This window comes from Zootermopsis nevadensis, unplaced genomic scaffold (genome assembly GCF_977971745.1).
Source record: "Zootermopsis nevadensis isolate Lab colony 2312 unplaced genomic scaffold, Znev_1.0 Znev_ptg000007l, whole genome shotgun sequence".
Taxonomy (NCBI): Eukaryota; Metazoa; Arthropoda; class Insecta; order Blattodea; family Termopsidae; genus Zootermopsis; species Zootermopsis nevadensis.
The window spans coordinates 18,270,656-18,413,278 of record NW_028259139.1 but is presented as its reverse complement, the minus strand read 5'-3'; the positions used below and the strand labels follow the sequence as shown (position 1 = coordinate 18,413,278).

The window sequence follows — 142,623 nt, the reverse complement described above, 5'->3', positions numbered from 1 at the left end:
TGGAGATCCCGATCACGTTTCACTGAACAGTAGCTGAGGTCGGCAGCTGAATTACCAGTAACCAGTTTGCTGCAGGTATTTAAATAACAGGAACTGGTAACTGACATTAACAGTTATATCAGTAGCCATTTACATTTCACTGGATAAACAAAATTGAAACAGCAAAACCTTTTAACCTTCTTTAGTAGAGGCAAGGACAATATTCGGAAGAAAATTACTGATGATGCCGAAAGTATGCCAAGTGCTGAAAGTTTAGAAGAAACAAAGAAAAAGAAATATCCTGATACTTCGGAATGTGCAATACAAACCAAAAAGAGAAAAGGAAACTTTGTTAGGCATTACGATAAGGAATATTTAAAGCTTGGTTTTATTATAGCTTCTGGCAGTGAACTATCGCCACGGCCTTTGCGTGTAATATGTTCCGAAGTTCTTTCAAATGACGCTATGAAACTGGCTCGTCATTTGCATCCGAAGCATAGAGATTTCACTGATAAGCCACTGGTCTTTCTTAAAAGATTACGTGACCAGATGAAACTTCAGAAAAATCAAATGAAAACGATGACGACTAGTGACAAGTCGCTGCTTAAAGCGTCTGGTTTAGTTGTTAAAACGAAAAAGCCGTTTACTATTGGTGAGGAATTAGTACAGCCTTGCATCTTAGATGTCGTACAAGAAATGTTGGGCCCTCAAGAGGCTATACCGCTTTCGGACACCAGAGATATTTAATACTCTTGATGGTATAGACTGGAGCAAATGCGTTGGTGTGTGTACGGACGGTGCTGAGAGCATGACTGGTCGTCGCTAAGCTGATGGCTAAGCTTGCGTATATGCCGGACATATTTAACCTTCTGAACGAACTTAATATTTCCGTTCAGGGGTCTTGTACGAATATTTTTACACTAAGAAATAAAATGGATGCGTTCAAAAAGAAGCTGGCTCTTTGGGACAGTCGCGTACAAGAGGAAGATATAGAAATGTTTCCACTTTTGGGAGAATTTTTGAATGCTGCTGATATCAACCAGAAAGTCATATTCAACATAATAAGCCAACATTTAAAAGGGCTGGCTGAAAACTTTAGTAGAGTCATTAAACTCTGTTTTCAGATGTGTTTTTTTAGTGGAGTATTTCAGTCATGGCCACACGTGCTGGGCGGTGAGCACATTTCTATTGGTTGGTGGTCGCTGCCACTGGCTGTCTCACTTATTCTCTCTGGGCATTATACATAGGTAAATATCATATTTAGTGTGCCATGGAATATATTTAGAATGGTTTCATTGTAAGAGTAGGATAGCTTCGAATATTTTGAAGGTACTGCAGACATCTGGCAACAGATTTTAACCCAACTGTGTGCGTTGGAGAATGACGTAACTGAGGGACCTATTACCATTTATACTCTGAAAATGGAGGTAATACATTCCTCTGAAACATTGGTGCCAACTACAAGACTACATTTGGCATCAGAATCAAGATCACAGTCTAAATTATCAGATAATATTTAAATGCATGGAGAGCACAGAACTTAGCCTGTGGGTCTGTATACAGGTAGCCCTCGATTTACGCCGGGGATGCGTTCCTGGACGAACCGGCGTAAATGGAATCGGCGTAAATTGAAACTCTTTTATAATGTAAATCAATGTGAAGTCAATGACATGAGTTCCCAGCAACCAAATATTAACGAGTAATATAATGACATTATATTTAAAGCTCTGAAATAATGTAAATAAAATAAAGGGAATTTTAAAAATATATTTTATACGATTATAGGATTCTTTCATGTGATTGATGTGTACAGTCATCTCTGCTGTTATGCAAAAATCGTGTGTTAAAAATAACCCCGGTACCTCCGCAGAGATTAAATTAGTTTTTTGAAAGTTTAAATTGCACAAGAGCAAACTTGCATATGCAAAAGTTTGCATTTCACAAACAGATTTTACAGATTTATCGATCTCATTGGAGCAAATTCGCGTTAACGAAACTTACGTAATTGCAGGGATGACTGTATTTATAATTTTTATTCAAAATCAGCTACGTAAGAATTACGATTTAGTATAAGAATCAGTACGAGAAACATTGTAAAACGTTATAAATAATATTTTTTCCATTTTTTGACTTGCTGGTTTCAAAATCGGCGCAAATCGGGGGCTACCTGTACGTGGGTACAATCTGATATCCTTAGAAAATGACATGGTAGTTGTGTGTGAGCTGAACTTTCATCTTTGCTACTCATTAGCCAGAACATGCATCAGTTGCTCCATCTGCCTCAGACTTGGGCCCTGCACCCCAGCGAACTCGGCCCACTCTTCTGATCCACAGGACTACAATTGACTTGGGAACAGACGCTCGAAGTCATTTAAATGTTGCTAGCCGTATATGTCAGTACAGAATACGCCCGGCTGTAAGCCTTAATGATCTAGGTACAGATACAGTTCTTATTGGCACCACCATAGTCAGAGTTGTGGAAAAGCTGATATTTCTCCTGGAAGAGGTAAGTGGATTGACATTTTAAATAAAAACCTTTGATTCCCTGAAGAATAGCTTTTCTTATATAACATTTTTTGTATCTTTACTAAGAACTGTAATGAGATGCTGGTTTCTTGCCCTTCGTTAGAATAAAAAATATTGTTGTCATTCTAGATGTGGGTTTTCGATATTTTCAACAGTGTCGACAAGCAAGCGCATATTCAGCAGTGATAAGTGTAGATTCATATGAGAAGCAGGCTGATGGTGCTGCCACCTCTGGACTTCAGCAAAAACATACAGAGAAAACTCGACACAGATCAAGCCAGATGTCTGTTGGGTATGTTGACCACTACGTTATGTGAGTCTTCTTTGTGCAAATTAAGTTAATGAATGTTACAGCAGTAGAGTAATTCACATATTTCAGAGTTCATACATGCATTCTTTACCCTAACTAAGAGTTAAAAGTTGCACTTAAAACCAAGGTCAGCAGAGAGTCCTTTGTTTCTTTTCATGCGCTACATACATGAAATGAACACAGAATGGGGTTCTATGACTGTGTCATCTCCAGAACTGACATTTCTGTGAAATTTAGTGTTGGAAGTGATAAGACTAATTACTGTCTGCAGCTTAGTAGGACAATATACGTAACTCTTTCTTCACTTGAAGCTTAGATCAGTTTTTATAATTTTTCTCAAAAATGGCTCATTGAACAAATATCTTGTACACAAAATAGGTCTCATTAATGTCTATGAATTCTATGTACTGTATGTATAAGTATGATATTTATTTTGTTAAATATATCTGTGCAGTGTAAATTCTATAGCATTCATTAGTTTTTTCAGCATCAGAATTTATGAACGTTCAGTGTGGTATCTGTACTTTTGATTTACTCTGCAAACATTACGTCTGTATCTTCTATAAATGAACGTCAAGACCCCAAGAGATATGCAAAATCGTAAAGAATAATTTTGGAATATATTACACGAAACTGAAGTACTCATTCCTGCTCTTGTTAATCTTTTCTTCAGTGTAGAATCTGTTGCTGGGATTTGTTTTTACAGAGGTTACAGTGTAAATAAATAGTACATTCATGGTAGCTGCCCAGTTTGGGATATCTGACATGAACTAGTCTACCATGCAAATGCAACTCACGTTAGGAATTGAATGAATAAAAACACTGAGAAAGAATCTTGTATTGTTGTATTGAGGTATTTTTAAAGAATTTATTTATATAACAACTGATGTGCTATATTTCTTAACTGCCTCCGTGAGCGTAACACCCCAGTTAGGAAACCCTCTAAAATACCTTTAAGGATTTTACCACCACGTAGCACAAAGAAGACATCAAAGTAACACCAATGAAGCTCAGGGCCTTCATTAGAACTCCCCCAAAAGACTGTGCAAACTTCCCGGGAAATACCCAGAAGCCGGAACTAGGATCCAAGATGGCTTCCTGCAGAGTGGCCAACTTCGCAAAATCAAATCACCGATAAACGGTGAAGGCTGTAAAATTGTTCAACAGATGGCGTATCTATTTAGCTTTCAGGTAGCTGTGGTGGACGTATTTGTACGGAGTTTTGATAGGTGTGTCAGTGTGTTTCCATACCACAAATAGTTGAGTCTAGAATTAATTTTATGGAACTCCCAATTACCAGTGTAGTACACTGCACACTGCTGTGCTGAGCTGACTGGTTAAGATTACTAAATGCCATTACAAGCCTTGCCTTTAACCTCGTCTCTGCCCACACACGTTACGACTTTACTAAATATCAGAAAGGAGTGTACTATACAGGTGTCAACTTATTTAATAATCTTCCACCAACAATTAAAAGTCTAAATTATGATATAAAGATATTGAAGCCTGCATTGAAAGATTACCTCTTTACTCAATCCTTCTATTCTGTAGATGATTTCATCTCTACTGAAAATGTTTAAGCTTTTTATCCATAATCTACGTACATGTAAAGCAAGTTTTGTATTTATATTTAAAATTCTGAGGTTTGTGGATGTCTGTTGTGCTTGGAACTGTGATTCCAGGAAATTTATGATATAATTTTCTCTGGCACTTATTAGTTGAACCAAGTTCATACTGAAGAATATGTTCAAAAGAAAATTGAATCATATAAGCACATAACATTTTATGTTAGATACAGTTGCACGGCTGTGTGAATAATTTTAGTGGTAGTTCCTGTTAGTCCCTGGCAATGACTTGCAGTTACTGCAAGGAGCATTTGAAACAGTACATATTCATAAATTGATATGTTTATTGATCAGCCCTGTGTTTTTAATCCTCATCTTCTCTCACCAATTTATATTTGAAATGCTAGTCTACTATATTTGCTGTCGTGTTTCCGTATTGGTCTGAAGTGTAAGAACATTTTGTCCAGTTTTGCATCTTAAGGTCATCTTAACAAATGTTTAGGTCAGTTTCTTTATAATCAGAATGAATTTGTTGACATTTCTCTCCAGGCTCATAAATTTTATTTGTTATGTATAATAGATTACAGTTTTACGTGAAAGTCTGCAGTTTTAATTGGGATTTGTATTTCAGCAATACTTTTTTACGTGAAATTGCTACCCATATTTCTAAGAAGAAAGGTTTTATGTACCCATGCTTACTGGTTGTCCCATAAGTTCAGTACCACAGGAGAGCTATGTTATTTGGCTGAATATGGAAAATGTAAAGACGAAGAATTGTTGTAAATCTTGTGTTTCCAATCTGAAATGCTGCAATTTTTTACCTAGGGCGAGCCGTTACTGTGCTACATTCTGCATTATCGATAGTAGAAAGTTATGACAGTGTTGCCACATTGACATGACAGCGAAAGGGGAATGTCTTCCCAGAGTAGGGAAATGCTGTAGTGAAGGAGACATGGATACTACAGGAAATACAAATGAATGAACTCAGTGGTGAAGTGTCATGTCAATGTAGCAACATTTCCGTAACATTATTATTGATGATATAAAGAATGTTGCACCATAATGGCTTGTCATAGGTAAAAGATGCCAACACTTAAAATTGAAAACACATTATTTGCAACAACATTGCCATTATTTTTATTATTATTATTTATAGTTCTCCTATGGCCAAAGACTTATGGACACACTGTATTGAATCACAGTTCTTACAGACTGTTCTAGAGAAGTGTTGAGTGACAAGAGTGGGCGTTAGTAAGAGTGTAATAGTGTGGAATGTTTAAGGTTTACATGCGTCATGTTTGTGTTTTTGATTAAAATATATAATAAAATTCAGGTCAATACACAAAACTTTATTTGGATGTTAAAATTTAAAATTTAAATGTTAAAATTTAAAATTTAAAATTTGCGCCATTCATCACTATAAGGATATTATATTAGAGCGCTTTCATTCATTTCACAACATGTTTCGATGTAATACATCATCTTCAGGTGTTTTTTAAAACTATTTTATATTATAATGCATGCCTTTCAATATATTCATTATTGTAACATGTGTTCCGCTGATCCTCCCGTTTTACGCATCTTATGTTTGTTTTGATTATTCAATTTGATAATCAAATCAAAACAATGGAGTGAACTGGATGCAACTGGCTCAGGATAGACCCCGGTGGCGGGCTTTTGTGCACACGATGATGAGCCTTCTGGTTCAGCAAAGGAAGTGGGCTGTTCTTCGACGAGCCGAGTACCAATCGACATTTCACAGAATATCTTGCTCATTGTAGTGTGTGAGTGGCGTGATCTAGGCCTGATCTACGCATGCGTTGGAACAACGTAGAGCTGTAGTGACTGTTCCCAACTGGAATTACCGCGTTCATTTCATAAATTTAAATGACATATTGCGCTCGTGGTTTATATAAATTTGTAACTTAGGCAGGAAAGTCCTTAATCATGTAAGCTCTTACGCACTTTTAGTTCTACAGAGAGAAGAACTCGAAAATTTTATGCTTATGAAAAGGCGTAACTTTATTTTTGCAAAGTTTATTTGTTAACTGTCTCGTTCTGCTTCGAAGGTCATGCAATTTTATGACATATTTTAGTCGTAATTTTTTTTAAAATCGGTTCACCAGAGTAGAAGCATCTAAGACTTTATAAATTACACTGATATTTTATAAGCAATGTCTACGTAGTTTACATATAAAAGATTTAAAAAATGCGAGTAATGACAAACACTTGGCATGCCTTATTGAATGAATCAGTCACATCTTCGGGGTGATTAAGTCAAGAAGAGTGAGATGGGCGGGGCATGTGGAGTGCATGGATGGGGTGAGAGGTGTGCACCGGGAATTTTTGGAAAGCCTGGGTAGAAGAGGCCGCTGAGGAGACCTAGACGTAGATGGGAGGATAATCTCAGGCCGGATCTATGGGAGATAGCAGTTGAAGGAAACTGGATTTTGTTGGTCCAGTGGAGGGCTTTGGTTGGTTCGGTGTTGAAACTTCGTGATCCGTAAGCCGTCTAGGTAGGTAGTTAAATTAGTCACATTTACAGCTTTGTCATTTTGTATTGAATCTCAACAGGCATTCTACAACAAAGATAAAAAAATGAGTCTATGGACCAGAATTTAAGAGTAGCCCAGGTAATAAAATGTCTCGCCTTTTATGAAACTTTAAGTTTCATGTCCGTGCCTCTAAGTCACATTCACAAACAGATAAAGACAATCCACGCCTTCAATCTCCACCCTCTAAGATCCATTTTAATATTATCCCAGGAACGCATGCGACTCTCAACTGATCTTTATTTTTTCAGGTCTTCCGATTAAAAAATTGCACTTCTTGTCTCTGCCATGTGTTCTACATGCCCCGCCCATCTCATCACCCTCGATCTGACAGCCTACAATTTATTAATTAGTGAAGAGATCTATAAATCTCCGTATTATGCAATTTTCACCATTCCCTTGTCAGTAACTCTCTCGCAGGACCAGATATTCTTCTCAGTACCGTGTTCCCTCTCAGTCACTTCCAGTTGATGTGCACACGAGTCGGTATGAAGAAAAACCTGTAACAGCGATCGACTGATTTTCAGGAGATGGAGTCAAACCAACATCGCAGCTGTTTCCAAGTCGGCGTCAGGTGCACGTGCACCAAAGCTTTGATCCGTCTGAATAAACTAAGAGAGAGGAACTTCTTGTGTGACGCGGTGTTTAGGTCGGAGGACGGCGGAGTCTTTCGAGTCCACAGAGTGATTCTGTCGATGCGTAGCGAATATTTCAGGTTTGTTTATTCACTGACGTGGTTTATTAACACGTGAAATGAGGACACAAGAGACGTCAATTCGTATGTGAAATGTTTTATCCCCTCTGATGCAGAAACCTGTATTTTTATACGGCATGGATGGGGCGAGAGGTGTGCACCGGGAATTTTTGGAAAGCCTGGGTAGAAGAGGTCACTGGGGAGACCTAGACGTAGATGGGAGGATAATCTCAGGCGGGATCTGTGGGAGACAGGAGTTGAAGGAGATTGGATTTTGTTAGGCCAGGACAGGGATCGGTGGAGGGCTTTTGTTAGTTCGGTGATGAAACTTCGAGTTCCGTAAGCAGTCTAGGTAGTTAGTTAGATTAGTCACATTTACAGCTTTGTCATTTCGTATTGAATCTCAACAGGCATTTGTGTAAAAAAAGAAACAAACTCAGCTTGAGAATCTAACAGAAGCCTAGGTAATCAAATGCCTCGCCTTTTATGAAACATGAAGTTTCATGTCCGTGTTTACAAGACCCCGCCTCTAAGCCACATACTCAAGCAGATGAAGACAATCCACACCTTCATTCTCTACCCTCTAAGATCCATTTTAATATTATCCCAGCAACTCATAGGACTCTCAAGTGACCTTTTCCTTTCAGGTCTACCGATTAAACAGTTGCACTTCTTGTCTCCGTCATGTGTTCTACAAGCCCAGCCCATCTAATCACCCCTGATCTGACAGCCTACAATTTATTAATTAGTGAAGACATCTATAAAGCTCCACATTACGCAATTTTCACCATTCCGTTGTCAGCAACTCTCTCGCAGGACCGCATATCCTTCTCAGTACCGTGTTCCCTCTCAGTCACTCCCAGTTGATGTGCACACGCGTCAGTGTGAAGAAAAACCTGTAACAGCGATCGACTGTCTTTTCAGGAGATGGAGGTTAAGCGAGAAAGCGGCTGTCCTGAGCAAGATGGCGGCAGGTGCACGTGCACCAAAGCATTGGTCCGTCTGAACGAGCTGAGAGAGAGGAACTTCTTGTGTGACGCGGTGTTGAGGTCGGAGGATGGCGGCGTCTTTCCAGTCCACAGAGTGATTCTGTCGATGCGTAGCGAATATTTCAGGTTAGTTTATTTACTGACGTGGTTTATTAACACGTGAATTAAGGACATAATAGACGTCAATTCGTATGTGAAATGTTTTATCCCCTTTGATGCAGAAACCTGTATTTTTATACGGCTGAATGTCTTTTGTTATTCGTTTATTGTCATGAAATCTCACGGCATTTCAGACGTACCTACTGCCTTCTTTCCTTCAAGATGGAGGCAGTAAGCACCCCTGAAACGTCCGATAATTTCTATGAGACAACATCCCGGAAGATGTAGGTGTTTTTTTGTACTAATTTTTAAGTGCGGTTGTACCAAGGTGACAGTGAATCGATCTGGAGGGAGAAATAAAATCCCTTTCAAAAACGTGTTCTTTTTAATACATAAAGACGACCGACAAAGTCCAGAAGAAAGTTGGTAATGCCCGGAACATTGACAGCTGCTGTGTGTTGCTCTGTCTGAAATAAACTGTAACAAAGATCTTCGCGAGATGTGTTTCATTGGTAGGAGAAACTCGATCGATAATTTATGCATACGTTAATTTGCTTGTTTTAAATAAAATCGTGGTGCGTTCTTGAAATGAGAAATGAATTTTAAGCACGAGCCATTGATTCTGTCTTCCAAGAGACGTATCTCACGTCTTGGTACAAGCTGTGCCATCTTTCAGTTTTTAGACCATCAAATCTTTCCGTTTGTCTTGCACTGCAAAACCCTTAATTTGTAATAAGAAATTCTTTGCTGGTTGGTGATCACTTTTAAAGGCCTCGTAGAAACATCGGCTTTTCTTTTAAGTTGTTTATTGTCGGGAAAATCTTTTGACAGAACAAATAGATTTCATATTACGAACTGATCAATCAGTGGAATGTACAGCCTGCGATGTGTGTTGAAATATTTGCGTTGGCTTTAAAATTTTTGTATTAGTTGTTATAACCTCAGATATCTCTTGAAGGCGTCAAGGTAATGTAAGAAACGAGGTGACCTTTCTATAGTTCAAATGTTCGCTGCTTGCTTTCCGATTTTTAGGTTAAATTCTTTTAAGCTTTCGCCCGCTTTTGAACCTCTCGCATTTAATCCGGTCCCATTAGTACACATTCTAGAATTTTTTTAATTATTCAGGTAACAAAAATTCATCCACCACATTGACGTAAGGATACTTTTATTTGGCTACGTGAGTCATAAAAACTTAAACTTTATGAGCATGACTTGTAATTTTATGCTCGCCGTTTCTCCAAATCGACGTTTCAGGACCCTCTTCACAACATCACTGCACACCAGTGAGGAGACTGACATTCTCCTCCACGGGGTCAGATCAGACATGATGACCCAGATACTGGATTATGTTTATTTTCGCGAGGTGGACATTTGCTCCGACAACGCGTGTCGGCTGCTCGAGACGGCTGACTACTTGTGTATACCGGACGTACCTAAACTCTGCTGCGACTTCCTCAAGGACGCAATGGACGCCGGCAACTCTATCGGCATCATGCAGTTCGCAAGGTAATTGATGTTCATTTGTCATTTGCTGTGACGCCTGACTTTGTCGCTGGAGCGAATCAGCTTTACTCAAGCTGAGTGCCGGGTCGGAGATTAAAGCCTCTGACTGAGGACTGGGCAAATTATAAAGCGTTGGCATTTTGTTATTAATGTGCGTGTCTTCTTATCTTTTACTATAAAAAATTGTGATTAGTCGTTGTCTTCAAAAAATGACGTCATCAACAATGCCAACAGATATTTGTTTACTCGGCATTGTTGTGGAACACAACAATGCCGAGTAAACAAATATAACGTTTCACAACAAAGAAATCAAAAAATATCAAGTCAGTCGCATTATCACTGCTCCAGAAGAAGCACTTAGCATTCTTGAATATTGACTGACAGTTGGCCTAAAACATCAGAAAAGTGAAAGAAGACGTTATCAAGTATATGAAGTACCAACTCCAACAACTTCAACAAGGTAAACTGATACTCATTCGATATATTACGATTACGAAAACTGTTATGAAAACTGGCCTTATGATCGATTTTAAGACGAAGATTTGCAGGGGTGGGGCTGGACGTAAAAAGTTGACTGAACAAGAACCTTTGACCTCTGAACAGCGACGTAAAGAACTACAACATCAGACATTTAAGAAATAAAGAGAAGCGAAAGAAGACTTACATTATAAACGAGACCATTTTAACGACACACGTAGAAACACAGACGAAGATTTGCAAGGGTGGGATTGGACGTAGAAAGTTGACTGACCAAGAACAGTTGGCCTCTGAACAGCGACGTAAAAACTTAAACAACAGAACTATTTAACAAATAAAGAAAAGCGAAAGGAGTTACATTGATAAAAGAAGAAAAACTTATTCAACAAAAACAGAAGAACAGAAGAAAACAAACGAAGACTTGCAAGGGTGGGTTTGGAAGTAGTTAGTTGACTGATCAAGAACTGTTGACCTCTGAACAGCGACGAAAAAAACTAAAACATCGGAACTATTTAACAAATAAAGAAAATCTAAGGAAGACATACATTGATAAACGTAGAAAAACTTATTCACCAAGAATAGAAGAGAAAAAACGAAGATATGTATGCATTGGGTTAGACGTAAAAAGTTGGCTGACCAAGATCAGTTGGCCTGTGAACAGCGAGGTAAAGAACTAAAACATCAGAACTATTTGACAAATGAAGGAAAGCGAAGTAAGACTTACATTGATAAAAGTAGAAAAACGTATTCAACAAAAACAGAAGAGGAAAAAAATCAGACGAAAATTTGCAGGGGTGGGGCTGGACGTAGAAAGCTGACTGACCAAGAACAGTTGGCCTCTGAACAGCGACATAAAGAAGTGAAAAATCAGATTAGAGAAAGTGCTCCGAATAAGACACTAAATTAACACCCCGAAGGGGGATAGTTTAGTGTCTTACTCAAGAATTTAAAAAGCAACCAACCCCCCAGAGGGGTGGTTCGCCAAGTGTTTAAACCCCCATTCAGGGGGTTAGTTTAGTTTCTTACTCAGGGGTTAAAACACTTGAATGAGATACTAAACTAACCCCCCCGAAAGGGAATTAGTTTTGCGTGTTACTTAAGATTTCAAAAATCAATGGTCAATTGTTTTAACCATCAATTCGTGGCGGTTAGATTAGTTTCTTACACAAGGTTGGTGGCGTTTTACAAACTTGACCAACCCTCCCTAGGAGCTCCGAAAGGAGCGCCCTGCTCTAATACTATAAAAATTTGTGATTAGTCGTTGTCTTCAATAAATTACGTCATCAACAATGTCAACTTATGTTTTTTTATACTCGGCATTGTTATGGAACACAACAATGCCGAGTACAACATAACAATGCCTAGAAAACAAATAATGATTAACAACAAAATCTATCAATCCAGTCTCATTATCTCTGCTTCAGAAGCAGCACGTCGCATTCTTGAATATTGACTGACAGTTGGCCTAAAACATCAGAAAAGTGAAAGAAGACGTTATCAACTATTTCAATTATCAACTCTAACAACTTCAACAAGGTAAACTGATACTCATTCGATATATTACGATTAAGAAAGTATTATGAAAACTGACATTTGATCGATATTAAGACGAAGATTTGCTAGGGTGAGGCTGGACGTAAAAAGTTGACTGAACAAAAACTGTTGGCCACTAAACAGCGACGTAAAGAACTACAACATCAGACCTATTTAAGAAATAAAGAAAAGCGAAAGAAGACTTACATTTATAAACGAAACCATATTAAGAACACATGTAGAAAAACTTATTCAAAAAATAAACAGAAGAGCAAAAAACAAACAAACGAAGATTTGCAATGTAGGGTTGGACGAAGAAAGTTAACTGTTCAAGAACAGTTAGCCTCTGATCAGCGACGTAAAGAACTAAAACATCAGATCAATTTAACAAATAAAGAAAAGCGAAGGGAGATTTATATTAATAAACGCAGTAAAATATATTCAACAAGAACAGAAGAGCAGAAGAAAACAAACGATGTCTTGCAAGGGTGGAGTTGGAAGCAGAAAGTTGACTGATCAAGAACAATTGGCCTCTGATCAGCGAGGTAAAGAACTAAAACATCAGACATACTTAACAAGTAAAGAAAAGCGAAGGGATATTTACATTGATTAACGAATAAAACTTATTCAACAGGAACAGAAGAGCAGATGAAAACAAACGAAGACTTGCAAGGGTGAGGTTGGAATTAGATAGTTGACTAACCGAGAACAGTTGGCCTCTGAACAGCGACGTAAAGAACTAAAACATAAGACCTACTTATGAAATAAGGAAAAGCGAAGGGGGAATTACTTGCAAGGTTAAGGTTGGGGTTGGACGTAGATAGTTGACTAACCAAGAATAGTTGGCCTCTGAACAGCTACGTAAAGAACTAAAACGTCAGACCTACTTAACAAGTAAAGAAAAACGAAGGAGGATTTACATTGATATACTTAGAAAAACTTATTTAACAAGAACATAAGAGCAGAATAAATTAAATGAAGACTTGCAAGGATGGGTTTGGATGTAGATAGTTTATTAACCAAGAACAGTTGGCCTCTGAACAGCGACGTAAAGAACTAAAACATAAGACCTACTTAACAAACAAAGAAAAGCGAAGGGGAAATTACTTGCAAGGTTGGTGTTGGACGTAGATAGTTGATTAACAAAGAACTGTTGGCCTCTGTTCAGCGAAGTAAAGAAGTAAAATATCAGATTACAGGAAGCGCTCCGAAAGGATTAGTCGTCGTTGTAGTAAAAAGATAATGTCATCAACAATATCATCTTATATTTGTTTATACACGGAATTGTTGTGGAAAAACAATGCCGTGTACACAAAAATGCAGAGTAAAAAATAACGCTTAGTACCAAGCCAGTCGCATTATCACTGCTCTATATCGTTTCCGAACAGCGATATTAGACTATTTAAGAAATGAAGAAAAGTGAAAGAAGACGTTACCAACACCAAAAAGGTAATCTGATAATAATAATAATATTCATCCAAGTCATACAATTCTTCAAGGGTTAAAACACTTGAATAAGACACTAAATTAACACCCCGAATGGGGTTAGTTTAGTGTCTTACTCAAGATTTTAAAACGCAACCAATGGGGAGTTAGACAAGTGTTAAAACCCCCCATTCGTGGGTGAGGGTTAGTTTAGTTTCTTACTCAAGGGTTAAACACTTGAATGAGACATAAACTAACCCTTCCAATGGGGGTTAATTTAGTGTCTTATTCAAGAATTTAAAACGCAACCAACCCCCCCGGATGGAGGTTCGTCAAGTATTTTAACCACCATTCGGGGGTGGTTAGTTTAATTTCTTACTCAAGGGTTAAAACACTTGAATGAGACACATAACTAACCCTCCGAAGGGCAGTAAGTTTAGCATGTTACTTAAGATTTCAAAACGCAACCAAACCCCTATTGTTTAACCCTCAATTCGGGGCGGTTACGTAAAGAACGACGTAAAGAACTACAACATCAGACATTTAAGAAATAAAGAAAAGCGAAAGAAGACTTACATTGATAAACGAGACCATATTAACGACACACGTAGAAAAACAGACGAAGATTTGCAAGTGTGGGATTGGACGTAGAAAGTTGTCTGACCAAAAACAGTTGGCCTCTGAACATCGATGTAAAGAAATATTACATCAAATCTATTTAACAAATAAGGATAAGCGAAAGAAGACTTACATTTTTAAACGAGACCATATTAACAACACACGTAGAAAACCAGACGAAGATTTGCAAGGGTGGAGTTGCAAGTAGATTATTGACTAACCAAGAACAGTTGGCCTCTGAAAAGCGACGTAAAGAACTAATCCGCAGACCTATTTAACAAATAAAGTGAAACGAAGGGAGAGTTACATTGATAAACATAGAAAAACGTATACAACAAGTACAGAAGAAAAAAAAGGAAAAAGATAAAACAGACGAAGATTAGCAATGGTGTTGCTGGACATAGAAACTTGACTGATCAAGAACAGATGGCCTCTGAACAGCCACGTAAAGAACTGAAACATCAGAACAATTCAACAAAAACAGAAGAGAAAAAAAGATTTGCAAGGGTGGGGTTGGAAGTAGATAATTGACTAATAAAGAACAGTTGGCCTCTGAAAAGCAACGTAAAGAACTAAAACATCAGATTACAGAAAGCTCTCCGAAAGGATTAGCCATCGTTGTCGACAAAAAATGACGTCATCAACAATATCACCTTATATTTGTTTATACACGGGTGATAGTTTAGTGTCTTACTCAAGATTTTAAAACGCAACCAACCCTCTTCCTTGGGTTGGTCAAGTGTTTAAATCCCCCATTAGGGTGGGTAATTTCAGTTCCTTACTCAGGGGTTAAAACACTTGAATAAGACACTAAACTAACTAAACTTTGGGACTAACCAAGTTTGGTTGCGTTTTACAAACTTGACCAGGAGCTCCGAAAGGAGCGCTCTGCTCTAGTCATTTAAATTGTCTGATTACCTGCATATGTTTTGATCGTCATTATGACCACAAGATGACTAATTTCACCATATGGAACGTTAATCGCGATCTATTGCAGCGTCATAATTAAATCTGTCTTCCTCTCGAAATCCTTATCTTAGTTCTTTCTCTCTATGCAGCATTCCTTGCTTCTTACATAATCCTCCCAACACCAAAATCAAGATTCAGCCCCACATATTTCTGCATACAGCAAAACCTCTGTCAACCGAGCCTCGATTATCCGATTCCCGCATTAAGAGACCGAATTTCAACCAGATCGGTTGCGATCGATTTCCACCGGCCAGAGTGGTTAAAGCGATGTCCACGCGGTACAGTTCATTGATCTAACCTCACCCCAGATTTTGCTGATTATTATGAACACTTCAAGACATTTAGAGAATTGGTTATCATCGGGAAAATAGAAAGACCAACCCGCTGGGTCCCGTAGAAGCTGAACCCTTACTCCTTCTTGTTCAGGACAACATAGCAAGAAAATCAACTGACAACGGCAGAATCACACCAGAAACTTCAGTTTATGCGATGGACAGAATGATTGATAAATTCACTACTTTAGTACAGGGACTACCTCGAACAGCGCTCACGAGTGACTTTTGCCGTCGGCTTGTGCGTGCGACACGCCCGCATCATTCGCTGGCGACTAAAATCTGTATCGAGTCTCTACTTATTCATTCAGTTCCATGTCCACGTTCCCCTTTGCCCCGCTCATTCGAGTTATCGGATTATCCGACCCGTGGTTCCCCCATTTAGTCCGGTTACACGTGGTTTCATTGGATTAACACACACCAAAACGTCGTTTCGCCAAGGTTTGAGCCATGTCTCATGGCTCGAAGTGGCCTTTTCCCCTCTCGACGTTCTTTGGAGTCGCTGGCTTCGAGGCCCTGATGAGACAGCAGGGCAGACAGTTTGTGTGTATCCGTCTTGAGTGAAAGACTAAAGCAGGAAGGTTGAAGAAAGGTCCGTTTTGGGGGTCTGGTTTGACGTGTCGAGTCGTATACCCAACCGCAGACTGAGCCCTGGGAGGCTTGACCGAATTGTGTCTCTTTGTTCTCTTTATTTCAGTGTTTATATAATTTTTATTAAATATATTTTTGGTTAATCGGGGGTTCTTTCATTTGCTTTTTTGTCTTAACCGCTATTCTTATCCTACATCCGTACCACCTCCCGGCTTCTGGGATTCTTTTAATCTTCTCGGCCGCCAGTAGAGCGCAGGTTAATGCCAGAATTCAAAATTCTAAACTTCTCATCTCACTGCCTTCTTCGCTTGCGTACGCCATGCCCTTGTTTCAACCTATAATCTTATCACGAGGACGAGCGGGCATTGCCTGGGAACCTTCAGAGCCGAAAACATTCCTTTTTCCCACGCTTAAACGGAGCATCCATCATCGATGCTTCTCCACGTGTCTGCTCTCAGAATTGCTCATTTGGGCTTCAAACGGCTAAGGTAAAAACTGGAAGCGAAATACTGTGGTGTGCAAATGCTTGAGAATCCAGTTCTTGCTGCAGTGTTTCAATGTGTGAGAGTCCGAAAGAGATCGATTCTGAGTCGGCTCTTACCCTCGCTGTCCCAGGTCTCACTTCATCGCCGACCTCGAGACTCACGCTCGTCGCTTCATTCTGCGCCAATTCGTGGAAATGTCTCAGCAGAGCGAAGAACTGCTGGAACTGCCTGTAGAGGAGCTGCAAGCGGTAATCGAGGCCGAGGAACTGAACGTGAAGGACGAGAAAGTTGTGTGGGAGTGCATTCCCCGGTGGGTCAACCGCGACCCGGACAACAGGAATGGTCACATCGCGGACCTTTTGAAGGGTGTCAGACTGGGATTACTTGACAAAACATTTTTCAAAGAGAAGGTCAGTATGCCCCTGAAATCGTGGATGTTTATCGGAAGTGAAACTCACATTTCCAATTCCATATTCACACGTGTTCGTAACAAATTAATGCAAATCGGGAGCCTTTTTCTTCGTTACGTGTAAGCCCGTCTGCCCATTGGTATTTCCAGCTCGAGAACGTCTAAACGGATGTTCATTAGATTTAATACTGATGAGCTTTAACGGAATCTGTTAACACATTCCGATTCTATTTAAAATCTTACAATGACAACGTGAAAATTATACAATGATTTTAATGCCTTATTCCGCGCAAAATTTCCTGAGTAAGAAATCCCCAGATTAACTTAGTTATTACAGTCTCAGCGTTTATTATCAACCATTACGTGTTTTAGTTCAACTACAGCATTCCACCGTCAACTACATTCAAACGTCCACTCAGCTCGAACAGGAAAATCCTCCAACTGATAAATCACGTCTTATGGCGCAGCGTTCTACTTAACCAAAGATCCTACTGCCATAAGAAGCGGGTCTTAGCTGCTATAAAAATTTCACGCATCTCAGATGATAAAAACTTAGCATGATAATCTGTAGCTGATTGACCACATAGGGACAACATATATCCGAAACGTTCAGCAAGAAGGCTTCGTTCTACATCCAAGAGTAAATAACCGGAGGGGCTTCAAACTCATAGCTTGAACATTCTAATATTTTAAACGTAATCTCACGAAGCAGCCATACAACTTATGATATTCCTTCTCCCATTCCAGCACGTGCTTTTACCCTTGAGAGAAAAAAAATAACAGACAGTGTCGGACACTGCCGCAGTTATTTTCGTGAAAACGTCAATCGTGTAAACAAAATTTTTGTTTTGAATCGTTTAATTCATTTGCAACTTACATTTATTGAGTACAGGGTAGTGGTATGAGAAGTAGGATATTGTAAATATAATCATTTTTATAAATGATTATTTCTTAATTGGTACACATCCATAATTGACCCAGGCTCGTCAGATGCCGCCTGAGTTGTTCGAGCGCGCTTACGTTGCCTATATTCGCGGCAGTACTGCGCGTTGGTTTTGAATCATTCTCTTTGGAATTTTGTGCTCTACGCATTCTTGCCCGAGTTTTGTAATTCTGGTTTTACTTTGCCCTCATATATCGCGACATTTTAAGAAAATCGGGAAATTTTCAAACTTTTTCAAATTCACAGCCTCGTATCTTTTTGAGTTTTTGAGATACACATTTGGAGGCCAGGATGAGTTGTAAAATATATATCCCTCTTCAAAACTACTCTTGTTTCACTCGGATCGGATAATTAGTCTCTGAGATATGTTCCCGTTTACGGATACGTGTCGAATCCGGAAAGTCGAAAATCGTGGGTTCAATTTGCGCGTGCGCAGTTCGCGACGTCCGGCCGCCACGAATGTCGGAGGGATACTGGCACAAACGCGCATCCTTCCTCTTTAAAGCAAAGACTAAGATGGCGGCGCTATGTCTATTTTTAGCCGAGTTATTTAAGTTTGAAATTACTTCGACAGAAACTGTCGCTCATTTGGGCGCGATTGCCTCCCCACACCCGGCATCGATTTTAAAGACGTTTTCACGTCAAAAATGTTTCTACCCTAAGTCAAATGCCCTGTGATTTCAGCCACTCACCTCTTACGAATACGTGTGAAACAATCGCACAGATTCATGAAAATGTTATCTGCTTCAAATGTTTTTACAATTTAGCATTCCTATCTACTAGTTTCGAACACTTAAAGAGAACCACCTGATGATGACCAAATAATGTCGAAACATGCAATGCCTCATAATAGACATCGAGCCCATAATCACACGCTGTTGTGTTGACGGGCCTTCAACCCAACCATCAACATGTAGCAGGTTGCCTCAATGACACTCGAAGCAACTAATTGTCATAATTTTCTTTCGATGCTACGTAATTTTGACGATTGATTAAACTTATCGAATCAAAAAGAATGTGCATCTCGCACGGGAGAGACAAGAAATAAATTACAATTTTTGAATGTAACTCAAAATGCAACACTTACTGAAGTATTTGAATTTCGGTTGAAACACATTTCAATATTTTCCTCTAAGATCGATTTAACCTTGATTTCGCTTCTCTCCACAATCTGTGCATTTGTTAAGAGCGTCGTTAAATAAACGGAAAAAAACATTTTCCTTTATATACCATAATCTATTTCGGCGAGTTCCCAACCAAATTATGTGTGAATTTCTTGTCTCCTCTGCAATGGAACATTCCATTTCTTCCAAAAAAGCTCTTAAGGTCCACATTGAACTGTTCAACAGGTGTCAAAGCACCCTTACGTGACGGAAAATGAGGAGTGCAAACCCGTGATCTCGGAGACGCTCACATTCCTGGACGACGTGAAAAGTTTGACGAAGAAGGACAAGGAATTCGTGACACCAAGGATTGCCCGCCCGCGAATCCCACAGGACATTCTGTTTGCTATTGGTGGGTATCGCAACGGAAGGGTGACAGATCTGTCAGATGTGATCGAAGCGTACGACGCACGAGCTGACCGGTGGACTGTGGTGAGTTGCGTAAAATTTCTACTATTACCGTGGGTTGTTAAATGACGCCTCTAAGACAAACTACTTTTCCTTATTTTTACTAAGTAATTGTTTATTTAATCTTAATCACGAGGACCTCATTGCCTCTTTATTTCGTGTTCGTTAATTTCCATTGCAGTGAAAACTTTTTTAAGAGAACCTCCAAAGACATGAATTAAAAAGAATAAATAAATTACTCAAATGCTGAGTCTCATGAACAATGTAAGTTCTAATAGGATTCAACGAAGAATCTGAAGTTTTCCTTAAATACTGTTTACAATAAGCGTCCTACTTCACCTGTCATGGCAACCTGTCTGCTGATTTAAACATCGTTGATCGTCAGTGAATTTCAACGTAACAAATGACGCACTGATCAGCGTCGATGTCGGCCATCTGCGTGGTCACGCCTCGTGAATTAGAAGGCTTTGGGGTGGGGTGGGGGACGTACTGCCTCCATCTTTGCGTCGATAAAACCCAAAACACCAACATCTGTCCTTGCCATCGCACGAACCTGAAATGTCAGCTGTTGATCAGAAATTAATTCTACGTTTGTCTGTCGAACTTGACGAGAGCTTCTCCTCGGGTCTCCCTGTTTCCACCTTCGCTCCAAGTTAATTTCTCACGGTCTTTGTCGAGTGCCTCCCACCACGGTGTAGCAATTTCGGTCCACTGTTTGGGGTTGCATCCCTGTTCCGGTGGTTGGTCGCTTGGACTCTAATGTAAGGGCATCACATCAGTAGACCGAATGACCCAAAGAAACGTAAAGCCATGACCTGTCCTTCCTGCAGGTGGAGGGGGTCGACTCGATCGGTCGTCGAATGGACCATGGCACGGCAGTGGTCGGTTTCGACATTTACGTCATCGGTGGTTGGGGCGACCTGGGAATGTTAAGCTCATGCTGCTGCTTCAACGCTGTTACGAAGACATGCCGCGAGTTGGCGCCTATGAATGCCCGAAGGTAAGATGCAGCTTGGTAACTAAGGAACTCCTTGGAACAGAGTTCTTCTTAAAAAGCTGATAGTCAATATATAAAGAAGGGCAGGGGCTGTAAAATTGAACCACAAACACACAGACTGTCTGCCTTGCTGTCCCATCAGGGCCTCGAAAGCCGGCGATTCCAAAGAACGTCGAGAGGGGAGATAGGTCAGTTCGAGCCATGAGGCATGGCTCATCGTGCAGAGTGCGAATAGGTCGGAGGACGTTTGCGACAATTTTGGTTTCAAGAATACGATTTGCTTGTTAATTCAATTGAATTATGATTTAACAATGACGAGCGCGCAATTGCGTTCTGCGAGAGGAAATGCATCTTAATCAGCAATAAATGAGCAGAACTGAGCGTGAACTTTTATCGTTTCAGATGCTATTAAAGTGTGGCAGTTCTGCGAGTTTCAGTGTACGCCATGGGCGCTTACGAGAATTGTAAAGATCACAGAACGGCCGAAAGATACGACTGCGAGACGGATCAGTGGTCAGTGATCGCTCCCATGAACACAGAGCGATACAGTGCAAGTGCGGCTGCACTGAATGGTACGTAAATCCTGTGAAACAGAAATTTGTGAATCAGTGCAGAAGGTTGAAGGAATCGCGGGATTTGAGGTTTTCACGGCGGGGAGTAAGAAGATGGCTGTCGTTTGGCTTCCGCCACCGTTTCAGAAGAACCTTATGCCTTCATCATCAAGGCATTCCTCTTCGCTCTTGAACTTAGTCTCCCTCATTCCACTGTTCCGTATTCTTTCATTATCTCTTTCTTTTATCCGTGTTACGGACTACGTTATTTCACAGACTGCAACGGCTTGAAGTTCTGAGTGCGTGATGGATTCTTCTGCTCTCGTAAGCTGTCCCTGTACATCGTCTTCTGCCTTTTTAGTGTGCACTAGGAGTGAATGCAATCAACCCTCAAACTATGAAACTGGCTCTCATAAAATACAGATGTAATATGTTTTTGAAACAGTTAATAATCTCATGTAAACAGCACATTATATTATAAACGTAGAGCACCTTTTAGTAGCTCGTTCCGTACATCTCTGGTATCAAATTTAATAAAAGTCGTTTCACAGAAGATGTAACTTACCATCATTTCCATTATGCATTAATTTAAGCACTTTATGCTGTTTATGTTAACTTTTATCAGTTAAACTAATTTCCTTTGACACGCTGATTGTCTGCATTCGAAAGAAAGAAACAGATGAACTGAGACGGCCGTGTCTGTGCAGTTTCTCTGACTCGAAGGGGGACTTAATAGAGTTTCAAATTTAATTAGGGATTGTCCCATGTCTGTGCCCTGCATGGACCAGTTTAATTCCTCTCCCTACAACAAATATGTGTACAGTTCGTGTCATAATTTGTTTTTACAGACAAAATATACGTCGCTGGTGGATTTGATAGTATATTTTCGAGTATAAACTCGGTGGAAGTTTATGACCCGGACACCAACCGATGGACGTTCGTTGCACCAATGCTTTCTGAACGTATGGATTTTTCTTGCATCGCGTTCAACGGCTGTCTGTACGCCCTAGGTGAGAACTCTGGACATTCTGAGTGATGTTCCTCTATCATTTTTACAGAACTTGCTATTGTGAAATGTTTTCCTGTTATTTTTGAGTTCTTGAAATTTAATGAACAGAATTTTTCTACTGTCATCACAGAGTTAGTTTGTCAGTAATTTTAACCCCGATTCGTGGTATCGATTACATTTTCCAAAAAAGAACACGTAAATAACTAACTAACTAACTAACATCGCACAATCTCTTGTGGTATCTCAAGTTACGTATGCTCCATTTTTCACACAGTCGCAGTTTTACAGGTAAATATTTTGTTCTTGTAGCAAGGATATTTCAGTTTACCGTGCTGTTATCCACAAAAAGCTGATGGTTTAAAGCAGTCCCTTCGCAGTCTTGTGTTTCGTCACTTGTTTTCTAACGCCATTTTGAACAGTGCATCTTGTGTTGTTGTTGAACTCTATTTTCGTAATCAGTTTCATGAAGCAGACAACAGATGTCAGGCGCAATTTCCTGATGCTACAAGTACGAAAATAATATTTTAGCTATTTCATCCTTTAATTCGTTCCTGCTATTAATATTAACAATGCAAGAGGGAATCAATTTCATTCGTTCCGTTTACGGAATTACAAATTTTAAGAGCGTAAATTCCGTTGGTTAAGAGGGACGGAGTGTGAAGCATCGAAATTACGAGAAATACAAACATCTAGAAAGTTATAATTGGTAATGTTGAAGGTAAGATACCACTTGTGATACATAGGCGTAAAAGGAAGGATAATATTAAAATATTTTATGGAAGTAGAGTATGTGGGAAGGATTCAACTACAGGCTTTTGTGAATAAAGTAATGGCTCCATAAAGGGCAGACATTTCGAGGTCAGGTGACAGAGTAATGAATATCAAGAAGGGCCCCGCTGAATGGGTTTAGAATAATTTATCATTTGGTAGTTTTTTTATATCCTGTGACCTGTTACTGAATGTGTGTGTGTGCAGGAGGACTCAGCGAAAATTATGACCCTGCAGAAGACACGTGGTCCGTGATCCCTGTCATGGACTTCTATTCATATTACTTACACGCAGAAGTGATGGACGATATGATCTTCGTCATCAAGTATTATGATAACCAGGACGTCGCATGTTTCAATGACAAGGAAAATCGATGGTTTGTTTATTTGTTTCTGTTACTTTCGGAAAGCACTAGGAAGTGAATCATTTCCGGTCAAAATAACCGCGATCTTGCGGATACTGTCGAAGAAAGTGACCGACGTTTCAGAGGTTCTTCCTGCTTACTAAGGTTCTTGAATAAACGCGCGAAAAATGGGATTGAGGAGGGGGGCAGAATGAAAGGAGGCAGGGCGATGTTGCGGTCAAGCTGAATCCATAAAGCCGAGGGCGAATGACTAGAAAATGCTAATCAGACGTAAGCCGTGACTGCATTAATAAGAAGCTCTTTGACTAAGTTTCCTTGATCAGTGGCTCTCTCTCGAGCAGGAAGTGTCTGGCGTTCAGCACATCAGTGTCGCCACAATCTTCCGCTTTCGTCAAAGTGTTAGGCCAGTTTCAGGTTTAACGACGCCTACCGCCTCATGTTCCCATTTCTGATGGATGTTTATTTCAAAATGGCTGTCTCTTGGCGTGTTTGACCACGCAGTCTCCTGAAATCTGTTGACGGAGTTAAATAAGTAGCTCCAAAAACATCCCAGAAGACAAATTTCTTCATACTTGTTTGTGCAAGAGCCAGAAATCCCACGGAAATTAATTTAATTTTGATTTTTGTCTGTCTTAAGTCCAGCAGAACCTCTCCGGAACTATTTTTGTTGGGACAAAATATTTTTTGAAAATATATTGCTAAAAGACGGAAATATTGTCATGGGCGCGTGTCTCAAACAAGAAACGCTTATCTCTCCAAATAAAATTTATGATTAAATTTATTTTTATGACCTAAGCTAATGGCTTAATGAAATGTACCAAACGTCGCTAGCCAGAACACAAGTTATTTGACATCGTTTTAAAATAGTCATAACCTCTCCCTCCATTTTGATGTAATAAAATGTTTTACGTTATAATAGCGCGTTGGACGGGAAAGATCACGTGGGAACTGTTCTGAAATATGGTGAGGCAATCGTGAGTCGTCAGACAGAACACTAAATAATAATATTAATAATAATCATGCATTCAATTCCGATTGGGGGAATTTTTGTTAAGTTTGTCTGGAAACAAAATACGAGCAACGACATTTCGGTGGAAGCTGTGCCCTCAGCTTCAAACAGTTTTCCATTCTACACAAAGACATGGACATTTTTAGGGCAAAACATTTTACGACTCACATAGATATTTTTAAGAAAATTGTTAAATTTTACATAAATGCACTGACATTCAAATTACATTTCTATTAAATTTGTATTAAATAAATTATTTATGGTAGAAGAGGCGTTCCTTCGTGAGTTACATCATCGCAAGTTTTCTGTACCTGTCAGTGAAATGTGATAAAATTGTCTTGTATGTAGTAAATACTGATGGACGATGAAAGATTGTTTTCACTTTTAATGTTTCAAATTGCAGGCACCAGGTGGCAGACTTGAATGTTCGTAGATCCGGGATGTCGACTTGTGTCATCGAGAACATACCGAATGCAAGCGATTACGCCTACAAGCACAGAGACAAATTGATAGTGGAGAAACGCAAAAGAATCTTAGATTGAGAAAATCAATAGTTTTTGCGGTTGATTACAACCACAGCGAACACTTTAAGTTAACTTAAAATTTATCCTTCATCAATTTGTCTCTGTGCTTCACACTCCGTCCATTTTAACCAACGGACTTTACGCTCTTAAAATTTGTAATTCCGTAAACGGAACGAATGAAATTAATTCTCTTTTGCATTGTTAATATAATAACAGGAACGAATAAAAGGATGAAATATCTAAAATATTATTTTCGTACTTGTAGCATAAGGAAATTGAGCCTGACATCTGTCGTCTGCTTCATGAAACTGATTACGAAAATAGAGTTCAACAACAACAACACAAGATGCACTGTTGAAAATGGCGTTAGAAAACAAGTGACGAAACACAAGACTGCGAAGGGACTGCTTTAAACCATCGGCTTTTTGGGGATAACAGCGCGGCAAACTGAAATTTCCTTGCTAAAAGAACAAAACATTTACCTGTAAAACTGCGACTGTGTGAAAAATGGAGCATACGTAACTTGAGATACCACAAGAGATTGTTAGTTAATTAGTTAGTTAGTTAGTTAAGTGTTCTTTGTCGAGAATGTAATCGAAACCACGAATCGGGGTTAAAATTACTGACAAACTAACTCTGTGAAGTCAGGAGAAAAATTCTGTTGATAAAATCTCAGTCACTCAAAAATACCAGGAAAACATTTCACAACAGCAAATTCTGTAAAAAGGACAGAGGAGCATCACTCAGAATGTCCAGAGTTCTCACCTATGGCGTACAGACAGCCGTGGAACTCGACGCAAGAGAAAAACCAACGTTCAGAATGCATTGGTACAACGAACGTCCATCGGTCGGTGTCCGGGTCATAAACTTCCACCGAGTTTAGATAATTGAAAAGATAAACACGTCCACCAGCGACGTACATTTTGTCTGTAAAAACAAATTATGACACGAACTGTACACATATTTGTTTTAGGGAGTGCCGTTAAACTGCTCCGTGCAGAGCACAGACATGGGACAATTGGTACTTAAATTTCTAAATCTATTAAGTCCCCCTTCGAGTCACAGAAACTGCACAGACACGGCCGTCTCTGTTCATCTGTTTCTTTGTTTCGAAAGCAGACAATCAGCGTTGCAAAGGAAATTAGTTCAACTGATAAAATTTAACATAAACAGCATAAAGTGCTTAAATTAATGCATAACGGAAATGATGGTAAGTTACGTCTTCCGTGAAATGAATTTTATTAAATTTGCTATCAGAGATGTACGGAACGAGCTGCTAAAAGGTGCTCTACGTTTATAATACAATGCGCTATTTAAGTGAGATTATTAACTGTCTCAAAAACATATTACATCTGTATTTTATGATAGCCAGTTTGATAGTTTGATGGTTATTTGAATTCACTCCTAGTACACACTAAAAGGCAGAATACGACGCACAGGGACAGCTTACGAGAGCAGAAGAAACCATCACGCACTCAGAACTTCAAGCCGTTGCAATCTGTGAAATAACGTAGTTCGTAGCACGGATAAAAGAAAGAGATAATGAAAGAATATGGGACGATGGAGTGAGGGAAACTAACTTCAAGAGCGAAGAGAAATTCCCTGATGATGAAGGCATGAAGTTCGTCTGAAACGTCGGCGGAAGCAAAACGACAGCCATCTTCTTACTCGCCGCCGTGAGAACCTCAAATTCTGCGATTCCTTCAACCGTTCTTGCGTTCTCACACGCGGACAGACAGACAGACGCCTCGCCTTCTGCACTAACTCACAAATTTCTGTTTAACAGGATATACGTACCATTCAGTGCAGTCGCACTTCCATCGTATCTTTTCCTGTTCATGTGAGCGATCCATGACCACATGTTCGTCTTGGGGTCGTATCTTTCCGCCGTTCTGTTATAACCACAACCGCCCATGGCGTACACTGAACCTCGCAGAACTGCCACACTTAAAGAGCATCTGAAACGAAAAAAATTACAATCTCTGCTATGCTCATTTATTGCTGATTCAGATGAATTTCCTCTCGCAGAACGCAATTGCTCGCTCGTCATTGTTAAATAATGCGATAACGAAACACCAAGATCAAGTCTGTCTTACCAGAAATTGTGTTCATTCTTTTAAAAGTCTTCCGGGGAAGTTTTTCGGTCGTGTGTCTAGTCCGGACTAATGCACGAAATAGCATTAAAATATATTTAATATTATTTGTGGTTTATTGAACAACTGAGGAAGACCTGAAATCAAGAAGACCTAGTGTCAAAAGATTTCGTATTTGTAGGTTTTAAATTATTTTCAGACATAACAGTGAATAGTAGTTTCTGAATCGTTGGCTGATGAACATTACTTATGCTAAAATAAAATTCCATCTAATACGAACGACGCGAATATAAAATATTATTTCAAAGTAAATTTTAAAACCAAGAACTATTGATTACAACTGATTTATTATAGATATTTTAACAATCCATCATCGTAGTGAACATAAACATTTCAGACTAAAAGTTGAGGAATATAATTATATAAATCTCACCAATTTAGCGAGCGATGTGGTTAGCATTCAAGCAGCCATTTCCGTGAGATTTAATTTTTAATTTAATAAAGTCTATTAGAGCGATGAAAAACATCCGAGTCTCCGCCCTCACTGCTTCTTTCTTGTTCCCTCAGGGGAAAATCGTGTATGTGGAAAGAGTTGAAGCTTGAAACCGGTAGAACAATTTGTATTGTACTAATAACAGCGAAAATGTCATTTTCGACTCACACAAAATAGGAACCGTTTAGTCCTCTGAAATATTATTTGATGCGTGGAAGATGACGTTTATTAATCTCATGTCTACGCGCGTTCAAATAAAGTTTTATTTACTTCATAGTCGATGAATGAGGTTGAAACCTAATGTAGAAAACTGTTCTTGTTGGTCTTGGACGTATAGGTAGATACCACCGTTTCGGAGAAACATACAGTCTCCTTCTTCAGGCTCTGAAGGGTATAATCTCCTGTGCACATTCTCGTGCCATATAATAATTTACAAATATTGACCTATTTATAATGGTCAACGGTTGGACACACACCTCGTATTTTAATCGTCTAGACTGGATGATAATTAGTTTGCTGACTGTCGCTTAACACGGCTTAACTTTATCTGCGGGAGACGTAGGTAAGAAACCCTCGTGTACTGTTGTTTAGGGTATCCATGACATTAAATATAACGTGTCTGCCATCTTTGTTCTGCCTTTCTTCCTTGAACTTGTTTCTACAAGTAGATCGGCGACTTAGCTCTTGAGAAGACGCACTCGTAGCGAAATGGAATCTGCAGCTTTAAGTACGTAAGTGGAGTTGAATTTGCCACTAACCTACACTTTTCAGCGTGCGAAAAGGCCGTGTAACTGACACATTTTTAACTTTTATACCTGACGTACAGGAAAAGTTAATAGGTTTTGCTTAACCTCATAAAATATTATTTTTATATTAACAAGTCAATCTTCGTGGAGCAGAGTTCTTTTTAACAACCTAATAGTCACTCAGCTAGTCAGGAAATTCTCCGGCGTTTATTGAAACTGAAGACCACCGTTTTTACAAGACCTCGCCACCGGTCCCTATCTTGTGCCACATGGAACCAGTCCACACCTTTACAACCAATTTTTCTAAGAATTAATTTTAATATTATCCTCCAACGACTCAAAGGTTTTGATATTATCGACATTTGACCGTAATAAACCTTGAATTTATATTTTTAGGTAAGATATTATGTTGATACCAATTTTCTTAAAATCCCGTGGTTTAGTTCAGAAGTTTCTGGGAGACTGAGGAACAGAAGTACGGTCTTTGTGATGCCTCGAGCCTTTTTCCTCTTTAAAACAGGAGTGTAGTCTCAAAGAAATGTTCAATGATAGTTATTACGTAGGCTTCTATACGACCGCAACTTGCATGACTCTCAATCTCCATGAGGTGTCCTTCTGTGTGACAGTACACTTTGTCACACAGAAGATAACTTCGCGTTGAATACCACATATCATCGTGCGTTTTCTATAAGATTATAGAAATAAGCTTCATCGTAAGAGCTTATCTACTGCAAGAAAATTGTTTGTTTCCCAGAAATCGATTTCGTGCTTAGCTTTCAGTAACAACTGTATATTCGACAAGTTATGCCTATAAGGAAGATGCTTTTGAAGCTCATAATAGAAGAAGAGAATAATATTGGAATTTGGAAGCTTTTTTGCGTTGTATTTTGAGCTGTATCGAGTCTCTTAGAGCGGAATCTGTTCCCATAGCTCGGCACTCTTGTGAATTCAACATTCCGTTTCCATCGGAAAAAAATTACACAAGTTCGAATGAAAGAAACAGAACACAGGAGATATAAAAATAGTAAAGCCAAAGAGACTTGTCGCCACTGCCTTGCATGCTCTACGTTACTCGACGCTCTTCTTATGGAGAAAGAAGATTAAATTCAAGATCTAGGAGACGACGTTGTTTGAAGTAGTAGCTACTTCTTGCTTACTATGTTTGTCACAGGGTCCTGCATTGCGTCAGTAAAATCAGAGAGAGTTCAAAAGTGTTGTTCTCTCAGAGCATACTCCCGACTGGACTGCCTGTGTATAGCTGGTAACATAACTGCTAAACTGAATAGAGAACATGGAGCTAGTGATTTCCGGAAGAGAAAACACGTCTTTTTGACGTAAATACGTCTATAAGGAAGGGTCATTCGGCAAGAAAGAGAAAGGAAAATATGTAAGATGGTTACCTAGGAAACATCATCTGTTTATAGAATGTCCCCAAAAAACTTTATACACAATGCTCATGTATGTGACGGTTGTTGCGTATAAATTGTTTTATTACGCACTGCACGCACTTAGTCGCAGATTTTGTTTCCTACCGATAATAATAAAACATTACGCTGTACAGAGGCGCATGTGATAGTTTAATTGTACACTTGACTTAATATAAGCGATTTTCCTTCCGCGTTTTCACATGTCCGCGGATTCATTTCAGTATTATCATGTCGACCAACAATGTCCTACATAACAGCCACATCTTAAAGCCTGTAACCCGCATGAAAACGTCTCCAGGCTCAACAGGGAATGTGATTCAGGTGACAAGCTTAGCTTCGAAGAATTCTTTCGTAAATTTTAACATCGAAATGACGATTGTTATACTTTTCCCATTTTAGCCGTTTTCAGTATACAGAACGATTTGCAGGAACGCAAATCTACTCTCACTTGTTTGTCGTTAAATGTATTATAGCTAAAGCGTTTTAAAAACTTTTGAAATAAAGTTGAACATCTTAACTACTTACATCATATTTAACAGGCATTATAGGTGTCACAAAAAGATATATACTTAGGCCTAATATCTCGTATAATAATAATTATATAAATAAATAAACCCTTCTGGGTCCTTTGTATATACAACATACGTTCTGATAACACACGCAAAATCAGTTGATGAGGAATGTGATAAATAAAGATTCGGACTTTTTTGTGTTTATTCGCGATGGATGGAATCTAAATTCGCCACGAGTTATTCTGTTAAAGACGCAACACAGTTACACATTTTCAGCTAGTTTTTGCAGACACAGGAAAGGTGTATGAGGTTATGTTTTGAGGAAAGGTAAGAAATGTTTAAAATAATTTTTTTTGTGTGGTAGCATCTGAATATTTCATATTCCGAATTGCCTGTAACAACTGCTTTATCGCTACTGATTTTCAACTTTGCTGCACACAAATAGGAATAGTAAAAACAGGGTTTGAAATTGGATACATCTCATCTTTTCTGGTATATAATTTATTGGTTGAACAAAAAGACGAAATTATATCGAAAACCATTAAGTAATTTTGTAAATGAAGTATACGTTCAGACAGACAGAAAAAAGGTATATGGCCCCTGATTTTGCGTTCATAAAGGAAATATAACGGATATTTCTGAGTAAAATAAATTGTTCTGTGTGCTTAATTAAGCACTTTGCCACAAAGAAGTTTCACTGAAATTTATAATGTTTTGAGAAAAAATAAGAATTGGTTGAAAAGGCACTTTTAAATGTGATGGAGTCTAATTGATTTTCTGTTCAGAACAGTTTGAACAAGAAACTACTCTGTCGACTTTGATTTTCAGTTTGCCTTAGAATACGCCATTAGAAATTCAGAAGCTCTTCGAGTGCTCGAATCAAACATTCCATGCAATTTCATTGTCTCTACCGAAACTCCTTTTTTAAAACGTTTGTCAGTAGCTCAGATTATAGAACTTAATGATTACGCAACTTCAAACGACGTGGAAGGAAGCGGCCGTGGGCCAATTTAAGGCCTCTGACTAGCTTTGGACTGAGGTGACTGAGAAAAATTCCGATAACTCGAGGTTAGTATAGTCTGGGCCGGGATTTGCACAAGAAATTTTTCGAATAAGAAGCAGGAGTGCCAATACAACTCATTGTTCCATCGACCTGTTTTTTTATAACAGCTGATGTGGCGCTGTATCGAACATGATTATATTGCTTAACGGTACATCTGTGTGTTAACGTATGTTAGCGGATGGCGGCAGATGATGATTTTACTAATCCTTGTTTCATTCGTCATTATTAAACATTCTTTCAATAGGCAAACGCCTGTTTGAGGTTATAACGTTTACAAACCGATACTCGTCTGAATAACGTTTGATATAGTTCAACCCGCACCCGAAATAAAAAAGACAGCAGTATTTCACGTTGAGTGATTTAATGCCGCGTATAAAAGGAATCACATTTATTTTGAGAATCTTAGGAAATTTTTAATTGTAGTGGTTATTTTATCCCCTGATGGTGAAGGCAGCAAGGTTTTCTGAAACGTCGGTAAACGTATACCAGACTACACGGCGCAACAACCCAGAAGACAGAAATCCTCATACTCGCTGTCGTTAGAACATCAAATTCTAATTTGTTAGACGTTTGTGGTGTCGGAAATTCTGTGTTTTCGTTGCATCTAGAAAGATTACCTTCCGTAATCCTGAAGGCCTGTTTCCGTAGACTAATTTGTTCGTAAGCTTCACTGAATTAAAATAGTGACGTATTTTCAGCCTTTCACATTGAGAGTCTGACTGCGTTTCACATTTTCGTTGAATGTGAAAAGGGGATAAGAGAAAACGTCTAAATACATTTTGTAGCCTCTGAAGCCATTACATTCATGCAGATAAAAATATTAATTGATTCAAACACCGAGCAGCCAACTTCGGAAGTACTCCGCAGACTTCGCCAAAGTGGTGAACGAATTGATGTCTCCTATTACGAGACTTAGGAATTAAAAGTAAAATTTTGTCCAGGAAGTCGCAGGACGTTTCGCTGCCACGCCGCAGAACCAGAAGTGAATCGGAATGTTTCAATCGACCGGGTTCCCTTGGTACAGAAAGAATCAAGAAGACTTTCTGTGTAACGACAACTACGTAGGGATGTCATCGCGTTCCTCCCCTGCTGCTCCTGTCTTCGGGACGAGTTTGCAAAGTATTTTGTTCCCGAGGTTCTGTTCGTCGTAGTTAGTAAAATGTCAACACCGTCTGCGTCCTAGTGTCTTCTTACTTTGCTGAACCAACAAATCTGCATATCCTTACACAACAGCTGTCCACACCAGATCGTCTCACACTATGGACAGAACTTGAGAAGAGCATTATTTCCCTCCTCTTCAACATCATCTCAAGCTCGACGTTACAGAAGTATGGAGTTAAGTAAACGTCGTTAAATGAGGATATCATGGAAGTAAATTACACTTTCAGGCCTAAGAGTGGGAAAGGGAGAGATATAGATAGGATAATAAGAGAGTAGAAGCAGAGAGAAAATTGATGGGGGAGAATGAGCATCTTATAGTTAGAAGGTTCCCAGGCAATGCCCGCTCGTCTTTCTGGTCAGGATAGTATCTTCATGAAGACGTTAGTGTGATAAGTAGTGACAGCTTCCTGACAGGGACGGTGGAATTTTGATTTGTTTCTTAATGAATTTTTAAGCCATAATTTAGGAAGTTAAATAAGTAATTTAGCGGCCTCCACTGAAATGGCTTAAATTTTGATGAATTTAAATCTTTAGCGCTGCATGAGAAGCATGAAGTGGCAACTTGGAACTTGGGGAACCATTTCAGAATTTGCTTAAAGACAGAGGAAATCCGAGAAAACCTGTGTCGACGTGTAGTTTAAATAACATTTAACAATTCAGTCCGTACCGCGAAGAAAACACCACGCTTCACCATTACAAAGATCAACTGGTTGACGCTGTTTAAGGAAATAATCGATGCTTACACTCAGAATCGTGAGAAACCTAAAACAAATAGGTTCAAAGGGTTAATAAGATGAAGTGTGTTACAGAATATAAACATGAAAGCCGATGAAATGGATCATGCCCAAAGGACTGTCTTTGTTAAAGTTTCCCTGCTTTTGGAATGTCATTCCTGGCATTGCATCGACCTATCGATATCGGATGGAGGCGGCAGTCGATACAACTGCTTACTGCAAACAAACGCGCTCTTCGGAAATAGAAATGGCGTGGCTGTTATGAACGACGTCAGATTCCTCCTGATGGCTCGTCGGACGGCGTCTCGATGCGTCACGAAAAATCAGCTGTTTTTACAGGGCGCACAGAATATCTTTAAATGTATGTCAGCAATTTTCTGTGTTTTTCTCAAGACACTGGCAGGAATCGTGAAAGGCTGTTACTAAATTTGCCGAACTATGCACTGTCCAGTACAGGCAGACACAAAACTCACCTCGTTCCATTCTTATTTAATATATAATTTTGAAATGAATAAAGAAATCACGTACTATTAAAACCAACTCCTCATGTGTTAATTTTCGTGTAAGAGCGCCGAAAATACATGACAGATTTTGAAGAGATTCCGTATTACAATCCTACATTACATTCTGCTTTAAGTACACGTTACTTGGATGCGTGATCATTTTGATTAAACTGTGTGTGTGTGGCGCGTTTATTGGTCACGAAATTTATTAGTGCTAAAGTCTAATCAACTTTTAATTATATTTCGATAGACTTTTGGTGTAATGTATTTGTTATTCGTATTATTAACCGTTCTTGTTAATATATTTTATTGTTTTGATACAGCCTATAAGTAAAGTCGCCGAACATCGTCCGTTCTCCTAGTTCCATGCGCTGTCGTTTTCATGTTGTATGGTTGTGCACTCTGTTGATTTTAAGTGGTATCTGGTCACGTTGCAAAACAGTGTGGCTGTCTGCTGTTGCAATAGAACGTGTAGTGAATGCTATTAATTTCTCAAGGCAGAGCTTTTGGAAGTTTATGTCAACTAGATTGTATCACTACACAGCGTCTGTATTACTATTGTTAAAACCATAAATTCTGTGAAAGAGATGCTATGAGATAGAAGGGTCAGTAGCAAAAGAAATTTGTATGGTCAAAGAATACGAACCAGCGCAAATAACAGAAGGAATGTCTAAGAACAAATAATTTTTGAACTTAGAAGTTGTGTAGAATAACATATTTCAGTTAATGAAGACTTTATAAAATCAAGAGGTTAGGAGACATTTTACATTGTAAATTATATACAGCGCACATTGAACAGTCTGTGATGTATAAAAAAAGTCAACACCGTCCATTTGAAACGTACTGTTCGCTAAAGAGATGCCTCTTGTCCAATGTATTTCATTAATTAAGGTGATGTGTGCGTGTTCTAACCTTATTTTGTCAGACCTTCTTTTTCAGTGTGCAAACATTTTTTGTTTATCGTAGCCATTGTGTTTCTGCCGTGGGCCGAGAGGTGGCAGTCAGAACGTCGATACACACATCTTTGAGACATGTTGGCTGTACCTTGTTCTTTGCCGACGCACTACGAATCAGTATCTTATATACAGAGTGTTACAAAATTACGCAATGGTAGAAAAACTCAAAACGAAAATGTGAAAGGATGAATTGTGTACAGGGGACCGTCAGATGGGACAAGTGTATGAATCACTGTGGGAGGACCAAAAGTCATAGGACGTGATGTACAGCTCTGGAACTACGCAATACAACGGTGGACAGTGGTCGGCGGTCAGCTGCTTCTTTGCACCGTCGTCCCATGCAAGGAAGACATCAGCAAGGAGAGGTAAGTAAAATTAACCTCATGTTTCACTAATACTGTGTTATGTTCGCATTTGATCTTTTGTGTTTGAACATGAACGTAATCCGGAAGCATATTTTATGGTCAGATGAAGGAGCATTGTTTTGGCGTAGGTATTACGTGGCGTAAGATGTCAAAGCCGGAAACTCCTGGGTTCGTGTCTTGGTGAATATGTTTGGTTTACTGATAATAATATATTTCAAATATAAAGGATTGTGACGATGGTGGATTACACTTACAATTATTCACTATCTGGACTTTTTCCCATCGTTCTGCTATCAGGAAGTTAGTTTTAGTTAATTGCAAGTGACTTAATAAAGAAATAATGTTAATCGGCGATCGAAATTTTCTACAAACCTATCAAGTCGGGTTGCGTGAACAGAATGTCTCTCTTCGTTCTATCGGTAGGGTAGTTCACTACGCCCCAAGAAAACGATGTCCCACCGGTATCAGCTTCCCTACAACACAGAATTATGTAATCGGCCAAGGCTCCATTCAGTTAGTCACATTACTTTGGTGGCGTCGAGTTCTTTGAAACAAAAGACGAATTATTTTTGTCTTACTAGTCACAGAATGTTAAAATGTATGTATTTTGACTTCCCTACAATAGCAAAACGTCTTTACCAAATATCACGAAAATTCATTCTGCCGTTCATTAACTTTTATACGCGTACAAACGGACAAAGCGAACTTATAAGGCCCTCTACAGAGATTCTGCTAAAATTAAAATGCGCTGTAAACGTATTGAGTCTTTTATTCTACAACGCTGTGTGAACTTGTAGGTAAGAGGAACACACTGTCTTCATCCTCAGTTGTATTCTGATGCTCTATCATTAATATTTAAGTGGTGCCTACAGATGTCTGTATAGTCTAAACGTCGTTATGTTGATATAGTATAAAGTGCAGTTATGTTGACAGACGTGTAAGTGTTATCAAGTTGAATATCTAAATTATAAATTTCCTATTAGGAACGGAATATTTGATTTTATTCTTAAATATGGGCGTGTCTCACGAGCCAAACTGTATATTTGTCAGCAAGGCGCACTTTTGAGACTGAATCTTATTAAATAATAATTCTGCCTTCCAAGGAAAAATAACTAGCGACCATGTGAAGAAACATATATCTCAAACACCGTTACTCTTAGGTAAATATTAAGCGTCCGCCCCAATTACGCGAAGCTCCACGTAAAGAGTAAAAAAAGCATGTTCTTTAAGATTTGTCCCAAAAAAACAGCCGCCCCGTTTAATCGACGGCCCAATTAACCGGAATCTGCTGTATTAACGTTAAGACTCTTGAAAGACCACGATAGTCGGGGCGTATCTGTGCGTTCCACGTCCGTCAGAAGTTAATGTTATGGAAGGGGGTCAGAGGGGGAGGGGGAGGGTAGCAAATGAGGAAGTATTTACTGTCAGTACTGAAAACATTAACCCCAGGTCACTGTTCTGCTTCGTACGTCGGTAATATCTTTGGTTTGCGTAGTACGTGCGTGGTTTTCCTTCTATCCCCCAAGGTATGACGTAGGCGAAACGCACGGTTGAGTACCGACTACTGTACAATTGTTTTTAACTGTATACTTGTGTCGATGGTAAAACTTGGTGTCCTGAAATGTGACTGGAAAAGTATTTAAAATTATAATAGACAATCTTGATTGTCGGCAACGATTAAACCGGCTTGCGGGCAATTCTCTCTGGCTTCTTACTTACTTAGTTGTCAGAAATGTAGTTCATTCTGTAACATATCTTGTGCTTAATATCTGTTGCACGTTCATTTGAAGTTATCAGCCTTTAAATACGAACCCAGAAAACGTTTTACAAAAACATTAAATACATGTGGCAAGGCATTACTCAGCGCTCCACTCTAGTCGCGCACATGCGATATCACGGGCAACAATGATCAGACTTACATTGTTGACAAAACAGGACAGCAGTTATTTATTTCTTGCAACAAATAGATGCCACTTCATTTTAAATTAAAGATAAGAATATATTCTGTTGCTTTCACGTTAGAAACGTAAAATAGATCCATCTTATTATTTTACGTAAATACGTCTATAGGGAAAGGTCATTCGGCAAAACAGCGTTAGGGAAATTTGAAGATCCATACCAACAATGTGTAAATATGGACCGACAACGGTCAGTTCTTATATGAACTCCTGCGTGCGTAACAATTCTTTACACCTTTACCTAAGAAACTAATTGTTACGTCACCTGTTTACACTGATTTGTTGTGTATCATTATTGTCGTCAACAATTTGCTTTCGTTATTGCGGAAAGAGCTGAGCTGCCAATCGCTTATAGAAGAAGTGCGTCGTAGAGAAGATAATTTTGTGCTGGTAAAAACGTTTCAGAATATCACAGGTTCTTATTTTATATAAAAATTATTAAGAAACCTGCGATACTGCCCTCCAATCTCTCCGTTATATTTTAGATCAGATCGATCATTGACGGTGGACATCGAGGTCTCTTACAATTCAACAAAATTTGAGGTAAGGGATTCCTATTTATTATTATTGTTATTATTTGCAATTGTATTTGTAATTATCTGTGATATCGTGAGGTTTGGTGTGTAATCGTTAAACATTCACATGCCAGCAACTCCATATCTCGTTGAATCTAGATGACTCTACTCCTGTAACGTTGGCTACCTGAGGAATTGTGTAGCCACCTTCGTCCTTAATTGAGGATAGCAGCTGGTTCTTTTTATGTCGTGATATTGGCAACGCCCGATTGTCTGATTTTATTTGTGGTGTCACGAATACTAAACAATTTGAGGTAGAATTGACATTGAACTGTATTCTACATTACGACGTTGTTATATTCCAAATACCTTCTGCATTTAAGGTAAATATTTCAATTTTGCAGCAATATGAAAAAATCTCTTGAATTAATTTCGTAACTCTTTAAATCGGAAGACGGTCTAAAAATATTTAAGAACTGCAAATAATCACTGCTTGCAGTGCAGCCCATAAATACAGAATGCAGCGTTAAGACTTGCTAAAGCTTGCACGGACTACCACTCTGTTTCAAGTGTCGTGAACACTAAGAAGTTTTCCGTGCGTAACAGGAGCCATAGTCGCTTGTTGCTTTTCAGATTTAAACGATGAAGAAACAACTGACAAGTGTGAAATCTTCATATTAACTTCCGGCGTCATATTGAGGGAACGTAAATTTAGTTTCCCGGAATTAAAATCGTAGGTCAGTGTACGTGATCCTGCTTTGATCAAAAGCGACGGAAAGACTTTTTGATAGATCCGAGACATGATTTATTTAGACTAGACACATTTGAAATTTAATTTGGTAACGACTATTTCGATAAAGAAGAACACAGAAATCTTACTTGGCGCTAGTAGAAATTTGGGGATGAGTGAGGTTTTCCGAGCTTTTCCTCAGTTGTAAGGTAAGTACAAGAGTATAGTTCAAAAGGAGGACGGCCCGCCAAACCCAAATCATTGAGTCCTTCAGCTGACGTGAACCTCCCCCCCCACGCCCAATTCGCAGACCGTCAAGGCTTCCGACGCGACAAAACCCTCCTTCCAGTTATGAGGCTCAGTTTACCTTTTCTAGCAAAGCGTTTCTTACGCAGGAATGGTGTTTTCTTAAGAGAGACTCGGGTCTGTGACCTTAGATCCTGTAACTTCCTCTCAGAAACGAAAGAATTTTGTCTTGGCGTCGTTCTCTTAACGCAGTTGCGTTCCTGTCAACAGAAACCAATCTTCTTGTCAGTGTCGAGGCCTCCGTTTCCGTAATCTACTCTTCGTAGCAGAGAAACTCTGATCCTAGCGCCATTGTTCTGTCTCTCTTAGTTTCGGAGTTAAAGGAAATGCCCTTGAAGGAAATCGAACTCAGGATATTTTTCCCAGAGTTCTGACCTTCCTGTGTTCTCTCATTTGGCCTAAGGGGTAATCGCGCCATTTTTCTTGTTCACGAGCCACAAGCGAACGAGTAAAGAAATGTCAACCCTCAATTTTGAGTTTACATATGGCCAGTAGACTCTGCGGTATTTACTAAGGGGAAATACGACAGTTTCTTACAAATTCATCTTCTGGGTCTCAGACAGTTTTCGGGCTTGTGACCTTAGTCAATCGAATCATTTCCCAGGATCAAGAACAGAATTTGCCTTAGCGCCATTCGTCCCTAGTGGTCGCTATCCGAACAACAGAAAACATCTTTGCCGGGGTTCGAAGGAAGGAAATATTTTATTTGGCTCAGCGCCCGCGCCCCTCAAAAATAATCTTTAAAATTAATCAACTACACTGAAACCGGGCGTTATTTTTAAATAAGGGCAATGAAATTGCAATTCTTTCTTATGCTTCTTCTCATTATTGTTATGTGTTCTCTTCTTATAGGGAAATTACTTAGTATTATGACAGAATGTAACCAAATTATAAGTTAGAGTAATTCACTTTTGACGTAAATACGTCTATATTTTAGGGTCAGTGTCATTCGGCAAAAATGTAACGAAAAAGTTTAACTTCATTGTTATGTTACCTAGGAAACGTCATTGTTATGTTACCTGGGAAACGTCATTGTTATGTTACCTAGGAAACGTTACGTTACCTGGTAAACGTCATTGTTATGTTACCTAGGAAACGTCAAACCTCATTTTTATGTTACCTGGGAAACGAAAAAGTGTAACTTCATTATTTTGTTACCTAGGAAACGTCATCTGTTTATCAACAAATAAACAACAATGGTTACCTAGGAAACATCTGTATATCAACAAATCAACATTAATGATTACCTAAGGAACATCTATTTACTCGGAATTTTTGTTACCAAGGAAACGTCATCTGTTTACTCGGCATTGTTGTGTTTCATTATCGCCGTCAACAATCCACTTTCGTTATTGCGGCAAGAGCTGAGTTGTGAATCGCTTGTAGAAGAAGTGCGACGTGGAGTAGATAATTTTGTGCTGTTGAAATCCTCTTAGAATATCACAATTACTTTTCTTATATAAGAATTATTAAGAAATCTGTGATACTCTCCATTATATTTTAGATTAGATCGATCATTGACGGTGGACGTCGTGGTCTCTTACAATTGAACAAAGTTTTAGGTAAGGGATTTCTATTTATTATTAATGTTCATCACATTTCATATTATCATCTGCATTTGTGAACTCGTGTAAAAGAATTAGGCTTGTCTTCTTTCTAACACAATTTCAAGTAATATTAGATTGACTTCTGTTTGTTCACGGCATCACTGATAGTGAAAGGATATTCCAGAAGGACATTATCATCTCAAAGGAATAAAACGTGATTCGTAGCCCAGAATCTTAATAAAAGTATGTGGATGTTAAGAAGTGGGGTTTATATTCTGAACAATAATTCTAACACTTCACACCTCTTGATATATCGACATTATTAAAGTGTTTTAGGGAACTGAAGAAATTTTATTTCGGTTTTAAAAGCATAATTATCGATGAATCTCCCTCTCATTATCAGCAGATTAAATCCGGAGAATGTTTGCTGTTATTGAGTAAAAGTATTTATGGGTGCAAAACGTGGTCTTTCTCTTTGAGGGAGGAACATAGACTGAGGGCCTCTCAGAACAGAGTGTTGGGGAAGATGTCTGGACCCAAAACGGTAGTGGGACAGATATTGAGAAAAGTGCTTGATGAGCTCCTCACCCGATGTTGTTGGGGTGAGTTGAGTATTTACAAGGCCTGAAGGGAGGAGACCCCTGGGAAGCCCTCGGCGTCAGTTGGAGGATAACATTAAGATGGATCTTAGGGAGATGGGACTTGATGGAGCGAACTGGCTCAGGATAGAACCCGGTGGCGGGATTTTGTAAACACGATGATGAAACTTCTGGTTCAGAAAAGGAAGTGGACTATTCTTCGACGAGCCGAGTACCAATCAACTTTCCATAAAATATCTTGCACATTGCAGTGTGTGAGTGGCGTGATCTAGGCCCGATCTACGCATGCGTTAGAACAACTTAGAGCCTTTGTGACTGTTCCCAACTGTAATTCTCGCGTTCGTTTGATAAATTTAAATTACATTTTGTGTTTGTAGTGTATCGGAATTTGTAATTTAGGCAGGAAAGTCCTTAATCACGTAAGCTCTTATGCACTTTTAGTTCTACAGAGAAAAGAACTCGAAAATTTTATGCTTATGAAAAGGTGTAACCTTATTTTCCAAAATGTATTTGTTAACTGTCTCGTTCTACATCAAAGATCACGGAATTACTATGCCATATTTTTTCCTAAATTTTTAAAATCGGTTCACTAGAGTAGAAGCATCTAAGACTTTATAGATTACACTGATATTTTATAAGTAATGTCTACGTAGTTTACATATAAGGAGATATAAATTTATGCGAGTAATGACAAACACACGGCATGACTTAATATTGCCTAAATCAGTCACATCTACAGGGTGATTAAGCCAAGAAGAGTGAGGTGGGTGGGGCATGTAACACGCATGGATAGGACAAGAGGTGTTCACCGGGATTTGGTCGGAAAGTCTGAGGGGAAGAGACAGCTGGGCAGACCTAGACGTAGATGGGAGAATAATGTCAGGCGGGATCTATGGGAGACAGGAGTTGAAGGAGCTTGGATTTTATTGGTCCAGGACAGGGTCCGGTAGAGGGTTTTGGTTAATTCGGTGACGAAACTTCGGGTTCCGTAAGCCGTCTATGTAGTTAGTTAGTTATATGTCACATTTAGATCTTTGTCATTTTGTATTGAATCTCAACAGGCGTTCCTGTAACAAAGAAAAAAACTGAGTCCATCGAACCGAAGCCCTGCTTGAGAATCTAACAGTAGCCCAGGTAATCAAATGTCTCGCATTTTATGAAACATGAAGTTCCGTGCCCGTGTTTACAAGACTCCGCCTCTAAGCCACGTCCACAAACAGATTAAGACAATCCACACCTTCATTCTCAACCTCTAAGATCGATTTTAATATTATCCCAGCAACGTACAGGACTTTAAAGTGACCTTTTATTTTTAGATCTTCAGATTAAAAAGTTTAATTTTTTCTCCCTGCCATGTGTACTACATGCCCAGCCCATCTAATCACCCTTGTTCAGACAGCCTACAATTTATTAATTAGTGAAGAGATCTATAAAGCTCCATATTATGCAATTTTCACCATTCCCTTGTCAGTAACTCTCTCGCAGGACCAGATATTCTTCTCAGTATCGTGTTCCCTCTCAGTCACTCTCAGTTGATGTGCACACGCGTCAGTATGAAGAAAAACCTGTAACAGCGATCGACTGTTTTTCAGGAGATGGAGTCAAACCAACATCGCAGCTGTTTCCAAGTCGGCGTCAGGTGCACGTGCACCAAAGCTTTGGTCCGTCTGAATAAACTAAGAGAGAGGAACTTCTTGTGTGACGCGGTGTTGAGGTCGGAGGACGGCGGCGTCTTTCGAGTCCACAGAGTGATTCTGTCGATGCGTAGCGAATATTTCAGGTTTGTTTTTTTGGCTGACGTGGTTAATTAACACGTGAATTAAGGACACAAGAGACGTCAATTCGTATGTGAAATGTTTTATCCCCTCTGATGCAGAAACCTGTATTTTAATACGGCTGAATGTCTTTTGTTATTTGTTCGTTGTCATGAAATCTCACGGCGCCGTAGAAACTGAGTGGCATTTCAGACGTACTTACTGCCGTCCTTCCTCGATCATGGAGGCAGTAAGCACCTCTGAAACGTCCGATAATTTCTATGAGACAACATCCCGGAAGACGTAGGTGTTTTTTTGTACTAATTTTTAAGTGCGGTTGTAAAAGGTGACAGTGACTCGATGTGGAGGGAGAATTAACATCTTGGTTTTAATACATAAAGACGACCGACAAAGTCCAGAAGAAATTTGGTAATGCCCGGAATATTGAAAGCTGCTGTGTGTTGCTTTGTCTGAAATGTAATAAACTGTAAGAAGGAACTTCGCGAGTAATGTTTCATTGTTAGGAGAGAATCTTTCGAGAATTTGTGCATACCTGAATCTGCTTGTGTTTTAAATAACGTTGAAATGAGAAATGAATTTTAACCGTGAACAATTGTTTGTGTTTTCCAAAAGACGTATCTCACGTCTTGTTGCTAGCTGTGCCCCTTTTATCAGTTTTCCGACAATCAAATCTTTCCGTTTGTCTTGATCTGCAAATCCCTTAATTAGTAATAGGAAAATGTTTGCTGGTTGGTGATCACTTCTTAAAGGCCGCGAAGAAACATTGGCTAAGTGAGTCATAAAAACTTAGAGTTTGTGCGCATGACTTGTAATTATCTGCCCGCCGTTTTTCCATATCGACGTTTCAGGACCCTCTTCACGACAAAACTGCACACCAATGAGGAGACTGATGTTCTCCTCCACGGAGTCAGCTCAGACATGATGACCCACATACTGGATTATGTTTATTTTCGCGAGGTTTACATTCGCTCCGACAACGCGCGTCAACTGCTCGTGACGGCTGACTACTTGTGTATTCCGAACCTTCCTAAAATCTGCTGCGACTTCCTCAAGGACAAGATGGCCATCGACAACTCTATCGGCATCATGCAGTTCACAAGGTAATTGATGTTTATTTGTCATTTGCTGAAGCGCCAGCCTTCGTCGCTGGAGCGAATCAGCTTTACTCAAGACAGCAGCCGAGTGCCGTGTCGGAGATTAAAGACTCTGACTGAGGACTGGACAAATTATAAAGCGTTGTACGTCAGGGCAGTTAGAGTGCCTGTAATTTAAATATTCTGATTTAATTGCATATGTTTTCAGCGTCATTATGACAAGGAGATGACTAATTTCACAATGTAGAATGTTAATCACAACCTATTGCAGAGTCATAATCAAATCTGTTTCCACTCGAATTCCTATCCTTCGTTCTTTATTTTTTCTTTCTATCTCCTCGGTATTCCTTGCTGCTGACATAATCCTCCCGACACCAAAATCAACATTCAACCCCACATCTTTCCGCATACAGCAAAACCTCTGTTAACCCAGCCTCGATTATCCGATTCCCGCATTTCAACCAGAAAGGTTGCGATTGGATTCCACAGGCGAAAGTGTTTAATGCGATGTCCACGCGGTACAGTTCACTTCCAGATTTTGCTGATTATTATGAACACTTATGAACATTTAGATAATTGGTTATTATCGGGCAAAGACAAGATACAACCCGCTGTTTCCCGTAGAAGCTGAACCCCTACTCCTTCTTGTTCATGACAACATAGCAAGCAAATCAATTGATATCAGCAGAATCACAACAGAACCTCCACTTCGTGCGATAGACGGAATGACTGATAAATTCATTATTTTAATAGAGGGACTCCCTCGAAGAACGCTCACGAGTTACTTTTGCCGTCGGATTGTGCGTGCGACTCGCCCACATCATCAGCCGACGAGGAAAATCTGTATTGATTCTCTACTTATTCGTTCAATTCCATGACCACGTTCCCCTTTTTCCCGCTCATTCGACTTATCGGATTATCCGACCCGTTTCCCCCCCCCCCACATAGTCAATTTAAACGAGGTTTCACCGGATTAACAAACACAGTTAACACAACGTCATTTCGCGAAGGTTAATTCCAGAATTAAAAATTCTACACTCCTCATCTCATTGTCTTCTTCACTTGCTTACGCCATGCCCTTATTTTAACCTATAACCTTATCGCGAGGACGAGCGGGCATTTCCTGGGTACCTTCAGAGCCTAAAACTGTCAATTTCCTCACGGTTAAACGGAGCGTCTCTCAGCGCTGCCTCTCCACGTGTCTGCTCTCAGTCTCGCTCATTCTCGCTTAAAACGGCTAAGGTAAAAACTTCAGGCGAAATACTGTGGTGTGCAAATGCTTGATAATCCAGTTCTTGCTGTAGTGTTTAATTGTGTCAGCGTTACCCTCGCTGTCGCAGGTCTCACTCCTGCGCCGACCTTGAGACTCACTCTCGTCGCTTCGTTGTGCGCCAATTTGTGGAAGTGTCTCGGCAGAGCGAAGAACTGCTGGAACTGCCTGTAGAGGAGCTGCAGGCGATAATCGAGGCCGAGGAACTGAACGTGAAGGACGAGAGAGTTGTGTGGGAGTGCATTCTCCGGTGGATCAACCACGACCCGGAAAACAGGAAAGTTCACATCACGGACCTTTTGAAGGGCGTCAGACTGGGACTCCTTGACGAAAAGTTTTTCAAGGAAGAGGTCAGTACGCCCCTGAAATCGTGGATGTTTATGGGAAGTGAAGCCCGGATTTTCAATTCCATATTCACACGTGTTCGTAACCAATTAATGCAAATCGTGAGCCTTTCGCTTAGTCAGGTGTAAGCCCGTCTGTCTGTCTGTCTGTCTGTCTGTCCATTGGCATTTCCAGCTCGAGAACGTCTAAACGGATGTTCATCAGACTTAATACTGATGAGCTTTAACAGAATCTGTTGACACATTCAGATTCTGGTTAAAATCTTTCAATAACAACGTGAAAACTACTGTCCACAGACCAGGAGAAAATCCCTGCTTTGGGAAGTCGTTCTGGTCGGTTTCGGGGGGAATGTTTACTGCCTGGTGGACTAGAGGGCTGCTATTGGTGGGAAGTGCGATACGTCAGAGTTTAACACTACTACACACAGACTGAAAACATCAAGCAATTAAGAGTAGCGAGTAGTGTGTGCACCTCTAATGTGTTCTGATAATATTCTAGATTAAATCGCTGTGCCGCTGTGAGGTAATTTTAAAGCTGTACTCATCAGAACACATGAAAGCCTGTCGTCTGTTGTACGTTCAGTACTTGTGGAGCGAATGCTTTTAGGATGGGTCGTCACTCACCGCGAAATCTTGCGCATGCGCGTATATCGCATTCCTTGCAGGGCTTTTCTCCTGGTCTGCGGACTGTACAAAATGATTTGAATGCCTTATTCCGCGCAAAATTTCCTACGTAAGAAATTCTCAGATTGCCTGGGTTACCATGGTTACAATAACAACCTGTTTAATGACGCTGGTAACACGCTTGCATACGCGTGTGTATGTGCAGAAATGTTGTTCGAGTTAATAATCGTCTTTTATTCATCGTCTGTGCTACAATCTTTGATTGTAGTCTCAGCTTATATTAAGATCCATTACGTGTCTCAGTTCAACTACGGCATTCCACCGTTAACTGCCTTCAGACGTCCACTCAGCTTGAATAGGAAAATCCTCCAACTGATAAATCACGTCTTCTTGGGCAGCGTTCAATTTAACCAAAGTTCCCACGGCCATAAGAAGGGTATCTTAGCTGCTATAACAATTTCACGCATCTCAGACGATGAACACTAAGCATTATAATCTGTAGCTGATTGACCACATAGGGACAACAGATATCCGAAAATTTCAGCAAGAAGCCTTCGTTCTACATCCAAGAGTAAATTAACCGAGGGTCTTCTAAATCCTAGACAGTTTTAACAGTCTAATATTTTAACCGTCATCTCACGAAGCAGCCATATTCTTTCTTCCATTCCAGCACGTGATTTTACCCCGGAGAAAAAGTTGACAGTGGAACCACGGTTCAGTAGAATCTGTCGTAAATACGTCTCTGTATTTAAATTATATGTAAGCAATAAATACAATGAAAATAAGGTAATATATTAGCTTTATTCTAAATATGTCCTTTATACATGCTTTAAAATTGAGTAAAGTCCGATTAAGACATTGCTTATTTAACTTGAATTAGTTGGGCTTAAGATGGGTCTGTGGTAGCTGAAATATGTTATAAAATTTGTGCACATTAGAGTATTCACATTTCGTGCAAACAACATATCTATACAAGATTTTGATCTAGTGGTACTACATTGATGATTTGACATCCAACATTAAGCCAAAGGTTTCCTCCAAAAATGTGACCAAGCTTTGATTTTCCTCCTTCTTTAAATCAATGTTAAAATCTCATGCCAATATATTACAGATTCTTAAATGTCTTTAAGGTTACATTACCCTTACTCTTAGCATTACTGAGGAATGAACGTTTAAAGGTGACTCGGCGCTGGATCTTACACATCTTCGTAACTAACGCTGTTTTGCAGAAAGACCCTTCCGTATAGACGTATTTACGTCAAAAAATGTTTCTATTCTAGCTCAAATGCCCTGTGATTTCAGCCACTCACCTCTTACGAATATGTGTGAAACAATCGCACGGATTCATGAAAATTTTATCTACTTCAAATATTTTTACAATTTAGCATTTCTATCTACTAGTTACGAACACTAAAAGAAAACCACCTGATGATGATCAATTATGGTCGAAACATGCAATGACTCTTAATAGACATCGAGCCCAATCACACGGTGTTGTGTTGACGTACCTTCAACCCAACCATCAACATGTGGCAGGTTGCCTCCCTTGAAACTCGAAGCAACTAATTGTCATAACTTTCTTTCGATGTTACGTAATTTTAACGATTAAGTAAAGTTATCGAATCAAAAAGAATGTGCATCTCGCACAGGAGAAACGAGAAATGAATTACAATTTTTAATGTAACTCAAAATGAAACCCTTACTGAAGTATTTAACTTTCGGTTGAAACACATTTCAATAATTTTCTCTAAGATCGTTTTAACTTTGTTTTCGATTCTCTTCACAATCTGTGCATTTGTTAAGAGCGTCGTTAAATAAACGAAAAAAACACATTTTCCTTTATATACCATAATCTATTTCGGTGAGTTCCCAACCAAATTATGTGTGTATTTCTTGTCTCCTCTGCAATGGAACATGCCATCCCTTCCTAAAATTTCATAAGGTCCACATTAAACTGTTCAACAGGTGTCAAAGCACCCGTACGTGACTGAAAACAAGGCGTGCAAACCCATGATCTCTGAGACGCTCAAATTCCTGGACGACGTGAAAAGGTTGACGAAGGACGACAAGGACCTCGTGACACCAAGGATTGCCCGCCCGCGAATCCCACAGGACATTCTGTTTGCTATTGGTGGGTATCGTGATACAAGGCCGACAGATGTGATCGAATCGTACGACGCACGAGCAGACCGGTGGACGGTGGTGAGTTGCAAAAAATTCTACTCTTATCGCGCCTTGTTCAATGACGCCTCCGAGAAAAACTGCTTTTCCTACAAGGATCTCTTAACCTCTTTATTTCGTGTTCGTTTATTTTCATTGCAGGGAAAACTGTTTTAATAAAAGCTTTAAAGACATGAATTAAAAAGAATAAATAAATAAATTACTCAAATGCTGACTCTCGTGTAAAATGTAAGTTCTAATATGAATCGACGAAGGATGAGAAGTTTTCCTTAAATACCGTTTACAATAAGCGTCCTACTTCACCTGTCATGGCAACCTGTCTGCTGATTTTAGACATCGTTGATCGTCAGTGGATTTCAACGTAACAAATGAAGCACTCATCAGTGTCGATGTTGGCCATCTGCGTGGTAACGCCTCGTGAATTAGAAGGCGGTGGGGTGGGGTGGCGGACCTACTGCCTCCAGTTTTGCGTCGATAAAACCAAAACACCAACATCTGTCCTTTCCAAAGTACGAACCTGAAATGTCAGCTGTTGATTAGAAATCTTACATGTGTTTGTCGAACTTGACGAGAGCTTCTCTTTGTGTCTTCCTGTTTCCACCTTCGCTCCAAGTTCATTTCTCACGGTCTTTGTCGAGTGCCTCCCTCCACGGGGTAGCAAATTCGGTCCACTGTTATGGAGTGCACCCCTGCTCCGGTGGGTGGTCGCTTAACCTCTAATGTAGTGACTTCACATCAGTAGACCGAATGACCCAAAGAAACATGAAGCCATAACCTGTCCATCCTGCAGGTGGCGGGGATCGACTCGATCGGTCCGCGAGCCTACCATGGCACAGCAGTGGTCGGTTTCGACATTTACGTCATCGGCGGTACCGACGACAGCTCTGAATATTTAAGCTCATGCTGCTGCTTCAACGCTGTTACGAAGACATGCCGCGAGGTGGCGCCTATGCATGAACGCAGGTAAGAAGCAGCTTCATAACTAAGGAACTCTTTGGAGCAGAGTCCTTCTTAGAAAGCTGATAGTCGTTGTCTTAGTCATGATATAAATCTGGGCAGGGGCTGTACAATTTTACCACTCACATAGACGAGCATCGTGCAAAGTGTGAATAGGTCGGAGGACTTTTGCGACAAAGTTGGTTTTAAGAATGCGATTTGCTTGTTAATTCAATTGAGTTAAGATTCAACAATGACGAGCGAACAATTGCGTTCTACGAGAGGAAATGCATCTGAATCAGCAATAAATGAGCATAGCAGAGCGTGTTCATTTATCGTTTCAGATCCAGTTTTAGTGTGGCAGTTCTGCGAGGTTCAGTGTACGCCATGGGCGGTGGAGATGATCTGTATCTCAGTACAGCCGAAAGATACGACTGCGAGACGGACCAGTGGTCTTTGATCGCTCCCATGAAAACAGGGCGAAGCGAGGCAAGTGCGGCTGTACTGAATGGTACGTAAATCCTGTGAAACAGAAATTTGTGAGTTAGTCCGCGTCTAATAACGCAAGAACGGTTGAAGGAATCGCGGGATTTGAGGTTCTCACGGCGGTGAGTACGAAGATGGCTGTCGTTTGGCTTCCGCCGACGTTTCAGACGAACTTAATTCCTTCATCTTCAAGGCATTCCTCTTCGCTCTTGATCTTAGTTTCCCTCATTCCACTGTCCCATATTCTTTCATTATCCCTTTCTTTTATCCGTGCTACTGACTACGTTATTTCACAGACTGCAAAGGCTTGAAGTCCTGAGTGCGTGATGGATTCTTCTGCTCTCGTAAGCTGTCCCTGTGCGTCGTCTTCTGCCTTTTAGTGTGCACTAGGAGTGAATGCAAACAACCATCAAACTGTCAAACTGGCTCTCAAATAATACGGATATAATATGTTTTTGAGACAGTTAATAATCTCACGTAAATAGCGCGTTATATTATAAATGTAGATCACCTTTTAGCAGCTCGTTCCGTACATCTCTGGCACCAAATTTAATGAAATTCGTTTCACAGAAGAAGTAACTTACCATCATTTTCATTATGCATTAAATTAAGCACTTTACGCTGTTTATATTAAATTTTATCAGTTAAACTAATTTCCTTTGACACGCTTATGGTCTCCATTCGAAATAAAGAAATAGATGAACAGAGACGGCCGTGTCTGTGCAGTTTCTGTGACTCGAAGGGGGACATTAATAGATTTACAAATTTAAGTAGGGATTGTCCCATGTCTGTGCTCTGCACGGAGCAGTTTAATGCCTCTCCCTAAAATAAATATGTCTACAGTTCGTTTCATAATTTGTTTTTACAGACAAAATATACGTCGCTGGTGGATTTCTTCTTTTCTATTCTCTAAACTCGGTGGAAGTTTATGACCCGGACACCGACCGATGGACGTTCGTTGCACCAATGTATTCTGAACATGTCGGTTTATCTTGCGTCGCGTTCCACGGCTGTATTTACGCCATAGGTGAGAACTCTGCACATTCTGAGTGATGCTCCTCAATCATTTTTACAGAATTTGATATTGTGAAATGTTTTACTGGTATTTTTGAGTGACTCAGATTTTATGAACAGAATTTTCCTCATGTCATCACAGAGTTAGTTTGTCAGTAATTTTACCCCGATTCTTTGTTTCGATTACATTATAAAAAAGAACACTTAACTAACTAACTAACTAACTAACAATCTCTTGTGGTATCTCAAGTTACGTATGCCCCATTTTTCAAACAGTCCCAGTTTTAAAGGTAAATATTTTGTTCTTGTAGCAAGGAAATTCCAGTTTGCCGCTGTTATCCCCAAAAAGCCGATGGTTTAAAGCAGTTCCTTCGCAGTCTTTGCTTTTCGTCACTTGTTTTCTAACGCCATTTTCAACCGTGCATCTTCTGTTGTTTTTGAACTCTATTATCGGCCTCAGTTTCATGAAGTAGACAAGAGATGTCATGCGCAATTCCCTGATGCTACAAGTTTTTATTTGTAGTGTTCTGTTTGAAGTCAGGTCCATATATTATGAACAGGATCCTTCCAACCTCTTCAGGTTGTCAGGGACCTGCTCATACATATATACATTCTTGGCAGAGATGAACCAAAAGTGGTTTGCCATTGCCTTCTTCTGTGTGTGAGAAGAGTAATTGTTGGGATGCAACGGAGAAACCGGGGAAGCTCCCGGAGGAATACTCCGTGATGACTAGACCACGGCCTTGCCCAACACAAGTTATAAATTTGAGCACCACCGGGAATTGAACCCGGGACCCCAGGCTTACAAGGCTAGTGTTCTGACCGCTAGACCACGTGTATGCTACAAGTACGAAAATCAAATTGTAGCTGTTCCTGGTACTAATACTGACAACGCAAGAGGGAATAAATTTTCTTTGTTGTATTTAATACATTCGTTCCGTTTACGGAATTACCAATTTTAAGAGCTTAAAGTCCGTTGGGTAAGACGGTCGGATTGTGAAGCATCGTAGTTACGGGAAATACAAACATCTAGAAATTTGTAATTGGTAATCTTGAAGGGCCGCCACGGTGGTCTAGCGGTCAGAACACTAGCCTTGTAAGCCTGGGGTCCCGGGTTCATTTCCCGGTGGTGCTCAGACTTATAACTTGTGTTGGGCAAGGCCGTGATATAGGCATCACAGAGTTTTACTCCGGGGGCTTCCCCGGTTTCTCCGTGGCATCCAAACAATTACTCCACTCACTCACACAGAAGAAGGCAATGGCAAACCACTTCTGATCATCTGCCAAGAATGTATATATGTATGAGCAGGTCCCTGACAACCTGAAGAGGATGGAAGGGTCCTGTCGTCAGACAGAACACTAATAATAAAAAAATCTTGAAGGAAAGATACAACTTGTGAAATAGCCTTAAAAGGAAGGATAATATTAAAATGTTTTGAAGGACCTAGATTATGTGAATGCGGTCAACTACAGACTTTTGTGAATAAGGTAATGAATCTTGTGGCTCCATAAGAGCCACAAATGTCGTGGCCAGATCTCGCAGTAATACATATGAAGAAGGGAGCCGCTTAATGGGGTCAGGATAAGTTCCCTTTGGCAGATTTTTTATACCCTGTGACCTGTTACGGAATGTGTGTGTGTGCAGGACAGAACGAGCCATCCAAGTTCGGTACCGAAAAGTACGACCCTGTAGAAAACACGTGGACCGAGATCCCTAACATGAACTTCTATTCAGATAACTTAAACGCAGAAGTGATCGATGATATGATCTTCGTCATCGGTCATAATTATGAACCGAATGAGTTCTTCTCCCGTGTCGCATGTTTCAATGACAAGGAAAATCGATGGTTTGTTTGTTTATTTGCTTCTTTGTAAAAAACTTCAGGTCTATATAATCACAGACTGTTACTTTCTAAAAGCACTAGGAAGTGACTCATTTCCGGTCAAAATAACCGCGATCTTGTGGATGCAGCGCCGAGTAGTAACGTAGTAACTGACCGACGTTTCAGAGGTTCTTACTGCTTACTCAGGGCCTTGAATACAACGCGCGAAAAAGGGTAGAGAGAAAGAGGATAGAATGACAGCAGGCAGGGCGACGTTGCGGTCAAGCTGAATCCATAAATCAGAGGGCGAATGACTTTGTAATGCTAATCAGACGTAAACTGTGACTGCATTAATAAGAAGCTCTTTGACTAAGGTTCTCTGATCAGTGTCACTCTCTTGGGCAGGAAGTGTCTGGCGTTCAGCACATCAGCATCGCCATAATCATCGGATTTAATCAAAGTTTTGGGCCAGTTTCAGGTTTAACGACGCCTACCGTCTCATGTTCTCATTTTTGATGGAAATTTATTTAGAAATGGCTGTCTCTTGGCGTGTTTGACCACGCAGTCTCCTGAAATCTGTTGACGGAGTGAGTAAGGAGCTCCAAAACATCCCAGAAGACAAATTTCTTCATACTTGTATGAGGAAGTGCCAGAAATCCCACAGAAATTCATTTAATTTTGGTATTTGTCTGTTCTACGTCCAGCAGAACCTCTCCAGAACTATTTTTGGTGGGACAAATTATTTTTTGAAGATATATTGCTAAAAGAGGGAAATATTGTCATGGGCGCGTGTCAAACAAAACACGTGTATCTCTCCAAAGAAAGCGTGTGATTAAATTTATTATTCTGACCGAAGGTAATGGCTTAATGAAATGTACCTAATGTAGCTAGCGCAGACCGCAAGTCAATTGACAGTCTTTTCAAATAGTCATAACTTCTCCATCCACTTTGATGTAATAAAATGTATTACGTTATAATAGGACGTTGGCCGGTGTTAAATGTGTATGTGAGTAAAACAGAGATCACGAGAGAACTGTTGTGAAATATGGTGTGGGAATCGTGCATTGAATACTGATTGGGGGAATTTTTGTTAAGGTTGTCTGGAAACAAAATATAAGTAACGACATTTCGGTGGAACCTGTGCCCTTAGCTTAAAGCAGTTTCCCATTCTACGCAAAGACAGAGCCAACACATCAGATATGGATATTTTTCGGTCAACACATTTTACGACTCACAAAGATATTTTTAAGAAAATTGTTACTTTTTATATAAATGCACTGACATTTCTGTTAAATATATATTAAATAAATTACTTATGGTAGAAGACGCATTCCTTCGTGAGTTACATCATCTCATGTTGAGCTACATATTTTCTGTAACTGTGTCCGCGAAATGTGGTAAAATTTGTCTTGAGTGTAGATTATACTAATGGACGTTGAAAGAGGGTTTGTTTTCACTATTAATATTTCAAATTGCAGGCACGAGGTGGCAGACATGAATGTTCGTAGATCCGGAATGTCGACTTGTGTCATCGAGAACCTACCGAATGCAAGCGATTACGCCTACAAACACAAAGACAAATTGATGGAGGAGAAATGCAAAAAAGAAGGGGAAACGTAAAAGAATGTTAGATTGGGAAAATCAGCAGTTTGCAGTTGATTACAACCCCGACGTACATATTAATTTTAAATACCCACCTTATGAAAAAAATGTACAAATTTGAATTGATGTAGGAGCTACTAAAAAAAGAGAAATATTGTTTGCAGCAAAGAAGGAAAAATTATTCCTCCTCCTTATTTTCTGCTCAAGAAATCTTATTGAAATGAATTATTTTACAGGCGTTTAATTTTATCTAAAATATTACCATTCATTAACACACAGCAGTTTCACCTTGCGTCTTGTATTAAATGAATCCACTTGTGGCGACATGTTTCGAGTTACGAAACCGTCATCATGATATTAGGGAAGATTAAATATTTTTCTTCATGAACAACGTTTAGAAAAACGTCATTACGAAGGCAGCACACTGAGAATTTTGTATTGATTTCTGATCTACGTGTGATACTTTTTTAAAAAAAATCGAAAATACATTTGGCTGAGTTGCCCCGATATACCGTGTAATTGTGCCATGTCCCTGGTGAAGTACCAACCTCTTCAAATGCCAGGAAGAAACAGACGATGGTTTTAACTAACAGATGTATTTATTTATTTACGGTATTTTGTAAGGTACTTTTAAGTACTTTAATGAATAAGCACAAAATATTACTACAAAATACACAAAAATAGGAACTTGAATTTATACAACACGTTTCGAAATAAAAGTTCTCAACCATGTGTTACGTGTTTATTAATTAAACGGCATGAAATACAGTCTTAATAGATCGACATATATTTATTTGACGTCCGAGAAATAACATATTCAAATGGCCAATATTGTACTCTATTTCTGGTTCTTCATCAAACAGAATGAAAGTTCCCAGACAAAACTGAATTTAATTTCTTTAGAGATGGAGGAGGAATGTAGAAAGTTTCAGCTTCTGCATTACGGCACTTAAGTCCTTTTACCTTCCAACCATATTAAAAGCAACTTTAAAACGGTCCTAGTTTCTTATGATTTTCACATGTTAAATATGCACAAATTTTATCTCGAGGTATTAATCAGGAACCTTGAGTGCATTTATACTGAATCTACCCGAAACTTAAAGCTACGCCGCCGTCTTCATTAGTTCGCAAGTGGTCAGCTTTCACTTCCAACAAAAAATCAAACGAACCAACAAGTTGTCTAGGTTTGGATTTGTTGGCGTTCTTGCATTGAATCTCTCCTTCCTTTGTCCTTGTATCACGTGATTAAAACAAATGATTCCATTACTGAGAGCATAAAATAATGTCTCCGTTTAATGCCAGACACGGGTCAGAGAAATTCACTGGCCTCTAACTTCAACTCTGACTCTCATCTTCATGTGGTCCATCCTGTTAAGCTGAGTAACTCACTTGAAGATTGGGTGAAAACCCCAGATAACAAACGAGAGTAAGGGGTTTACTGAGGTGCCTCGGATAATCTGAGAAGCAGCTGAGTGAGCTAGGAGTTACTAGTGCAGGTTAATTACTCAGGACCGCGACGAAATATTGGCGTCCAAGTCCACGTCCCTAGTTAGTTGGGGCACTGCATTTGATGTTGGACAGCGGCGGGATCAGTATCGAGCCAGGGCGAAAGGCGACTGACTCTTTTTTCGGCCTGATGTCGATAAGTTGAAGGCATGGCCCGTATGGCTTGGTTCCAACACCGCGGGGCAGAAGAGAGAGTGGCCTCACTGCACTATGGACCGCATGATCACCAAAACGAGCAGAAAAGCCGATGAGGATCTTGTTTTGTCGAGCGACCTGATTGACGATAGGCGCCAATGCGGGTCCAGGCCGCGGGATGAGTAACTTGCTACTGGGCATGTGCGTGTAGGCAACCAGGCAGCACATGCGAAATGGATTACTGGAAGAAGAAGAAGAAGAAGAAGAAGAGAAACTCATAAAACCTCCACCTTGCAATGTCAGAGGACTCGTGCCTCCCGGAAAGCTCTGCTCAGTCTTACGTGAATTGGTTAGATACAGCAAATCGATTGCTGCTTTAAATGAGACGCACTGGAGGAATTATGGTCATTTTCAATCTGATAATAACTCGGTTTATTTCTCAGGCTGCGCTGAAATCAGCCGTAAAGGAGTCGCTATTGTGATTAATAAAATTTTAAATTAATATGTCAAAGGTTACAACCCAGTGAACGACCGAGTAATAGCTGTTAACATTGAGGCAAAGCCGGCTACCATAAATACATTTCAAGTCTATGCGCCAACATCAAATGCAAAAGACGAAGCAATAGAAGACTTTTTTAACAACATCTGGAAAACACCTCATCATCTATTCCAAATCGTGAGGCAAAAATTGTCATGGGTGACTCTAATGCAAAAATCGGTGTGACTAAATTGGATAGCCATGCACGCTCAGCGGTTGGAATATTTGGGATGGGTGAGAGAAATGTCAGATGCTAACGCCTCCTCCAGTTTGCAATCGACAACAATCTTACAGTTACCAACCCTCTATTTCAACATCACAAGAGACATTTGTACAGTTGCAGCAACCCCGGAGACCGACAGCGAAATACGAGGGTGAGTCAAAAATTATGAGCACTCTGGCTGTATAATTTATTTTAATCAACTTCTAGAAAAGACAAATACATCATTTTTCGACATAATCTCCTTGCTTTTCAATACACTTGTCCATCTGTCAACAAGCTTTCGCAGGTTCATGCGGTGCAATAATACAACATAATATTATGAATGCAGGTCATCCGTGTTTCCACGGTCTTCTTCAGCTGTTTGGTTCGTGGTCTGGTCCATGGCAGGGGTTCCGCTGGATCGTCCTCCGATGAACGGCTGGCTAAAATGAGTACAATGTCGCCCAAAAAAGACTTTAGTTTGTTTAAATACTTGCAGTTAGTAGGGTATGTGAAGGGTCAGTCCCTTAGTAGGACCCGCGGTTGCTTGTATTTGTCATAAGTGGGGTCATATTGACCTAATTGCCTGATTTGGAAGTTCTCACTTATTTGACTTTTAGAGTAAAATTTTTTTGGTAGCTTCCTGACATGGTTTCAGAATGTCTCCATGCCAGTTTGCTCATGTAAAATTTCGATTGCCGTTACCCTTGGGAGTTTCGTTATAATTCTTAGCACCTTGTTCTGAAAAACTTGGAGCTTACTAATGTGTGTTTTGGCCGCGTATCCGCATGCAGGAGCTGCGTACGTTATTATTGGGCGTAGGAGTGTTTTATAGATTGTAAGTGCTAGGTTAATGTTGATAGAGGAGGACTTGTTAAGGATTGGATAGAGTTGTCTGAGCCTATGGTTGGCTCTGCACACTGCTTGACCTGTAGGTGAGTTTACGGTCCAGGATGATGCTAAGGTATTTGACTTCATTTACCCGGGGATAGTTGCTCCAAAGATCTCCAGGGGAGGTACTTCGCTGCGGAGGTTTGTCAGCCGTTTACAGAATAATGCCACCGAGCATTTATTGATGTTAATCTTAATTGTACATTTTTCAAACCAAGGCTCGAAAGTTGCAATTGCTTTAATCAGTTTATTGTATGCTGCCTGATCGAGCAGTGATGCTCGTATCATCAGTGTAAATTGAGACGGCCACATTATTGTCATTTTCTATGGGTGGTAGATGGTTTATATAATGAGGCTATATTAGGCAGTATATTAGCATCGAGAAGATGAACTTCAAAAATCGGTTGTGATCTATTCCAAGGCACAATTCTGAAATTTGTCTTAATATACTGAAGAAAATCACGAATGGCCTTTTTCTGAACAGCCGGTAGCTCAGATGAGATCCAAACGTGAAGCGTACCAAGCATGTCTCGCTATAGTGTTGCTGCTATATTAACCAACTTCGGTTGTCCCGACAACAACAGACTATTGTGAAAAGCAATAACGTTGTACTATTTAACAGCTGTAAATGATTTACTCCATCAAATACAAATTCTAACACTGCAAATGATTTCTCATATATTACATTGTAGATATTTAGAAATTCCTCTTCTTGAAATGACGTAAAATTTAAATTCGAGAGAACAGAGGAGAAATGAAGGAAGAAAAATAGAAACGATGACAGAATGATAAAAAACAAAGGAACAAAAAGGAAAACAGAGAAATTTAAGAATGAATTGTCGAAAAGAGAAGAAATGGGTTATGGAAACGAGAACAGGCAAAATTCTTGTGGCCCGGCATTGGGCATTCACAGTTCTGAAGCACCAAGGACAAACGTTTCCTTAAACATGGTAACTGTGACCAGCTTGTTCAGTTAGGATGTAAATTAGTGCGTGATGAAGACTAATAGTTGTACAGCTATAACTCGTTTTGTCCTAAGTATTCTTGATACAGCTAATCCAACAAGCCAAAAACAGCTCTGAGGCCGCTCCTTAAGGCAGCTAGGCAATTAATTGTTTTTTACTTCTACATGTCATGTGAACTAATCGTCTGGAATTACCGGCTCCCTGATTTCAGACTGACGATCCACGCATAAAACGTATATCGATACCATACTGTGATATAAGTTAACGTAAGATTCATTAAGCGACGTCCACAAAGTTATCGTAATTAAACAAGTAAAACGTTTTACGCATAAAGGGCAGACACTGATGTCTAGTTGTCTTAAGCAGCATCCATAATGACGGAAGTGTTCTGCTATAACTGTTTTGACGTCGATATGTTTCGATGAATAAAAGAGTGAATGCAAATAACCATGATGTAATATTATCGAGGTCAACAGGGCATATCCCTGGACGTCTCAGCTAGTACATTGCAGTCCATTGGTCCAGAGATGCACAACCGGTGTGCCGCGGAGGCCACGAAATTTTCACCTCGTATTATAGTTATAACCATAATGAGATAAATAATTTTGTCTTGTTTTCTGCTCTGTCTCAGTTTTAATTTTCTTCATTATGATCGGGCAGACAAGATCTGCTGAATGCAGTTGGAAAGTAACACAACCACTTTACTTTTGTTGCTGTTGATCCGCTCTCCCCTATCTCAACATCAGTCGAAACGGGGAGGAGGTGTACAGTTCTATGTGTCGGATGTACACCAGACAAGAATTGTACTCAAACACAATAGAATACAACCGGCAATGAAACTATTTAATTTCTTAATACAAATGCCACATAAACACATTACCGGGGACCATTGATAAAACTATTACAAACAAGAAAACTTATAAATGCAACAAAGGCCCACAACACGGCACACACTCGGTAATACACAATTCGTCTCCCCGGCCTGGACACCACCGAGAGACTGAGAATAACTGAGAAACACAGCGGTTGCCTTAGTTTTTGTAATTTCCACTTCGAAGCTAAAAGTAACTGATCCTGTCGTCGTAGTTCGATCATCCCATATCGGAAATCGAACTCAGAACACTTTCCAGAGTTCTGACCTACCAGTGTTCTCTCAAATTTCTTAAGGAATAATTACGCCAGATTTCATCTTCACAAGCCACAAGCGAACGAGTAAAGAAATGTTAACCCTCAATTTCGACCTCTGCAGCATTTACAAAGGGAAAATAAGGAAGGCTCTTGTGAATTCATCTTCTGTGCCTCAGAATAATTTCCGGATTTGTGACTTAGTTTCCCAGGGACAAACAGAATTTACCTTAGCGCCATTCTTCGCTAGTGCTTGCTGTCTCAGCAACATAAAACATCTTTGCCGGTATTCGAAAGAAGTAAACATTTTTCTCTGGCCCAGGGGCGATGGGCTCAAGGGCGCCCGGGTCCATCAAAAATCGTCTCAAAAATTAATCAAAAATAATGAAACGGAAGTTATTTTTAAATAAGGGCGAATTTAATTGCAGTGTTTTCTTCACGTCCCTTCCCAATAATTTTAAATTTATTCTCTTCTTATGGGAAAAGTATTTAGTATTAATTATTGACTTCTAACATTTATGATTGAATGTAACCAAATTATAAGTTAGATTAATTCTGTTTGTATTTTTAACTACCAATAATATGTAAATATAGATCGACAATGGTAAGCTTTTATATGAACAGATGTGTGCATAATAATTTAAGAAAGGTTAAAGGAATTACTAATCCACGCCTGCAACAATGTTGGTTCAGCATGCAGTAAGGCTCTTTTCTCGTTTCTTAAGCATGTAGTATAATAGGCTGAATGAACCGTATTGCACTCCATTCCTTTACCTAAGAAACTAATTGTTACGTCTTCTGTTTATCAGCATTGTTGTGTTTTATTACTACTGTAAACAATGGGCTTTCGTTACTGCGGAAACAGCAGAGTTGCGAATCGCTTGTGTAAGAAGTGCATCGTAGAGGTAAGTGATTCCTATTTATTATTATTGTTCATCACATTTAATATTTTCATCTGCATTTGTGAACTCTTGTAAGAGAATTAATCTTGTCTTCTTTTTAACACAATTTCAAGTAATATCACATTGACCTCTGTTAGTTTACGCCGTAACCTTTAGGGCATCATTGATAGTAAAATAATATTCTAGTAGGCAATTATCATTTTAAAGGAATAAAACGTGTTTAGTAGTCTAGAATCTTAAGAAAAATATATGCATGCTAAGAGGTGGTGTATATATTCTGAATTTCTAACAGTCTACATCGCTTGATACATCGACATTGTTTAATCGTTTTAGGGAAATGTGAAGAATTTTTATTTCAGTTTTATGAACCGTATTATCGACGAATCTCCATCTTATTATCTCACTACAACAGCAGATTAATTCAAGCGAATACTTGTCATTGTTGAATGCAAAATCTTTCGTTCTCCGGCCTCATCCCAAAAGAGAATTAAGATTGAAAAGAACCCAAATTTAAAATAACTTCCTGTTGAATGCCGCTGGTAACAGGCTCGCATACTCGTGTGTATGTGCACAACAAATATTCGATTCGAGCTTTTATGCAGATATGTTTGAATTTAGTAATCGTCTTTTATTCATCGTCTGAAAGTTTGACAACCCGTCTGTGCTAGAAACTTATATTACAGTCTCAGCGTTTACTAAGATCGATTACGCGTTTCAGTTAAAATACAGCATTCCACCGTCAACTACATTCAAACGTCCACTCAGCTTGAATAGGAAAATCCTCCAACTGATAAATCACGTCTTCTGACGGAGCGTTCAACTTAACCAAAGTTTCTACTGCCATAAGAAGCGTGTCTTTGTTGCTCTAATAATTTCACGCATCTCCGACGATGAACATTTAGCATGATAATCTTCAGCTGATTGACCATATAGGGATAACAGATGTCGGAAAAGAGCAGCAAGAAGGCTTCATTCTAAATTCGACAGTAAATTACCCCAGAGGCTTCAAACTCACAGAGAGCTTTAATATTCAAATATTTTAACCGTCATCTCACGAAGCAGCCACACAAATTATGATATTCCATCTTCCATTCCAGCACGTGCTTTTACCGGAGAGGAAAAATGTTTCTACTCTAGGTCAAATGCCTTGTGATTTCAGCAACTCACCTCTTACGAATACGTGTGAAACAATCGCATGGTTTCATGAAAATGTTATCTTTACAATTTAGAATTCCTGTCTACTACTTTCCAAAACTTAAAGAGAACAACCTGATGATGACCAATTAAGGTCGAAACATGGAAAGGCTCTTAAAAGACATCGAGCCCATAATCACACGCTGTTGAAGTACCTTCCACCTAACCATCAACATGCAGCAGGTTGCCTCCCTTGAAACTCGAAGCAACTATTTATCATAATTTTCTTTCGATGCCAAGTAATTTTGACGCTTAATTAAAGTTATCGAATCAAAAAGAATGTGGTGATATTAGCGTGCATCGTGCACGGGAGAGACGAAAAATAAATCACAATTTTTAATGTAACTCAAACCACAACCCTTACTGAAGTATTTAACTTTCGGTTGAAACACATTTCAATATTTTTCTGTAAGATTGATTTAACTTTGTTTTCGTTTCTCTCTTCAACCTGTGCATTTGTTAAGAGCGTCGTTTCATAAACTAAAATACATATTATCCTATATATGACATAATCTATTTCGGTGAGTTCCCTACCAAATTATGTGTGAATTTCTTGTCTCCTCTGCAATGGAACATGGCATCCCTTCCTAAAAGATCATAAGGCCCACATCGAACTGTTCAACAGGTGTTAAAGCACCCGTACGTGATGGAGAATGAGGCGTGTAGACCCGTGGTGTCGGAGACGCTCAAATTCCTGGACGACGCGAAAAGGATGACGAAGGAAGACAAGGAATTCGTGACACCAAGGATTTCCCGCCCGAAAATCCGACAGGACATTCTATTTGCTGTTGGTGGGCGTTGTTGCGGAAGACCGACAGATGTGATCGAAGCGTACGACGCACGAGCAGACCGGTGGAGTGTGGTGAGTTGCGCACATGTTTACTCTTACTACGCCTTGTTAAATGACGCCTCCGAGAAAAACTACTTTTCCTACTTTTTGCTTATTTTCACTAAGTTACTGTTTATTTGAGCTTAATCACAAGGACGTCTTCGACACTTTATTACGTGTTTGTTTATTTACAATGCAGTGAAAACTTTTTTAAGAGAAGCTTCAAAGACATGAATTAAAAAGAATGAATAAATAAATTACACACGTGCTGAGTCTCATGTACATTGTAAGTTCTAATAGGAATCGACGAACGATGTCAAATTTGCCTTAAATACCAATTACAATAAGGGTCCTACATCAACTGTCATGGCAACCTGTCCGCTGATTTTAGACATGAAACGAAGTCATCGTGTATCGTCAGTGGATTTCAACGTAATAAATGAAGCACTGATCAGTGTCAATATTGGCCATCTGCGTGGTAACGCCTCGTGAATTAGAAGGTTCAGGGGTGGAGTGGGGTGGGGGACATACTGCCTCCTCCTTTGCGTCGATAATACCCAAAACACCAACATCTGTCTTTGTCATCATACGAATCTGAAATGTCAGCTGTTGATCAGAAATTAATTCTACGTTTGTCTGTCGTACTTGACGAGAGCTTCTCCTCGGGTCTCCCTGTTTCCACCTTCGCTCTAAGTTAATTTCTCACGGTCTTTGTCGAGTGCCTCCCTCCACGGTGTAGCAATTTCGGTCCACTGTTGGGGGTTGCACCTCTGCTCTGGTGGTTGGTCGCTTGGACGCTAATGTAAGAACATCACTTCAGTAGACCGAATGACCCAAAGAAACATAAAGCCATGACCTGTCGTTCCTGCAGGTGGAGGGGGTCGATTCAATCGGTCCGCGAGCAATCCATGGCACGGCAGTAGTCGGTTTCGACATTTACGTCATCGGTGGCTTTGACGGCAGGACATCATTAAGCTCATGCTGCTGCTTCAACGCTGTTACGAAGACATGCCGCGAGGTGGCGCCTATGAATGCCCGAAGGTAAGATGCAGCTTGGTAACTAAGGAACTCCTTGGAACAGAGTTCTTCTTAAAAAACTGATAGTCGCTCTCTTAGTGAAGATATAAATCTGGGCAGGGGATGTAAAATTCAACCACTCACATAAAGGAGTATCGTGCAAGGTGCGAATAGGTCGGAGGACTTTTGAGACAATTTTGGTTTTAAGAATATGATTTGCTTGTTAATTCAATTGAATTATGATTTAACAATGGCGAGCGAACAATTGCGTTCTGCGAGAAGAAATGCATGTGAATCGTAATAAATGAGCATAGCAGAACGTGTACTTTTTTCATTTAAGATGGGGTTTAATGGTGGCAGTTCTGCGAGGTTCAGTTTACGCCATGGGAGGTTACGAGCATGAGCATCGTGAAGATCTCAGAACGGCTGAAAGATACGACTGCAAGACAAACCACTGGTTTTTTATTTCTTCCATGAACAGAGAGCGATACAAAGGAAGTGCGGCTGTACTGAATGGTACGTAAATGCTGTGAAAGAGAAATTTGTGAATTACTGCAGAAGGCGAGGCGTCTGTCTGTCTGCCCACGTGTAAAAACGCAAGAACTGTTGCCGGAATCGCAGAATTTGAGGTTCTCACGGCGGGAAGTACGAAGTTGCCTGTCGTTTGGCTTCTGCCGACGTTTCAGACGAACTTCCTCTTCGCTATTGATCTTAGTTTCCTTCATTCCACTGTCCCATATTCTCTTATCCGTGCTACGGACTACGTTATTTCACAGACTGCAACGGCTTGAAGTTCTGAGTGCGTGATGGTTTCTTCTGCTCTCGTAAGCTGTCCCTGTGCGTCGTCTTCTGCCTTTTTTTAGTGTGTACTCGGAGTGAATGCAAACAACCATCAAACTATCAAACTGTCAAACTGGCTCTCATATAATACATATAATGCACTTTGTGACACGAAGGGGGACTTAATAGATTTACAAATTTAATTACTGATTGCTGAAGTTTGTGCTCTGCATTTACCAGTATAATGCCTTTGCCTACACCAAATGTGTGTATAGTTCGTGTCATATAGCTAATTTGTTTTTACAGACAAAATATACGTCGCTGGTGGAAGAGATGGTAAGAATTATCTAAACTCGGTGGAAGTTTATGACCCGGACACCAACCGATGGACGTTCGTTACACCAATGCTTTCTGGACGTAGGCATTTTTCTTGCGTCGCGTTCCACGGCTGTCTGTACGCCATAGGTGAGAACTTTGGACATTCTGAGTGATGCCTTCTTACCGAAATCGCTACTGTGAAATGTTTTCTTGGTTTCTTTGAGTGACTGAGATTTTATGAACAGAATTTTTCTCCTGACATCACAGAGTTAGTATGTCAGTAATTTTAACACCGATTCGTGGTTTCGATTACATTCTCCACAAAGAACACTTAACTAACTAACTAACAACGCATAATCTCTTGTGGTATCTCAAGTAACGTATACCTCATTGTCACGCAGTCCCAGTTTTAAAGGTAATTATTGTTCTTATAACAATTAAATTTCAGTTTGCCGTGCTGTTATCCCCAAAAAGCCGATGGTTTAATGCAGTCCCTTCGCAGTCTGTAACAGTGCATATTGTGTTCATATTGAAGGCTACAGACAACAGATGTCAGGCGCAATTTCCTGATGCTACAAGTACTAAAATAATATTTCAGATATTTCATCCTTAATTTCGTTCCTGCTACTAATATTAACACTGCAAAATTGAATGAATTTTCTTTGTTGTATATAATTCATTCGTTCCTTTTACGGATTTAAAAATTTTAAGAGCGTGATGTCCGTCGGGTAAGACGGACGGAGTTTAAAGCATTGAAGTTTCGAAAAATACAAACATCTTGGAAGTTATAATTGGTAATGTTGAAGGTAAGATACCACTTGTGATACATAGTCTTAAAAGGAAGGATAATATTAAAATGTTTTAAGGAACTTGATTATGTGAGATGAGGTCAGGTAATGAATCTTGTGGCTCCATAAAGTTCAAATATTTCGTGGTCATTTGACAGAGTAATGAAAATCAAGAAGGGCCCCACTGAATGGGGTTAGGATAAGTTCCTTTTGGCAGCGTTTTTCATATCCTGTGACCTGTTACTGAATGTGTGTGTGTGCAGGAGGTCGCAATGAGACATCAGAAAAACTCAGTACCGAAAAGTACGACCCTGCAGAAGACACGTGGACCGAGATCCCTGGCATGAACTTCTATTCAGGTTACTTAAACGCAGAAGTGATCGACGATATTATCTACGTCATCAGTGGATATTATGACAACGTCATCGCATGTTTCAATGACAAGGAAAATAGATGGTTTGTGTCTTTGTTTGTTTGTTTCTTTGTATGATTGTTCAGGGCTGTATGATCACAAACTATTACTTTCAAAAAGCACTAGGAAGTGAATCATTTCTGGTCAAGATATTCGCGATCTTGTGGATCCTGCGCCATGTAATGTCGTAGAAACTGAGCGACGTTTCGGAGGTTCTTACTGCTTACTCAGGGCCTCGAATAAATGCGCGAAAAACGGATGGGAGGAAGCGGGTAGAATGAAAGGAGGCAGGGCGATGTTTCGGTCAATCTGATTGGTTAAAGCAGAGGGCGAATGAGTAGGAAATGCTAATCAGACGTAAGCCGTGACTGCATTAACAAGAAGCTCTTTGACTAAGTTTCTTTGATCAGTGGCACTCTCTTGGGCAGGACGTTTCTGGCGTTCCAGCACATCAGCATCGCCATAATCTTCGGCTTTCGTCAAAGTGTTAGCCCAGTTTCAGGTTTAACGACGCCTACCGCCTCATGTTCCCATTTCTGAATGAAGTTTATTTCAAAATAGCTGTCTCATGGCCTGTTTGATCACGCAGTCTCCAGAAATCTGTAGACTGAGTTGGTAAGGAGCTCCAAAAACATCCCAGAAGATAAATTTATTCACACTTGTTTGTCGAAGAACCAGATATCCCACAGAAATTCATTTAATTTTGGTTTGTGTCTGTTTTGCGTCCACCAGAACTTCTCCAGAATTATTTTTGATGAAACAAAAACTTTTTTGAAAATTTATTGCTAAAAGAAGGAAATATTGTTATGGGCGCGTGTCTCAAACAAGACACGCTTATCTCTCCAAATAAAATTTATGATTAAATTTATTATTCTGACCTAAGCTAATGGCTTAATGAAATGTACCAAACGTCGCTAGCCAGAACACAAGTCATTTGAGAGCGTTTTAAAATAGTGGTAACCTCTCCCTCCACTTTGATGTAATAAAATATATTTCGTTATAATAGGAATATGGCCGGGGTTCTATGTGCATGAGTAAAAGAAAGATCACGTGGGAACTGTTCTGAAATATGGTGAGGCAATCGTGCATTGAATTCCGATTGGGGGAACTTATGTTAAGGTTGTCAGGAAACAAATTATAAGCAACAACATTTCGGTGAAAGCTGTGCCCTTAGCTTAAAGCAGTTTCCCATTCTACCAAAAGACAGAGTCAGCCAATCAGACATGGATATTTTTAGGTTAAAACGTTTTACGACTCACAAGGTTATTTTTGAGAAACTTGTTAATAGTTTTACATAAATGCACTTACATTCAAATTGCATTCCTATTAAATTTGTATTACATAAATTATTTATGGTAGAAGACTCATTCCTTCGTGAGATACATCATCTCATGTTGAGCTACATATTTTCTCTAACTCTGTCAGTTTATTTTGTGATAAAAATTGTCCTGAGTGTAGATAACACTGATGGACGATGAAAGATTGTTTGTTTCTCATTCTTAATATTTCAAATTGCAGGCAACAGGTGGCAGACATGAATGTTTGTAGATACGGGATTTCGACTTGTGTCATCAAGGACTTACCGAATGCAGGCGATTACACCTACAAGCACAGAGGCAAATTAATGGAGGAGAAACGCAAAAGAAAGAAGGACGAGTAACGTAAAAAATGTTGGATTTGGAAATCAGTAGTTTGCAGTTGATTACAACCATAAAAACACATTAATTTTAAATTCTTACGTTATGAAAGTAATGTACAAATTTGAATTGGTGTAGGAGCTACTAAATAAACTAAAGGGAAATATTGTTTCCAGCAAAGAAGGAAAAATAATTTCTTCTCGTTATTTTCTGCTCAAGAAGTCTTATTGAAATTAATTATTTTACAGACGTTACTTTTATCTAAAATATTACCATCCATCAACACACAGCAATTTCACCTTGCGTCTTTTATTAAATAAATCCACTTGTGGCGTCATGTTTCGAGTTACGAAACCGTCATGATTAAATGTTCTTGCTTCATGAACATCGTTTACAAAAACGTCATTATGAAGGTAACACACTGAGAATTTTGTATCGATTTCTGAACTCCGTGTGATATTTTAAAAAAAAATCGACTCTACATTTGGCTGAGTTGCCCCAATATACTGGGTAATTGTTCCATGTGCCTGGGCAAGTACCAACCTTTTCAAATGCCATGAAGAAACAGACGATGTTTTCAGGTAACAGATGTATTTATTTACTCACGTTATTTTGTAAGGTACTTTTAAGTATTTTAATGAATACGTGCGAATATTACCACAAAATACACAAAACAAGGTACTTGAATTTTGTTACGATACATACAGAGTAATAGAAAAACGAGACAGCTGTAATCAAATGTTGAACTCAAGGCATTTTGCGAGATAAAATCAAATACAGAATCAGCTTAACAGGTCATAAACCTGGCCTGAAAGAAGACTTTATGCCGTCTAACTGCCTGGTACCTGGACAATACAGCACTAAAAAGTGCTATTAACCAAGACGTGGTTAACATAACACATTATTTATTCCAGCCCGAGTCCATTGTCTTACAAGGCTGCAGATTCAGAAGAGCAGACTTGCAAATTAAGTAACAAGAACACAAAGCTACACTTTCCGAGCAATCTGTTAACCATAAAACATAGAAGAGAGAGTTGAGATTTTTCTTTGCCACAAAGGAACCGCCATCTGTTTCTATGATGTCACCAGAGATGGCAGTGCGAGCAGAGCGCGCTCATTTCAAATCGTTTAAAAGACAATTCGGGTCCCGTGTTTCTCCCACCCACTCAGTTCCCCTGTTGTTAGACACTGAGATTCTGATCGTTTACGACTGATATTAGATGTAATTTTAAGCATTTGCTTCACCCGCGTCCCTTTCGCTGAATGTAAAAGCACACACAATATTCATATTACTTGAAAGAGAAAAAACTATGCGAAGTGGCATAACATATACTTGAAGTGACTTAATATCGATTTTATACAATCGGAACCTCAGTGTTCTTGGACAGTGACTTCAGAAGAAACAAAGGCTCCTAGAATATTTGAAAGGAGGAAGATTAGAAAAATGCGAGGTCCCATAAGAGATGGAGAAACCTCGAAAAAACTCATAAGGAGATAGAGAATGTAATATATTGTGAAATTTATAAAAACTCTGACAGATGGCGTGGACATAAAGGAAGAAGGAATTTGCGATAGACCTCGTAAGAGATGTAGAGATGAGTCTGAAGAGGATTCGAGAACCGTGGGAAAAGAAATTTGTATAAAGTGACTAAAGACCACCAAGTATGCAGGGAAAATGCACCGAATGCCAAGGTCCTCAACGGCCCTAGGGCTTGAATCAAATAAAAATGTTGTCGAATGGCAGGAAGATTAAATTAATCAGTTGTAAAAGATATGGAGGGAAGTGGTCGTGGCCTAACTTTAGGTATAATCCCCTGATTGTCTTAAGGAACTGAGGGAAATGAGGACAAAGCGATCATAAACGGGGGTCTCTGAGCCAAGTTTCATGCTCATATTCTTCGGCATGAAAAGAATGAATGCCAATCAACTGATCACGATGCTTGATATAATCAGGCATTGGATTGGATTGAACACATTGCCCATATAGTTACATTGTGAAACAAAGATTTTAAGCATTATTTTATAGATTTAACATAGTATTCTGAATAGTATCCTTCTCATGCTAAAGAGAGTGTATTTCGCTTTTATAAATAACAGTAACTTGTTAAAGAAAGATAATACACATTCCTTTTAAATTTAAGTAAATAATGCTGTGAGATAAAGTCACATCTGAGAAACTGCTAGTCGCTGGGGTGGCCGAGAGCTTCCTGCATGCCGTGAAACATGAAGACCCATTTTGTTTTTATAAGAGCTGGTCAATGAGCTCTGTCCAGTCTAATTCACACCCGATTAATGTTTCCAACGAAGCCTTCTCATTGGAGGCGAACTAGTGAATGTTCTGACTAATAAGTGACTATTCATTTAACAACTCCGGACTTTGATTGTACAGACTGGGAAAAACCACGAACGGATTCGTCATATTAGCTGGTCTCCGGGTAGAGGAAAGCCGCTACTGAATATTTGCTTATACATTCCGCTTTTGCTGCATGCAAGCGAGCCATTTTACTTCACTTAATTACTGGAAGAAAAAAGAAAACCAAGTTCACTAGAAAATAATTTGCAGGCGTGCCCTGGTAACTAACCTCGATTATTTAAATACGCGTCAATACAACACGTTTCGAAATAAAAGTTCGCCACCATGTGTTACGTGTTTATTAATTAAACGACATGAAATACAGTCTTAATAGACCGACATATATTTATTTGACGTCCGAGAAATAACGTATTCAAATGGCCAATATTGTACTCTATTTCTGGTTCTTCATCGAACAGAATGAAAGTTCCCAGACAAAACTGAATTTAATTTCTTTAGAGATGGAGGAGGAATGTAGAAAGTTTAAGCTTCTGTATTACGTCACTTAAGTCCTTTTACCTTCCAACCATATTAAAAGCAACTTTAAAGCGGTCCTAGTTTCTTATGATTTTCACATGTTAAATATGCACAAATTATATCTCGAGGTATTAATCAGGAAACTTGAGTGCATTTATACTGAATCTACCCGAAACTTAAAGCTACGCCGCCGTCTTCATTAGTTCGCAAGTGGTCAGCTTTCACTTCCAACAACAAATCAAACGAATCAACAAGTTGTCTAGGCTCGGATTTGTTGGCGTTCTTGCATTGAATCTCTCCTTCCTTTGTCCTTGTATCACGTGATTAAAACAAATGATTCCATTACTGAGAACATAAAATAATGTCTCCGTTTAATGCCAGACACGGGTCAGAGAAATACACTGGCCTCTAACTTCAACTCTGACTCTCATCTTCATGTGGTCCATCCTGTTAAGCTGAGTAACTCACTTGAAGATTGGGTGAAAACCCCAGATAACAAACGAGAGTAAGGGGTTTACTGAGGTGCCTCGGATAATCTGAGAAGCAGCTGAGTGAGCTAGGAGTTACTAGTGCAGGTTAATTACTCAGGACCGCGACGAAATATTGGCGTCAACGTCCACGTCCCTAGTTAGTTGGGACATTGCATCTGATGTTGGACAGCGGCGGGATCAGTATCGAGCCAGGGCGAAAGGCGACTGACTCCTTTTCCGACCTGGTGGTTGAAGGCATGGCCCGTATGGCTTGGTTCCAACACCGCGGGGCAGAAGAGAGAGGGGCCTCACTGCACTATGGACCACATGATCACCAAAACGAGCAGAAAAGCCGATGAGGATTTTGTTTTGTCGAGCAACCCGATTGACGATAGGCGCCAATGCGGGTCCAGGCCGCGGGATGAGAAACTTGCTACTGGGCATGTGCGTGTAGGCAACCAGGCAGCACATGCGAAATGGATTACTGGAAGAAGAAGAAGAAGAAGAGAAACTCATAAAACCTCCACCTTGCAATGTCAGAGGACTCGTGCCTCCCGGAAAGCTCTGCTCAGTCTTACGTGAATTGGTTAGATACAGCAAATCGATTGCTGCTTTAAATGAGACGCACTGGAGGAATTATGGTCATTTTCAATCTGATAATAACTCGGTTTATTTCTCAGGCTGCGCTGAAATCAGCCGTAAAGGAGTCGCTATTCTGATTAATAAAATTTTAAATTAATATGTCAAAGGTTACAACCCAGTGAACGACCGAGTAATAGCTGTTAACATTGAGGCAAAGCCGGCTATGATAAATATATTACGAGTCTATGCAGTATGAATTAATAGAAGATTTTTTAACAACATCTGGAAAACACCTCATCATCTATTCCAAATCGTGAGGTCACAATAGTCATGGGTGACTCTAATGCAAATATCGGTGAGACTAAATTGGATAGCCATGCACGCTCAGCGGTTGGAATATTTGGAATGGGTGAGTGAAATGTCAGAGGCTAACGCCTCCTCCAGTTTGCAATCGACAACAATCTTACAGTTGCCAACCCTCTATTTCAACATCACAAGTGACATTTGTACAGTTGGAGCAACCCCGGAGACCTACAGCGAAATACGAGGGTGAGTCAAAAATTATGAGCACTGTGGCTGTAGGATTTATTTTAATCAAATTTAGAAAAGACAAATACATCATTTTTCGACATAATCTCCTTGCTTTTCAATACACTTTGTCTATCTGTCAACAAGCTTTCGTATTCCCTTATTAAAAAATGTTTTAGGCTGAACTGCGAGACACTGACTTCACTTCTTCATCAGAGGCGAATCTTCCGTGAGTTGAAACCCAAGTCTTTTGTGGATTATTTCATAGGCAGAGCCATGGCTGATTTGTAAATAATTTGCCACATAATCCACTGTCACTCGTCTATTCGACAGAATCATTTCTCATGCAAGCTCAATGTTGTCATCAGCCGTTGACGTGGACAGGCGTCTGGCTCCTTCTTCATGGCTGACACTTGTGCGACATTCCTTGAACTTCTCTATCCATTCACACACACTTCTTCGCGACAAAACACTTTCTCCATACTGTGCACAAAGTCTTCGATAAATATCGGCACCAGGCACACCCTCAGACCACAATGTTTTAATATAACCGGAGTGCGGATAATTTTTGACTCACCCTCGTAAAATCGATTATGTTCTGATTAACATAAGATGGAGATCCTCTATAAAGTATGTCAAATTTATCCAACCAAGAGATAAGAATTAAAAGATTCAGCAGCGTTTGAAAATCACCTTTTGGAGTCGTCTGTTACTTTAACAATCACTGAAACCTCAAACGATCTTTGGACTAACATGAAGAACCCTCGAACTAATAGAAATCCGACGAGAACTGAGAGCGGGAAGAAACTCCCATGGAATGAGGGAGCAGTTGGATAAACTAAATAAAGATGTTAAGGCGGCCTGCAGAAGATTCTAAAATATATACATTAGAAGCGTATGTTTAGAAATAGAACATGCTAATCGCCATTAAAATAGAGATCTTTTTGCTAAGCTAAGAAGACTGACAAGAGAACTTAAACCTCAGACTTGGGTCATAGAAAACAATTTGGAAGGAGAAGTAACAGAAATTGAGAAGAATTTGGAAGTTTGGAAATTATATTCTCAAAATCCTTTTCAAAATTTAGATGATGATGATGATGATTCCTGGGAGCCTGACATAAACTTGACATTAGAACCTGAAATTCTACGTGGTGATGCGGTACTAGCTGTCCTTATGTTAAAAAGGGAAGTCTTGTGCGCCGGATGGAATCTCTTCTGAGATCCTTAAGGCCACGGGAGGCCAAGGAATAGATATCCTCCTACAAATATTCCAAAATACATGGAATACAGGAAAATGGCTTGATGATTGGACAAAATCCAACTTTGTTCCAATATATAAAAAGGAACGATGAAAGATGTGAGAGCTATGGTTTAATAGCGTTAATATCGCACGCCAGCAAAGTCATGCTCCAGATCCTACTTAATCATTTAAAAGCCTTTCTGGACCATCAAATACCTAAAGAACGAACTGGATTTGTTAAAGGCACAAGCGAACAACTTTTAAATGTAAAGCAAATAGTCGAGAAGGCCAGGAAATTTGATATTCCGGTTCATCTGTGCTTTTTGGACTATGGAAAGGCCTTCGATTCCGCGAAGTGGAGCCATCTCTGGCGAGTACTTGCTTACATGAGTTTACATTATTTATTATTTGAGGTGTATTTGATATAAACGACTATTAGGGATTCGACTCTGCCCCGTTCTCATGTGACTTGTTGACACTAAAATGACGACTTTTATCTTGGGATCTTACAGAAAACGATCCATGGACGTGAAACGTAGTCATTTGCCGGTCACCACGGTGACCTAGTAGCCTAGCATTTCACAGATTTCGGGTTCGATCCCAACCGTTGTCATTGGCCAAACTAATGAAGAGGGGAGTAGAGCCAACTCACGGAACGTCGTGTACAGGAATACCTCGTTTTATTGCTCTTCGCAGATATTGCGTTTTTTTTACAAATTGAAGGTTTGTGGTAACCCTGCGTCGAGCAAGTCTATCGGCTCCATTTTTCCAACAGCATGTGTTCACTTCGTGTCTCTGCGTCACATTAAATTAAGGTATGTACATTGTCTTTTTGCACACTTAATCGACTACAGTTTAGTGTAAACATAATAAGAGGGCAATTATCAGAGGAAATCAGAGTAACGTCAGGTGTACCGCAAGGGAGTGTATTGTGTCCACTTCAACTCCTCGCGTACGTAAATGATATTTGGAGGAACATTGAGTGGACTATTAGACTTTTGCAGATGACTGTATAATATATAGGAAAATTATAAATAGTAAAGGTATAGAAAAGATGCAGATAGATCTAAACAGTCTATGGTAGTGGGCAGTTGAAAAAGCGATGAAAATTAACCAAGTAATTCCGGAAGTGAGCAGTTGTAAATACTTGAAAATACTCTTAAGCAGCGATTTAAGCTGGGCTGCTCAAGTAAATTATACGGTAAATAAAGCCTGGAAGGCACTTAATTTTACAATGCACGTTCTCAAAAAGGGAAATAGTGACACTAAAATTCTAGCCTACACGTCACTAGTGCGTCCGATTCTGGAATATGGGGCTGCGTGCTGGGATCCTCACAGGGGGGGGGCAGATAAATGCGTTAGAACGGGTGCAAAATAAAGCATGTAAATTTGCATATCACAGGAGCGATTCGAACTGGGAAACCCTGACACAGCGTAGAAAGGTAGCGCGTATACGAGGTGCGATCAGAAAGTTTCAAGACTGCGCCTATAAAAACCCGTACACTTATCTCAGGTATTAAATTCATCCATCACCCTCGAAGTAGTTCCCCTGGGAGTGAACACAACGATCCCAGCGCCGCTGCCAAGCCTGGAAGCATCCCTGGAAATCTTTTTTTGTCAGCCTGTCAAGCACCATCTGCGATTCTGCCTGAATCTCTTCTATCGTCTCAAATCTCCTTCCCTTTAGCTGAATTTTCATCTTTGGGAAGAGGAAGAAGTCACACGGAGCTAAATCCGGCGAATAAGGAGGGTGCGGGATGACGGCCATGATGTTTGAGGCCAAAAACTGCCGAACTTTGAGGGCGGTGTGCGCTGGCGCGTTGTCATGATGCGTCGCATGTGGAGTTCTTCCTTTAGAATCAGCTGACAGGTCCCATAGCCTATCCCAACAATGTCGCACAAGTCGTTGATGGTACGACGTCGATCTTCGTGAATGGCCTGCCGAATCTTCGTAACATTTTCGGGCGTTGTGCTCGAAGATGGTCGTCCAGAACGCTCGTCATCATCGACAGAGGTTCGGCCATTTTTAAAACGTGAATGCCATACAAAAGTTTGTGCACGACCCATTGCGGACTCCCCAAATGCTTGCTTTAGCATTTCATAGGTTTCCGTAGACGTTTTGGCGAGTCTTTGGCAAAATTTGATGCACACGCCATTCCGAAATCGCAGGAGGGTCGGTGTAATGCACTACCAAAACGCCCGTAACTAAGAAACAAATGCTAATTCGATGATGCCGGCTGGAACACTGATTCACTATGAATGTAGGCCGCATCATCTAGCGGCAGAAGCTCGTACTACATCTGGTTCGCCCTCTATTGACACAGTCTTGAAACTTTCTGATCGCACCTCGTACATCAAGTACTTTTAGGAAGAAGGTTAGAAAAGTGAAAATGAGGTGCAGGGAAGGGGGGTAAAGTGGAGTGAGGATGGGAAGGCTTCATAAGTGTAGTGAAGTGAAGAGAAGGTCGTGATGAAATGTGAGTGCATCTGTTCATGACGTATGTAATTCATTACTGTTACTATCTTATGTCTAGTTGAATTTTTAAGTTATGTACTTTAGGTTGTCTGTTTTGTTTAAATACTTTTGCCTTATGGTTTTCTAATCTTATGAGTTGTTTTATTTTGGGTGTGATATGTGTTGTTTTGTTCTGTCTTATTGTTTTTGTTGTCTTATATTATTTTGTTGTGTCTTCTGTTTTTTGTGTCTTATTGTTTTTTTGTCGTGAAAACGTCTTTAAAATCGATGCCGGGTGTGGGGAGGCAATCGCGCCCAAATGAGCGACAGTTTCTGTCGAAGTAATTTCAAACTTCAATACCTCGGCTAAAAATAGACATAGCGCCGCCATCTTAGTCTCGTTTTAAGGAGGAAGGATGAAAGGTTGTGACAGTACAGCACCGGCATTCGTGGCGGCCGGACGTCGCGAACTGCGCACGCGCAAATTGAACCCACGATTTTCGACTTTCCGGATTCGATACGTGTCCATTAATGGGATCATATCTCAGAGACTAATTATCCGATCCGAGTGAACCAAGTGTTGTTTTGAAGAGGAGTGTATATGTTACAACTCATCCTGGCCTCCAAGGGTGTATCTCTAAAACGCAAAAAGATACGAGGCTGTGATTGTGAAAAAGTTTAAAAATGTCCCGATTTTCTTAAAATGTCGCGATGTATGAGGGCAAAATAAAACCAAAATTACAAAAATCGGGCGCGAATGCGTAGAGCACAAAATTCCAAAGAGAATTACACCGAAAACGCCGGACCTGGACCCAAAACCAACGCGCAGTAATGCCGCGAATATAGGCAACGTAAGCGCGCGCTCGGACAACTCTGACGAGCCTGGGTCAAGTATGGATGTGTACCAATTAAGAAATAATCATTTATAAAAATTATTATATTTACAATATCCCTAAGTTAAATTATTAATTATTAATTAATATTTTCGTTAAGAAAAAATAATATAAAAGAACATTTATGAATTTTTTCTTCATATGTAATAGAAAGGTATAGTTAGATAGATGAAATTTTGAATTTTCGTTTTGTTTTATTTATTAAATGAAAGTGTTGTTTTGAAGAGGAGTGTATATGTTACAACTCATAATGGGCTCCAAGTGTGTATCTCAAAAACTCAAAAAGATACGAGGCTGTGAATGCCTTCAGAAATTCTTTAAACTTGAACTAGTGAATGATTTGGACAAACCAACCACGCAAGGGAAAACTCGTATAGATTTGACATTTGCAAGAGGTATTCAAATAATTTCAAAACCATGTATCCTACTTCTCATACCACTACCCTGTATTCAATAAATGTAGGTTGCAAATGAATTAAACGATTCAAAACAAAAATTTTGTTTAATTTCAATATATTTTACGCTATTGACGTTTACACGAAAATAACTGCGGCAGTGTCCGACACTGTCTATCATTTTTTGTTATTTAGTCTAGAAGTTGTAAAGTATTTTATGGACACCTTACGTTTCTAATTCCATCAAAATTTAGTTTTAATAGTAATAATTCATGATGTGCACAATCGAAAGCTTTAGCAAGATCATAAGATATTCTACCAACATGCGATTTATTATTTAGTGCACTTAAGATTTCATCTGTAAAACTAAACAGGGCTTTATCAGTTGAGAGATTGTTCACCTGCAAAGACGTTGTTTGAGATTAAGAAATCACTTACTGTCTTATATATAACTTTTTTCAAATATTTTAGAGAATGCCGTTATTAATGAAATTGGTTTGTAATTAGAAATGCAAGATTGTTTACCTTTTTTATACAGAGGTTTAACTTTGGAATATTTGAGTCGTTCTGGGATAGCTCCCACGGCTAAAGATCGATTGCACAGATAACTTAGAGAAGCACCAATCTGGTCTGTGCAGCTTTTTAGTAACGTTGTAGATATTTGATCGTAACCACATGAATTTATTAAGAATATATTTAGGAATGTGTTAAATTTTGAATCTACATCATGTCTGTTTAATACTGACTCCCAGTTTTCATTATTTACGTATGTTATAAATTCTTAATAGTGTAATTATTTATACGTCTGAATTTTTTCCAGTAATTATCATAATTAAAGATAGATTATTAACTAGAAGTTGAGCATCATGATCATAGAGCCCATTTATAACTAGTTCAATAGAAATATGATCTTTCCTGGAACTGTCTATAAAGACTTTATCAGTAGCAGTACTGGAGTAATTTTTAAATCGTGTGGGGAAGTTGTCTATTGACATGAGATTAAAGGATGTTAGTAGGGAGTTCAGACATTGTTTGAGGTAGATTTGAGTAAGATATTCAACATTAATGTCACCACAAATTACAAATTCTGCATTAGTTTTATACTGCTTTCTACCTTGTTTAAGTTCAAAATCACTTCATTCAATTTTGAAAGTAGTTGATTTCTGGATGTGAAATAATAATACTAGTATCATCAGACCGAGGGCTGATGGTTGCAGGCGGATCATTGACATGTTCGAGGAAATGCATAGGACCAGTACTGAACCTTGACAAACCCCATGTTTTATGTCACCCCGGTTTGAGTAGGTGCTGTGTTATGAAACGGGTGAATTTATTTCTACTTGGTGTTTCCTCTCATGAAGGTATGATTTAAACCACTGTCCAGCTATGCCTTGAATTCCATAGAAACTTAATCTTGTCGGTAGTAATTCATGCAATCATTTGTCTGGCGTCTGGAAGGATGTGAAGAAACTGTGTTAAAAGTTATTTTCATTACGGCTTCTTGAGTTGTATGAAGGAAGGTATCGTTTTCAGCTTCAGATGGAGGTGAATTTAAGTGACATGCCAATGAGTTGTTCGTGAATGAAGGTACTTATAAAGCTTAGAATTTTACAGCGTCCATCTTAAAGAATAAATAAATAGTGTTCATTCCGGTGTCTGAAGGTTGGTGGTAAAGATGGACGTGAGGTCAGGTCACAGATAAGTTGGGGTAGGGGTATCGACTACATGAATAGAATTCTGAAAGTCAGTGCGCATCAAACTCTTTTATTAGAATTAAGCAGGATCTACACAGCGGGCGCGAAGCCGATGGTCATGTCGTTCAAGTTGAACTCTGAGTAGTACTTGCGCAGGAAGACTGCGCCCAACACGAACGGGCCCTCGTCGTCCGTTGTGGGGAACACCAAGATCTGACAGAAGCCACTTTCGTCCTGCGTCAACAGATCAGAGCATTGGAACTTCCGCTCAGAAAGTGGTCAAGACTTTCCCCGCCATTGGTTCAAGTTCCATTACTATGTTCACAACAGACCACACCTTCACACAAGTTCCCAAAGTTTGTTTTAAGTTTTATCCTTCCTCGAGGTTTTCTTACTAAAATTGTGTGAGCATTTCTTACATCCTCCACACGTACGCCATCCTTATTTATGTCATCTCTCGCTATGGAGTGGAGTTATTTCTTGAGAAAGTGATAGTAGGCCCGCAAATTGCCCGTATTTTAAGGATGTCTAAGGTACATTTATTGTTCTGTTCACGTCAGAACCAATAACCACATGTCTTGCTACTTCAAAATCACCGTGGAAAAATACTAACAAACAAAGATTTATTTAAATAAAAATCTGCTTGGAAAAGATTAAATCGTCGCTTCCTGTATGAGAACAAGGAAGCTTAGTGAGCACAACGCATAAGACGATTGTTCCGCAACTTTCTGTAGTCTACTGGGAGGTCTCTGAACAGCTGATACTACCGCAGTTAATGTTAATGTTAAACCTGTACAGTAGAATATTTTAATAACTCTGCCTGGTAGCCACGATCCTGTGCCAACTTCATTAAATGACATTTACATGTACTGCTACTAATATATAGGCGACAAAACTTTAATATAATTAAAGAAACTAGAAATAGAGGCTCTTGGATGTCGCGTTGCATAACTCACCCTAGAAATGTATAAATCTCTTTCCAACGAGAAGTCATGGCCTCCGAGTCTGAAGTTTAGATTTGGAAGACCATGAAGTTGATCACACGTTAGCTGCCGCCGCTGCTGAAGAAACAGAGGTCTGAGTTAAAATTCATCTTGCATTTCTTACATCCTTAGTCCAGACTACACGACAGGCACAGTGGAAATCACGACGTTGTTAAGACAATACAAATTACATTGTAATTTAGATTAATGTAATCAGTAGGCTGGAGGCTGTCAACTCTAAGGAGTTTATATTATTTATAGTTTATTTAACGATACATTTTAATTATCTAAGAGCATATAGCGCCGAATGAGAGGATGACTCTGAATAAAAAATTGGAATGGAATGAAAGGAAGCGGTCGTGGCCTCATTTAAGTTACTGTGCCAATTATGTTGAACTTTGTTTTTGAGGTTGACGTACCCCGTTCACAGCGAGTTGTTTTGGTATTTGGTAGTACAGGGAGCGAGGGACGTAGATGGCAGTGCTACCACTGTCCACGACAGCGTCGTACTTGTCTGCTCCAGAGATTTCGACGCCATCGACCGCAAAACTGAAAAACAGGCGAGAAGTGAACCGTGGTCCAGAGCACCCCTGCCCTCTGAACCCCAGATCTCATTAGACTGCTGCCACTTTACCTGTCCACTCCGACCATTAACGCATCCTTCGAGATGATGTTCACGTATTTCAGGTTCCCGATGTACAGCTTCGGGTCCGAGCCACCGAGGATCAGCTCGCTTCCCTCTTGACCGTCCCTTTACAGTGCATAAGAGATTTTCTCTTGTTAGTACAACCATGAAGCAACAAGTACCTCCGAGTCTTAAAGTGTGCTCGGGTGACCATATGGACATTGCACGCACACAAGTTTATGCGGAGGCTACTCACTTCTTGATGTACAGCGAGAACGTAGGCTCCCGGATCAAGTTGTTGTTGGGGGTGGCCCGCGAGGGGCCTTGGGACCCTTCCTGGAAGGACAGACCCAAAATGCCGTCAACTGGGGCTTTTAGGTGGTAGGCTTGGTAGAAACTGTTCGCTGGCACGAACGCGACGTCTGGGATGCGGATTCCTCCCACCTGTAACTCATGGATTGCGACTTGTACGAGGTGCGATCGGAAAGTTTCTAGACTGCGCCTATAAAAACCCGTACACTTATCTCAGGTATTAAATTCATCCATCACCCTCGAAATAGTTCCCCTGGGAGTGAACACAATGATCCCAGCGCCGCTGCCAAGCCTGGAAGCATCCCTGGAAATCTTTTTTTGTCAGCATGTCAAGCACCATCTGCGATTCTACCTGAATCTCTTCTATCGTCTCAAATCTCCTTCCCTTTAGCTGAATTTTCATCTTTGGGAAGAGGAAGAAGTCACACGGAGCTTAGAAAGGAAGTTGGGGTCGGTTCTTGCAAGATCTTTGAGCTCCCGACAAACGAGAAGTCGATTCTGCTTTTGGTCCTCAGACAGGATGCGTCGCATGTGGAGTTCTTCCTTTAGAATCAGCTGACAGGTCCCATAGCCTATCCCAACAATGTCGCACAAGTCGTTGATGATACGACGTCGATCTTCGTGAATGGCCTGCCGAATCTTCGTAACATTTTCGGGCGTTGTGCTCGAAGATGGTCGTCCAGAACGCTCGTCATCATCGACAGAGGTTCGGCCATTTTTAAAACGTGAATGCCACACAAAAGTTTGTGCACGACCCATTGCGGACTCCCCAAATGCTTGCTTTAGCATTTCATAGGTTTCCGTAGACGTTTTGGCGATTCTTTGGCAAAATTTGATTTGTTCATGAAAATCCGCCATTCCGAAATCGCAGGAGGGTCGGTGTAATGCACTACCAAAACGCCCGTAACTAAGAAACAAATGCTAATTCGATGATGCCTGCTGGCACACTGATTCACTATGAATGTAGGCCCAACCTCTTAGCGGCAGAAGCTAGTACTACATCCGGTTCGCCCTCTATTGACACAGTCTATAAACTTTCCGATCGCACCTCTTATGCGCCCTGTGAGCTGTGTGAAACAGCTGAACAGCGTACATGTGTAATACCCAGTTGCCACTTCGTGATTTGTGTTCGTGGGTTTCTTGTGTACTTTTTTTCGCTTTACATGTGGCCTTTCTTTCTCTCGAAGGTTTGTGCTTGCAGAAAATGTTCTAGAATTACATTTTTCAATAATACTGTCATGTCACATTCTCTTCGATGGTAAATTGAAACGTTTTTGTGAATTAAATATCTTGGAAATTTGTCTTTCCAGATTGTGACGCCTTGTAGTCTTGTACCTGGTGACCAAGGTGGAATGCCGAGGCAATGCATTTCTCCGGCGTCACAACTCAGAAGACCGCAGTCTACACTATCGCCGCAGCGAAAACTTCTGACCTCCATGAAATAGCTTATGACACTAATTATGGCGTCTGTATCAGACGATGCAATTTTATGCAGAGGAGAGCAATTTATTTATTTATTTTTCGCAAAAGAATTGTCGTTTTCACCAGTGAACACTTTAATTCCTATGCAAACATGTTAACAACTGGATCCTGGATTTTCTGAACTGAGTACGAGGGTTGATGATTCATACTCACTGTCAGCGTATCCATGGCAACAGGACCGTACACTTTTATCTCGGCGTACGACAGGGAGATGTTTCCGTACTGCTTTTCCAGGTGGTACGTGTCAGACAGGTCCGCCCTGAAGACGTCGTGGTACTCTACAGCACAAGAGAAACGCGCGGATTAACGAGAAACTTGGGCCTGTCACCTAGAAAGAGCCCGACTCTGGAGTCCACGTCAGTTCTACGCACATCCTCACAATTTATTTGCCGAGGAAAATCGTGGTCCGTGTTTACGTTGTTCGTAGTTTGACTGAGTTATTCCGGTCTAAATCTGGGAAAGAAACTTAAAATAGCCTACGACCGCGTTCTTGTCTCTCTCTCTAATTCCGAAAAATATAATAATTCATTTCATTGTTACGTAACTCTTGTCGTTGAAACAGCGCTCTTTGAAACCGAATGAGCAAGTACACGATATTATCTGCCAGAGTGTGTATTTACTCTGAATGTCCCCGACTAAATCTCCCTTCATTTTATCACATGTACAAACGTATAATATTCGTTTGGTATAATTATTAATTCAAAATGGACTCTTGTAAGTGAGGGGACTTTGCCACAGCGTTCCGGAAGGGGGGGGGGAGAAGTATCGCCTGTGAAAGTTCCCAGGCATTGCTCACTCGCCCTTATTCGAAACTCGTTGTGTCTGTGTATTCAGTTCACACCCGGAAGACACGCATGTCCATCGCAAAGATCTGTAATATCTTCAGCATTTGCTGACAGAATGGGGCGTCACTTGCCGCTGAGCTGCGAAGATTGTGTTCTGAGTTTCAACGAGTTTGGCTACGTACTGCAGTAATGCGGAGTCGACTTGCACATTTCGACGGACCCGACGTACAGGTCGGACGAACCCGTGTCCATCAGCACCCTGAACCCCTGGGGAGGAGTCCCTAGGTAGATCTGCCCTAGAAGTCCGATCTGAAATGAAAGTCGCAGAGCAAAAACAAATGAATTGCTGTTAAATTCTTGTAATGTGTTCACATTATATTTGATCATACGCCATGTTAATTTTTCATTTCTGGATAAATTTTGTAAAGGATAATTGATTTAGTGATCAGTTTTTACAAATGTTGCTAGGAGGGGGTTCCTTGGACCTCAGTCGAGCGGGAAAATTATTTGTGGCCTGAGGGCAGAGAAAAGTTTGACCACCCCGAATCAGTCTCGCGACAGGATTCCGTGGCGACCTCTTGACGACACTGGAACACGACTTAGGGCTACATGACAGACGAGGCCACGCAAAAGACAGGGGGGCTGTGCCCTGTGGATGCTACGCTTTGTATCTACTTACTTTGGGAGCCATTATCACTTCCTCGGTGGTGCCATCTGCTGCTATAATCTGGTGTTTTTCGGCGCCCCGAAAAACTACTTGTTGTAAAGGAACCCTGTTTAGACAGAAAACAAGAACAAAGAGTTTGGAACTGCGTGCATTTCTTTAGTCCAACTCGCGTTCTGATGATGCGTGCGTTCTTTTCCACTCATGTCGTACTGTTTTTCCCGAAACTTTCATAACAAATTACTCTTTTTTTGGCTGTTTCTCCATTAGACTATGGCATGCCCGAAAAACATCCCTCGCTTTCTTTCTGAGTAAATGTTTAAAGCGGCTGGATTGCTGTAGTCGTAGAATTTAACACTTTCCATTCTGCTTCTGTTAAAAACCTTTTTCTGTTCGTGTGTTTTCATGGTAACATGTACTTTATGCTATTAAAAAGCCCGAATAGTTAGCTTAAATGTTGAGAGATGGCGATCACGTTTATTTTTCTGATCTTATTCACCTGACAAACCCAGATCGAAAAAGTCAGTACTTCTAACGATATTTGTCGTGCGTAACTTGCAAAGGGTTACGTCCGAAAGGAAATCCCTGCCCTCTCTTTGTGGAAGACCGTACTAAGTACCGACTGTCGAATTGCAGACAAGCAGTCGCCCTGACGATGGAAATAGTCAGAATTGTTGGACATTTTAAATGATGAGAATTCTAGATCATTCCGTGATGTTTCACAAGATTTCCTTTTTTATATAGAAAGATTGATCTAAGCAATAACGCTGTTGAACTTATACGGGAAGGGATTGCGCGATTTGAATATCACCTCGTGCTCTGATTTTCCCCGCTGGTGTTCGTGTAATTTCTCAGTGTGTTCAGGTAAATATGTGTCGAAGTCCGCTGGGACTACGAAAGGCAGCTTCTGTCGCTGTGATCGTGCATAGCGGATAGGCCGTGCTGGCGGCATAGTCGACAGATACCCTCACCGTATTTAGTTCGTTCTACGTGCGTCTGAACTTCTCAGTTTCATTGGCCTAGTGCTTTTTTTAACACTTAATTCCCTCAGTTTAAATTCTAACAGTATTTTCATTTCTTCTAGAACTCACCTTACTACGTCGTGGCAGGATGTCGCAACCACGAAGAGGACGACGAGCAGTTGAACAGCAGACATATTGGTGGTGTTGCTTCCAGCTCAGGATGAGGAACACAGCTCCTCCACTAGCTTATATACCAGCCCTCTCATGATTGCCTTAATCTCCAACTGACGTCATATGTCGTCTCCTTAGACACAGGTGATACTTAATGGCGCACTCGTGCACACTCAGCACGTTTGTGTCTCGAAGGTGGCACCAGGTGGTTGGTGTGTCACATAATTTAAATTTGAATTCAAAGTTGATAAACTTTACGATCAGCTGCATCCCCTTTAGGATTCTTGAAGAAGCATACATTTTAAAATGGCTCTCGTACCGTATGGCGTCAGCGGGCCTTTGGTTGGGAACCATAACTCTGTTGTTGTACACACATGTATTGCTTCTTGAATGTCTTAGATGTGGGATGTTGCGCCATGTAGTCTGATAGAATTTCAACGACGTTACAGAGGAGCTTGCTGCCTCCACCATCAGTGCGTGTGATTTCTCCTTTCAGTCAGTTTCTACTAGACTTCACCGCGTAACATCCGGGAAGACGCCTATACTCATACTAACTGGTTAACAGACAAATTAAATACCTAATAAACTAAACTGTTAATCAAAATTTAACCATTCAGTTAATCAAATAAGTAACTTCATGGCACTGTTCCTTCCTCAGGAAGTTGACAGTATTTTATCTGATGCCATCTTCAGGTTATAAGATTGAGGACGCAGATTTGTCTTAAATTTTTGCTCCCTAGAAAACCCCGAATTTCATTTTCGAACACTTGCGAGTTAAAACTGTTTGCCTGAATTTGGTGAATAAGTGCCAATGTAATTCGCTGTGTGCATTGAGTGGAGGTTGTGGCTGTGGCACATTTGAGAATTTTATGATTTCTAGTAAATATATGGGTCATAGCATATTGAAATTTAAGGTTAGGTATTGTTAATGGAGGTGAGTAGTGACTGTTTCTGAAATGATTTTGTTAATTAGAGGTGGTGTTACACATGTGGGTGTGGTTTGTTTAGCGTTTAATAAGTACTCGTTACAAAGTAATAAGTGAGTCAGTGACAATGTAAGTACAGGTAGCCCTCGATTTACGCCGGGGATGTGTTCCTCGACTAATCGGCGTAATCGGAATCGGCGTAAATTGAACCTCTTTTATAATGTAAATCAATGGGAAGTCAATGACACGCGTTCCCAGCACCCAAACATTGACGAGAAATATTTTGGAAATATATTTAAAGCTCTGAAATATCATAAATAAAATTAAGGGAATTTAAAAAATATATTTTGTACACTTACAATCGGCAATTCGTTGATCCCCGCGACTAACTGCAATACTTTCATGTGATTGATGTGTACAGTCATCTCTGCTGTATGCGATAGTTGCATTCATGTAAGACTTCGATCTATAGAACATCGCGTGGTAAAAACAACCCCGGGGCCTCCACAAAGATTAAATTAGTCCTTTGAAAGTTTAAAGCGCCAGGAATGAAATTGCATAAGAGCAAATTCGCATATGCAAAAGTTCGTATTTCACAAACAGCTTTTACCGATTCATCGATCTCATTGGAGCAAATCCGCGTTAACGAAACTTACGTAATTGCAGAGATGACTGTATTTATAATTTTTATTCAAAATCAGCGATGTAAGAATTACGATTTAGTATAAGAATTAGTACGTGAAACATTGTAAAACGTTGTAAATAATAGTATTTTATTTTCACTTTCTGACTTTCTGGTTTGAAAATCGGCGTTATTCTGAATCGGCGCAAATCGAGGGCTACCTGTAAATACGTTTTGTTGGTATGAGAGTATGGCACATAGTGATTGAAGCTGACAGGATATTTTCTGTGCTAGTGGTAAATTTGAGAGATTGATGTGCTCAGCAAGGCGGTAAGTTATAATGCTTGTACATTTGGGGTTAGATATTCATTCCTCGCATTTGGAAGTTTTGATTCCAGGTCTCAGCTCATAAGTTTTTAAACATATCCAAACAGTGAGTTTGCTCATGATTTGTGATTGACATTTTAAAGACTAGATATTTTTTGGTGACTGGAGATAAAGTTTTGTTTGTAGTGAAATCTATATTTTAAACAAATGCTGCATTAAAGAGAAATTGTTCTGTTCATATAAGCACAACTAAAAGTTTAGTAACTGTTATAAACAGAGAGCAAATAATAATTGTCATGTGACATGACAGCGGTAACCAAAAGGTTTCGGCTAATGAAGCGACAATCAAACTACGACCTGATGGCCAAGCTGTATAATTCTTCAAAAAGTGAAAGTTCATTTTTTGTGTTAATTAATAAAACTCGTCATATATAATTTATAATTTTAGTTTTTATATATATTTTTACATTTTTTTTCTACAATATTTGTTGGATTGTATACACATTAATTATTAATGTTATTTATTCTAATAATTGCACATCCTACGCTGACACCCACAGGTGGAAATCTTCGAGCCCGGAGGCTTCCTGGCATCCGCGAAACTTCGCGTTGTATCGGGCCGCATACTCGTAGAACCGAGCAAGCTGAGGCGCGGAACAAAACAAAAAGATCAGAAAACTAAATTCGGGGGTGGGGGAGCTGATGACGGAGGCAGTATGACCTCTGAAACGTTGGTAAACATCGACCAGACTACACAGCGCAACAACCCAGAAGACAGAAATCTTCATCGCCCTGATGACGGAGGCAGTATGACCTCTGAAACGTTGGTAAACATCGACCAGACTACACAGCGCAACAACCCAGAAGACAGAAATCTTCATACTCTGATGACGGAGGCAGTATGGCCTCTGAAACGTTGGTTAACATCGACCAGACTACACAGCGCAACAACCCAGAAGACGGATATCTTCATACTCACCGCTGTGAGAACCTCAAGTTTTACATAACATATAATTCTTAAGAAGACAGTCTTTTTTCAGTTAATATCTTTGAAGTCAACTTAACAAAGAATATTTACATTTCTTATTTCAAATATAACTCCAAATTGTTTGTTATTGAACTAAGTTTTGATGGCATGAAGACTTGTATCACAGCCTGGATCATCATCCGCACTGCTATGAGAATCTCGAGTCTCTCTCACATACATGCACATTCACTCTCATTTTTAGTGTTACTTCGTAATGAAATCCTTATAATTACATGTTGTGTTTTTAAAAATACAAACTTAGAAAGAACAAGTTACTTACATATTAACATTACCAAAGCTTACCTAAATAATATTTAGTCTTTGTCTTAGAATAATAGTGGTTTCAAACTCCTGTACCACAGGAATTTAATACTACGTAAATGGTTTAACAGTAAGCAACTTCAAAATATGGCCAGCTGGATCATGTGTAATCTGTGCTGAATGGATGATAAAAGTAGGAGACACGGTCCTTACATCCAAAAGAACTTAATAATTCACCATTACACACGTACTTGAATGATTTTTAGGAACAGTTTTGCTGTTCTTATTCTCAATAAAATAAAATAAAATTTATAAATACAATCTGTGAGTGACATGCACAGTCTTTCATGTAAAGGCAAGTTGTATATGAAGCTTAGTGATGGAGGCTGGACATGTCACAAACAGTAAAACAAAATATTAGCATAAAACATTTGGTCATCTGTTTATACCTATCAGTCTGTCTATAACTCATCCACTGTTAGATGTTACTGTAATAATCAAGTTGAGTCCTGCTTTACTTATGGGAACTGTATAACTATATTTATTTTCTGAAAAGGAGAGGTGGTGTTGTAATGTAATTTTTTAAAAGATTTCTGTCTTCTGGGTTGTTATGCTGTGTAGAAGACAGAAATCTTCAGACTCTCCGCTGTGAAAATTTCAAAACTCGTCCTGATGATGGAGGCAGTATGACCTCCGAAACGTTGGTAAACATCGACCAGACTTCACAGCACAACAACCCAGAAGACAGAAATCTTCAGCCTCTCCGCTGTGAAAATTTCAAAAATCGTCCTGATGATGGAGGCAGTATGACCTCCGAAACGTTGGTAAACATCGACCAGACTACACAGCACAACAACCCAGAAGACAGAAATCTTCAGACTCTCCGCTGTGAAAATTTCAAAACTCGTCCTGATGATGGAGGCAGTATGACCTCCGAAACGTTGGTAAATATCGACCAGACTACACAGCACAACAACCCAGAAGACAGAAATCTTCATATTCATCGCCCTGATGATGAAGGCAGTATGACATCTGAAACGTTGGAAAACATCGACCAGACTACACAGCGCAACAACCCAGAAGACAGAAATCTTCATATTCATCGCCCTGATGACGGAGGCAGTATGACATCTGAAACGTTGGAAAACATCGACCAGACTACACAGTGCAACAACCCAGAAGACAGAAATCTTCATATTCATCGCCCTGATGACGGAGGCAGTATGACCTCTGAAACGTTGGTTAACATCGACCAGACTACACAGCACAACAACCCAGAAGACAGAAATCTTCAGCCTCTCCGCTGTGAAAATTTCAAAACTCGTCCTGATGATGGAGGCAGTATGACCTCCGAAACGTTGGTAAACATCGACCAGACTACACAGCACAACAACCCAGAAGACAGAAATCTTCAGCCTCTCCGCTGTGAAAATTTCAAAACTCGTCCTGATGATGGAGGCAGTATGACCTCCGAAACGTTGGTAAATATCGACCAGACTACACAGCACAACACCCCAGAAGACAGAAATCTTCAGCCTCTCCGCTGTGAAAATTTCAAAACTCGTCCTGATGATGGAGGCAGTATGACCTCCGAAACGTTGGTAAATATCGACCAGACTACACAGCACAACAACCCAGAAGACAGAAATCTTCATATTCATCGCCCTGATGATGAAGGCAGTATGACATCTGAAACGTTGGAAAACATCGACCAGACTACACAGCGCAACAACCCAGAAGACAGAAATCTTCATATTCATCGCCCTGATGACGGAGGCAGTATGACATCTGAAACGTTGGAAAACATCGACCAGACTACACAGTGCAACAACCCAGAAGACAGAAATCTTCATATTCATCGCCCTGATGACGGAGGCAGTATGACATCTGAAACGTTGGAAAACATCGACCAGACTACACAGTGCAACAACCCAGAAGACAGAAATCTTCATATTCATCGCCCTGATGACGGAGGCAGTATGACCTCTGAAACGTTGGTAACCATCGACCAGACTACACAGCACAACAACCCAGAAGACAGAAATCTTCAGCCTCTCCGCTGTGAAAATTTCAAAACTCGTCCTGATGATGGAGGCAGTATGACCTCCGAAACGTTGGTAAACATCGACCAGACTACACAGCACAACAACCCAGAAGACAGAAATCTTCAGCCTCTCCGCTGTGAAAATTTCAAAACTCGTCCTGATGATGGAGGCAGTATGACCTCCGAAACGTTGGTAAATATCGACCAGACTACACAGCACAACACCCCAGAAGACAGAAATCTTCAGACTCTCCGCTGTGAAAATTTCAAAACTCGTCCTGTTGATGGAGGCAGTATGACCTCCGAAACGTTGGTAAACATCGACCAGACTACACAGCACAACAACCCAGAAGACAGAAATTTTCAGTCTCTCCGCTGTGAAAATTTCAAAACTCGTCCTGATGATGGAGGCAGTATGACCTCTGAAACGTTGGTAAACATCGACCAGACTACACAGCGCAACAACCCAGAAGACAGAAATCTTGATACTCGCCGCTGTGAAAACTTCAAATCTTACATCAATTTTTTTACATTCTCCTGATCCTGTTCAGACTAATCTTTAGTGACTGATAGTACGTCTTTCTACTGAACCCAGCTAAGTAGACTTTCCCCACTTTTTTACGTAGGGATGGAATGTGCAGTTTCTGAAATTGTGTGTTCTGTTCAGATTACTAGGTGACGGACAAGTTTCGGAAACTCAGTACGACAGGAGAGTGTTAGGGGTGAATTAACTGTTTAACTGAAGAGTTACACTGAGTTCTGGCACATACATAATATTTTATACGAGAAGGAAGTTTCAGCACTGGGTTCTCAAGTGCAGAGAAAATCATTTAGAACCTTCTATTTGTACTTTATAAATTCATGGATTTGCTGAGAGCGATGTAAGTGAATGACTTTCATGAACTTAACTATTTGCGTTATCTCATGTACTGTGCTTTGTCGAGGGATACAAAACCAGAGATTCTGTATGACTGTCACTGTTTTCTGCATTTCACTAAATGGGAGAACTAACAATCAATATTCAAAATTTTGATAAAGTATAACTTTAAAAGTGACTTATGGTCAGTTCGGTTACATCTTCGAAGTTAATTCTTATGGTGCAGGAGCTACGCGTGTATTAATACATCTATGAAGTTGGTGCGATTCCGTAAAAGTCTTCAGTTGGCAAAATAAAATATCCATATTATGTGATACATGCCATTAGGATTGTAGAAAAAAAGCATTTATTTCTAAAGACTTCGCCATATATTGTACCGATTGACCAGTGGGACACAACTTGGGTTATGTTTTCTGAAAAGCTTTTCCCAAATGACATGCTAATTTTTCGCCTAAAGTTCCTTTGGTGTTTACTTTTAATATGTCTTTAATCTTATTGATTATTTCTCATATTATTGTTATTAGAACCATCCTCTTTTGGCACTGCAAATGTAAAACAGTTGTTTTTCATGTGTGTAATTTGTACTACTTAAAGTAGATTTATATATTAAACGCTGTTTAGAATAAGACTTCAACTCTGATATGACATGGTTCCCAGTATGTTTTCTGATCTCATCATATTTAATTGTATTATTTAAAATATTCTTAAAAATGTATATTTTATTTCGGTAACTGGACACTTTCATGAAATACGGACAGGGTTTGATGTCTGTTGCTTGAAAATTAAAATGTGCATGGTATATGAGAGTTCTCTGACCGAGCACTTGGCTAGTTTTGGAATGAAGTTGGCTTATTGATGAATTACACAATTTGTTTTGGAGAGTAAAAAAATGCAACAGCATTTCAAGGAAGAATTCAGATACTGAAAATGAAATAGGTGATACCAAAATTATATCGTTGTATTGAGTATATGTATGTACAGGCACAGATATTGCGTTTCTTACAAATTGAAGGTTTGTGGCAACCCTACGTCGAGCAAGTCTATCAGCGTTATTTTTCCAACAGCGTGTACTCACTTCGTGTCTCTGTGTCACATTTTGGTGATTCTCGCATTGTTTTTTTAGACGTAATGCTATTGCACACTTAATAGACTACAGTGTAGTGCAAACATAACTTTTATATGCACTGGGAAACCAAAAAAATTGCGTGACTCGCTTTATTGGGATGGTCTGGAACCGAACCCGCAATATTTCCGAGGTACGCCCATATTTGATTATCCAAACCACAGTCCAGGAATAGAATCTTCTAATATGAAAGTCCACCGTTAAACCAGTTCATAAATCATTCATCAGCACAAGAATGATAGCTTGTCATAATCAGGACTGAAATGCATTGAGAGCTTGTATACATTGGTTGTTTCTATCTGATTTTTGCCCCAAATTTCTTAATTAATAAACTTTGTTTTACAATGTTTAACTTGAGCAGAGCATTTTCTTCCTCTCTTTTCAAATTCTGAAATTAGATTGTGTAAACTGGACCTTACTTTTGTATGTGCAACAGTTTGTATGAAACGGCATGCAGGACTGGAATTAACCTTTTGTAAGCAAGGAGACAGAAGTATAATAAATTAAATTAAATTCGTGGCGTAACAGCTCCAGAGAGCCAAAGCCGACTAACTTGACTGCTGGCCTCACGTTCACATGCCTAAGCAGAGGTGAACGATCATCCAACCAGATACAGAGTGACCCCCAGTCATTGCTAGTTTTCCTGATCGGATTACGCTACTCATTGTAGCTCCCCAATTTCCTCACGATGCTGGGTTGGCACCGGTCGAAAGCTCACGAGAAACTTCCTTCTCCCCCGAGACTCGAACCAGCGCGCATTCCGTATCGCCGGTCGCCTCAGAAATGTAATTAAGAAAAATGCTGTCTGCATTCAAGGGGCTTTGGATGGCGTCGAAGGACGGGTTATCCGTAGCAGCAATAACAGATATCGTAATTAAATTCTTCTGTGGACTTTCAGTGCTGACTCAAAATACAAGTTTTCATAAATATCCTTCGAATTTCTGCTAATGTAACACTCGGACGTACAGACAGACAGAGAAGGCAGCTCAGTTATGCGCTTGTCTTTCTTTTTAATTCTGTAAAAAAAAAATTGGGTTAAACATTTCCATGTTTGGTTTGGTTTAGAAAATGAATGTCATATTTTCTTTCTTCCTTGATAAATTATAGAAGTTTTGAAATCAATACATTATTGTCTTTGATCATCAAAAGATGGCGAAAGCCGGTATATTCCTTTGTATCATCAAATCTAGGAGTTATACAGAGCACGTTCTTTCTTCACGATTTATCTTGCTTGCAGCAGTGAAATGGTTGGCCTAATACGAGTCTAGTAAGGATGAGATTAGGCAACATCAAATGTCAGAGAGCAATTTAGTATGGGCAAACGGGAGGTGCGTAGTTTCCGAGACTTAGACAGAGACAGAACTACACGTACAGATGGAGATATAACAAGATGAAAAGTACCAAATGGCTACTGTACAGTGTTGTATCAGGCCGAGAACTGCCATTAGTGAGACAGAATTAGGCCCATTCCCATTACCCTATTAGAAACTGGATAAAGACTTGTGGTAACTTGAGCGACTGGTAGAGACACCTACATGCTCCGTAATGAAGAAAAAGGCGTATCTCTTCACTGACTAATACCTAATTCTGTTCTTATTGGTCTTATTAACAACACAAACGAATTGCGATATAATGTGTACACTTTCTTCAGGTTTCACATAAACACAAAACCATGCGTTGTAAACATTGTTTTTTATTCTTTACTGATTTAGTTGTTTATTGGAAACTGGCGACAGAAAAGCGTGGGGGTGAGGGTGTTTAGGTTGATTGTTATAGAATAGTAGTTTACTTTAATACCGACTGGCTATCGAGGTCTACATTCAATTTTGGTTTACCAATGGCCCTATAGGAGCGCTAGAAGATGGAAGTAGATGGCAGTAAAGTCAAAACGCATCCTGTTATGATGTGCGGGTTTACCGTAGCAGTTATACGCGTGCGATTGAAATTAATGGCTTAGTAATTAATGGGCTTAAAATGAATTGAAATGTTAGCATATAAAGCGTCGAATTGAGCACGATCTATAACAGATAAGCCAAAAATATCTGCTGATGTAAATTTAATAGTGCACCTGGTCTATGTGAAATATACATTTTACGCCGATATAACACGGTTTCACTCATTGTGTGGTGCATTACATCGCAGTGACTCGGTTCCACATCGTCGTTCATGACAGTGCGGCTATCACGTGATGCCCTGCATAATGATGTGTTCGTATTGTGGTAATAAATATACGGGAAACAGATAACTGTCTCTTTGTCCTTTTCTTGCGTGAATCAAACGTAAACCAGTCTTTGTCAAAGTGGAATCTGTTGGGTCGTCGTGCGGTGTTTGCTAGAATGAAGTCTGTAGCAGTTTATTACGCTAGATGGCAGCTTGGATTGCCAGCTCTATATCAGGGCAGCCAACGCAGGAATCCTGTAACATGTCTGTCTTCTCATCCATGTTACGTAATGCTGGAGGTGGTGACAGCGTTGGAGAACTAAACAAAACAAAATCACAAACCATAAAATTTAAACAGCAACATCTGATGTGATAAGTTAATACAAAAATAAGGTAATGAACTGACTGATAAGTTCAAATATTTTGTTTCTAACTTACAGTTAACGTTGCAATATGTGTTAGCTTTTATGTATATATAAATGAATTATCAAATTATAAAGCAAAAAACTCTCTCAGCATTTCATAATTATATAAGAACTAGAGAAAATTGTTGACAGTGGAACCACGGTTCCGGAGAATCTGACGTAAATACGTGTCTGTAATGTAATGAAATAATTCTTATATAAGACAAGTAATTGTGATATTCTAAAAACTTGTGCATGTCTTTTACTATACAGCTCAGAAACCTGCGGGGTGTACAGGAGGTTTATATTATACTTTCTCCAAGATCCAACCATTGCTTTCTTTTCATTTAATAATCCTGCTCGTACACGGGACATCACAAGGAAGTGGTCAGAATCGATCTGACATCCATAAGATTTGACATGTGCCTTGAATCGATAAGTACGTGATCGATTTGTGTAAATGTGGTACCATCTGAGGAACACCTTGTTCTCTTACGGATTTACCTGTGAGGAAACAGAGTGGATCCCACGATCAAATTACCTGATGCTGTAAAAGAGATTAATCTTGATCGATTGTCATTGGTGTTACTGTGCATGCCAATCGCGGGTAGGTACATCACTTCTTTACCCAGCTGAGCGTTGAAGTCACCTAATACTATCTTAATGTCGTTCTTCGGGCATGCATCATAGGAGTCCTCAGTTGGGACGTGACCATTTACAATGCTATAATTAAAAAATCTTCCTTTGATCCTTAATATTGCAAGTCTTGAACTAATAGGAGTGAACCCTATCACTAGATGTTTAAGTTCTGGGGAGACCACAAAACCTACACCGAACAAATTCTTCTTGTCATCACAACTTTAGAATATTTTAAAGCCGTGTTATTCCAAGATGCCTTTCACAGTCCACCTCATTTCTATTCCTGCTTTGTATTTCTTGAGCTGGTCCAGTAAGATATTTACAGCTCCTGGTCGCTACAGCGTCAGGACATCCCAAATCACAATATTTAGATCCACATTTTTCCGAAATCGTTGTCCATTTGATTTGCCCGTCTGTTGTCCACAAATCCATCCGGCTTCTTTCTTTGAGGTTTCATAACATCTTTCTCTTTACGAGGTGGGGTTGTTAGCCCCACGCCCAATCCCCAACCTGGACGACCTGGTCTCCATATTCATGTTCCCTGGAGACTGGGTGGCCTGGCTATACCCCCCGACATTGGGTATCTCGGAAATCCCGCTCCCCGTACTCACGGTTGTGAGCCCCTGAGGGGTCCGCAGTATTTACAAAGGGAAAATACGACAGTTTCTTACAAATTCATCTTCTGGGCCACAGGATAATTTTCAAATTTGTGACTTAGTGAATCAGATCCTTTTAAAGGAACAAGAACAGAATTTGCCTTAGCGCCATTCGTCCTTAGTGCTTGCTGTCCGAACGACAGAAAACATCTTTGCCAGGGTTCGAACGAAGGAAACATTTTTCTCTGGCCTATGGGCGATGGGCTGAACGGCGCCCGGGCCCCTCAAAAATCATCTTTGAAATTAATCAAGTATACTGAAACAGAGCGTTATTTTTAAATAAGGGCGAATGAAATTGCAGTTTTATTTTTCACGTCTCTTCCGAATATTTTTAAAATTATTCTCTATTTTATAGAAAAAGTACCTAGTATTAATTGTAGAAGAGGTTTGGTGGGCCCCAGAGCCGGTCTGGACGCAGAGGCTAGAGGAAAAAGCCGGCCGGGGCGTGATGCTGACCACTCACCCCCATCTAGTGCCGAGGTCAAGGAAGGGAGGAGCTATACCTCCTCTCCCCCCAAACGCCTACATGGCGTATAGTGGGACAAACTTTACTTTTTTACCTAGAATTAATTATTGACTTGTTACATTTATGATTGCATGTAACCAAATTATAAGTTAGAGTAATTTTTTTTTCAACCACCAACAATGTGTAAATATGGACCGACAATGGTCAGCCTCTACGTAAACTCCTGCGTGTATAACAATGCAAGAAAAAGGATTCGAATTTCTAACTCACGCCTACAACAATCTTGGCTGAGCATGCCGTAAGGCTCTTTTCTCGTTTATTATGCATGCATTATAATAGCCTGAATGAACCTTATTGCACTCCATTACTTTACCCAAGAAACTGATTGTTACGTCATCTGTTTACTCGTCATTGTTGTGTTTCATTATCGCCGTCAACAATCCGCTTTCGTCATTGTGGAAAGAGCTGAGCTGTGAATCGCTTTTAGGAGAAGTGCGTCGTAGATTAGATAATTTTGTGCTAGTGAAAACCTTTTAGAATATCACAAGTTCTTATCTTATATAAGAATTATTAAGAAGTCTGTGAAACTCCATTTTAGTTTTGATTAAATTGATAATTGCCGGTGGGCATCGAGGTCTCTTACAATCGGACGAAGTTTGAGGTAAGGAATTTCTATTTATTATTAATGTTCATCACATTTAATATTTTCATCTCCATTTGTGAACTCGTGTAAGAGAATTAGGATTGTCTTCTTTCTAACTCAGTTTCAAGTGACATTAGATTGACTTCTGTTTGTTCACGGCATCATTGATAATGAAAGAATATTCCAGTAGGCAATTAACTTTTTAAAGGTATAAAACGTGTTTAGTAGCCCAGAATCCTAATAAAAATATGTCGATTCTAAGAAGTGGGGTTTATATTCTGAAAAATAATTCGAACACTTTACAATTCCTGATATATCGACATTATTAAAGCGTTTTAGGGAACTGAGAAGAATTTTTATTTCGGTTCACAAGCCTAATTAACGATGAATCTCCCTCTTATGATCTCCCTACATCAGCAGCTTAATTCCGGGGAATGTTTGCTATTATTGAGTGCAAAGTATTTATGGGTGCAAAACGTGGTCTTTCACTTTGAGGGAGGAACATAAACTGATGGCCTCTGAGAACAGAGTGTTGAGGAAGATGTTTGGACCCAAAACGGGAGTGGGACAGATAAGAGAGAAAATGCATGACGAGCTCCTCACCCGATGTTGTTGGGGTGAGTTGAGTGTTTACAAGGCCTGAAGGGAGGAGACCTCTGAGAAGACCTCGGCGTCAGTGGGAGGATAACATTAAGATGGATCTTAGGGAGATGGGACTCGATGGAGCGAACTGGCTCAGGATAGAACCCGGTGGCGGGATTTTATGAACACGATGATGAACCTTCTGTTTCAGAAAAGGAAGTGGGCTATTTTCTTTGAAGAGCCGAGTACCAATCGACTTTTCGTAGAATATCTTGCTCATTGCAGTGTGTGAGTAGCGTGATCTAGGCCTGATCTACGCATGCGTTAGAACAACTTATAGCTTTTGTGACTGTTCCCAACTGGAATTACCGCGTTCATTTCATAAATTTAAATGACATATTGCGCTCGTGGTTTATATAAATTTGTAACTTAGGCAGGAAAGTCCTTAATCATGTAAGCTCTTACGCACTTTTAGTTCTACAGAGAGAAGAACTCGAAAATTTTATGCTTATGAAAAGGCGTAACTTTATTTTTGCAAAATTTATTTGTTAACTGTCTCGTTCTGCTTCGAAGGTCATGCAATTTTATGACATATTTTAGTCGTAATTTTTTTTAAAATCGGTTCACCAGAGTAGAAGCATCTAAGACTTTATAAATTACACTGATATTTTATAAGCAATGTCTACGTAGTTTACATATAAAAGATTTAAAAAATGCGAGTAATGACAAACACTTGGCATGCCTTATTGAATGAATCAGTCACATCTTCGGGGTGATTAAGTCAAGAAGAGTGAGATGGGCGGGGCATGTGGAGTGCATGGATGGGGCGAGAGGTGTGCACCGGAAATTTTTGGAAAGCCTGGGTAGAAGAGGCCGCTGAGGAGACCTAGACGTAGATGGGAGGATAATCTCAGGCCGGATCTATGGGAGATAGCAGTTGAAGGAAACTGGATTTTGTTGGTCCAGTGGAGGGCTTTGGTTGGTTCGGTGTTGAAACTTCGTGATCCGTAAGCCGTCTAGGTAGGTAGTTAAATTAGTCACATTTACAGCTTTGTCATTTTGTATTGAATCTCAACAGGCATTCTACAACAAAGATAAAAAAATGAGTCTATGGACCAGAATCTAACAGTAGCCCAGGTAATAAAATGTCTCGCCTTTTATGAAACTTTAAGTTTCATGTCCGTGCCTCTAAGTCACATTCACAAACAGATGAAGACAATCCACGCCTTCAATTTCCACCCTCTAAGATCCATTTTAATATTATCCCAGGAACGCATGCGACTCTCAACTGATCTTTATTTTTTCAGGTCTTCCGATTAAAAATTGCACTTCTTGTCTCTGCCATGTGTTCTACATGCCCCGCCCATCTCATCACCCTCGATCTGACAGCCTACAATTTATTAATTAGTGAAGAGATCTATAAATCTCCGTATTATGCAATTTTCACCATTCCCTTGTCAGTAACTCTCTCGCAGGACCAGATATTCTTCTCAGTACCGTGTTCCCTCTCAGTCACTTCCAGTTGATGTGCACACGAGTCGGTATGAAGAAAAACCTGTAACAGCGATCGACTGATTTTCAGGAGATGGAGTCAAACCAACATCGCAGCTGTTTCCAAGTCGGCGTCAGGTGCACGTGCACCAAAGCTTTGATCCGTCTGAATAAACTAAGAGAGAGGAACTTCTTGTGTGACGCGGTGTTTAGGTCGGAGGACGGCGGAGTCTTTCGAGTCCACAGAGTGATTCTGTCGATGCGTAGCGAATATTTCAGGTTTGTTTATTCACTGACGTGGTTTATTAACACGTGAAATGAGGACACAAGAGACGTCAATTCGTATGTGAAATGTTTTATCCCCTCTGATGCAGAAACCTGTATTTTTATACGGCTGATTGTCTTTTGTTATTTGTTCGTTGTCATGAAATCTCACGGCATTTCAGACGTACCTACTGCCTTCTTTCCTTCAAGATGGAGGCAGTAAGCACCCCTGAATCGTCCGATAATTTCTATGAGACAACATCCCGGAAGACGTAGGTGTTTTTTGTACTAATTTTTAAGTGCGGTTGTACCAAGGTGACAGTCAATCGATCTGGAGGGAGAAATAAAATCCCTTTCAAAAACGTGTTCTTTTTAATACATAAAGACGACCGACAAAGTCCAGAAGAAAGTTGGTAATGCCCGGAACATTGACAGCTGCTGTGTGTTGCTCTGTCTGAAATAAACTGTAACAAAGATCTTCGCGAGATGTGTTTCATTGGTAGGAGAAACTCGATCGATAATTTATGCATACGTTAATTTGCTTTTTTTAAATAAAATCGTGGCGCGTTCTTGAAATGAGAAATGAATTTTAAGCACGAGCCTTTGATTCTGTCTTCCAAGAGACGTATCTCACGTCTTGGTACAAGCTGTGCCATCTTTCAGTTTTTTGACCATCAAATCTTTCCGTTTGTCTTGCACTGCAAAACCCTTAATTTGTAATAAGAAATTCTTTGCTGGTTGGTGATCACTTTTAAAGGCCTCGTAGAAACATCGGCTTTTCTTTTAAGTTGTTTATTGTCGGGAAAATCTTTTGACAGAACAAATAGATTTTATATTACGAACTGATCAATCAGTGGAATGTACAGCCTGCGATGTGTGTTGAAATATTTGCGTTGGCTTTAAAATTTTTGTATTAGTTGTTATAACCTCAGATATCTCTTGAAGGCGTCAAGGTAATGTAAGAAACGAGGTGACCTTTCTATAGTTCAAATGTTCGCTGCTTGCTTTCCGATTTTTAGGTTAAATTCTTTTAAGCTTTCGCCCGCTTTTGAACCTCTCGCATTTAATCCGGTCCCATTAGTACACATTCTAGGAATTTTTTAATTATTCAGGTAACAAAAAATTCATCCACCACATTGACGTAAGGATACTTTTATTTGGCTACGTGAGTCATAAAAACTTAAACTTTATGAGCATGACTTGTAATTTTATGCTCGCCGTTTCTCCAAATCGACGTTTCAGGACCCTCTTCACAACATCACTGCACACCAGTGAGGAGACTGACATTCTCCTCCACGGGGTCAGCTCAGACATGATGACCCAGATACTGGATTATGTTTATTTTCGCGAGGTGGACATTTGCTCCGACAACGCGTGTCGGCTGCTCGAGACGGCTGACTACTTGTGTATACCGGACGTACCTAAACTCTGCTGCGACTTCCTCAAGGACGCAATGGACGCCGGCAACTCTATCGGCATCATGCAGTTCGCAAGGTAATTGATGTTCATTTGTCATTTGCTGTGACGCCTGACTTTGTCGCTGGAGCGAATCAGCTTTACTCAAGCTGAGTGCCGGGTCGGAGATTAAAGCCTCTGACTGAGGACTGGGCAAATTATAAAGCGTTGGCATTTTGTTATTAATGTGCGTGTCTTCTTATCTTTTACTATACTATAAAAATTTGTGATTAGTCGTTGTCTTCAAAAAATGACGTCATCAACAATGCCAACAGATATTTGTTTACTCGGCATTGTTGTGTTCCACAACAATGCCGAGTAAACAAATATAACGTTTCACAACAAAGAAATCAAAAAATATCAAGTCAGTCGCATTATCACTGCTCCAGAAGAAGCACTTAGCATTCTTGAATATTGACTGACAGTTGGCCTAAAACATCAGAAAAGTGAAAGAAGACGTTATCAAGTATATGAAGTACCAACTCCAACAACTTCAACAAGGTAAACTGATACTCATTCGATATATTACGATTACGAAAACTGTTATGAAAACTGGCCCCTTGATCGATTTTAAGACGAAGATTTGCAGGGGTGGGGCTGGACGTAAAAAGTTGACTGAACAAGAACCTTTGACCTCTGAACAGCGACGTAAAGAACTACAACATCAGACATTTAAGAAATAAAGAGAAGCGAAAGAAGACTTACATTATAAACGAGACCATTTTAACGACACACGTAGAAACACAGACGAAGATTTGCAAGGGTGGGATTGGACGTAGAAAGTTGACTGACCAAGAACAGTTGGCCTCTGAACAGCGAAGTAAAAACTTAAACAACAGAACTATTTAACAAATAAAGAAAAGCGAAGGGAGAGTTACATTGATAAAAGAAGAAAAACTTATTCAACAAGAACAGAAGAGCAGAAGAAAACAAACGAAGACTTGCAAGGGTGGGATTGGAAGTAGATAGTTGACTGAACAAGAACTGTTGGTCTCTGAACAGCGACGTAAAGAACTACAACATCAGACATATTTAAGAAATAAAGAAGAGCGAAGTAAAACTTACATTGATAGACGTAGAAAAACTTATTCAATAAGAAGCGAAGGGAAAAAAAGCAGACGAAGATTTGTAAGGGTGGGGTTGGACGTAGATAGATGACTGGCCAAGAAAATTGGCCTCTGAACAGCGATGTAAAGAACTAAAACATCAGACGTACTTAACGAATAAAGAAAGCGAAGGGAGACCTATATTGATAAACGCAGGAAAACGTATTTAACAAGAACACAAGAACAAAAAATCAGACGAAGATTTGAAAGGGTGGGGTTGGACGTAGATAGTTGACTGACCAAGAACTGTTGACCTCTGAACAGCGACGAAAAAAACTAAAACATCGGAACTATTTAACAAATAAAGAAAATCTAAGGAAGACATACATTGATAAACGTAGAAAAACTTATTCACCAAGAATAGAAGAGAAAAAACGAAGATATGTATGCATTGGGTTAGACGTAAAAAGTTGGCTGACCAAGATCAGTTGGCCTGTGAACAGCGAGGTAAAGAACTAAAACATCAGAACTATTTAACAAATGAAGGAAAGCGAAGTAAGACTTACATTGATAAAAGTAGAAAAACGTATTCAACAAAAACAGAAGAGGAAAAAAATCAGACGAAAATTTGCAGGGGTGGGGCTGGACGTAGAAAGCTGACTGACCAAGAACAGTTGGCCTCTGAACAGCGACATAAAGAAGTGAAAAATCAGATTAGAGAAAGTGCTCCGAATAAGACACTAAATTAACACCCCGAAGGGGGATAGTTTAGTGTCTTACTCAAGAATTTAAAAAGCAACCAACCCCCCAGAGGGGTGGTTCGCCAAGTGTTTAAACCCCCATTCAGGGGGTTAGTTTAGTTTCTTACTCAGGGGTTAAAACACTTGAATGAGATACTAAACTAACCCCCCCGAAAGGGAATTAGTTTTGCGTGTTACTTAAGATTTCAAAAATCAATGGTCAATTGTTTTAACCATCAATTCGTGGCGGTTAGATTAGTTTCTTACACAAGGTTGGTGGCGTTTTACAAACTTGACCAACCCTCCCTAGGAGCTCCGAAAGGAGCGCCCTGCTCTAATACTATAAAAATTTGTGATTAGTCGTTGTCTTCAATAAATTACGTCATCAACAATGTCAACTTATGTTTTTTTATACTCGGCATTGTTATGGAACACAACAATGCCGAGTACAACATAACAATGCCTAGAAAACAAATAATGATTAACAACAAAATCTATCAATCCAGTCTCATTATCTCTGCTTCAGAAGCAGCACGTCGCATTCTTGAATATTGACTGACAGTTGGCCTAAAACATCAGAAAAGTGAAAGAAGACGTTATCAACTATTTCAATTATCAACTCTAACAACTTCAACAAGGTAAACTGATACTCATTCGATATATTACGATTAAGAAAGTATTATGAAAACTGACATTTGATCGATATTAAGACGAAGATTTGCTAGGGTGAGGCTGGACGTAAAAAGTTGACTGAACAAAAACTGTTGGCCACTAAACAGCGACGTAAAGAACTACAACATCAGACCTATTTCAGAAAAAAAGAAAAGCGAAAGAAGACTTACATTTATAAACGAAACCATATTAAGAACACATGTAGAAAAACTTATTCAAAAAATAAACAGAAGAGCAAAAAACAAACAAACGAAGATTTGCAATGTAGGGTTGAACGAAGAAAGTTAACTGTTCAAGAACAGTTAGCCTCTGATCAGCGACGTACAAAACTAAAACATCAGATCAATTTAACAAATAAAGAAAAGCGAAGGGAGATTTATATTAATAAACGCAGTAAAACATATTCAACAAGAACAGAAGAGCAGAAGAAAACAAACGATGTCTTGCAAGGGTGGAGTTGGAAGCAGATAGTTGACTAACCAAGAACACTTGGCCTTGAAAAGCGACGTAAAGAACTAAAACATCAGACATACTTAACAAGTAAAGAAAAGCGAAGGGATATTTACATTGATTAACGAATAAAACTTATTCAACAGGAACAGAAGAGCAGATGAAAACAAACGAAGACTTGCAAGGGTGGAGTTGGAAGCAGATAGTTGACTAACCAAGAACACTTGGCCTTGAAAAGCGACGTAAAGAACTAAAACATCAGACATACTTAACAAGTAAAGAAAAGCGAAGGGATATTTACATTGATTAACGAATAAAACTTATTCAACAGGAACAGAAGAGCAGATGAAAACAAACGAAGACTTGCAAGGGTGGAGTTGGAAGCAGATAGTTGACTAACCGAGAACAGTTGGCCTCTGAACAGCGACGTAATGAACTAAAACATAAGACCTACTTATGAAATAAGGAAAAGCGAAGGGGGAATTACTTGCAAGGTTAAGGTTGGGGTTGGACGTAGATAGTTGACTAACCAAGAATAGTTGGCCTCTGAACAGCTACGTAAAGAACTAAAACGTCAGACCTACTTAACAAGTAAAGAAAAACGAAGGAGGATTTACATTGATATACTTAGAAAAACTTATTTAACAAGAACATAAGAGCAGAAGAAATTAAATGAAGACTTGCAAGGATGGGTTTGGATGTAGATAGTTTATTAACCAAGAACAGTTGGCCTCTGAACAGCGACGTAAAGAACTAAAACATAAGACCTACTTAACAAACAAAGAAAAGCGAAGGGGAAATTACTTGCAAGGTTGGTGTTGGACGTAGATAGTTGACTAACCAAGAACTGTTGGCCTCTGTTCAGCGAAGTAAAGAAGTAAAATATCAGATTACAGGAAGCGCTCCGAAAGGATTAGTCGTCGTTGTAGTAAAAAGATAATGTCATCAACAATATCATCTTATATTTGTTTATACACGGAATTGTTGTGGAAAAACAATGCCGTGTACACAAAAATGCAGAGTAAAAAATAACGCTTAGTACCAAGCCAGTCGCATTATCACTGCTCTATATCGTTTCCGAACAGCGATATTAGACTATTTAAGAAATGAAGAAAAGTGAAAGAAGACGTTACCAACACCAAAAAGGTAATCTGATAATAATAATAATATTCATCCAAGTCATACAATTCTTCAAGGGTTAAAACACTTGAATAAGACACTAAATTAACACCCCGAATGGGGTTAGTTTAGTGTCTTACTCAAGATTTTAAAACGCAACCAATGGGGAGTTAGACAAGTGTTAAAACCCCCCATTCGTGGGTGAGGGTTAGTTTAGTTTCTTACTCAAGGGTTAAACACTTGAATGAGACATAAACTAACCCTTCCGATGGGGGTTAATTTAGTGTCTTATTCAAGAATTTAAAACGCAACCAACCCCCCCGGATGGAGGTTCGTCAAGTATTTTAACCACCATTCGGGGGTGGTTAGTTTAATTTCTTACTCAAGGGTTAAAACACTTGAATGAGACACATAACTAACCCCCCGAAGGGCAGTAAGTTTAGCATGTTACTTAAGATTTCAAAACGCAACCAAACCCCTATTGTTTAACCCTCAATTCGGGGCGGTTACGTAAAGAACGACGTAAAGAACTACAACATCAGACATTTAAGAAATAAAGAAAAGCGAAAGAAGACTTACATTGATAAACGAGACCATATTAACGACACACGTAGAAAAACAGACGAAGATTTGCAAGGTCAGGACAGGTCAGGGCAAGGCACGGCAGGGCAAGGCAGGGCAAGGCAGGGCAAGGCAGGGCAACTCAGGTCAAGGCAGGGCAGGGAAAAGCAGAGCAGGTCAGGGCAGGGCAGGGCAGGGAAGGCAGGGCAGGGCAGGCCAGGGCAGGGCAGAGCAAGGCAGGGCAAAACAAGGCAAGGCAGGGCAGGACAGGGCACGGAAAAGAAGGGCAAGGCAAGGCAGGGAAGGGCAGGCAAGGCAGGGAACGGCAGGGCAAGGCAGGGCAAGTCAGGGCAAGGCAGGGCAACTCAGGGAAGGCAGGACAGGGAAAGGCAGAGCAGGGCAGGGAGGGCAGGGCAGGGCAAGGCAGGGCAGGGGAGGGCAGGCCAAAGTAAGGGCAGAGCAAGGCAGGGCAAAACAAGGCAAGGCAGGGCAGGGCAGGGCAGGGAAAAGAAGGGCAAGGCAAGACAAGGCAAGGCAAGTCAAGGCAAGGCAAGGCAAGGCAGGGCAAGGCAAGGCAGGGCAGGGCAGGCAGGGCAGGGCAGAACAGGGCAGGACAGAGCAGGTTGGGCAGAGCAGGTCATTACAGGGCAGTTCAGGGCAGGGCAGGGCAAGGCAAGGCAAGGCAATGCAAGGCAAGGCAGGGTAAGGCAAGGCAAGGCATGGCAAGGCAAGACAAGGCAGGGCAGGGCAGGTGAGTTCAGGGCAGTTCAGGGCAGCGCAGGGCAGGGCAAAGCAGAGCAGGCAGGGCAGGGTAGTTGAAGGCAGGGTAGGATAAGGCAGGGCAGGGCAGGGAAACGCAAGGCACGGCAAAGCAAGGCAAGGCATAAATAGGCAAGGCAAGGAAGAGCAGGGCAGGGCAAGGAAGGGCTGGGCAGGGCAATGCAGGGAAGGGAAAGCAGGGCAATGCAAGGCAAGGCATGGCATGTCAGGTCAAGGCGGGTCAGGGCAGGGCAGGGCAGGGCATGGAAGAGCAGGGTAGGGCAGTGCAGAGCAGGGCAGGCTAGGGCAGTGCAAGTTAGGGTAGGGCAGGACAGGGAAAGGCAGGAAAGGGCAGGGTAGGGCCGAGAAGGCAGGGCAGAGCAGGTCAGGTCAAGGCAGTTCAGGTTATTGCAGGGAAAGGCAAGGCAAGTCAATGCAAGACAACGCAGAGCAAGGCAAGGCAAGTCACGCGGGGCAGGGCAATGCAGGGAAGTGCAGGTCAGGGGTGGGCAAGTCAATGCACTTCAAGGCAAGGCAAGGCAAAGCAAGGCAAGGCAGGGCAGTGCATGGAAAGTCAAGGGAAGGCAGGGCAGAGCAGGGCAGAGCAGGACAGGGCAAGGCAGGGCAGTACAGTTCAGGGCAAGGCATGGCAGGGCAGGGCAAGGCATGGCAGGGCAAGGCAAGACATGGGAAGGCAAGGCAAGGCAATGGAAAACATGACAATGCAATGGAATTCTGAGAATGGCAGGGCAGGGCAAGGCAGGGAAGGCAAGGCAGGAGTAGGAAGGGCAGGACAGGCAAGGCAAGGCATTGCAGGGCAGGGCAGGGCAGTTCAAGATAGGGCAGGGCAGGGAAGGGCAGGGCAGGGCAGAGCAGGATAGGGCAGGGCATAATAGGACAGGGCAGTGCAAGGCACGGCAAGGTAGGGTAAGGCAAAGCAGGTCAAGGCAGAGCAAGGGAGGGCAAGTCAAAGCTAGTCAAGTCATGGCAGGGCAGGGCAAAGCAAAGCAAGCCAAGGCAGGGCAGGGCAGGGCAGGGCAGCGCAGGGCAGCGTAAGGCAAGGCAGGGCAAGGCAAGGCAAGGCAAGGCAGAGCAGGGCAGGGCAGGAGAAGACAAGGCACAGCAAAGCAAGGCAAGGCAAGGCATAGCAAGGCAAGGCAGGCAAGGCAGGGCAGGGAAGGGCAGCGCAGGGCAGAGTTGGCATAGTAGGGCAGGGCAGGTCATTGCAAGGCAGGGCAGTTCATTTCAGGGCAAGGCAGGGCAGGGCAAGACAATGGAGTGCAAGGCAAAGTAAGGCAAGTAAGGCAAGGCAAGGCAAGGCAAGGCAAGGCAAGGCAAGGCAAGGCAAGGCAAGGCAAGTCAGGGCATTGCAGGGCAGGGCAGGACTGAACAGGGCAGGGCATGGCAGGGCAAGGCAGGTTAAGGCATTGGAGTGCAGGGCAGGGCAGGGCAGGTCAAGGCAGGGCAGTGCCTTGCAGGGCAAAGCAAGGCAAGGCAGAGAAAGGCAAGGAAAGGCAAGGTAAGGCAGGGTTAGGAAAGGCAAGGGAAGGCAAGGCAGGGCTAGGCAAGTCAAGACAAGGCAATGCAAGGCTATGCAAGGCAAAGCAAGGCATGGCAAGGCAAGGCAAGGCAAGGCAAGGCAATTCAATGTAATTTAATCTCTAAATAGCTCACAATTCTGTATCAACGAACATCGGCGCACAGCAACCACATAGTATGTTGAAGAATACCGCAGGTACAAAGATATGTGTGATTATACACGATTCAATTAAATTTACAGAAAAATTTGAGTTTTGATGGTTGTTTGAAGACGTCTTATCATATAAATATTTTATATTAAAAACACTATTCTTTGAGGTAATAAAACATGATGTACCTCGAACAATGTTATCTTTTACAATTACATATAAACGTTAAAATACAAATAGTATTTAGTGGCACACAGATCAGTATGCACAAATCAAAATTTTAGATCATCCCTACATTATAGGCCTTGCATTGTCTAGAATTTAATTGCCTTGCTTTAACTTGCCTTTCCTTGCCTTGCCTTTCCTTGCCATGCTTTGCCTTTCCTTGCCTTGCCCTGCCTTGACTTTCCTTGACCTGCCTGGCCTTATTGCCTTGCCTTGCCGGTCTTTGCCTTGTCTTGCCGTGCTTTGATTTGCCTTGCCTTGCCTTGCCGTGTTTTACCTTGCCTTACTTTGCCCCACCTTGCCTTGCATTTCCTTGCCTTGCCTTGAATTGCCTTGCCGTGCCTTGCCTTGCCTTACATTGCATTATCATACGTTACCTTATATTAGATTACATTGCGTTGCCTTTTCTAGATTGGCCTTGTCTTAAATTGCCTCGCTTTGCCTTGCCTCGCCTTATATTACATTATCTTACTTTACCTTACATTATATTGCCTTGCCTTGCCTTACCTTGCGTTGCCTTGTCGTGCCTTACCTTGCCTTGCCTTGCTTGCCTTCCTTGCCGTGCCTTGCCTTGATTTGCCTTGCTTTGTTTTGTCTTCACTTGCCTTGCCGTGCCTTGCCTTACATTAAATTACATTACCTTACCTTCCCTTACCTCACCGGGGACCAGTGGAACGTTTTTTTCTCCTTGGTGAGTTGAGTCAGTGGCTTGGCGATGTCAGCAAAATGGCATTGAATCTCCGATAGTAGGTGCATAGGCCGATGAAGCCCCTTAGCTCGTGCTTGTCCTTTGGCCTCGGCCACTCTCGCACAGTCTTCAGCTTTTCGGGATCGGTGGTCACCCCGCCGGGGGAAACCACATGTCCTAGATATTTCGCTTCCTTCTGGAACATCCGACACTTTCCGGAGTTCAGCTTAAGTCCGGCTTCCCTGAGCCTCTGGAGCACTTCCCTCAGATTACCCAAGTGCTCCCGGAATGTCCGACCAATGACGATGACATCATCCAGGTAGACCATGCAGCATTTGTGCGTAAGGTCCCGCAGGACAGACTCCATAAGTTGCTCGAACGTTGCCGGAGCGTTGCAAAGGCCGAATGGTATTACCGTGAATTGCCACAGCCCCTGTCCAGTAGAAAATGCAGTCTTCTCTTTATCCTCGGGATGCAGGGCCACCTGCCAGTAGCCACTCTTTAGGTCTAATGTCGAGAACCATTTGGCCCCTGCCAGTGTGTCTAGGGTATCGTCGATCCTGGGCAGTGGGAAGCAATCCTTCTTGGTGCGGACTAGCGCCCTGGCAACGTATAGTCCTTCTCGTGGTAAAGGGTCCATACCAGGTTCTATTATTCCGCTCGTCGTTCCCACGGGGTCGTTCATCCGTGCCATCACCACCCTCTCGCACCGCGCCGGTATTATCTCCTCGCTGGCTAATGTCAGGGGTGTGGATCGGGGTCTGCTCCGAGGGCCCCACAGAGATATCTCTTCTTGGCCCAGTCGTAGGTCCACCGTCGCATCGTAAGCTCGCAGGACGTCCAGCCCCAGGATGATCTCGTCCGTGACGTCGGCAAAAAATCCAGGTGCGGATGACACTTTGCCCCAGCGTTAGCTCAACTAACACCTCTTTCAAAACGGGGATGGTTTCACCGGACGCTGTCTGCAGCACGTACGGTCTGCTCGGCTCCCGCTCTGATTCTCCCGCTACGACTTCGGGCCTGGCGATGGTCACTGCAGCTCCGGTGTCGATGGTCACATTACAGTGTCTTTCCCGAATCCAGCCTTCGGTGATCAGACCGTCGTCACTCCTCTTGGTGACCACGCTCAGTGTAAAGCGAGGGGAAGGGGGTGGTGGGGCCGACGGTCCCCTCCATACGCCGGCCATTACTCGTTTCCCGAGACCTGGTTGACCCTTGCGGAGACCTGCGGACACCTTTTCATCAGGTGGCCGGGGGCGCCGCACTGCCAGCACACCGGTCGCCCCCATCCAGAACGTCTATCCTGGGGCGATCGCTCCTCCGTCGGGTCCTTTGACTGTATTTGACGCACCGTTAGTGTTGATACTGCGGCTGCCTTTGCTGCCTGTAGCTTCAGGGCCTGTCCGAGTGCTTCATTGAGGGATCGGTAACCGCCGCTTAGTAGGTGTTGCTTAATCTCTCGGTCTCCCAGGCCGTCGATGAAAGCGTGAGCGGCATAACTCTGCAGGAAATCTGCGGGAAGCCCTACGAACGCTCGATGGGCCAGCTTCTCTATTGCCGCTGCGAATTCCTGCAGAGTTTCGCCCCTCCCCTGCGTCCTTGATTTCAACTGAGATCGGTAGACCGCCGCCAGGTGATGGTCCCCGTAACGGCCCTCTAATGCGTTGAGGATGTCGTCGTAGGCCGCCCCAACAGGAACGAAATGCAGGATGTCAGCAGCCTGCCCCGGAAGTACCGCAAGGAGATGCGTTATCTTCTCCCCAGACGTTCAGCCATTGTGGTTGGCCACAGCCTCAAACTGCCGATGAAATACTTTCCAAGACGTGGATCCGTCGAACGTAGGCGGTTTCACACGGTCCGTGCCACCCACGAACGTTCCGGCCCCTCCGTGCCTTGTTTGGGCCTACACCGCCTGCAGCCGTGTCTCGAACTCGCGCCGCGTGGCCTCTAACTTTCGTCCGAGATCGTCGGTGATACTTTCCCCTAATTCCACCTGACTGCACCTCAGGGCGCTTATTTTTCGAAAACTGTGCGCCTAGATTTTCTTGTAGCTCTTTCTGGCTGGCATCCACCTTGTCTTCAAGATTGTCCTGAAGCTGTTGCTGGATGCATGTAAACTGGTCTCGTAGCTGTTTCTGGCCGTCCTGAAGCTGTCTGTGGCTGGCATCAAGCTTGTCTTCAAGATTGTCCTGAAGCTGTTGCTGGATGCATGTAAACTGGTCTCGTGGCTGTTTCTGGCTGTCCTGAAGCTGTCTCTGGCTGGCATCCAGCTTGTCGTCAAGATTGTCCTGCAGGTGTTGCTGGTCGTTGCTCAGCCTCAGCAATCTCCACAGTATTTCTTGCACTGCACACTCCATGGTTGACAATCCCACTTCAAACATCAATGTAGCGTGGTTCGGTATACAACCTTGATTGTCAACCCTTGATTTCTTGCAAGGCAAGGCAGGCAAGTTAAGGCAAGTCAAGGCAAGGCAGGGCAGGGCATGTCAGGGCAATGCAGGGCAGGGCACGGCAGGGCAAGGCAAGTAAAGCAAAGCATGGCAAGGCCAGGCAAGTCAAGGCAGGGCAAGGCAGGGCACGGCAGTTCACGGCAGGGCAGGGCAGTGCAAGGCAGGGCTGGGCAGTGCAGGGCAGTGCAGGGCAGTGTAGGGCAGGGCAAGGCAGGGCCGGGCAGGGCAAGGCAAGGCAGGACAAGGCAAAGCACGGCAAGGCAATGCAATTCAAGGCAAGGCAAGGCAAAGCAGGGTAGGGAAGAGCAAAGCAGGGTAGGGCAGAGAAGGACAGGGCTTGGCAGGCAGGGCACGGTAGGGCAGGGCAGGGCAGGGCAGGGTAGGTCAGAGCAGGACAGGGCAGGGTAGGGCAGGGCAAGGCAGGGCAGGTCAGGGCACGGCAGGGCAGGGCAGGGCAGTGCAGAACAGGGCAGGGCAGTGCAAGGCAAGGCAGGGCAAGGCAAGACAAGGCAGGGCAGGGCAGGTGAGGGCAGGGCAGGGCAGGGCAGAGCAGCGCAGGGCACGGCACGACAGGGCAGGACAGGGCAGGACAGGGCAGGGCAGGGAAGTGCAGGGCAGGGCAATGCAGGGCAGGGCACGGCAGGGCAAGGCAAGTAAGGCAAGGCAAGGCAAGGCCAGGCAAGTCAAGGCAAGGCAAGGCAAGGCAGGGCAAAGCACGGCAGGGCAGGGCAGGGCAAGGCAGGGCTGGGCAGTGCAGAGCAGTACAGGGCAGTGTAGGGCAGGGCAAGGCAGGGCAGGGCAGGGCAAGGCAAGGCAGGACAAGGCAAAGCACGGCAAGGCAAAGCAAGGCAATGAAGAGCAGGGCAGGGCTGGGCAGGGCAGGGCAAGGCAGGGCAAAGCAAGGCAGGGCAGGGCATGGCAAGTAACAGCAAGTCACGGCAAGGCAAGGCAAGGCATGTCAAGGCAAGGCAAGTCAAGGCACAGCAAGGCAAAGCAAGGCAAGGCAATGAAAGGCAAGGCAAGGCATGGCAAGGCAGGCAAGGCAATGCAAGGCAAGGCAGGTCTAGGCAAGGCAAGGCAAGTCAAGCCAAGGCTATGCAAGGCAAGGCAAGGCATGGCATGGCAAGGCAAGGCAAGGCAAGGCAAGGCAAGGCAAGGCAAGGCAAGGCAAGGCAAGGCAAGGCAAGGCAAGGCAAGGCAAGGCAAGGCAATGTAATTTAAGCTCTGAATAGCTCACAATTCTGTATCAACGAATATCGGCGCACAGCAAAAACATAGTATGTTGAAGAATATCGCAGGTACAAAGATATGTGTGATTATATACGATTCAATGAAATTTACAGACAAATTTGAGTTTTGACGGTTGTTTGAAGACGTCTTATCATATAAATATCTTATATTAAAAACACTATTCTTTGAGGTAATAAAACATGATGTACCTCGAACAATGTTATCCTTTTAAAATTACATATAAACGTTAAAATACAAACAGTATTTAGTGGCACACAGATCAGAATGCACAAATCAAAACATTAGACCATCCGTACATTATAGGTCGTAAAACACTGATAGAATTTGTTGTTCATAAAGCTGAAGGGAAATATTTACAATTATTATAAACATGTATATTTAAGATAGATATTCATTGCTTTAAAGTAGCATTTTAGTCCGATTAATATTATGTAAGTAACAAGCAGATTAGCCTTGACTTGCCTTGCCTTGCTTTCAATTGCCTTGCCTTGTCTTGCATTTCATTGCCTTGCTTTAACTTGCCTTTTCTTGCCTTGCCTTTCCTTGCCATGCTTTGCCTTTCCTTGCCTTGCCCTGCCTGGACTTGCCTTGACCTGCCTGACCTTATTGCCTTGCCTTGCCGTGCCATCCCTTGTCTTGCCGTGCTTTGATTTGCCTTGCCTTGCCTTACTTTGCCCCGCCTTGCCTTGCCTTAAATTGCTTTGCCATGCCTTGCCTTGCCTTGCCTTACATTGCATTATCATACGTTACCTTGCATTTGATTACATTGCCTTACCTTGCCTAGAATGGCCTTGTCTTGAATTGCCTAACTTTGCCTTGCCTTGCCTTATGTTACATTATCTTACTTTACCTTACATTATATTGCCTTGCCTTGCCATGCCTTGTGTTGCCTTGTCGTGCCTTGCCTTACTGTGCCTCGCCTTGATTTGCCTTGCTTTTTTTTGTCTTCACTTGCCTTGCCGTGCCTTGACTGGTCTTGTCTTGCCTTACATTACATTAACTTACGTTACCTTACATTAAATTACATTGCCTTACCTAACCTTACCTTAACTTGCCTTGCTTTGTCTAGCCTTGCCTTACCTTGCTTTGACTTGCCTTGACTTTCCTTGCTTTCCTAGCCTTGACTTGCCTTGCCTTGCCTTGAATTGCTTTGCCTTGCCTTGCGTTGCCTTTCCTTGCCTTTCCTTGCCTTTCCTTGCCTAACCTTGAATTGCCTTCACGTGCCTTGACGTGCCTTGCCTTCCCTTGCCTTACATTACATTACTTTACGTTACTTTACATTACATTACATTGCCTTGCCTTGCCTTTGCCTTTGCCTTTACTAGCGTTGCCGTGCCTTGCCTTGCTTGCCTTGTCTTGACGTAACTTGCCGAGCCTTGCCTTGACTTGCCTTGCTTTGCCTTGCCTTACCAAGCCCTGCCCTGACCTGCCCTGCCCTGCTCTGCCCTGCCCTGCCCCGTTCTGCCTTGCCCTGCCTTGCCCTGCCTTGCCCGACCTTGCCTTCATTTGCCTTGCTTAGCCACACCTAGCCTTTACATGCCTAAACACGCCTTGCCTTGCCTAGCCACGACTAGTCTTGCCTAGACACGCCTTGCCTTGCCTAGCCTCGCCTTGCCTTGCCTTGCCTAGCCACGCCTTGCCTTGCCTTGTCTGGCCTTGTCTTGCCTAGCCTTTCCTTGCCTTGCCTTATCTTACCTTGCCTAGACTTGAATTGCCTTGCCTTGCCTTGTCTTGCCTTGCACTGATTTGCCCTGCCCTGCTGTGCCTTGCCTTGCCTTGACTTGCCTTGCCTTGTCTTGCTTTGCATAGCCTTGCCCTGCCTTGCCTTGCCCTGATTTGCCTTGCCTTGCCTAGGCATGCCTTGCCTTGCCTAGACGCGCCTTGCTTTGCCTTGCCTTCCATTGCCTTGCCTTACCTTACCTTGCATTGCTTTGCCATGCCTTGCTTTGCCTTGCCTTACCTTGTTTTGCCCTGACTTGCCCTGCAATCCCTGCCCTGAACTGCCCAGCCCTGCCCCGCCCTTGCCCTGCATTGCCCTGCATTGACTTGCCATACGTTGCCTTGCCTTCCCCTGCCTTGCCCTGCCTTGCATTTCCTTGCCTTGCCTTGCCTTGCCAAGATTTGCCTTGCCTTGCCTAGCCACGCCTTGCCTTGTCTAGCCACGCCTTGCCTTGCCTTATATAGCCTCTCCTTGCCTTCCCTAGCCACGTCTTGCCTTTCCTAACCACGCCTTTCCTTGCCTAGCCACGCCTTGCCTAGCCACGCCGTGCCTTGCATGGCCTCACCTTGCCTTGCCTTGCCTCACCTTGCCTTGCCTAGCCTTGCCTTCCCTTACCTTGAATTGCCTAGCCACGCCGTGCCTTGCCTTGCCCTGCCCTGCCCTGCCCTGCCCTGCACTGCCTTGCCCCGCCGTGCCCTGGCCTGATTTACTTTGCCTTGCCTTGCCTTCCCTTGCCTTTGATTGGCTTGCCTTGAATTGCTCTTCCTTGCTCTACTTTGCCTTGCTTTGCCTACCTTTGTCTTGTCCTGCTTTGCTCCACCCTGCACTCCTCTGCCCTGCCTTGCCTTGCCATGGCCTACCTTGCCTTGCCTTTCCTTGCCCTGCCCAGCCCTGCCCTGCCCTGCCTTGACCTACAATGCCCTGCTCTGCCCTGCCTTGCTTTGCCCTGAATTGCACTGACTTACCCTGCACTGCCATGCCCTGCACTGCAATGTCCTGACCAACAATGCCCTGCCCTGCCCTGCCCTGCCTTGCCCTGCCTTGCACTGCCTTACCCTGCACTGCCATGCCCTGCCCTGCCCTGCCAAGCCTTGCCTTGCTTTGCCCTGCCTTGCCCTACCTTGCCCTGCCCTGCCGAGCCCTGCTCTGCCTTGAATTGCCATGCCTTGCCCTGCCTTTTCCTGCCCTGTTTCGCCCTGCCCTCCCCTGCCCTGCCTAGCCTTGCCTTGGTCTGCCTTGCTTTGCCTTGCATTGCCCTGCACTGCCCTGCCCTGCCAAGCCTTGCCTTGCTTTGCCCTGCCTTGCCCTACCTTGCCCTGCCCTGCCTTACCCTGCACTGCCATGCCCTGCCCTGCCCTGAACTGCCCTGCCTTGCTTTGCCTTGCCCTGATTTGCCCTACCATGCCCTGCCTTGCATTGCCTTGCCTTTCATTGCCTTTCCTTGATCTGCATTGCCTAGACACATTTTGCCTTGCCTTGCCTAGCCACGCCTTGCCTTGCCTAGACGCGCCTTGCCTTGCCTTGCCTTGCATTGCCTTGCCTTGCCTTACCTTACCTTGCCTTGCTTTGCCATGCCCTGCCCTGCCATTGCCCTGCCTTTCCCTGCCTTGACTTTCCTTACGTTGCCTTGCCTTACTCTGCCTTGCCCTGCCCTGCCTTGCCTTACCTTGCCTTGCCTTGCCTTGCCTACCCAAGATTTGCCTTGCCTTGCCTAGCCACGCCTTGCTTTGCCTTGTCTAGCATCTCCTAGCCTTACCTAGCCACGCCTTGCCTTTCCTAACCACGCCTTTCCTTGCCTAGCCACGCCATGCCTTTCCTAGCCACGCCTTGCCTTGCCTTGCCTCACCTTTCCTTGCCTTGCCTCACCTTGCCTTGCCTTGCCTTGCCTTCCCTTGCCTTGCCTTGCCTAGCCACGCTTTGACTTGCCTTGTCTATCAACGCATTTCCTTGCCTTGAATAGCCACGCCTTGCCTTGCCTAGCCACACCTTGCCTTGAATAGACACCCCTTGCCTTGCCTAGCCACGACCTGCCTTGCCTTGCCTTACCTTGCCTTGCCTTGCATTGCCTTGCCTTGCCCTGCTCTGCCCTGCCCTGCCCTGTCCTGCCTTGCCCTTCCTTGCCAGCCTTGCCTTTGCTTTGCCTCTTTTGTCTTCTTTTCCCTGCACCGCCCGTCTCTCCCCTGTCCTGCCTTGCCTTTGCCTTCCTTGCCTTGCCCTGCCTTCCCTGCACTGCCCTGCCCTACCCTTCCCTGCCTTGCAATTGCTCTGCCCTGCTCTGCCTTTCCTTGCCTTGCCTTGCTTTGCCCTGTTTTGAATTGCACTGACCTGCCTTGCCGTGCCATGCCCTGCCCTGCCCTGCACTCCCTTGCCCTGCCTTGCATTGCCATGACCTACATTGCCTTGCCTTGACTTGCCCTGCTTTGCCCTGCCTGCCCTGCCCTGCCCTCCCTGACCTACACTGCCCTGCCCTGCCCTGCCCTGCCTTGCCCTGAATTACACTGCCTTACCCTGCACTGCCATATTCTGCACTGCAATGTCCTGACCAACAATGCCCTGCCCTGCCCTGCCCTGCCTTGCCCTGCCTTGCACTGCCTTACTCTGCACTGCCTTTCCCTGCCCTTCCCTGCCCTGCCAAGCCTTGCCTTGCCTTGCCCTGCCTTGCCCTGCCCTGCGGAGCCCTGCCTTGCCTTGCCTTGCTTTGCCTTGAATTGCTTTGCCTTGCCTTGCCTTGCCTAGCCTAGCCCTGCCCTGCCCTGCCCTGCCACGGCTTGCCTTGCCTTGCCCTGCCCTGCCCTGCACTGCTCTGCTCCGCCGTGCCCTGCCCTGATTTGCTTTGCCTTGCCTGGCCTTGCCTTGAGTTGCATTGCCTTGCATTGAATTGCCCTTCCTTGCCCCGCCTTGCCTTGCCTTGCCTTGCCTCTCTTTGTCTTGCCCTGCCATGCACCGCCCTGCACCGCCTTGCACCGCCCTGCACCACCCTGCACCGCCCTGCACTCTCCTGCCCTGCCTTGCCATGACGTACCATGCCTTGCCTTGCCTTGCCCTGCCCTGCCCTGCCCTGACCTACACTGCCCTGCCTTGCCCTGCCCGGACCTCCCCTGCCCTGCTCTGCTCTGCCCTGCCCAGAGTTGCCTTGCCTTGCCTTGCCTTGCATTGCCTTGCCTTGCATTGCCTTGCCTTGCATTGCCCTTCTTGCTCTGCCTTGCCTTGCTTTGCCTCTCTTTGTCTTGCCCTGCCTTACTCCACCCTGCGCTCCCCTGACCTGCCTTGCCTTGTTATGGCCTACACATCCTTGCCTTCCCTTGCCCTGCCTTGCCATGCCCTGCCCTGCCCAGTACTGAACTGCCTTGACCTACACTGCCCTACCCTGCCCTGCCTTGCCCTGCCTTGACCTACACTGCCATGCCTTGCCTTGCCTTGCCTTGACTTGCCTTACCTTGCCCTGCCTTGAATTGCCTTGCCTATCTTTGCCTTGCTTTATTTGTCTTGAATTGCCGCCTTGCCCTGCACTGCCCTGCCCTGCCCCGCTCTGCTCTCCCCTGCTCTGACTTGCCTTGCCATGCCTTGCCCTGCCATTTCCTGACCTGTTTCGCCCTGCCCTCCTCTGCCCTGCCTAGCCTTGCCTTGGTCTGCCTTGCTTTGCCTTGCATTGCCTTGCAATGCCCTGCCTTGCCTTGCCTTGTCTAGCCACTACTTGCCTTGCCTTGCCTAACCTCTCCTTGCCTTTCCTTGCCACGCCTTTACTTTCCTATCCACGCCTTGCCTTTACTAGCCACGCCTTGCCTATCCACGCCTTGATTGCCTAGTAATCCTTGCCTTGCCTAGTCACGCCTTGCCATGTCTTGCCCTGCCAAAACTTGCCTTGCCTTGCCCTGCCTTACCCTGCCTTGCCGTGCCCTACCCTGCCTTGCCTTGACATGCATTGCCTTGGCTTAATTTGCCTTGCCTTGCCTTGCCTTGCCTTGCCTTGCCTTGCCCTGCCTTGCCCTGCCCTGCCCTGCCACGCCCTGGCTTGCCTTGCCCTGCCTTGCACTGCCCAGTCCCGCCGTGCACTGTCCTGCCTTGCTTTGCGATGCCTTGCCTTGCCTTGCCTTGCCATGCCTTGACTTGCATTGCCTTGCATTGCATTGCTCTTCCTTGCCTTGCCTTGCATCTCTTTGTCTTACCCTACTCTTCACCGCCCTGCACACCCCTGCCCTGCCTTGCCTTGGCCTACCATGCATTCCCTTGCCTTGCCCTGCTCTGCCCTGCCCTGCCCTCCCTTGCTCTGCCCTACCCTGACAAGCACTGCCGTGCCGTGCATTGCCTTGCCTTGCCTTACCTTTCGTTGCCTTGCCTTGCCCAGCACTGCCCAGCTCTGTCCTGCCTTGCCTTGCCTTGTCTGGCCTTACCTTGCCTTGCCTTTCCTTACCTTGCCTTGCCTTGACTTGCCTTGCCTTGCCTGGCCTTGCGATGCCTTGCCTTGCCCTGCCTTGCCCTGCCTTGAGCTGCGCTGCCCTGCGCTGCCCCGCCCTGCCCTACCCTGACATGCCCTGCCCTGCCTATTCTTGCCTTGCCTTGCCTTCCCTTGATTGCCTTGCCTTGCATTTGCCTTGTCTTGCATTGCCTTGTATTGCCTTTTTTGCCTTGGCTTGCCTTTCCTTGCCCTTCCTTGCCCTGCCTTGCCCTGCCCTGCCTTGCCTTGTCTTGCTTTGCCTTGCCTTGCGTTGTCTTGCCATGATTGGACTTGCATTGCCTTGCATTGCATTGCTCTTCCTTGCCCCGTCTTGCTTTGCCTTGCCTGCCTTGTCCTGCCTTGCCAAGCCACGCATTGCCTTGCCTAGACGCGCCCTGCCTTGCCGAGCCAAGCCTTACCTTGCCTAGTACGCCTTGCTTTGCCTAGCCACGCTTTGCCTTGCCTAGCCACGCTTTGCCTTGCCTTGCATTTCCTTGCCTTGCCTTGTCTTGCCTTGCCTTGCCTAGAATTGACTTGCCTTGCCTTGCTTTCCTTGCCTAGCCTTGAATTACCTTACCTTGCCTAGCCTTGCCATGCCTTGCCTTGCTTTGCATTGCGTTGACTTGCCTTGTCTTGCCTTGCTTTGCATTGCCTTGCCTTCCCTTACCACGCCTTGCCTTGACTTGCGTACCCACACCTTGCCTTGTCTAGCCACGAATTGCCTTGCCTTGCCTAGCCTCCCCTTGCCTTACCTAGGCACGCCTTGTCTTTCCTAACCACGCATGGCCTTGCCTAGCCACGAATTGCCTTGCCTAGCTACGCCTTGTGTTGCCTAGCCAAGCCTTGAATTGCCTAGTCACGCCTTGCCTTGCCTAGCCACGCCTTGCCTTGCCTAGCCACGCCTTGCCTTGCCTTGCCTAGCCACGCCTTGACATGCCTTGCCTTACTTCGCCTTGCCCTGCCTTGCCCTGCTTTGCCCTGAATTGCCTTGATTTGCCTTGCCTAGCCACGCCTAGCCTTGCCTAGAAACGCCTTGCCTTGCCTAGCGACGACTTGCCTTGCCTAGCCACGTCTTGCCTTGTCAAGACACGCCTTGCCTTGTCTTGGTTAGTCACGCCTTGCCTTGGCTATTGACGCTTTGCCTTGCCTTGCCTTGCCCTGTCTTGCAATGCCTTGCCCTGCCTTGCCATGCCTTGCCCTGCCCTGCCCTGCCCTGCATTGCATTGCCTTGCCTTGCCTTGCCTAGCCACGCTTTGCCTTGCCTTGAATAGCCACGCTTTGCCTTGCATTGCCTTTCCTTGCGTTGCCTTGTCTTGCCTTGCCTTGCCTAGCCTTGTCTTGCCTTGCCTTACCTTGACTAGCGTTGCCTTGCCTTGCGTTACCTTGTTTTGCCCTGTCTTGCCCTGCCTTCCCTGACCTGCCCTGCCCTGCACTGCCCTGACCTTGCCCTGCATTGCACTGCCTTGACTTGTCTTACCTTGCCTTGCCTTGCCCTGCCTTGCCCTGCACTGCCCTGCCTTGCCTTACCTTGCCTTGTCTTGCCTTGTCTAGCCACGCCTTGCCTTGCCTTCTCTAGCCTCTCCTTGCCTTACCTAGCCACGCCTTGCCTTTCCTATCAATCGCCTTTTCCTGCCTAGCTACGCCTTGCCTTTCCTAGCCACGCCTTGCCTAGCGACGCTTAGAATTGCTTTGCCTAGCCACGCCTTGCCTTGCCTGGCCACGCCTTGCCTTGCCTTGCCTAGCCTTGCCTTTCCTCACTTTGCCTTGCATTGCCTAGCCACGCCTTGCCTTGCCTAGCCACGCCTTGCCTTGTCTAGGCAACCCTTGCCTTTCCTAGCCACGCCCTGCCTTGCCTTGCCTTGCCTTAACTTGCCTTCATTGCCTTGCCTTGCCTTTCCTTGATTTGCCTGCGTTGCCCTGCCTTGCCTGCCTTAATCTGCCTTGCCATGCCTTGCCCTGCTCTGCCCTGCTCTGCCTTGCCCTTCCTTGACCTGCCTTGCCTTGCATTGCTTTGCCTCTCTCTGTCTTGTTTTCCCTCCACCGCCCGGCCCTCCCCTGCCCTGACTTGCCTTTGCCTTCCTTGCCTTGCCTTGCCTTCACTTGCCTTGCCTTGCCTTGCCCTGCCTTGCCCTACTCTGACCTGCATTTCCGTGCCTTGCCCTGTCTGCCCTGCACTCCCCTGCCCTGCCTTGCCTTGCCATGGCCTACATTGCCTTGCCTTGACTTGCCCTACCATGCCCTGCCTGCCCTGCCCTGCCCTGCTCTGCCCTGCCCTGCCCTGCCTTGACTTGCCTTGCCTTGCCTTGCCTTGCATTGCCTTACCTTGCATTGCCCTTCCTTGCTCTGCCTTGCCTTGCTTTGCCTCTCTTTTTCTTGACGTGCCTTGCTCTGCCCTGCACTCCCCTGCCCTGCATTGCCTTGCCATGAACTACTTTGCCTTGCCTTGCCTTGCCCTGCCTTGCCCTACCCTGCCCTGCCCAGCGCTGCCCTCTCCTGCCCTGCCCTGACCTACACTGCCCTGCCCTGCTCTACCCTGTCCTGCCCTGCTCTGTCTTGCCCTGCCTTGCACTGCCTTGCTCTGCACTGTCATTCCCTGCCCCGTCCTGTCTTGCCCTGCCCAGCCTTGCCTTGCCTTGCCTTGCCATACCTTGTTTTGCCTTGCCTAGCCTTGCCTTGCCTTGCCTTACCTTGCCCTGCCTTGCCTTGCCTTGCCTTTCCTTGCCTTGCTTTATTTGTCTTGCTTGGCCTCCTTGCTCTGCACTGCCCTGCCCTGCCACGAACTGCTCTAACCCTGCTCTGCCTTGCCTTGCCTTGCCTTGTCCTGGCTTTTCCTGCCCTGCCCCGCCGTGCCCTACCCTGCCTTGCTTTTCCTTGCCTTGCCTTGCCTTGCCTTGACTTGACTTGCATTGCTTTGCATTGCATTGCCCTTCCTTGCCCCGCCTTGCTTTGGTTTGCCTTGCCCTGCCTTGACCTGCTCTGCCCTGCCACGCCTTGCCTTGCCCTGAACTGCCCTGCCCTGACCTGCACTGACCTGCCCCGCCCTGCCCTTCTTTGCCTTGCCTTTCCTTGCCTTGACTTGCCTTGGCTTGCCTTGCCTTGCCTTGCCTTGCCAAGCACTGCCCTGCCCTGCCGTGCCAAGCATTGTCTTGCCTTTCCCTGCCTTGCCCTGCCTTGCCCTGCCTTGCCCTGCCTTCCCTTGCCTTTCGTTGCCTTGCCATGTCCTGTCCTGCCCTGCCTTGCCCTGCCTTGCCCTGACTTGCCCTGCCTTGCCCTGCCTTGCCATGCCTTGCGCTGCCTTGCCCTACCTTGCCTTTATTTGCCTTGAATAGCCACACCTAGCCTTGCCCTACCTTCCCTTGCCTTACCCTCCCCTAGCCTGCCTTGCTTTGCCTTGCCTTGCCTTGCCTTCCTTTGCCCTGCCTTGCCCTGCTCTGCCCTGCCACGCCCTGCCTTGCCTTGCCCTGCCCTGCCCGGCCCTGCACTGACCTGCCCCACCGTGCCCCGCCCTGCCTTGCTTTGCCATGCCTTGAATTGCCTTGCCTTGCCTTGACTTGCATTGCTTTGCATTGCATTGCCTTTCCTTGACCCGCCTTGCTTTGCCTTGCCTTGCCCTGCCTTACCCTGCAACGCCTTACCTTGCCTTGCCCTGCCCTGCCCTGCCTAGATTTGCCTTGAACTGCTTTGCCTTGCCTTGCCTTGCCTTAACTCTCTTTGTCTTGCCTTGCCCTTCACCGCCCTGCAATCTCCTGCCCTGCATTATTTCGGCCTATCATGCCTTTCCTTGCCTTGAACTGCCTTACCCTGAACAGCCCTGCCCTGCCTTGCCCTGCCTTGCCCTGCCTTGCCCTGCCTTGCCATGCTTTGCGCTGCCTTGCCCTACCTTGCCTTGATTTGCCTTGAATAGCCACACCTAGCCTTGCCATTCCTAAACACGCCTTATCTTGCCTAGCCACGACTAGTCTTGCCTAGCCACGCCTTGCCTTGCCTTGCCTTGCCCTGTCTTACCTGCCTTGCTCAGCCTTCCCATGCCTTGCCCTGCCCTGCCCTGCCTTGCCTTGCCTTGCCTAGCCAAGATTTGCCTTGCCTTGCCTAGCCACGCCTTGCCTTGCCTTGTCTAACCACGCCTTGCCTTGCCATGTCTAGCCTCTCCTTGCCTTACCTTGCCACGCCTTGCCTTTACTATCCACGCCTTTCCTTGCCTAGCCACGCCATGTCTTTCCTAGCCACGCCTTGACTAGCCACGCTTAGCCTTGCCTTGAATAGCCACGCCTTGCCTTGCCAAACCACGCCTTGAATTGCCTTGCTTTGCCTTGCCTTACCTCACCTTGCCTTGCCTGCCTCTTCTTGCCTTGCCTTGCCTTGCTTCCCTTGCCTTGCCTTGCCTAGCCACGCATTGACTTGCCTTGTCTATCCACGCATTGCTTGCCTTGCCTAGCCACGCCTTGCCTTGCCTAGAAACACCTTGCCTTTCCTAGGCACCCCTTGCCTTGCCTAGCCACGACCTGCCTTGCCTTGCCTTACCTTGCCTTGCCTTGCCTTGCATTGCTTTGCCTTGCCTTGCTTTGACCTGCGTTGTCCTGAATTGCCTGCCTTGCCCTGCCTTGACCTGCCTTGCCCTGCTCTACCCTGCCTTGCTCTGCCCTGCCTTGCCCTTCCTTGCCCTGCCTTGAATTGCCTTTGCTTTGCCTCTCTTTGTCTTCTTCTCCCTGCACCGAACGGCACTCCTCTGTCCTGATTTGCCTTTGCCTTCCTTGCCTTGCCTTGCGTTGCCCTGCCTTCCTTGCACTGCCCTGCCCTGCCCTTCCCTGCCCTGCTATTTCCCTGCCCTGCCCTGCCTTGCCTTGACTTGCCTGCCATGCCCTGCCTTGCCCTGCCTTTCCCTGCTCTGCACTTCCTTGCCCTGCCTTGCCTTGCCTTTGCTTTGCCTCTCTTTGTCTTCTTTTCCCTGTACCGCCCGGCCCTCCCCTGTCCTGCCTTGCCTTTGCGTTTCTTGCCTAGCCACACCTTGCATTGCCTACGCACCCCTTGCCTTGCCTTACCTTGCCTTGCCTTGCCTTGCATTTCCTTGCCTTGCCTTGCTTTGACCTGCGTAGCCCTGCCTTGCCTGACTTGAATGCCATGCCCTGCCTTGCTCTTCCTTGCCCTGCTCTGCCCTTCCTTGCCCTGCCTTGCCTTGACTTTGCTTTGCCTCTCTTTGTCTTCTTTTCCCTGCACCCCCCCGGCCCACCCCTGTTTTGCCTTGCCTTTGCCTTCCTTGCCTTGCTTTGCCTTGCCTTGCTTTTCCCTGCCCTGCAATTTCCCTGCCCTGCCCTGCCTTGCCTTGACTTGCCTTTCTTTGCCCTGCCTTGAACTGCCCTGACCTGCCTTGTCGTGCCTTGCCATACTCTGCCCTGCACTCCCCTGCCCTGCCTTGCTTTCCATTGGCCTACATTGCCTTGCCTTGACTTGCCCTGCCTTGCCCTCCCTGCCCTGCCCTTCCCATCCCTGGCCTGCTCTGCCCTGCCCTGCTCTGACCTACACTACCCTGCCCTGCCTTGACCTGCCCTGCCTTGCCCTGCCTTGCACTGCCTTACCCTGCACTGATATGCCTGGCCCTGCCCTGCAATGACCTACACAGCCCTGCCCTGCCCTGCCCTGCCTTGCCCTGCCTTGCACTACCTTACCCTGCACTGCCATGCCCTGCCCTGTCCTGCCCTGCCAAACCACACCTTGCTTTGCCTTGCCTAGCCACGCCTTGCCTTGCCTTGCCTAGCCACGCCTTGCCTTGCCTTGCCTAGCCACCCCTTGCCTTGCCTTGCCTAGCCACGCCTTGCTTTGCCTAGCCATAACTTGCCTTCCTTAACCACGTCTTGCTATGCCCTGCTCTGACTTGCCTTGCCTGGCCTTGCCCGGCCTTGCCTTGCCTTGCCTTTCCTTACTTTCCTTTGCCTTGCCCTGCCCTGTCCTGCACTGCCATGCCCTGACCTACCCTGACCTGCACTGCCCTGCCTAGCCTTGCCTTGCCTTGATTCCCCTGCCTTGCACTGCCTTGCCTTGCCCTGCATTGCCCTGCCTTGCCCTGCCTTGCCCTACCTTGTCTTCATTTGCCTTGCCTAGCCACACCTAGACTTGCCATGCCTAAACACGCCTTGCCTTGCCTAGCCACGCCTAGTCTTGCCTAGACACACCTTGCCTTGCCTAGAAACGCCTTGCCTTGCTTTGTCTAGCCACGAATAGGCCTTGCCTTGCATTCAATGCCCTACACTGCCCTTGCCCTGCCTTGCCCTGCATTGCCCTGCCTTGTGCTTCCCTGCATTGCCTTTCCTTTACTTGCCTTGCCTTGCCTTCTTTGCCTTGCCTTGCCTTGCCTTGCCTTGCCTTTCCCTGCTTTGCCCTGCCCTGCCCTGCCTTGCCTTGAGTTGCCTTGCCTTCCCTTGCCTTGCCTTGCGTAGCCTCACCTTGCCTTACCTAGACACGCCTTGCCTTTCCTAACCACGCCATGCTTTGCCTAGCCACGCATTGCCTTTGCTAGCCACGCCTTGCCTTGCCATGCCTTGCCTTGCCTTGTCGTACCTTGGCCTGCCCTGATCTGCCTTACCATGCCTTGCCCTGAATTGCCCTGCCTTGCCCTTCCCTGCCCTGCACTCCCCTGCCTTGCCATGCCTTGCCTTGCCTTGCCCCGCCCTGCCCTGGCCTGCCCTGACCTACATTGACCTGTCATGCCCTAACCTGCCTCGCCCTGCCTTGCAATGCCTTGCCCTGCAATGCCATGCCCTGCCCTGCCCTGCTTTGCCCTGCCCTGTAATGCCCTGCCTAGCCTTGCCTTGCCTAGCCTCTCCTTGCCTTTAATATCCACGCCTTGCCTTTCCTAGTCACGCCTTTCCTTGCCACGCCTTGCCTAGCTACGCCTTGCCTTGTCTTGCCTAGATACGCCTTGCCTTGCCTAGCCACAGCTTGACTTGCCTAGCCACTCTTTGACGAGTCTTGCCAAGTCAAGCCTTGCCTTTCCTAGAAACGCCTTCCCTTCCCTTGCCTTGCCACGCCTTGCTTTGCCTTGCCTTGCCTTGACTTTTCCTGCCTTGCCTTGTCTGGTCATATCTTGCCTGGCCTTTCCTTACCTTGCCTTACCTTGGCTTGCCTGGACTTGCCTTGCCTTGCCTTGAATTGACTTGCCTTGCACTGATTTCCTGCCCTGAACTGCCTTGCCTTGCCTTGCCTTGTCTTGCTTTGTCTAGCCTTGCCCTGCCTTGCCTTGCCTTGTCTTGCCTTGCCCTGATTTGCCTTGCCCTGTACTGCCCTGCCTAGTCTTGCCTTGCCTTGCCTTGCCTTGCCTTGCATTGCCTTGCTTGCATTGCCCTTCCTTACCCTGCTTTGCCTTGCCTTTGCTTTGCCCGTCATTGTCTTCTTTACTCTGCACCGCCCGGCCCTCCAATGACCTGCTTTGAATTACCTTGGCCTTCCTTGCCTTGCCTTGCCTTGCCCTGCCTTCAATGCCCTGCCCTGCCCTTGCCCTGCCTTGCCTGCCTTGCCTTGTCTTGTATTGCCTTGCCCTGCCTTGCTCTGCCCTGACCTGCCTTGCCCTGCCTTGCTCTGCCTTGCCCTGCCTTGCCCTGCCCTGCCCTGCCCTCCTCTGCCCTGCCCTTGCCCTGCCATGCCCTGCCTAGCCTCTCCTAGCTTTTCCTAGCCACGCCTTGCCTTTCTTTGCCTAAACACGAATTGCTTTGCCTTGCCTTGCCTTGCCATGCCCTGCCCTGAACTGCCTTGCCTTGCCTTGCCTTTCCTTGTCTTGCTTTGTCTAGCCTTGCCCTGCCTTGCCCTGATTTGCCCTGCCCTATCCTGCCCTGCCTAGTATTGCCTTGATTTGCCTTGCCTTGCCTTGCCTTGCCTTGCCTTGCCTTGCCTTGCATTGCCCTTCCTTACCCTGCCTTGCCTTTCATTGCCCTTCTTGCCCTTCCTTGCCTAGCCTTGTCTTGCCTCTCTATGTTTTTCCCTGCCTTGCACTGCCTTACCCTGCACTGCCATGTCCTGCCTGCCCTGCAATGATCTACACTGCCCTGCCCCGCCCTGCCTTGCCCTGCCTTGCACTGCCTTACGATGCACTGCCATGCCCTGCCCTGCCCTGCCCTGCCAAGCCACACCTTGCCTTGCCTTGCCTAGCCACGCCTTGCCTTGCCTTGCCTTGCCTTGCCTAGCCACCGCTTGCCTTGCCTTGCCTATCCACGCCTTGCCTTGCCTAGCCACAACTTGCCTTCCTTAACCACGTCTTGCCCTGCCCTGCTCTGCCTTGCCTTGCCTGGCCTTGCCTTGCCTTGCCTTTCCTTACTTTCCTTTGCCTTGCCTTGCCCTGCAATGTATTGCGCTGACTTGCCCTGACCTGCCCTGCACTGCCATTCCCTGCCCTACCCTGACCTGCCCTGCCTAACCTTGCCCTGCCTTGCCCTGCCTTTCCCTTCCTTGCCCTGCCTTGCCCTGCCTTGCCCTGCCTTGCCTTGCCTTGCCCTGGCCTGGCCTGCCTTGCCTTGACTTGCCTTGCCTTGCCTTGCCTTGCATTGCTTTGCCTTGCCTTGCCTTGCATTTACTTGCCTTGCATTGCCCTTACTTACCCTGCCATTCCTTTCCTTGGCTTCCTTGACTTGACTTGCCTTGCCCTGCCTTATATGCCCTGCCCTGCCCTTGCAATGCCTTGCCTTGCCTTGCCCTCCCTTGCCTTGCCTTGCCCTGGCCTGGCCTGCCTTGCCTTGCCTTGCCTTACCTTGCCTTGCCCCGCCTTGCTTTGCCATTCCTTGCCCTGCCTTGCCCTGCTCTGCCCTGCCACGCCTTGCCTTGACTTGCCCTGCCCTGCCCTGCCCTGACAAACACTGCCCTGCCCCGCTCTGCTCTGCTTTGCCTTGCTTTTCTTTGATTTGTCTTGCCTTGGCTTTCCTTGCCTTGACTTGCACTGCCTTGCCTTGCATTGCCATTCCTTGCCCTGCCTTAACTTGCTTTGCATCTTTTTGTCTTGCCCTGCCCTGCACCGCCCTGCACTCCCCTGCCTTGCCTTGCCTTGGAATACCATGCCTTCCCTTGCTTTGCTCTGATTTGCCCTGACCTGCCCTGCCCTGCCCTGCCCTGCCCTGTCCTCCCTAGATCTGCTCTGCCCTGCCATGCCCTGCCTTGCCGTGCATTACCTTGGCTTGCCTTGCCTTTCGTTGCCTTGCCTTGCCCTGCCCTGCCCTGCCCTGCCCTGTCCTGCCTTGCCTTGCCTTGTCTGGCCTTGCCTTGACATGCCTTTCTTTACCTTGCCTTGCCTTGCCTTGCCTTGCCTTGCCTTGCGTTGCCTTGCCCTGCCATGCACTGCCCTGCCCTGCCCTAACGTGACCTGTCCTACCCTGCCTAGCCTTGCCTTGCGATGCCTTGCCTTGATTGCCTTTGCCTTGCATTGCCTTGCCTTGCATTTCCTTGCCATGCTTTGTTTGCCTTGTCTTGCCTAGACACCTCTTGCCTTGCCTTGCCTAGCCACGCATTGCCTTGCCTAGACGCGCCTTGCCTTGCCGAGCCAAGCCTTACGTTGCCTAGTACGCCTTGCTTTCCCTAGCCACGCCTTGCCTTGCCTAGCCACGCCTTGCCTTGCCTTGCCTTTGATTGCCTTGCCTTGTCTTGCCTTGCCTTGCCTTGCCTTACCTTGCCTTGCCTTGCCTTGACTAGCCACGCCTTGCCTAGCTTTGTCTAGCCTCTCCTTGCCTTACCTAGCCACGCCTTGCCTTTCCTAGCCACGCCTTGCCTAGCGACGCTTAGAATTGCTTTGCCTAGCAAAGCCTTGCCTTGCCTATCCACGCCTTGCCTTGCCTTGCCTTGCCTGACTTTGCCTTGCCTTGCCTCATCTTGCCTTGCCTTCCCTTGCCTAGCCACGCCTTGCCTTGCCTAACCACGCCTTGCCTTGCCTAGGCAAACCTTGCCTTTCCTAGCCACGACCTGCCTTGCCTTGCCTTGCCTTAACTTGCCTTGATTGCCTTTCCTTGCCTTGCCTTGCCTTGCCTTGATTTGCCCTGCGCTGCCCTGCCTTGCCTGCCTTGATCTGCCTTGCCATGCCTTGCCCTGCTCTGCCCAGCCCTGCCTTGCCCTTCCTTAACCTGCCTTGCCTTGCTTTGCCTTGCCTCTCTTTGTCTTGTTTTCGCTCCACCGCCCGGCCCTCCCCTGCCCTAACTTGCCTTTGCCTTTATGCCTTGCCTTGCCTTCCCTTACCTTGCCTTGCCCTGCCTTGCCCTACCCTGACCTGCATTTCCGTGCTTTGCCCTGCCCTGCCCTGCACTCCACTGCCCTGCCTTGCCTTGCCATGGGCTTCATTGCCTTGCCTTGACTTGCCCTACATTGCCCTGCCTGCCCTGCCCTGCCCTGTCCTACACTGCCCTGCTGTGCTCTGACATGCCCTGCCCTGCTCTTCTCTGCCCTGCCCTGCTCTGCCCTACCCTGCCATGCCTTGCCTTGCCTTGCCTTGCCTTACCTTGCCCTGCCTTGCCTTGCCTTGCCTTTCCTTGCCTTGCTTTATTTGTCTTGCTTGGCCGCCTTGCCCTGCACTGCCCTGCCCTGCCACTCCCTGCTCTCCCCTGCTCTGCCTTGCCTTGCCTTGCCTTGCCCTGCCTTTTCCTGCCATGCCCCGCCGTGCCCTACACTGCCTTGCTATTCCTTGCCTTGCCTTGCCTCGCCTTGCCTTGACTTGCAAGTCTTTGCATTGCATTGCCCTTCCTTGCACCGCCTTGCTTTGCCTTGCCTAGCCCTGCCTTGCCCTGCTCTGCCCTGCCATGCCTTGCCTTGCCTTGCCCTGAGTTGCCCTGCACTGACCTGCACTGCCCTGTCCCGCCCTGCCCTGCTTTGCCTTGCTTTTCCTTGCCTTGACTTGCCTTGGCTTGCCTTGCCTTGACTTGCCTTCCCCGCCCTGCCTTGCTTTGCTTTGCCTTTCCTTGCCTTCCCTTGCTTTGGCTTGCCTTGTCTTGACTTGCATTGCCTTGCCTTGCATTGCCATTTCTTGCCCTGCCTTAACTTGCTTTGCGTCTCTTTGTCTTGCCCTGCCCTGCACCGACCTGCACTCCCCTGCCCTGCCTAGCCTTGCCTTGCCTAGCCTCTCCTTGCCTTTCCTAGCCACGCTTTGCCTTTCCTATCCACGCCTTGCTTTGCCTAGCCACGCCTTTCCTTTCCTAGCCACGCCTTTCCTTGCCACGCCTTGCATAGCTACGCAATGCCTTGCCTTGCCTAGCTACGCCGTGCCTAGCCTCGACTTGCCTTGCCTAGCCACGCCTTGATTTGTCTTGCCGAGTCAAGCCTTGCCTTTCCTAACCACGCCTTCCCTTGACTTGCCTAGCCACGCCTTGCTTTGTCTTGCCTTGCCTTGCCTTTTAATGCCTTCCCTTGTCTTTTCATGTCTTGCCTGGCCTTTCCTTGCCTTGCCTTACATTGCCTTGTCTAGACTTTCCTTGCCGTGCCTTGAATTGACTTGCTTTGCACTGATTTGATCTGCCATGAACTGCCTTGCCTTGCCTTGTCTTGCTTTGTCTAGCCTTGCCCTGCCTTGCCTTGCCTTGACTTGCCTTGCCCTGATTTGCCCTGCCCTATCCTGCTCTGCCTAGTATTGCCTTGCCTTGCCTTGCCTTACCTTGCCTTGCCTTGCCTTGCCTTGCCTTGCATTGCATTTTCCTTCCTTTCCCTGCCTGGCCTTGCCTTTGATTTGCCCCTCTTTGTCTTCTTTGCTCTGCCCCGCCCGGCTCTCCAATGACCTGCCTTGCCTTGCCTTGGCCTTCCTTGCCTTGCCTTGCCTTGCCCTGCCTTCAATGCCCTGCCCTGCCCTTGCCCTTACCTGCCTTTCCATGCTTTGCTCTGCCTTGCCCTGCCTTACCTTGCCCTGCCCTGCCCTGCTCTGCCCTACCATGCCCTGGCATGCCCAGCCTAGCCTCTCCTAGCCTTTCCTAGAAACGCCTTGCCTTTCCTATCCACGCCTTGCCTTGCCTAGCCATGCCTTTTTTGCCTTGCCTAGCCACGCTTTTCCTTCCCTTATCTAGCCACGCCTTGCCTTCCATTGCCTAGCCTCTCCTTGCCTTACCTAGCCACACCTTGCCTTTCCTAGCCACGCCTTCCCTAGCAAAGCCTTGCCTTGCTTAGCCACGCCTGCTTTCGCTAGACACGCCTTGCCTTGTCTTGCCTAGACACGCCTACCCTTGCCTAGACTCACCTTGCCTTTCCTTGCCTAGCCACGCCTTGCTTTGCCTTGCCTTGCCTTGCCTTGCCTTGCCCTGAATTGCCCTGCTTGCCCTCCTTTGCCTTGATTTGCCTTGCTTAGCCACGCCTTGCCTTGCCTTGCCTTGCCACGCACTGCCCTGCCTTGCCCTGCCAAGCATTGCCTTGCCTTTCCCTTCCTTGCCCTGCCCTGCCCTTCCTTGCCCTGCCTTGCCCTGCGTTGCTTTGCCTTGCCCTGCCCTGGCCTGCTTTGTCTTGCCTTGCCTTGCCTTGTCTTGCCTTGCCTTGCCTTGCCTTGCCATGCCTTGAATTGCATTGCCTTGCCTTGCATTGCCCTTACTTACCCTGCCTTGTCTTTCCTTTTCCTTCCTTGTCTTGCCTTGCCTTGCCTTGCCTTGCCTTGCCTTGCCTTGCCATGCCTTGAATTGCATTGCCTTGCCTTGCATTGCCCTTACTTAACCTGCCTTGCCTTTCCTTGGCCTTCCTTGTCTTCCCTTGCCTTGCCCTGATTTATATGCCCTGCCCTGCCCTTGCCCTGCCTTGCCCTGCCTTGCCTTGACTTGCCTTTCCCTGACTTGCTCTGCCCTGACCTGCTTTGCCATGAGTTGCTCTGCCTTGCCCTGCCTGCTCTGCCCTGCCCTGCCTTGCCTTGCCTTGACTTGCCTTGCATTGCCCTTCCTTGCCCTTCCTTGCGTAGCCTTGTCTTGCCTCTCTATGTTTTGCCCTGCCTTGCACTGCCTTACCCTGCACTGCCATGCCCTGCCCTGCCCTGCAATGACCTACACTGCCCTGACCTGCCCTGCCCTGCCCTGCTCTGCCTTGCCCTGCCTTGCACTGCCTTACACTGCACTGCCATGCCCTGCCCTGCCCGGCCCTGCCAAGCCACACCTTCCCTTGAATTGCCTTTCCTAGCCACGCCTTGCCTTGCCTTGCCTAGCCACCGCTTGCCTTGCCTTGCCTAGCCACGCCTTGCCTTGCCTAGCCACAACATGCTTTCCTTAACCACGTCTTGCCCTGCCCTGCTCTGCCTTGCCTTGCATGGCCTTGCCTTGCCTTGCCTTCCTTACTTTCCTTTGCCTTGCTTTGCCTTCCAATGTATTGCGCTGCCTTGCCCTGCCCTGCCCTGCACTGCCATGCCCTGCCCTACCCTGACCTGCCCTGCCCTGCCTAGCCTTGCCCTGAATTTTCCTGCCTTTCCCTGCCTTGCCCTACCTTACCTTCATTTGCCTTGCCTAGCCACACCTAGACTTGCCATGCCTAAACACGCCTTGCCTTGCCTAGCCACGCCTAGTCTTGCCTAGACACACCTTGCCTTGCCTAGAGACGCCTTGCCTTGCCTTGCCTAAAGACGCCTTGCCTTGCCTTGCCTAGCCACGAAATGCCTTTCCTTGTCTGGCCTTGACTTGCCTGGCCTTTCCTTGCCTTGATTTGCCTTGCTCTGATTTGCCCTGCCCTGCCCTGCCTTGCCTTGCCTTACCTTGCCTTGCTTTGCCTTGCCCTGCCTTGCCTTGCCTTGCCCTGCTTTGCCTTGAATTGCCTTGCCTAGCCATGCCTAGCCTTGCCTAGCCCCGCCTTGCCTTACATAGCCACGACTTGGCTTGTCTAGTAACACCTTGCCTTGCTTAGCCACGATTTGCCTTGCCTTGCCTTGCCTTGAATTGCCTTGCCTAGCCAACCCTTGCCTTGCTTAGCCACGCCTTGCTTTGCCTAGGCACGCCTTGCCTTGCCTAGCCACAACTTGCCTTGCATTGCCTTGCCTTGCCCAGCCTTTCCCTGCATTGACCTGCCTTCCACTGCCCTGCACTCCCCTGCCTTGCCTTGCCTTGCCTTTGCCTTCCTTGCCTTGCCTTGCCTTGAACTGCCTTCACTGCTCTTCCCTGCCATTTCCTGCCCTGCCCTGCCTTGCCATGCCTGGCCCTGAATTGCCCTGGTTCCCTGCAATGCTTTGCACTACCATGCCCTGATCTTCACTGCCCTGACTTGACCTGCTTTGCCCAGCCCTGCCATGCTATGCCCTGCCCTGCCCTGCCCTGACCTACACTGGCCTGACTTGCCCTGCCCTGCCCTGCCGTGCCCTGCACTGCCCTGCCCCGCCGTGCCCTGCCCTTCCTTCCTTTGCCTTGCCTTGCCTTGCCTTGCCTTCCCTTGCCTTGCCTTGCGTAGCCTCACCTTGCCTTACCTAGACACGCCTTGCCTTTCCTAACCAAGCCTTGCCTTGCCTAGCCACGCATTGCCTTTCCTAGCCACTGCTTGCCTTGCCATGCCTTGCCTTGCCTTGCCCTGCATTGCCCTGCCTTGCCCTGCCCTGATCTGCCTTGCCATGCCTTGCACTGAATTGCCCTGACTTGCCCTTCCCTGCCCTGAATCCCCTGCCCTGACCAACACTGCCCTTCCTTGCCCCGCCCTGCCCTGGCCTGCCTGAACTACACTGCCCTGTCATGCCCTGACCATCCTCGCCCTGCTTTGCAATGCCTTGACCTGCAATGCCATGCCCTGCCCTGCCCTGCTTTGCCCTGCTTTGCCTTGCCATGCCTTGCCTTGCCTTGCCTTGAATTACCTTTACCTGGATTGCCCTGCCCTGTCCTGCCCTGCCTAGCCTTGCCTTGCCTAGCCTCTCCTTGCCTTGCCTAGCCACGCCTTGCCTTTCCTAGCCACGCCTTTCCTTGCCACGCCTTGCCCTAGCTACGCATTGCCTTGCCTTTCCTAGCCACGGCTTGCCTTGCCTAGCCACGCCTTGACTTGTCTTGCCGAGTCAAGCCTTGCCTTTCCTAGCCACGCCTTCCCTTGCCTTGCCTAGCCACGCCTTGCTTTGCCTTGCCTTGCCTTAACTTTTCCTGCCTTGCCTTGTATGGTCATGTCTTGCCTGGCCTTTCCTTGCCTTGCCTTACCTTGCCTTGCCTAGACTTGCGTTGCCTTGCCTTGAATTGACTTGCCTTCCACTGATTTGCCCTGCCCTGTCCTGCCCTGCCTAGTCTTGCCTTGCCTTGCATTGCCTTGCCTTGCCTTGCCTTGCCTTGCCTTGCCTTGCCTTGCATTGCCCTTCTTTACCCTGCCTTGCCTTGCCTTTGCTTTGCCCCTCTTTGTCATCTTTGCTCTGCCCCGCCCGGCCCTCCAATGACCTGCCTTGCTTTGCCTTGGCCTTCCTTGCCTTGCCTTGCCTTGCCCTGCCTTCAATGCCCTGCCCTGCCCTTGCCCTGCCTTGCCTGCCTTGCCTGCCTTGCCTTGCCTTGCCTTGCCTTGCCCTGCCTTGCTCTGCCCTGACCTGCCTTGCCATCCCTTGCTCTGCCTTGCCCTGCCTTGCCCTGCCCTGCCCTGCCTTGCTCTTCCCTTCCCTTTCCCTGGCATACCCTTCCTAGCCTCTCCTAGCCTTTCCTAGCCACGCCTTGCCTTTCCTAACCACGCCTTGCCTTGCCCTGCCTTCCCTGCACTGCCCTGCCCTGCCCTTCCCTGGCCTGCAATTGACCTACTCTGCCCTGCCTTGCCTTGAATTGCCTTGCCTTGTCCTGCCTTGAACTGCCCTGACATGCCTAGCCGTGCATTGTCCTGCCCTGCTCTGCCCAGCCGTGCTCTGCCTTGCCTTTCCTTGCCTTACCTTGCCTTGCATTGCCTTGACTTGCATTGCTATGCCTTGCCTGTTTGCCATGACCTGCCCTTCCTGACCTACACTGCCCTGCCATCCCAAGACCTGCCCTGCCCTGCCTTGCTCTGCCCTGCCCTGCTCTACACAGCCCTGCCCTGCCTTGCCTTTCTTTTCCTTGCCTTGCCTTGAATTGCCCTTTCTTGATTTGCCTTGCCTTGCCTTGACTCAATTTGCCTTGCCCAGACTTGCTCCGCCCTGCACTCCCCTGCCCTGCCTTGCGTTGGCATGGCCTACTTTGCCTTGCCTTGCCTTGCCCTGCCTTGCTTTGCCCTGCCCTGCCCAGCCCTGCGCTGCCCTGCCCTGCCCTGACCTACATTGCCCTGCACTAACCTGCCCTGCCCTGCCCAGCCTTTCCTTGCCATGCCTTGCCTTGCTTTGCCTAGCCTTGCCCTGCCTTGCTTTAACTTGCCTTGCCTTGCCCTCATTTACCCTGCCCTGTCCTGCTCTACCTAGCTTTGATTTGCATTGCCTTGCCTTACCTTGCATTGCCTTGCCTTGCATTGACCTCCCCTGCCCTGCCTTCCCTTGCCTTGGCCTTAATTGCCTTGCTTTGCCTTGCCTTGCATTCAATGCCCTGCACTGCCCTTGCCCTGCCTTGAATTGCCTTGCCTTGCTTGGCCCTGCCTTGCTCTTCCCTGACCTGTCATGCCATGCCTTGCTCTGCCCTGTTCTGCCTTGACCTGCCCTGCCCTGCCCTGCTCTGCACTACCCTGCCTTGCCTTGCCTTGCCTTGCCTTGTCTTGCCTTGCATTGCCATTCCTTGCATTGCCCTTCCTTGCCCTTCCTTACCTTGCCTTGCTCCGCCCCACACTCCCCTGCTCTTACTTGCCTTGCCATGGCATACCTTGTCTTATCTTGCCTTGCTCTGACTTGCACTACCCTGACCTGAACTACACTGCCCTGCCCTGCCCTGCCTTGCCTTGCTTTGCCCTAATTTGCCCTACCGTGACCTACCCTACCTTTCCTTCCTTGCCTTGCCTTGCCTTATCTTGGATTGCTTTGCCTTGCCTTGCCTTGCCTGGCCTTTCCTTTCCTTGCCTTGCCTTGCCTTGCCTTGAATTGCCTTGCCTTGCCTTGCCTTTCCTTACCTTGCCTTGCCTTGCCCAGCCTTGCCCTACCCTGCTCTGTCCTGCCCTGCCTGACCTGCCGTGCCCTGCACTGACCTGCCCTGCATTGCCCTGCCCTGTGCTGCCCTGCCTTGCCTTTCCTTTCCTTGCCTTGCCTTGCCTTGCCTTTCCCTGTTTTGCCCTGCCCTGCCCTGCCCTGCCTTGCTTTGCCTTGCCTTGCTTTGCCTTGCCTTGCGTTGCTTCAAATTGCCTTACCTAGCCACGCCTGCATTTCCTAAACACGCCTTGCCTTGCCTAGCCACGCATTGCCTTTCCTAGCCACGCCTTGCCTTGCCATGCCTTGCCTTGCCTTGTCCTGCATTTCTCTGCCCTGACCTGCCTTGCCATGCCTTGCGAAGAATTGCCCTGCCTTGCCCTTCTTTGCCCTTCACTCCCCTGCCCTGACCTACACTGCCCTGACTTGCCCTGCCCTGCCCTGACTTGCCTTGCCTTGACTTGCATAGCCACGCATTGCCTTGCCTTTCCTAACCACATCTTGCCTTGCCTTGTCTAGCTACGAGTTGCCTTGCCTAGCCACGCTTTGCCTTGCCTTGCCTTGCCTTGCGTTGCCTTGCGTTGCCTTGCCTTGCCCTGCCTTGCCCTGCAATGCCATGCACTGCCCTGACCTGCCCTAACCTGACCTGCCCTGCCTTGCCTATCCTTGCCTTGCCTTGCCTTGATTGCCTTGCCTTGCATTGCCTTGTCTTGCATTTCCTTCCTTGCCTTACATTGCCTTGCCTTGCTTAGACACCTCTTGCCTTGCCTTGCCTAGCCACGCCTTGCCTTGTCTAAACGCGCCTTGACTTGCCGAGCCAAGTCATACCTTGCAGAGCCACGCCTTGACTTGCCTAGCCACGCCTTGCCTTTCCTAGCCACGCCTTGCGTTGCCTTGCCTTTCCTTGCATTGCCTTGTCATGCCTTGCCTTGCCTAGCCTTGAATATCCTTACCTTGCATTGCCTTGCCTTGCTTTGCCTTGCCTTGCCATGCCTTGCCTTGCCTTGCCTTACCTTGTCTTGCCCTGCTTTGCCCTGCCCTGCCCTGCCCTGCCTTGCCTTCCCTTGCCTTTTCTAGGCAATCCTTGCCTTGCCTTGCCTAACCACGCCTTGCCTTGCCTTGTCTAGCTACGCCTCGCCTTGCTTTGTCTAGCCTCTCTTTTCCATGCCTAGCCACGCCTTCCCTTTCCTTGCCACGCCTTCCTTAGCCACGCTTAGCCTTGCCTTGCCTGGCCACGCCTTGCCCTGCCTAGCCACGCCTTGCCTTGCCTTGCCTTGCCTTGCCTGGGCCTACCATGACTTTCCCTTGCCTTGCATAGGCACCTATTGCCTTGCCTAGCCACGCCCTGCCTTCCCTTGAATTTCCTTGCCTGCCTTGCCTTGCATTGCCTTGAATGCCTTGACTTGCCCTGCCTTGCCCTGAGCGCCCTGCCCTGCCCTCCCTGACCTACATTGCCCTGATTTGCCAAGACCTGCCCTGCCCTGCTCTGCTTTGTCCAGCCCTGCCCTACCTTGCCTTTCCTTGCCTTGCCTTACCTTGCATTGTCTTGCCTTGCATTGCCCTTTCTTGCTCTGCTTTCCTTACCTTGCCTTGAATTACCTTACCTTGAACTGCCTTGTTTTGCCTTGCCTTGCCTTGCCTTGCTCTATTTGTCTTGCCTTGCCGCCTTGCAATGCACTTCTCTGCCCTGCCCAGCCCTGCTCTTCCGTGCTCTGCCTTGCCCTGCTTTTTCCTGCCATGTCCCGCCCTGACCCTCCCCTGCAGTTCCATGCCTTGCCTTGGCCTGCCTTGCCTTGCCTTGCATTGCCCTGCACTGCCCTGCCTTGCCCTGCCTTGCCCTGCCTTGCCCTGCCATGCCTTGCCCTGCCATGCCTTGATTTGCCTTGCCTAGCCACGCCTTCCCTTGCCTTGCCTAGCTACACCTTGCCCTGCGTTGCCTTGCCCTGCCTTGCCCTGACTTGAATTAATTTGCCTTGCCTAGCCACGCCTAGCCTTGCCTAGCCACGCGTTGCCTTACCTAGCGACGACTTGCCTTGCCTAGCCACGCCTTGCCTTGCCTAGCCACGCCTTGCCTTGCCTAGCCACGCCTTTCCTTGCCTAGCCACGCCTAGCATTGTCTAGCCATGCTTTGCCTTAAGTAGCGACGACTTGATTTGCCTAACCACGCCTTGCCTTGCCTAGCCACGCCTTGCCTTGCCTTGCCACGCCTTTCCTTGCCTAGCCACGTCTTGCCTTGCCTAGCCACGCCTTGCCTTACTTATCCACGCCTTGACTTGTCTAGCCACATCTTGCCTTGCCTTGCCTAGCCACGCCTTGCCTTGCTTTGTCTTGCCTTGCCTAGCCACGCCTTGCCTTGCCTAGCCACAACTTGCCTTCCTTAGCCGAGTCTTTCCCTGCCCTGACCTGCCTTGAATTGCCTTGCCCTGCCTTGCCCTTCCCTGCCCAGCCTAGAGTTGCCTAGGTCTGCCTTGCCTTGCTTGCATTGAACTGCCCTGCCCTGCACTGCCCTGCCCCGCCGTGCCCTGCCCTGCTTTGCTTTGCGTTGCCTTGCGTTGCCTTGCCTTGCCTTGCCTTGACTTGCATTGCCTTGCATTGCATTGCCTTTCCTTGCCCCGCCTTGCTTTGCCTTGCATTGCCCTGCCTTGCCCTGCTCTGCCCTGCCGTGCCCTGCCCTGACCTACAGTGCCCTGCCCCGCCCTGCCCTGCTTTGCCTTGCCTGTCCTTGCCTTTTTTTGCCTTGGCTTGCCTTGCCTTGACTTGCATTGCCTTGCTTTGCATTGCCATACTTTGCCATGCCTTGCATATTTTTGTCTTATTCTACCCTGCACTCCCATGCCCTGCCTTGCCTTGGCCTACCATGCCTTCCCTTGCCTTGCCCTGATTTGCCCTGACCTTTCCTGCCATGACCTCCCTTGCTCTTCTCTGCCCTGCCATGCCCTGCCTTGCCGTGCATTGCCTTGCCTTGCCTTGCCTTTCGTTGCCTTGCCTTGCCCTGCCCTGCCCAGCCTTAACCTGCCTGCCCTGCCTTGTCTTGCCTTGTCTGGCCTTGCCTTGAATTGCCTTTCCTTACCTTGCCTTGCCATGCTTTGCCTTGACTTCCGTTGCCTTGCCTTGCCCTGCCTTGCCGAGCCTTGCTCTGCCCTGATCTGCACTGCTTTGCCCTGCCCTACCCTGACCTGCCCTGCCCTGCCTAGCCTTGCCTTGCCTTGGCTTGCCTTGATTGCATTGCCTTGCATTGAATTGCCTTTCATTTCCTTGCCTTGCCTTGCCTTGCCTAGACACCTCTTGCCTTGCCTTGAATAGCCACGCCTTGTCTTGCCTAGACGCGCCTTGCCTTGCCGAGCCAAGCCTTACATTGCCTAGCCACGCCTTGCTTTGCCTAGGCACGCCTTGCCATGCCTAGCCACGAATTGCCTTGACTTTCCTTTCCTTGCCTTGCCTTGTCTTGCCTTTCCTTGATTTGCTTTGACTTCCCTTGCCTTGCCTAGCCTTGCCTTGCCTTGCCTTGCCTTTCCTTATCTTGCCTAGCCTTGCCTTGCCTTGCATTACCTTGACTTGCCTTGTCTTGCCTTGCTTTGCCTTGCCTTGCTTTGCCTAGACACGCCTTGCCTTGCCTTGCGTACCCAAGCGCTGCCTTGTCTAGCCACGCCTTGCCTTGCCTTGCCTAGCCTCTCCTTCCCTTACCTAGCCACGCCTTGCCTTTCCTCACCACGCCTTGAGTTGCCTAGCCACGACTTGCATTTTTTACCCACGCCTTGCCTAGCCACGAATTGCCTTGCCTAGCTACGCCTTGCCTTGCCTTGCCTTACCTTGCCTTGCCCTGCCTTGACCTGCCTTGCCCTGCCTTGCCCTGAATTGCCTTGATTTAACTTGCCTAGCCTCGCCTTGCCTTGCCTTGCCTAGCCACGCCTTGACTTGCCTTGCCTTACATTGCCTTGCCCTGCCTTGCCCTGCCTTGCCCTGCCTTGCCCTGAATTGCCTTGATTTAACTTGCCTAGCGACGACATGCCTTGCCTAGCCACGCCTTGCCTTTTCTAGACACGCCTTGCCTTGTCTTGCTTAGTCACGCCATGCCTTGGCTAGTGACGCATTGCCTTGCCTTGCCTTGCCCTGTCTTGCCCTGCCTTGCCATGCCCAGCCCAGCTTTGCCCTGCCCAGCCATGCCCTGACCTAAACATCCCTGCCCTTCCCTGCCCTCCCATACCCTGCCCTGCCCTGCCCTGCACAGCCTGCCTTGCCCTGCCTTGCACTGCCTTGCCCTGCACTGTCATTCCCTGCCCTGCCCTGCCTTGCCCTGCCCAGCCTTGTCTTGCCTTGCCTTGCCATGCCTTGCCTTGCCTTGCCTTGCTTTGCCTTGCTTTGCCTTGCTTTGCCTTGCCTTGCCTTACCTTGCCCTGCCTTGCCCTGCCCTGCCCAGCTTTGCCCTGCCAAGCCCTGCCCTGACCTAAAGATCCCTGCCCTTCCCTGCCCTCCCATGCCCTGCCCTGCCCTGCCCAGCCTGCCTTTCCCTGCCTTGCACTGCCTTGCCCTGCACTATCGTTCCCTGCCCTGTCCTGCGTTGCCCTGCCCAGCCTTGCCTTGCCTTCCCTTGCCATGCCTTGCCTTGCCTTGCCTTGCTTTGCCTTGCCTTACCTTTCCTTGCCTTGCTTTATTTGGCTTGCCTTGCCGCCTTGCTCTGCACTGCCCTGCCCTGCCTCGCCCTGGTCTCTCCTTCTCTGCCTTGCCTTGTCTTGCCCTGCTCTTTCCTGCCCTGTCCCGCCCTGCCATCCCCTGTCCTAATTAGCCTTGCCTTTGCCTGTATTTTCTTGCCCTGCCTTGCCCTGCCTTGCCCTGCCTTGCCCTGCCTTGCCCTGCTTTGCCTTGCCTTGCTTTGCCTAGTCACGCTTTGCCTTCCTTGCCTAGCCACGCCTTGCCATGCCTTGTCTAGCCACGCCTTTCCTTGCGTTGCCTAGCCTCTCCTTGCCTTTGCTAGCCACGCCTTGTTTTTCCTATCCACGCCTTGCCTTGCCTAGCCACGCCTTGCCTAGCCACGCCTTGCCTTGCCTAGTCAAGCCTTGCCTGGCCTAGCCACGCCTTGCCTTGTCTTGCCTAGAAACGAATTCCCTTGCCTAGCCACACCTTGCCTCGCCTTGCCTAGCCACGCCTTGCTTTGCCTTGCCATGGCCTACATTAACTTGCCTTGACTTGCCCTGCCTTGACCTGCCTGCCCTGCCCTGCCCTGCCCTGACCTACACTTCCCTGACTTGCCCTGACCTGCCCTGCCCTACCCTGCTCTACCCTGCCCTGCCCTGCCTTTCCTTGCCTTGCCTTGCCTTGCCTTACCTTGCCCTGCCTTGCCTTGCCTTGCATTTACTTGCCTTGCTTTATTTGTCTTGCCTTGCCGCCTTGCCCTGCACTGCCCTGCATTGCCCCGCCCTGCTCTCCCCTTCACAGCCTTGCTTTGCCCTGTCTTTTCCTGCCCTGTCCCGCCCTGCACTCCCCTGTCCTACCTAGCCTTGCCTTGGCCTGTCTCTTCTTGCCTTGCATTCCTCTGCCCTGCTCTGCCTTGCCCTGCCTTGCCTTGCGTTGATTTGCCTAGTCACGCTTTGCCTTCCTTGCCTAACCACGCCTTGCCTTGCCTTGTCTAGCCAAGCCTTGCCTTTGCTAGCCACGCCTTGCCTTTCCTATCCACGCCTTGCCTTGCCTAGCCACGCCTTGCCTTGCCTAGTCAAGCCTTGCCTAGCCTCGTCTTGCCTTGTCTTTCCTAGACACGCATTCCATTGCCTAGCCACACCTTGCCTCGACTTGCTTAGCCACGCCTTGCTTTGCCTTGCCTTGACTTGCCCTGACTTGCCCTGCTTGCCCTGCTTGCCCTGCTTTGCCTTAATTTACCTTGCTTAGCCACGCCCTGCCCTGCCCTGCCCTGCCCTTCCAAGCCTAGCCTTGCCTTGCCCTGCCTTACCCAGAGTTGCCCTGCCCTGCTTTGCCTTGCTTTGCCTTGCCTTGCTTTGTCTTGCACTGCCTTGCCCTGCCCTGCCCTGCCACGCCTTGCCTTGCCTTGCCCTGCCATGCCCTGCCTTGCACTGCCCTGCCCCGCCGTGCCCTGCCCTGCCTTACTTTGCCTTGTCTTGACTTGCCTTAACTTGCATTGCCTTCCCTGCCCTGACCTACCCTGCTCTTGCCCTGCCTTGCCCTGCCTTGCCTTGCATTGTTTTGCCTTGCCCTGCCTTGCTCTGCCCTGCTCTGCCTTGCAATGCCTTGCTCTGCCTTGCCCTGCCCTACCCTGCCCTGCCCTGCCCTGCTCTGCCCAGCTCTGCCCTGCCCTGCCTTGCCTTGCCTTGCTTTGCCTTGCCTTGCTTTGCCTTGCCTTGCTTTGCCTTGACTTGCCTTGCATTGCATTGCCTTGCCTTGCATTGCCCTTCCTTGCCCTGCCTTGCCTTGCCTTGTCTTGCCCTGCCTTGCTCCGCCCTACACTCCCCTGCCCCGCCCTGTCCAGACCTGCCCTGCCCTGCCCTGCCCTGCAGTAAATTACACTGCCCTGCCCTGCCCTGCCCTGCCCTGCCTTGCCTTGCCTTGCCCTGATTTGCCCTACCCTGCCCTGCCCTGCACTGCCTTGCCTTGCCTTGCCTTGCCTTGCCTTGCCTTGCCTTGCCTTGCCTTGCCTTGCCTTGCCATATCTTGCTTTGCCTTGCCTTGTCTTTCCTTGCCTTTCCTTGCCTTGCATTGATTTGCCTTGCCTTGCCTTGACAAGCCTTGCTTTGCCTTGCCTTGCTTTGCCTTGCCTTGTCTTTCCTTGCCTTGCCTTGCCTTGCCGTGCCCTGCTCTGTCCTGCCCTGCACTGCCCTGCCGTGCCCTGCCGTGACCTGCCCTGCATTGCCCTGCCCTGTGCTGCCCTGCCTTGCCTTTCCTTTCCTTGCTTGGCCTTGCCTTGCCTTGCCTTGCCTTTCCCTGCTTTGCCCTGCCCTGCTCTGCTTTGACTTGCCTTGCCTTGCCTTGCATTGCCTTGTCTTGCGTTGCGTAGCCTCACCTTGCCTTACCTAGCCACGCCTTGCCTTTCCTAACCACGCCTTGCCTTGCCTAGCCACGCATTGCCTTTCCTAGGAACGCCTTGCATAGCCACGAATTGCCTTGCCTAGTCACGCCTTGCCTTGCCTTGCCTTGCCATGCCTTTCCTTGCCTTGCCTGATTTGCCCTGCCTTGCCCTGCCTTGACTTGCCTTGCCTTGCCTTGACTTGCCTTGCTTGTCTTGCAATGTAATGTAATGTAAGGTAACCTAAGGTAATGTAATATAAGGCAAATCAAGGCATGTGAAGGCAAGTGAAGGGAAGGCAAGGCAGGGCAAGGAAGGGCAATGCAAGGCAAGGCAATGCAATGCAAGGCAAGTCAAGGCAAGGCAAGGCAAGGCAAAGCAAGGAAAGGCAAGGCAGGGCAGGGCAGAGCAGGGCAGAGCAGGGCAGGGCAGGGCAAGGCAGGGCAAGGCAGGGCAAGGCAGAGCAAGGCATTGCAAGGCAGAGCAGGTCAGAGCAAGGCAGGGCAAGGCAAAACAAGGCAAGGCAATGCAGGGCAAGGCAGGGCAAGGGCAGGGCAGGGCAGGGCAGGGAAGGCAATGCAAGTTAAGGCAAGGCAAGACAAGGCAAAGTAAGGCAGGCAGGACACGGCGGTGCAGGGCAGTGCAAGGCAGGGCATGGCAGGGCAAGGCAAAGCAAGGCGTGTCAGGGCAGGGCAGGGCAAGGCAGTGCAAGACAAAGCAAGGCAAGGCAAAGCAAGGCAAGGCAAGGCAGGGCAGGGCAGGGCAGGGCAGGGCAGGGCAACTCTGGGCAATTCAGGGCAAGGCAAGGCTAGGCTTGGCAGGGCAGGGCAGGGCAGGGCGTGGCTAGGCAAGGCAAGGCAAGGCGTGGCTAAGCAAGGTAAATTAAGGCAAAGCAGGGCAAGCAGGGCAAGTCAGGGCAAGGCAAGGCAAGGCAAGGCAAGGCAAAGCAAGGCGTGGCTA

The 142,623-nt window shown here is 44.5% G+C and overlaps 5 protein-coding genes across 14 annotated transcripts; 4 read left to right on the top strand and 1 right to left on the bottom strand.

Moving 5' to 3' along the window:
* Window positions 1-1,400: 1,400 nt before the first annotated feature.
* LOC147874649 (kelch-like protein 10) lies at window positions 1,401-21,108 on the top strand. The gene is made up of 8 exons (XM_087343830.1): window positions 1,401-1,406; window positions 2,231-2,485; window positions 8,551-8,741; window positions 9,969-10,220; window positions 16,778-17,057; window positions 19,349-19,594; window positions 20,401-20,570; window positions 20,970-21,108. Exons 1-8 carry the CDS (start codon window positions 1,401-1,403, stop codon window positions 20,977-20,979), a joined length of 1,410 nt encoding a protein of 469 aa, XP_087199956.1. The 3' UTR covers window positions 20,980-21,108.
* A 13,120-nt stretch (window positions 21,109-34,228) lies between these two features.
* LOC147874648 (kelch-like protein 10) lies at window positions 34,229-67,168 on the top strand. 8 transcript variants are annotated; one of them, XM_087344493.1, is made up of 11 exons: window positions 39,724-39,916; window positions 41,562-41,634; window positions 42,093-42,280; window positions 43,124-43,375; window positions 44,710-44,989; window positions 47,573-47,809; window positions 48,579-48,751; window positions 49,069-49,235; window positions 50,079-50,237; window positions 51,870-52,071; window positions 53,526-54,640. In XM_087344493.1, the coding sequence occupies exons 3-11, from the start codon at window positions 42,096-42,098 to the stop codon at window positions 53,665-53,667; spliced, it is 1,797 nt and encodes a 598-aa protein (XP_087200619.1). In that variant the 5' UTR covers window positions 39,724-39,916; window positions 41,562-41,634; window positions 42,093-42,095; the 3' UTR covers window positions 53,668-54,640. The 8 variants fall into 8 exon arrangements, 7 of the variants coding, with proteins under 7 accessions (XP_087200623.1, XP_087200622.1, XP_087200618.1 ...); XR_015533984.1 differs by lacking the exons at window positions 39,724-39,916; window positions 41,562-41,634 and adding an exon at window positions 34,229-34,845 and having other exon boundaries at window positions 51,875-52,071; window positions 53,526-53,664; XM_087344492.1 differs by lacking the exons at window positions 39,724-39,916; window positions 41,562-41,634; window positions 53,526-54,640 and adding exons at window positions 34,231-34,845; window positions 66,770-67,168.
* LOC110839623 (kelch-like protein 10) lies at window positions 59,873-65,169 on the top strand. The gene is made up of 7 exons (XM_087344498.1): window positions 59,873-59,916; window positions 61,733-61,969; window positions 62,808-62,977; window positions 63,294-63,469; window positions 64,040-64,198; window positions 64,500-64,629; window positions 65,103-65,169. The coding sequence occupies exons 2-6, from the start codon at window positions 61,754-61,756 to the stop codon at window positions 64,535-64,537; spliced, it is 759 nt and encodes a 252-aa protein (XP_087200624.1). The 5' UTR covers window positions 59,873-59,916; window positions 61,733-61,753; the 3' UTR covers window positions 64,538-64,629; window positions 65,103-65,169.
* A 10,857-nt stretch (window positions 67,169-78,025) lies between the features above and the next one.
* Window positions 78,026-84,068, bottom strand: LOC147874647 (pepsin A-like). Of its 2 annotated transcripts, none has more exons than XM_087344489.1 (9): window positions 83,918-84,068; window positions 82,842-82,935; window positions 82,345-82,471; window positions 81,531-81,655; window positions 79,840-80,027; window positions 79,593-79,709; window positions 79,378-79,507; window positions 78,932-79,036; window positions 78,026-78,209 (listed from the first exon to the last, which is right to left on the bottom strand). In XM_087344489.1, exons 1-9 carry the CDS (start codon window positions 83,980-83,982, stop codon window positions 78,066-78,068), a joined length of 1,095 nt encoding a protein of 364 aa, XP_087200615.1. In that variant the 5' UTR covers window positions 83,983-84,068; the 3' UTR covers window positions 78,026-78,065. The 2 variants fall into 2 exon arrangements, with proteins under 2 accessions (XP_087200615.1, XP_087200616.1); XM_087344490.1 differs by having other exon boundaries at window positions 78,932-79,033.
* An 8,900-nt stretch (window positions 84,069-92,968) lies between these two features.
* On the top strand, window positions 92,969-100,079 carry LOC147874646 (kelch-like protein 3). 2 transcript variants are annotated; one of them, XM_087344486.1, is made up of 3 exons: window positions 92,969-93,719; window positions 98,299-98,486; window positions 99,714-100,079. In XM_087344486.1, the coding sequence occupies exons 2-3, from the start codon at window positions 98,302-98,304 to the stop codon at window positions 99,967-99,969; spliced, it is 441 nt and encodes a 146-aa protein (XP_087200612.1). In that variant the 5' UTR covers window positions 92,969-93,719; window positions 98,299-98,301; the 3' UTR covers window positions 99,970-100,079. The 2 variants fall into 2 exon arrangements, with proteins under 2 accessions (XP_087200612.1, XP_087200613.1); XM_087344487.1 differs by lacking the exon at window positions 92,969-93,719 and adding an exon at window positions 95,961-96,152.
* The last annotated feature ends 42,544 nt before the right edge of the window (window positions 100,080-142,623 follow it).

What these genes read in the sequence shown, in the direction of transcription:
- LOC147874647 (XM_087344489.1), bottom strand. Translation starts at nt 83,982, where the DNA reads ATGTCTGCTGTTCAACTGCTCGTCGTCCTCTTCGTGGTTGCGACATCC. An exon ending in TTGCCATGGATACGCTGACA is followed by an intron (nt 80,028 to 81,530) that starts GTGAGTATGAAT and finishes CATGAGTTACAG; the next exon opens with GTGGGAGGAATCCGCATCCC. An exon ending in TTCTCGCTGTACATCAAGAA is followed by an intron (nt 79,710 to 79,839) that starts GTGAGTAGCCTC and finishes TGCACTGTAAAG; the next exon opens with GGACGGTCAAGAGGGAAGCG.
- LOC147874646 (XM_087344486.1), top strand. Translation starts at nt 98,302, where the DNA reads ATGGAGTCAAACCAACATCGCAGCTGTTTCCAAGTCGGCGTCAGGTGC. An exon ending in ATGCGTAGCGAATATTTCAG is followed by an intron (nt 98,487 to 99,713) that starts GTTTGTTTATTC and finishes TCGACGTTTCAG; the next exon opens with GACCCTCTTCACAACATCAC.
- LOC147874649 (XM_087343830.1), top strand. An exon ending in ATGCGTAGCGAATATTTCAG is followed by an intron (nt 8,742 to 9,968) that starts GTTAGTTTATTT and finishes TCGACGTTTCAG; the next exon opens with GACCCTCTTCACAACATCAC. An exon ending in GAGCTGACCGGTGGACTGTG is followed by an intron (nt 19,595 to 20,400) that starts GTGAGTTGCGTA and finishes TCCTTCCTGCAG; the next exon opens with GTGGAGGGGGTCGACTCGAT.
- LOC110839623 (XM_087344498.1), top strand. Translation starts at nt 61,754, where the DNA reads ATGGAGAATGAGGCGTGTAGACCCGTGGTGTCGGAGACGCTCAAATTC. An exon ending in GCGCCTATGAATGCCCGAAG is followed by an intron (nt 62,978 to 63,293) that starts GTAAGATGCAGC and finishes TTTTCATTTAAG; the next exon opens with ATGGGGTTTAATGGTGGCAG. An exon ending in CGGCTGTCTGTACGCCATAG is followed by an intron (nt 64,199 to 64,499) that starts GTGAGAACTTTG and finishes ATTAAATTTCAG; the next exon opens with TTTGCCGTGCTGTTATCCCC.
- LOC147874648 (XM_087344492.1), top strand. Translation starts at nt 34,819, where the DNA reads ATGCAAGGAAGACATCAGCAAGGAGAG. An exon ending in GAAGACATCAGCAAGGAGAG is followed by an intron (nt 34,846 to 42,092) that starts GTAAGTAAAATT and finishes ACTGTTTTTCAG; the next exon opens with GAGATGGAGTCAAACCAACA. An exon ending in GAGCAGACCGGTGGACGGTG is followed by an intron (nt 47,810 to 48,578) that starts GTGAGTTGCAAA and finishes TCCATCCTGCAG; the next exon opens with GTGGCGGGGATCGACTCGAT.